General features: G+C 42.1%; 2 protein-coding genes across 2 annotated transcripts; one reads left to right on the top strand and one right to left on the bottom strand.

Annotated features, from left to right (window-relative positions):
* Positions 1 to 30,158: 30,158 nt before the first annotated feature.
* Positions 30,159 to 32,201, bottom strand: LOC101604871 (ubiquitin-fold modifier 1-like). The gene is made up of 2 exons (XM_045146044.1): positions 32,156 to 32,201; positions 30,159 to 30,545 (listed from the first exon to the last, which is right to left on the bottom strand). The coding sequence occupies exons 1-2, from the start codon at positions 32,199 to 32,201 to the stop codon at positions 30,268 to 30,270; spliced, it is 324 nt and encodes a 107-aa protein (XP_045001979.1). The 3' UTR covers positions 30,159 to 30,267.
* A 2,931-nt stretch (positions 32,202 to 35,132) lies between these two features.
* Positions 35,133 to 91,314, top strand: Rubcnl (rubicon like autophagy enhancer). The gene is made up of 14 exons (XM_004665872.2): positions 35,133 to 35,205; positions 47,051 to 47,609; positions 53,337 to 53,419; positions 54,354 to 54,564; positions 57,260 to 57,358; positions 58,649 to 58,709; positions 59,512 to 59,648; positions 61,249 to 61,381; positions 62,349 to 62,413; positions 77,240 to 77,478; positions 78,150 to 78,211; positions 88,824 to 88,977; positions 89,916 to 90,006; positions 91,148 to 91,314. Exons 2-14 carry the CDS (start codon positions 47,078 to 47,080, stop codon positions 91,258 to 91,260), a joined length of 1,980 nt encoding a protein of 659 aa, XP_004665929.2. The 5' UTR covers positions 35,133 to 35,205; positions 47,051 to 47,077; the 3' UTR covers positions 91,261 to 91,314.
* Positions 91,315 to 144,179: the final 52,865 nt, after the last annotated feature.

Below are 144,179 nucleotides of genomic sequence, written 5' to 3'. Positions count from 1 at the left end.
GGTCTGTTTTTCTTGCTTCTCTTCCTCCCCCCCACCCATGCTTTCCTGTCCATTTCATCACACCATTATCTACCACCTTCATCCCACAATGAAAACTATCCCATGTTCACATCCAAGTGTAAACCAAACATTTTTCTCAGTGTTCTGCACATGTCACTTTACTGAACATCCACATCATCTCTATAAAGTATGTGTTCTGATACTGATAGCTATCCTGTGTTGAATGTTCCTGTGTGTGGATACCAGCTAAGTTCCTTACCTTTATGGTCTCATTCATGCTATACAATGCACAAGTGTATGCGGCACTGACCAAAACCTGGGCAGAGTGTTTCTCTCTCTCCTCTCTCTCTCTCTCTCATTCTTGCTCTCTCTGAAACACCAATTTAAAAGAATTGAATTCATGTCTCTCAACCTCTCTTCACATCCCCAAATTATCCAAATCAAGGCAACAGTGGTCACATTTGGGGGATTTGATATTCATTCTCAAGAAGTGGGGAAGTTAGTCTCACAACAGATAATAGAAAAAGGGAGGTTCCAAGCCTATTTTGGTAACTGAGCACAAACAGCAAGAATTTCTGAGCCGACCATGCAATCTGAGTGATGATCCAAAACAAAGGGCTCATAAAAAATGACCAATTCATTGCCACAGTGTTCTCTGCACAGGCACTAGCTCACCCCAGGAAAACACAGATATTTGAAGATGGAAAAGAGCTTTGAGTGTGCCTTCCTACTGGCCCCTTGCCTTATCTCAGGCTCTGACAGTGGAGGTGGGAGCTGAGGAAGTGGCTCAGCCAGTAAACTGCTTGCCTCACAGCATGAGGACCTGAGCTTAATATTTAGAACCAACTAAGAAAGCTAGAAGTGGGGCTGGAGAGATGGCTTAGCAGTTAAATGCTTGCCTGTGAAGCCCAAGGACCCCAATTTGAGGCTCAATTTCCCAGGACCCATGTAAGCCAGATGCACAAGGGGCACATGCATTTGGAGTTCGTTTGCAGTGACTGGAGGCCCTGGTGTGCCTATTCTCTCTATATATATGCCTCTTTCTCTCTCTGTCTGTCATTCTCCAATAAATAAATAAACAACAAAATTTTTTTTTAAAAATCTGGAAGTGATGGCACACCCCTATAAATTTTGGTTCTGGGGAGGTGGTGACAGGTTGGTCTCTAGGACTCACAGGCCAGACAATCTAACCTAACTAGTGAGGCTCAGGCCAGTGAGAAAACCTGTCTCAAAAAAAGACAAAGGTGAATAGCATTCCTGACTAAGACTTTAGATAATCTGGAGCTTGCAAAGATATATCTGAAAACCATTAAAGCAGAATATGTGGTATGCCAGGTAATTCTGCACATCAATGCTGGAGAGGCATCCTAAAGAATGTTAGATGTGGGGGAATCTGCTTTTCTTTCCTTTGCAGATCTCTGCATCAGCTATTGATAGCCTATCCCACTCCATTGCAGTCAGGTTCACACTGCTGGCAGAAATCACATGACCAAGAGCAGTTTGTGGGGGAAAAAAAGGGTTTATTTGGCTAACAGACTTGAGGGTAAGCTCCGTCATGGCAGGAGAAAATGATGGCATGAACAGAAGGTGGACATCATCCTCTAGCTAACATAAGGTGGACAATAGCAACAGGAGAGTGTACCAAACACTGGCAAGGGGAAACTGTCTATAACACCCATCAGCCCACCTCCAACAATATATTGCCTCCAGGAGGCATGAATTCCCAAACCTCCATCAACTGGGAACCTAGCATTCAGAACACCTAAGTTTATGGGGGACACCTGAATCAAACCACCAGATTCTGCCCCCAGCCCTCATAAACTAATATCCAATGCATTCAGTCCAACTTTAAAGTCCCCATAGTTCTAACAATCCCAGTAATGTTCAAACATTTCCATAATCCAAGGTGTTTTAACTGAGCCAAAATACCAAACAATTAACCTCAAAAAAACCCCATAATGGCACAGAATACACACTGCAAAAGATGACATTAGGCATAGCAAAGAAATAGTCAACCAGTACAAGATTTAAAGAGGGCAAACATCAAACTCTGCAGCTCCAAGTTCAGCCAGTGACAAATCTTCAAGTCCAATAATTCTAACCAGCAACAAGTCTCTGGAATTTGAATTTCACCCTTTCAGCTAGGCTACTCACAGTCTTAGAAATCTTCATCCAAGGCAGGGAGCTTCCCTTAGCAGCCATCTCATGGTACCAGCATCTCACTGGGTCTCCACTGCAACCCAGGGTTCATCCTCATAGCTCCACTGGGTCTCCATGCAGGCATCTAGCAAACCTGCTTCATACCGCCCATGGCCATTTCCAAACCACATGACCCTGTTGCAAATTCAATGACCCTCTCTTTCCTGCATTTCTTATATTCCCCATGTAGGATGCCAATTTGTTAATCCAGGGGGCAATAAAGCAGACTTTGAAGAACAGGCCACTCCTTGACCATTCAGTCATCTTCAAAAGAGTCTACATTATTCCTATTGCCCCAGTGCAGGTCAGCTGGCCCGCCCCCCCCCCCCAAAAAAAGGCTGGAATGTTAGGTCAGGACAGGCTCCCAAGATGGAGTTACCATGGTCAGCAGAATGAAGACAGAAGCATAGGAAAGTAGATTATCCACATTTTTCAAGAAACCACCCAATCATTATCCCTGCCTTGCCTAACAATGCCCCAGGTCATGGTTTCCTGCCCCCTTAAGTCACATGGTCACTGTTCTGGTGTCACACCCTATTTTAAATGGTTAATATAATGATTTCCCCTAAAGGAATTTTTCTATTCAACTTAAAAATCTTTTTTCCTTCTTCACCTTCCTCCAACTGAAAAAGGCCTATAAAGCCCACTACCTGAAAACTCAGGTTGGCTGTGCTCCTCTCTTGTGATTCAATACTGGCACCTTGTACTTTTTCAAAATAAAAGCTTTCATCTTTGCCTCAGAGTGGTTTGTGTTGTCTTGGTCACTCCCAAACTTTATAACTGCCTACTAATAAAAGCTATCTGGCTGGGTGTAGTGCTGCATACTTTTAATCCCAGCACTCATGAGGCCATGGTAGGAGGATCACTGTGAGTTCAAGGCCAGCCTGAGACTACATAGTAAAGTCCAGGTCAACCTGGGCTAGAGCAAGACCCTACATTGAGAAGCTACAAAAAAGGCTGTCTTGCCCCTTATTTCAGTCAGGTTCACATTTCTGGTAGAAATCACATAACCAAGATCATCTTGTGGGAGAAAAATGGGTCTAAGCAAAGCTCTTTCTCTCCCTCATAAGCCCAACCTTACAATCCATAGTTCTTACTGAATTCAGGTCTTGCAACTCTGACCAGAATAGTCCATCAAGCTATACTTACAGAGCTGCAAAGCATCTCTTAGGCCAAGGTTTCAAATCCTTCCACATTCCTCTTGAAAATCAGCTCCAAAAGGCCAAAGCTGCATAGTCAGGTGTCTAGCAGCAATTCCACTCTCAGTACCAACATTACTGTTGCAGTCAAGTTTGCATTGTTGGTAGAAACCACCCAACCAAGAGCAACTGGTGGGAAAAAAGAGGTTTATTTTGGCTCACAGGCTTGAGGGCAAAGTTCCATGATGGCAGGGAAAATGATGACATGAGCAGTGGGTGGACACCACCTCCTGGCCAATATCAAGTGGACAACAGGAACAGGAGAGCGTGTCAAACACTAGCAAGGGGACACTGGCTGTAATATCCATAAGCCCTCCCCCAACAACACACTGCCTCCAGGAGGTGTTAATTCCCAAATCTCCATCATCTAGAAACTTAGCATTCACACCACTAAAGTTTATGAGGGATACCTTAATCAAACCAATACACCCCTGTTCTGTATCAATTAAATCCACATTTTTTTGTACTTAGATAATAAAGCTATTATTACCAACATAAATTCACTGGGATTTTTGGGTAAATTTTTTATGAGAAAGAATTGGCATGCCAGGGCCTCCGGCTACTGCAATAGAACTCCAGACCATGTGTTACCTTGTGCACATATGTGACCTTATGCCTGGCATAAATGGGATCTGAAGAGTCAACATGAGTCCTTAACTGCTAAGACATCTCTCCAGACCTGCTGTTATTTTTCAGTACAGATAATTTACTCCTTTCTTCCTCCCTTCCTTCTTCCCTTCCTTTCTTCCTTCTTTTCTCCCTCCTTCTCTTCCTTATCTTCCTCCTTCTTCTATTTTTTCTTCTTCCTCTCCTCCTTCTTCTTCTTCTTTGTTTTCTTGAGCTAGTTCTCACTATCTAGCCCAGTCTGGCCTCAGAGGAATGCACAGCAATCTTCCTGCTTCAGCCTCCCAAGTTCTGTAATTACAGGTGTGAACTGACACACCTGACCTACAATTACCATTTTCTTGATTGTTAAAGTCCAGAGAAACAGAACCCATAGGCTCTAGTTGGTTCAGATTTTATTTCAAAGCAATAATAACAATAATAAATTTCCTAATAAATTACCAACAAAATAAAAAATATATTTCACAATATCACAGTGATTCAAAAATTTAAATGTGCCATTTTAATAGCAATAATATAATACCAATGGATCATGTAGAATGGATACCAATGAATCCTGGTCTCTAGTCCAGTAGCACTTGAATCTCTGTATTGCAGATTGAACCAACCATCAGTTTCTTTACTATCAATTCGTCTTACCAATCATTAAACTCAGCAGTAAAGTTTCTTACTTGGTTTCATGTTCAGTAGGCATCAGTAGGCAGGTGTACTTCTTTGGAGTTTCTAGTACCCTTGGACATCTGTACTACCTTATAGCTTTGGAAAATTCATTTCATTAGCATGGTCAAAATCAGTTCCTTGTCTCTGTATTAGTTTCTTAATGATATTAAAATTCATAAATGTATATATTTATACATATGTATATAGATGTATTTCTCCCTTGCTCTCTAGAGAGAGAGAGAGAGAGAGTTTAGGTGGAATGGGCTCACATGATTGTAAAGGCTGAAGATTCCTACACTCTACCACAGGTATAATGTAATCCAAATCTCAACATTTGAGAATCAGGGAGGCCATTGATGAAAATCCCAGTCCAAGGATAGAAAAAAGAAGAGAAGTTACAGTTCAATCACTGAATCAGACAAAAAAAAAAATAGTGAATTATTTCTTCTTTTGATTTAATCAGGCTCTGAAGGGATGAAATGATGCCCACCACCTTGGTGAGGGTAAACTCCTGAGCCCACTGGTTTAAATGCTGTAGTTATCATCTAGAAATACTCGCATAGATACAGCAGAAGTAATGAGCCAGCAGATATCTAGGCATCCTCTGGTCCAGCCAAGTTGGCAGATGGAATCAACCACCACACTGTTTTTAGAGCCATTAATTTATGAGTAGACAGAGAAGGTCAATCTTTAAAACTCTCAAACTATCAAAAGTACAATAAGCATGGTGTATTTGGAATATGTTGTTAAAATTCATGTATTTAACAGATGTTTTCAAAAAATCTTTGTGTGGTGTGTGTGTTTAGGTGTGAGTTCATATTTATGCCATGACATGCATGTGGAGATCAGAGAATAACCTAGGATATTGACCCTCTCCTTCCATTTACAGTTTTGCTACTATGTAAGCTGTGCTAGCTGGCTTGTGAGCTTCCTGAACTTTCCTGTCTCTGCCTATCATCATGTTATAGACATGCTGGGATTAAAATACTGATGTTACTGCACCAGATTTTACCTTGGCTCTGGAAATTCAACCTTGGTTCATCACTTTTACCTCTAAGTCCCAACATTCAAGAGATACTTTTAAGTGTTTATATTATGCTCAAAGCACTTTGATGTATTGAGTGAATAATTGGAATCTCCAAAGTTGTCCAGAAAATCTTGAGCTGGAATATGACTTTGCAGCTTCAGAAAGAACAATCCATCAGTAAAGCCCAAATCATGTAGTCTCTTGGTACTGTGCTTTAGGTAAGAGTCCTCCAAAACCCACATGTTAAAATTTTGACTGCTTCCTGTGGCATGATTGATTAGTCTGGCTTGGGTCTCCCTGAATTTGACAGTAGGCTGAGTTCTTTCCTGAAGACTTTTGAGAAAAATCTCTTTTTTAATCTCTTCCAATTTGTAGAAGCTGCCTTTATTCTCTGCCTCATGAATGATGTCCCTGCAGCTTCACATCACCCTGAATGACTTATCTTTTACTTGTGAGGACTCTTATGATTACACAAGGCCCATGTAGATAATCCAGAGTAACATTATAAAGTCAACTGATTAGCAACCTTCTTTTTTTTTGACAAGATCTCAGTATGTAGTTTTAAATTATATATCTAGGAACTCACTATGTAGACCAAGTTGGTCTTGAACTTGCCATCCCCTGCATAAGCCTCCCAAATTGTGTGATCATAGACCCATGCCTCTAGGTGGACTGTGTATGCATTAATTTCTCATTACTGGGACAAAATACCCAATCAAAGGCAGCCTAGGGAAGGAAAGGGTTTACTTAGGCTTACAGTTTCAAGGGGAAGTTTCATCATCATAGTAGAGAGGGTATGGCAGGAACAGACCCCCTACATTCCCTATTTTATTAGCAGGCAGAAAGTAGAGTAAGCAATAGGCAAGTGGGCCTGACCATAAAATTTAAAGCACACCCCAGGGAAATACTTTCTAAAGCAAGGCTCCACCTCTCAAAAGGTTCCCAAACAGTGCTTCTGGCTGGGGCACTCAAAGGCATCCTACATACAGTCAAACCAGTTTACATTCTGCACCTGGCCCCCATAGGCTTGTGGCCATCTCATGATGCAAAATAACATTCCATTCAGTCTTAAGAGTCTCTATAGTCTTTTTCAGTCCTAACATTGTCCCAAAAGCCAAGGTCTCATGTGAGACCTAAAGCAATCTCTTAACCATGATCCCTATGAAATCAAAACACAAGGTACATCTGACAAATAATGGCAGAGAGAAAACATTCACATTCCAAAAGGAAGGAATGAGGGAGGGCATATCAAGGAAAGATCAGAGTAGCACAGGACTGAAAACCAACAGGGAAAACATGAAATCCCACAGCTCCAAGTCCCCTATCTGGGATACCTGATGGAATCATTTCAGCTTCAAAAGGCTTGGTTAGCTCCACCCCTCCAACTGTGCTGAGGATAGCTCCTTTACTGGGCAGGATCCAACCAGAGCCCAAGTCTCTTTTTGGCAGATGTCCCACACTCCTAATATTTCATATATCCTGGGGTCTCCATTGAAACGTGTGATTCATCATCCCACAGTGAGGGAAAGATAGGGTTAATGCAGGCAATTAGGGATAGAGGGTTAGGGTGGAGGTTCAGGACTTTAACTGGATCTAAGAGGGGAAATAAGAAAATAAGTCATCTGCTTCTGAGACTAAGAAAATGAGAAATTACAGAAATTTCATGGTTGACTGAGACCAGGCTGAGGTTCTGTGAGTCCAGAGCTCTGGAAATTTAGCCAGGAAAAATTGCAGGTAGGGAAATAAAGTTATAGTTTGCTGCTTCTAATACTTCTCTGTGGTTATCTTGCCAGTCAAATTCACTTGTTCTTTCTTTCTTTCTTTTATTTTTTGCATTTTATTTTATTTTCTCATTTTTTGTTGACAGCTTCCATACTTACAAACAATAAACTATAATTCCCTCCCCTCCCCCACTTTCCCCTTTACAAATCTACACTACATCATAACCCCTCCCTCTCTCCATTAGTCTCTCTTTTATTTTGGTGTCATCATCTTTTCCTCATATTATGAGAGTCTTGTGAAGGTATTACTAGGCACTGCAAGGCGATGGATATCAAGGCCAATTTCTGTCTGCTCGATTGCATTGTAAGCAGTCCTACCCTTTCTTCAGCTCTTACATTCTTTTTGCCACCTCTTCCACAATGGCCCCTGATAGAGATGTGTCAGTGCTGAACATTCCTCTGTCAAGTCTTCTCAGCATGATGGTGCCTTTTGGGTCATCTCAGTGGTCACCACCATCTGAAAAGATAAACTTCTCTAACCAAAAGTGAGAGTAGTCTTAATATATGTGTATAAACATTAAGTAAAGTAGTTACAGGGCATTTTGGTGGGCATAATGTATGCATTTAGCCAGAAAAGAGCAGATGTTATACTCCTAATGCTCCCAACCTCTCCCACCATATAGGCTTTTGATTAGGTTTTCAATACCAGACATGCATTCCCTTCCCCATAGAGTACGTCTCCAGTCCAATTAGACAGCGTTTGGTTTATCCCATAACAGACATACCACTATTTCACCTGTTGGCTCATTTGGCCTGGCTGACCAAACTTGAAGCTTGCAGTGTCCACCACTGATGGCTTCTGTCTCCCGTAAGTCTGAATGCAGCTGGTCTACTGGGAGGTTTTCAGCTCAGCTCTGGACCTTGAAGCCCAGGCATGTGGAGTTGTCAGCCATAGTGTCTTATCATCTATTCCTGGTGGGAAACTAAGAGCCTAGGTAATAGATTGTAATGTTTGGGGGGCATCAGGGACCTCCCTGGCCAACAGCACACTGGAAGGTATGCCATCCCTGGCACTGACATTTTTCTACTAACAATCTATGGCTCCTGGGCATGCTCTTATTATTGTGGCTTATTCACAATACCCTGAATTATGATTGCACCTCCTCCCATACTCTTTTTACTCAATGTCTTCCCTGAACTCACTGAGGCCATTCCACTCATAGTAATCTGTCCATCTACTTACATATATATAGTACCATCCTCTTAAGTCCACCCCTCTCCTCCTTTATAGCCTTTTTCTAGCTTACTGGCCTCTGCTACCAATTTTTACTTCAACTCACACACAAGTTTGAACAATTGTAACTAGGATCCACATATGAGAATTTTCATGTGACATTTGGCTTTATGGCCCTGGGTTACCTCACTTAATATAAAACTTTCCAGATCCATCCATTTCCCTGCAAAATTCATAATTTCATTTTTTTAAATTATTTATTTATTTATTTGAGAGCGACAGACACAGAGAGAAAGACAGATAGAGGGAGAGAGAGAGAATGGGCGCGCCAGGGCTTTCAGCCTCTGCAAACGAACTCCAGACGCGTGCGCCCCCTTGTGCATCTGGCTAACGTGGGACCTGGGGAACAGAGCCTCAAACCGGGGTCCTTAGGCTTCACAGGCAAGCGCTTAACCACTAAGCCATCTCTCCAGCCCTTCATTTTTATTTACCACTGAATAGAACTCCACTGCATAAATGTACCACATGTTTATTATCCATTCATCTGTTGGGGGACATCTAGGATGGTTCCACTTCCTAGATATTGTAAATAGAGCAGCAATAACCACTGTTGTACAAGTATCCACTAAAGTATGGGAAGAGTCATTAGGATATATGCCTAGCAATGCTATAGCTGGATCATATGGTAAATCTATTATTAGCTGTCTCAAGAGCCTTGACAATGATTTCCACAGTGGCTGTACCAGATTACATTCCCACCAAAAGTGTAGAAGGGTTACCCTTTTTCAGCATCCTCACCAACATTTATTATCATTTGTTTTCTTGATGGTAGCCATTCTGATAGGAGTGAGATGGAATCTCAAGTTTATTTTAATTTGCATTTCCTTGATGGCTAAGAAGATAGGACATATTTTTACATGTTTATATGACATCTGTATATCTTCTTTTGAGAATTATCTATTTAGTTCCATCACCCATTTTTAATTGGGTTGTTTGATTTCTTATTGTTTAGTTCTTTGTATAATATGGATATTAATCCCCTGTCAGAGGTGTAGCCGGCAAAGATTTTCTCCCATTCTGTAGGTTGTCTCTTTGCTCTATTCAAAGTGTCCTTTGCTGTGCAAAAGCTTTGCAATTTCATGAGATCCCAGTTGTGAGTGGTTTTATTTCCTAAGCAATTGACGTTATATTCAGAAAGTCATTACCTATGCCAATATGTTGAAAGGTTACTCCTACTTTTTCCTCTAGCAGTTTCAGAGTTTCATGTTTGATATTAAGTTCCCTGATCCATGTGGACTTGATTCTTGTGCATAGAGAAAGACAAGGATCTATTTTCACCCTTCCACATGTAGATATCCAGTTTTCCCAGCACCACTTGTTGAAGAGGCTGTCTTTTCTCCAATGAGTAATTTTGGCATTTTTGTCAAAAATCACACGGCTGTAGCTGCCTGGATTAACATATGGACCCTCTATTCTTCTCCATTGATCCACATGTCTGTCTTTGTGCCAGTACCGTGGTTTTTTGTTACTATGGCTTTGTAATATAGATTTAAAAATGGGCATGGTGATACCACCAGCCTTATTTTTGTTGCTCAAAATTGTTTTAGCTATTTGAGGTTTTTTGTGCTTCCAAATGAATTTTAGGATTGTTTTTACTATTTCTGTGAAGAATACTATTGAAATTTTAATTGGGATTGCATTAAATCTGTAAACTGCTTTTGGTAAGATTGACATTTTCACAATATTGATTCTTCCAATCCAAGAATATGGGAGGTCTTTCCTTTTAGTAGTGTCATCTGCAATTTCTGTCTTCAGTATTTTAAAGTTTTCATTGTAGAGAACCTTCATTTCCTTGGTTAGATTTATTCCAAGGCACTCTATTTTTTATGCAATTGTGAATGTGAGTGATTCCCTGATTTCATCCTCTGCATCTACTTTGTTAGAATATAGAAAAGCTACTGATATCTGAGTATTTACTTTGTATCCTGATACATGGTTAAAATTGTTTATCAGCTCTAAGAGATTGCTGGTAGAGTCTTTAGGGTTCTTTATGTATAGATTCATATCATCTGCAAATGAAGATAATTTGATCTCTTCCATTACAATTTGTATCCCATTTATGAGTGTCTCTTGTCTTATTGTTATAGCTAAGATTTCTAGTACTATATTAAATAAAAATTGGGACAGTCGACACCCTTGTCTTATTCCTAATTTTAGTGGAAAAGCTTCAAGTTTTACTAGATTTAGTATTATGTTGGCTATAGGTCTGTCATAAATAGCTTTTATTATGTTGGGATATGTTCCTTCTATTCCTAATTTCTATAGGACTTTTACCATGAAGGGATGTTGGATATTGTCAAGTGCCTTTTGTGCGTCTATTAATATTATTTTATGATTTTTTTGTCCTTCAGCCAATTTATATAGTCTATTACATTTATAGAATTTGTGTCTGTTGAACCATCCCTGCATCTCTGGTACGGAACCTGCTTGGTTGGGGTGAATGAACTTTCTGATATATTCTTGTATTCTTTTGCCAATATATTGCTGAGATTTTTTTGCATCTATGTTTATGACAGAGATTGGTTAGTAATTTCTTTATTGCTTTTTTTTTTTTTTTTTTTTTTGGTTTTTCAAGGTAGGGTTTCACTCTAGTCCAGGTTGACCTGGAATTCACTGCATAGTCTCAGAGTGGCCTTGAACTTACAGCGATCCTCCTACATCTGCCTCCGAAGTACTGGGATTAAAGGCAGGCATGCACCACCATGCCTGGCTAGTAATTTTCTTTTTTTATTCTGTCTTTGTCTGGTTTTTCATATCAGGCTGATGCTGGCTTCATAGAAGGAGTTTGTTAGAATTCCTTCCTTTTTGTTTTGTGGTAAAGTTTGAGAAACAGTGGTGTTAGTTCTCCATGAATGTCTGGTAAAATTCATCAGTGAATCTACCTGGGACTGGATGTTTTTAATTCAGAGACTTTTATAACTGCTTGGATCGCTGTACTTGTTATAAGTCTACTTAAATGTTTTATCTCACTTTGATATAATTTTGATAGGTCATAGAAATTAAGGAAATCATCCATTTCTTTCAGATTTTCAAACTTAGATGTCTTTGTATTCTTGAAGTATGTCCTTATGATTTTGTGAAATTATTTGCCATCTGTTGCAATGGTGCCTTTTTCATGTCTAATTTATTAATTTTAGAGTCTTCTCTCTTACTTCTGGTCAGATTTGCTAAGGGTTCATCAATCTTGTTTATCCTTTCAAAAAACCAACTCTTTGTTTGATTTGCTTTTTCTCTCTAACTGCTTTCAATATATTTTCTTTGGTTTGGGTGTTTAGTAGCTTAATTGTAACATGGTAAGGAGAGGTTCTTTCCAGGTTTTGTCTGTTTGGTGTTCTAAAAACTTGTGTCTATACTGGTATTTCATTCCCACTTTGGGGAAATTTTTCTTCTATGATTTTGTTGAAAATGTTTACTATACCTTTGGATTGAAATCCATCTCCTTCTAGTACACCCTGAATTTTTATGTTTGATCTTTTTATAGTTATCCTGGATATCTTCAAATTCCCATTCATACTTTCCTATTAGCTTATCTTTCTCTTTGTTGGACTGTATTACATCTGCCACCTTGTCTTCTGATTAGATATTCTGTTCTCGGACTTCCAGTTAAGATGGTGGCATAGGTACCACGCCAAAGCAGCCTGGTGGGGGGAGGGGGGAAGCCCAAAAAAACCTCAGCAAAATACACACTTTTACTAAAAAGTGAGGTATAGGAAATTGAAATGGCAGTGGAGAAGTAAGAGAGATCCAGAGCATCCAGGCACACGTAGGCTAGCAGAAGCAGCTCCGGCAGGTCTATTGATCGTGGCAGTGGCGGAGGCACACCAGAAAGCTGCCAGGCTTGGCTTAAGCCACAGGAAAAGCCAGGTGAAGGGAGCTAACACTCACACCAGAGCTCCCCACAAACTCAAGAAACATGGAGAGCAGCAGTGAACAACAGAGGAGCATATCACAAAGTAGAAGAACAAATGGAACAGTGAGAGAACTAGAGCAGCATCGGCAATCTCCCCTCCCCCACTGCCAGTGCCCAGCTCCAGTGAACAGAGTAGCAGTCCAGGGACCTGGCCATGCCAACTTGAACCTACAGTGGGACCCAAGCAAGAGCAGAGGAACTGGGATTACACCAGGGAAGGGTCTCACCTGGTCACCAGCTGACTTGGATCCCTCAACAGATCATAAATCTTAACCTCCTTGTTGTCAGGATTAAGGGTGTGGGTGGGGCACCACACACCCTAAGGGACAGTTAGAGGATCTGGTTTTCATAATACCTACTCATGGATAAATACTCTGAGAGTCTTGAGAGCCATACCTAATGCCTTAAGCTCCAGATGGTCTGATATATCTAATAATACCCAGATAACTAGAAAAGCCAATCATTAAATAATGCAGGATGCAAAAATATATACATTATAACACAAGAAACACTCAAAATGAAGACAATATAAATCCACCAAAAGTATTAATACATCAGAAATGACCTCCAGTGAGAACGAGTTAGAGGAAATGTCTGAGAAAGATTTCAAAAAAATGATTATAAATATGTTCAAAGAAGTCAAAGAAGAAATCAGAGAGGAAATCAAAGGAATCAAAAAAAGAACATAGGACACCAATTTAATGAAATAAAGAGGTCAATACTAGACATAAATAAGGAACTAGAAATAATAAAGAAATATCAGTCAGAATTACTAGCAATGAAGAACACAGTTAATGAAATAAAAAAACTGTAGAATATCTCACCAATAGAGTGGATGAAGGAGAGGACAGAATATCTAAGCTAGAAGACCAGGTGGCAGATTTAATACAGTCCAACAAAGAGAAAGACAAACTAATAGAAAAGTATGAGTGGGAATTTCAAGATATTTGGGACACTATGAAAAGATCAAATATAAGAATTCAGAGAATAGTAGAAGGAGAAGAATTTCACTCCAAAGGCATAGTAGGTGTCTTCAACAAAAATCATAGAGAAAACTTCCCCCAAATTGGGAAAGAGGTGCCAATGCAGACACAGGAAGCCTTTAGAACCCCAGCCAGACAAAACCTGGAAAGAACTTCTCTTTGCCATATTATAATCACACTACCAAACACACAAATCAAAGAAAAAATATTGAAAGCAGTTAGAGAGAAAAATCAAGTTACCTACAAAGGCAAACCTATCAGGATTACAGCAGATTACTCAACACAAACTTTAAAAGCCAGAAGGGCGTAGAGTGATGTATTCCAAGTCCTGAAAGATAACAACTGTCAACAAAGATTACTTTATCCTGCAAAACTACCCATTCAAATAGACGGAGAAATAAGGACATTCCACAACAAAAGCAAGCTAAAGGAGTATTTGAAGACAAAACCATCTCTACAGAAAAAAATTGAAAGAATCCTTCATGCTGAAGAAAAAGAAAAGCACACATATAAGGAAGTGGGAAAAAACAAACAATGCTCAAATACTAGTTAACACAAGAGAACAAAGGTAAAACTGGAAGAACAACAAAAAATTGCAAAAATGAATACACACCTTTCACTATTATCTCTTAATATCAATGGCCTCAATGCACCAACCAAAAGACATAGGTTCACAGACTGGGTCAAAAAGCAGGATCCTTCAATTTGTTGCCTTCAAGAAACCCACCTTTCTACAAAGGGTGGATACGATCTTAGGGTGAAAGGTTGGAAAACGCTGTTTCAAGCAAATGGACCTAGAAAACAAGCAGGGGTTGCTATACTAATATCTGTCAAGGTAGACTTCAGTCCAACATTAGTTAAGAAACATAAGGAAGGTCACTATATATTGATTAAATGCACCTTCCAACAGGAGAACATTACAATCCTAAGCGTATATGCACCTACCATGGGGGCCCCCAAATTCATCAAACAAATGCTATTAGAACTAAGGTCACAGATAACACCCAACACAGTGGTAGTGGGTGACTTCAACATCCCATTCTCATCAATTGACATGTCATCCCAGCAAATAATAAACAGAAAGGCATCTGGAGTAAATGAGGTCATAGAAGGAATGGACCTAACAGATATATACAGGACATTTCATCCAAATGCTGCAGAATATACATTCTTTTCAGCAGCACATGGAATATTCTCTAAAATAGACCATATATTAGGACACAAAGCAAATCTTAACAAATACAGGAAAATTGAAATAATTCCTTGCATTCTATCTGACCACAATGGAATCAAACTACAAATCAATAGCAAGAAAGGCTATAGAGCATACACAAAATCATGGAAATTTAACAACACACTACTAAATGATGAAGGGGTCAATGAAGAAATCAAGAAGGAAATCAAAAAATTTATAAAGTCAAACGATAATGAGAACACAGCATACCTAAATCTCTGGGACACAATGAAGGCAGTCCTGAGAGGTAAATTTATAGCTTTAAGTGCCTATATTAAGAAATTAGAGGATGCAAATAAACGACCTCATGCTTTACTTTAAAGCCTTGGAAAAAGAAGAACAAGGCAAACCAAAAATCAGTAGATGGGAAGAAATAATAAAGATTAGGGCAGAAATTAATGAAATAGAAACAAACAAACAAAAAAATCCATAGATATTCTGTTCTCTCCTTCATCCATTGTACTAATGAGACTTTTCATAGGGTTTTTGTTTTACTTACTGTGTTTTTCAGTGCTTGTATTTCTGCTTTTTTTTATTCAGTATTTTTATTTCTTTATTCATGTCTTATAATGATCTACTTATCTCATTAAGCTTGTTTCCTGCCTGATTTTTATTCAGTATTTCTATTTCCTTACTCATGTCTTGTAATGACCTCCTTATTAAGTTAGTTTTCTGTGTTCTCTTTCAGGAGTTTGTTATCTTCTTTGATTTCTGTTTTTTGTTTTTTGTTTTTTTTTTTGGTTTTCTGAGGTAGGGTCTCACCCTAGCTCAGGCTGACCTGGAATTCACTGTGGAGTCTCAGGGTGACCTCGAACTCACGGCAATCCTCCTACCTCTGCCTCCCGAGTGCTGGAATTAAAGGCGTGCACCACCACACCCGGCTTGATTTCTTTTAGTATAGATATAATCATTTTCTTTTTTGAAGTGTTTGTCAGGCAATTCATCTAAAACAGTTCCACTGGGGGTCATTTCTGATGTATTTACAATTTTTGGTGAGATTGTATTATCTTGATTCTTTATGTTTCTTGTATTGAATCAATTTTTGTATTGTGAGTTGATTTGATGCTTGGGTTTTCTAATCATCTGCCTTGTTCTTAGACATGGAAATCTAAGTTTATATATCTTCATGGTAGTAGTTTAAGTTTAAGGTGCCAAGTATAGCTCTTGCAACCCAGTCCAACTGCTGAAGTAATCTTAAGTGTTGGGTTTGCCTGCTATTCACTATCCTAGTGGGCTAGGTAGAACAATTTACTGGTAAATTCTAAATTCAAAGAGCAATACACACACTCAATAAAAACACGTAGTGTGCAAGTGTGAGGATTAAAACAAACAAATAACCTCATAAAGCCAAAATTCTTGAGGGTGTGTGCTGCTCTACACCCTTAATCCTATCAGCTGGGAGGTTGAGACTTCTGTTCTGAAATGGGCTCCTGGTCAGCCTGGGTCTGAATCAGTCCCTGCCCTCAGTAATAATATAAGAAAAAGACAAAGGCCCTATAAATCTGAAAGCATCAAAGACAACAATATTCAACCCCAAATACAGCTTAATTGAGAATGATAAAGCCAACCAAAAATATGGAACTCACAACTTGCCCTGACATGGAAAGAGAGATTAGCACTTTCAGTGCAGGCCTATGTACCTGCTTTTTTGTCAGTCAGCCTCATTACCTGTTAGCGTGGTTTCCAGCCTCACTAACGCTCAGTGCCCACCTCAATCCTTACGTGTTGTGCTGTGGGTCTGGTGTTCTGATCAGCTGTGCTGGATATCCTGCTGTTGGGACTGAGTGAGTTCTCTGGAGGTTTGCAGTTCTGATGGCTAGGGGATGGGAGAATGCAGGAAGCCTGGAGTTGTACTGGAACTGCTCAGCTGGTCCTGCCTGTGTCCCCTTCAGCAGCTTCTCAATTGGTCTCTGCTGTCTCCCTTCAGGTTTTTTGACTTGGCAAGGAGGCCAATGAGATTGGAAAATCCCCTTTTGTGGTCTCTGCTCCTGCAGCTTGGTGCTAGGCCAGGCAGGGTCCACAATCACCTTGGCAGGATTCTGGCTGGTTTCCTCCTTTTTGGTAGATCTTCATCTTTCTGCTTCTCCACTGTTGCTGATGATAAACTATACACCTTCACTTTTGTAAAGAAGAGTGTATTTTGCTGTGGTTTTGCTTAAATCCTTCCCTAGGCTGGTTTGCCTAGTTTGACTCCTATATTTCCATCCTACCCAGAAGTTCTCTTCAACTGTTCTTTCAACCCGTATTCTTTCAGTAAAAATTTAGCTTTTACTGTTAAACTTTCAATAGACACTTAGTTTAGAACACTTTCACTTGTAGTGAAGAACACCCCAAAGTACTTATACCCCTAGAATTCCACCACCAGATAAGTTTTCCCACCCATTACCAAATGGGTGCTCTTCTTGTTTGTGATTAAGATTGCCTGCTGTTTCTGTCTTTGCTACATGCTGTTTCCTGTACAATAAAGCTTGCTTCATACAGCCACTCATTCTCTCACACCAGCCTTGTGATTACCTCTTAGCTCAGGGATGGCAAGTCTTTGCTGCATCTTGTACAATAAGCTGGCTCAGCTGAGCTCACTGAGAGCAAGCAGAGCTGTTCCTTCCTATTTCAACAGCTTCACAGAACAGTCTCCCAGGGCCTCTGGCAGGACTGCAACTCTTCCTCAGACTGAATGGCTCTCTGGTGCAATACAGTTCCTACATTTTCATGCTTCTAAGACCACAACTCTGTGAGCAACACTGCCATTTTATTTTATTTTATTTTTTAGCCAGGTGAGGATAAAGCCTGACCCTGAGATGCAGAGGAACTCTTTCAACATTCTTCCTGCAGACCCCCTTCTTTTGAAAGAAATTAGCATTTCCATTAGCTTGAGCTTGCAGTGGTTGGGTCTTACACTCAGGGCATGTTTCCCACTGTCCCAGTCTGGGGAGCTAGTCCATGCCCAGTGGTGATGATCTCTCACAATTTGCAGCAGAAGCAGCTCCTGTCTCTGAGCCTTGGACTTGAAACTTGTTTACATTTATTGCTGCACCAAACTTTGTAATATTCATATCTGCCTGCCCTGTATTTTTCTGTCTTTCATGGTAGATCTGAACAGAAACAGCAAAGAGAAAAACACACACTGTGCTTTTCTGTCTTGAAATTTCCTCTGGTAAATGCATTAGTCCACTACTTTTAAATTCAACTTTACTCAATTTCTCAGGACATGGGTAGAAGGAAGCTGGTTTCTTCATCAGCATATCTCATGTACTATCTCTGGCCCAATTACTTATAAAGTTCCCTTTTTCCTCTGAAACCTTATAAGCCCAACTTCCCTTGTTCCTGGAGAAGGGATGAAGCAGAGTCATCTGTGTACCTGCTCCATCCCCCACTTGTTGCTGATCTCACTCCTGAAAGCTAGACAAGTAACAGATCTGGAAGATCAATACCCATTGGTCATGAGGCAAGCCAGTCCTCCTAAGGTCCTACCCAGATTTTCCAGGTAGTGGCACACACAAAGTAGAGTTTCTTCAGGTTCAAGTGGACCCAATCTAGTATCTTCAATCCCACACTCACCATGAGCAATTTAAACCAGGCCACCCAACACAGGCTATACAAGAGCTGCTATGGCTGCATTCTGAGACAACTGATCTCGAGATTGGCAGACCACAGTGCAAAGTAAACAACACACAAAACCCTGCAGAGGGATCCCCACCAAGACTAACTAATCCCACCATGGAAGCCTCCAATGAAAGCTTAAAGGAAACCCAAAACACAGAACCTCAAAATGAAATCTTGACAAGAATTTTAAACAAACTTAATGAGAAAATGAACAAGTGGCTTGTTGAATGAGAAGAAACTGGACAAAGAGTAATTAAACAGGGACCCCAAGAATAGTAATTGGTTTGTTTAGGAAGTCTATCTGTTCAGTGATATGAGTCAAGGAATTCATCTCTTTCTTCCAGGTTTTCCAATTTTGTGGAATACAGGTTTTTGAAATATGCCCTGATGATTCTTCCTATCTTACTGGTGTCAGTTGTGATTAATTCTTTCAGTAAAATGGCAGGATACAAAATCAATACACAAAAATCAGTAGCCTTCTTATACACAAAAGATAAACATATGGAAAAAGAGATAAGTGACACTACCCCGTTTTCTATAGCCACGATAATTTAATACTTGAGGGCTGGAGAGATGGCTTAGAAGTGAAGGTGCTTGCCTGTAAAGCCAAAGGAACCAGGCTTGATTCCCTAGTACCCACATAAATCAGATGCACAAGGTGGCACATGTGTCTGGAGTTCAGTTGCAGTGGCTGAAAGCTCCAGTGAGCCCATTCTCTCTCTCTCATAAATAAATAACTAATCTTTTTTGACTGACCAGTATTTATTGAACACCAACTAGATCCTACACATACTAAACATGATGTACATATTATAGTCAATCACTCTGAAATCAAGTAGTGTGCCCATTTGACAGATGAGTTCAGAAGCTTAACAAGGTGAAGGAATTTGATACAGAGTCTTCAGTTAGTCGGTCTTTCAAATGTCCTTAGCTGGTAGGTGTGTTTTTACTGTGACCCAGAATGATTACTTTTAGTGGCCCAGCCAAGCATGTCCAACCTCTTCCCACTTTTCTCTATCTTTGGTTCCCAGTGGCTCAGTCTTGGATCTGATAATAAATAGATTTTAAAATAATAATATTTTGAGTCAGCACTTGAGAGGCAGAGGTAGGTGGATTGCCATGAGTCCAAGGCTACCCTGAGACTATATAGTGAGTTCCAGGTCAGCATGGACTAGAGTGAGACCCTACCTCAAAAAAACCAATAATAATAATAATAATAATATTTCAGATTATCATTCACCAAGGAAGTGAAAGACCTGTACAAAGAAAACATAAAATCACTGAAGAAAGAAATTGAGGATGACACAAGAAGATGGAAAGACCTCCCATGTTTATGGATTGGGAGAATTAATATTGTGAAAATGGCCAACCTACCTAAAGCATTGTACATATTCAATACAATCCCAATGGAAATTGTGACAACATTTTTCACAGAGATAGAATAAATAGTGTAAGATTCATATGGAACAACAGAAGGTCTCAGATAGCCAAAATACCCTTAACAAAAGAAATATGTCTGAATGTATCACCACATCTAATTTCAAGATGTACTACAAAGACATAGTAACTAAAACAGTATGGTACTGGCACAAGAACAGACACAGACATCAATGGAATAGAACAGAATATCCATCTCTGAATCCAAGTAACTAAGGGTACCTGGTCTTTGACAAAGGGGCCAAAAAATGCAAACTGGAGAAAAGAGAGCATCTTCAAAAAATTGTGCTGGAGAAGTTGGACAACCACATGTAGAAGAACAAAATTAGACCCACTTCTGTCACCCTGCACAAAATTCAACTCTAAATGGATTAAGGACCTCAATCTAAGACCTGATACTCTAAAAATACTGTAAGAAAATATAGGGAGAACACATCATGTTATAGGTCTAGGGAAAGACTTCCCAAGAAAGACCCCAGTAGGCAAAGAAATTAGATCAATACTCAACTACTGGGATCTCATGGAACTAAAAAGCAAAACAAGCAAACCATCAACAGAGTCAATATACTTCCCACAGAATAGGAGAAAATCTTCAGCAGCCATACCTCCAACAAAGGTCTAATATCTAGACTCTATAAGGATCTCACAATATTAAACAATTAAAAAAAATCAAACAAACCACTCAAAGAATGGGGTAGAGATTTGAACAGAGAATTCTCGAAGGATGAAATACAAATGGCTATAATTATCAGAGAAATACAACTCAAAAAAACTCTGAGATTCCATCTCACCTCAGTCAGGGTGGCTTTCATCAACAAAAACAAATGAAGCCAGGCATAGTGGTGTATGCCTTTAATCCCAGCACTCGGGAGGCAGAGGTAGGAGGATCCTCATGAGTTCAAGGCCACCCTTAGACTAGTGAATTTCAGGCCAGACTGGACTAGAGTAAGACCCTATTTCAAAAAAAAAAAAAAAAAAGACTACAAATGCTCATGAGGCTTACCCACTGCTGGTGGGAGTGCAAACTTGTACAACCTCTAAGGAAATTACTATGGAGACTCCTGGAAAAGTTGAAAATAGAGTTACCACTTAATCTAGAAATACCACTTCTGTGCATATACCCTAAAGACTCTGCTCTTTACTACAGAGATACCTGCTCAGCCATGTTTGTGGCTGTGCTATTTACAATAGCTGGGAACTGAAATTAGTCCAGATGCCCACCAACTGATGGATGCATAATGAAGATGTGGTACATATACACAAGGGAATTCTATTTAGCAGTAAGAAAAAAATGAAGTAATAAAATTTACAAAAAAAGTGGATAGAGTTGGAAAAATCATTCTAGGTGATGTTACACAGACACAGAAAGACAAATGCCACATGTACTTTCTCATTTGTGGTTCTTAACTGGCATCAATTGGAGATGAGTGCAGATGGTGGTAAACCACAAGGATATGAGCATAAACCTAGAATGGGACTGGGAGAAAGAAGAAATAAGGAGAGAGGAGAGGAGTTACCTGGCAGGTTAGGGAAGGGACAGAACATTGAAGGTGGGGGCAGTTAGATGGGTATGGAGTAGGGAAGGTGGGGAGGGAATTACACAAAAGTTAAGACAGGGCTTGAGAGATGGCTTAGTGGTTAAGGTGTTTGCCTGTGAAGCCTAAGGACCCAGGTTCAACTCTCCAGAACCCACATAGGTCATATTCACTATGTGACGCATGTGCACAAGATTGCACATGCCCACAAGATGGTGCATATGTCCTGAGTTCTATTGCAGTGGCTAGAGGCCCTGACACACCAATTCTTTCTCTTTCTCTCCTAAAAAAAAAAAAAAAATTATGACAACGTGAATCAGCTCCAGAGAAACCCTCATTCCATAATGTATAGCCATCATTAAAGGGGGATGGGGAGCAGTCTTGACAGAAGGCAAAAAAAAAAAAAAAAAAAAAAAAGCTTAACTTTAAAATCATGGACTCTGGTCAATAAATTCCCAGGCCCAGAACTGGGTTTCCTGTCCCCCACCCCCCGCCCAGTGAGTTGTTGGTCAGAGAGACCCATGAGGTCTCCAAAATATAAGCCATGGATAAAACACTTCATTACCAGCCAGAGCTAAAAGGTAATTCCCTATTGCTGCAAACACCACTGGCTGCAGTCACAGGACATCAGTATATCCTGCTGTAAGTAAAAGGCTAACTAGCTCCCACCTGGCTAGCTCTCATAGTGCTGGAAACCCCGATGGGAGCCAGTGCCGGACCCTACTGACTATGAAATCAATCAGTCAGTCAAGAAGCACACACTTATGCAATAGTGGCACACAGCCTCTACAGGTAAGCAATGTTCTCTGATTGGACATGAGGCCTGCTCAGTGGAAGAAAACTTGTATCTGGTACTGGAAATTAAGTCAGAATCCCATCATCAGGAAACTCATAGACTCCAGAGAGAAGCCCCCACTTCTCTCAAAAAAAAAAAACTTGCAAATTTGCATACTCCCCTTTAATTCAACTGCTCTCCTTCTTGTTTGGAGAATCTGCTTTATTTTAATGATGGAAGAAAAAATGGAGGAGAACCAAGATCCATCTATAAGAGAAGAAGTTAGCTGACTGTGACCATGTGATGAGCTGCTTCTACCACATCTGCCAGGGCCCAGGAGAAATTGCAGGGGAAGTGATGACATGAACACTGCTCTTTCTGCTAGTTTGATAACCAACCCCAGAGACAGTGGAAGACATTCTACATTCAAAGCACACAGGCTTCAACCTTGTAGTTGCCCCATCATGAAATGCAATTATAGTTTACTTGGATTGGAATGTAGACACTTTCGGGTCCTATTATTCTCCCTGACATTGAGTTTTATATAGTTAGATGAACCTCATTAATGATTGACATAAACATATGGTTATTTAATATTATTCATTATGAAAATATAACCATTGAGAAGTAGAATAGGTAAGCATGTCCATCTTGGCTTGCAGGTGCTATAATTTGTCATATAGGCAAGTTGTCACAGAAAATCTACTTTTTGTTTGTTTGCTTTTTGAGGTAGGGTCTTGCTCTAGCCCAATCTGACCTGAAATTCACTCTGTAGTCTCAGGCTGGACTCAAACTCACAGCAATTCTCCTGCTTCTGTCTCTAGAGTGCTGGAATTAAGATGTGAGCCACCATGCCCAACAGAGAGACAGAAAGAGAGAGAGAGAAAGAGAGAGAGAGAGAGAGAGAGAGAGAGAGAGAGAGAGAGAGAGAGAGAGAGAATGGGTGCTCCAAGGCTTCTAACCACTACAAATGAACTCCGCACACATGTGCCACCTTGTGCATCTGGCTTTGCGTGGGTACTGGGGAATCAAACTCAGGTCATTGGGTTTTGCAGACAAGTGCCTTAGCCGCTGAGCCATCTGTTCAACCCCAGAAAATCAATTTTTCTTTTTTTTTTTTTGTGGTACTGGGGATTGAACCCAAGCCCTTGTATATGCTACGCAAGTGCTCTATCTCTGAGTCACATCTCAGTGAGAAAATCTATTTTTAAGAAGAGGATGGCTTGTTGAGCAACAAATCAAAGCATTGAATCAGGCTGAATGATTAGTGGTTGGTAAAAGCAATTGATAGATGATGGTGATTGGGTCTGTGTACTTTATAGACATGCAACTTCTTTTTCTTAAAAAAAATTATCTATTTGAGAGAGCGAGCGAGTGAGCGAGCGAGAGAGAGAGAGCATGCAAGAACATGGTTACCTCAGGGCCTCCTGCCACTGCAAACAGACCCTAGAGGCATGAGCCACTTTTATGCATCTGGTTGTACATGGGTACTGGGGAACTGAACCTGGGCTGGCAGGCTTTGCAAGCAAGTGCCTTCAGCTGCTGAGCCCTCTCTCCAGCCCTAGACATTCAACTTCTATTCAGGATTGGAGTCTATTAGTATTCATGAAAAAATAGTCTGAATTTTGTTGCTGTTGATAATTTATTTAGGAATTATTGGTTTTTGTTCTATTATGCAATAGTCAGTGTGATTGCTTTTCTCTTACATCCCACAGACCAGCTGAAATTTTGAGTTCCCAGAGCCATTAAAGGATTTTTGGGTTCATCTTAATGGTGGCTCTATGGCATAATAGGTAGAGAGGCAACAGTTACCTGAGTGGGAGGTGACTTCTTTAAATAGGAACTAAGGAAAAGAGATTTTCCCATCACATTTTGATGAGACATGAGTAAAGCCTGGAAGTAAGTCCATGGGGAAGTATTTGGAGGCTGAGTGACAGAACCCCAAGGGCCTGGTGAAGGATACATATCAATACTTAGGACACAGTGATTCAACAGCTCAAATTAATATAGACTTTGAAAACAAGAATTTCTGCCATGGCCATGATGAAACAAGGACCAGAAATCTTCCTGCAGATGTTACATTAGTGTCAGGGGTTCCTGGAAAGCTCTAGGGATGGAGAGAGAATCTCCAACACTTCATGATTTTAATTTCTTGACACTCATTCAAGTAGGGATATGAAGTTTACTTGATTTAAAAGACTTTGTAGACAAAACTGAGGTAATGTGATGTTTTTATACCAGTTATCAAATATAATTCATGCCACCCACAGAGGATGATATCTGTAGTTCAGCCTTTCTCCAAATAGACCACATGGAAATAACTTGGAATGTTGTCTAAACTAGGCCTGAAGGCCTCCACAGATGACTAGAACGTTAGGCATGAGACACTGAAGGACAAGGGGTAGCGCCCGGGAGAATGATGAAGAGTGTAAGATGCAAAGGTAGGAAAATGTGGGGAATGGTCTGAAAGCCATAGCCATTGTGGATCTTAGGGTCATTGGGGAAGGGGTAAGAGAGAAGAGAGTGCAAGCTTAGCTGAATTTACACCAAAAAAGCTGTCAGGGCTGGAGAGATGGCTTAGCAGTCAAGGCACTTGCTTGTGAAGCCTAAGGAACCAAGTTGATTCACCACAACCCACATAAGCCAGATGCACATGGTGGTGCATGCACCTGGAGTTCATTTGCAGTAGCTGGAGGACATGGTGTGCCCATGTCTCTCATCTTCTCAATAAAATTTTTTTTAAAAATTGAAAAGACTTCAGATGCTAGACTAAGATACTGAGCTTTTGATGCTCTGTTCCCAGGTATGAACAATCTTAGCTTAAGGACTTCCTATGTTGTAGGACAGTACTGAACTCGTACCCCAAACTCTACAGGTCATATGAGTAGTTATACATACTTATGAGATATTCAATGCATATACAGCATAGCAAATTTAGAGCCTGGATGCAGATGGGAGGCACAGGGATAGGAGTATACAAACGAGGAAGGTCCTCCCTCTTGGCCCTACAATCCAGTGAGTAAGACAGATTATAACTTAAATATAGAGCTAGGAACTAAGCAAGTGCGCTACTACTGAGCTGTATTTTCAGCTCCAGCAACAAATATATTGATACTTAGTTCTTGTGTTATTTGTTGGCCTTTTAAGAAAACTGTTTATTTATTTGTGAGGAGAGAAACAGACATACACAGAGAGAAAAAGAGAGACAGAGAGAGAGAATGGTTTCACCAGGGCCTTTTCCCACTACATATTAACTCCAGATGCATGCACCACTTTGTGCCTCTGACTTTATGTGGGAACTGGGCATTCAAATCCAAGTTGGCAGGCTTTGCAAGCAAGTGACTTTAACTGCTGAGTCATTTCTCCAGCCTCAAAATACTTTTTACTAATGCTTTTGTCTTCTTCTTCTTCTTTTTTTTTTTTTTTTTTTTTTTTGAGGCAAGGTCTCTCTTGCTCATGTTGACCTGGAACTCACTCTGTAGCCCAGTCTGGACTTGAATTCATGATGATCCTCATACCTCAGCCTCCCAAGTGCTGGGATTAATGCAGTGATCCACCATGCCTAACTTGTGGGGCTTTTGTTGTTTTTGTTGAGACAGTATCTGCTTATGTGGTCCTGACTGGTCTAGAACTCATTTTTAGTTCTAATGGTAGACTAGGGTTGCACTTATGTGAGACTCCATTTTTTCTACATTTTAATCTTAAAAATAGACCAAAAGCAAAACAAAACAGGTGCAGCTTCTGAGTCTACTAGTCTAGCTAATAGCATCTTTAAAGAGGAGACCTAGAAACTATATAAAGAAGGGATGGGAGGAAGAAGGACTGTAGGATAATTTGCTTATTGTCTGGCAAACAAAATCATGTCTTCCTCATACTGTCACTGCCAGGGACGGGCAACTCAGAGAATCAGAGACAGCCTGAAGCTGTGGCAGTGCTTCTTCTTTGGGTCTACAATCCTTTTGTTTTAATGTCCCTGTCTCTTAAAGGCACTTCTTTCAGGGCACACTGTCTCTGAATAAACCCCCTCCAGCTTCAAGCCACTTACCAGCTGAAGCAAAATGTGACCTATAGGACACACTGGGCATGCTCGGGTGTGCCAGCAACTCAGCTCCCGAGGAGACAGAGGCAGGAGAAATACTTGAGGACCCAAGTTCAAGGTGAGTCAGGGTAGCTTAGTGAAACCTTGTCTCCAAACAAAACACAACCCACAAAACTGGAGGACTATTCTTCCTTTCAAATTGGGGTCTATAACCCAGTAGATGGGTTCTAGCACTCCTATCAGAAATAAAATTAGGCAAGATCTTTTAAAATTCAAGGAAGAAATGTCTAAGAATAAGCCCTCTCTTTGGCCTATTACTTTCATTTGGGCTTTGACTCCAAAGAAATGATAATAATCATGATAATTGATTTTAAGACATATATGCATGTATGTGTGTCTATGTTCATTATGATAAAATGTACATAATGGTTACTATGTTAACCCTTCATCCCTACTTAGTTGAGTGGCATTAGGTACATTTGCAATATTGTGTGATTGCCACCACTGCCCATTTCTACATTTTCAACATCCTAAATATATTTTATGCCCATTGAAACAACAGATAACTGGCCATCTCCCATTCCCCTTCCCCATGGTGACCTTTATTCTTTCTGTCTCTATGAATTTGTCTATTCTAGGTAGAAACAAACAAATTTATCCTTCCATAAGCAATGTATGTTTAAGACAGGCAGGCAGACGGAAAAGAAACAGACAGCTGGGTTGGGTTATTCCTCTCTCCAACGCATGTCTTTATTCCTTCATACAGATCATCACTCTGTCTTTTCTGAACTTCTGTGTGGGGATGACACCATTAGGCTTGGTAGCTTATTATGCAATTGGTTTCAACTCATTTCCTTCCTGTTTTGTACAGACTTATTCCCCTTTGCTAACTTGGTCAGCTGAGTTCAAAAGCAGGGTCAAAGCTCTGTTCACAACACAAATGGCTTCTTGTGGAGTCTGGCGGGGTTTTTCAGGGCAGCCTTTTATGAGGATGAGGATATACTGCCCACAAGAGAGCTTTGTGTGTATTCCACTGATGCTGCTTGGCTAAAGTCCCTGACATTCATGGCTTTCAAGCCCCAGCTCATGGAGGGCACTTAGACCTCACAGTAGTTGACCATCCTAGTGAGAAGAAACCAATAAATCAGCCCCTCTTTTGCCTGAGTGGGACTCTGTAGTTAGGAGTGACTTTCTGAGAAGTAACAAATCAGTTAGATAGCCTTGGAAAGCCCACCCCTCAGTATTTAGTGCTTGGAAAATTCTGCTTCCACACTTCAAAAGGGATACATCAGATTTCCAGTGGATGCTTCCAGCTTGAAAATTTGTCCCTGAACCAAGAGGAAGCTCTTAGCTGCAGTTGCTATCAGAATATAGACCTCTATTGTGGCTAAATATGGAATATGCATATTCAGATTTTGTAGTGCTCACACAGCAGTGTGCAGACCACCCTAAGGCAATGTTGATAACGGTGATTTCAAAGAAGACTAACTAAAGTTCCACTATCTTTATCCAAAATTTCCTACTCATCCTATAAGAATATCTTTTCCTTCCTTCCCATTGTCTTTTCCCCTCCCCTCCTTCCCTTACTTCCTCTTCTCTTTCCCTTCCCTTCCTTTTCCCTTTCTTTCTTTCTTTTTCAGGACTGTGGATCAAATCCAGGGTTTTGTACATGCTAACACTCAGTCACTGACAGACATTCCTAACCTAAGAATGCTTTTCTTAACTAGGCCTATATGCAGTATAGTTTGTTCCTTTCTGTGCTGGGGATTGAACTCAGGACCGTGTGTCAGCTACTCTACTACCAACTTCCAGAACATTTCTTTTTCCTTTTTTTTTTTTTTACAGTATAAGAAAATGCATTTTATGAAGATACTCATTATGGACCAGTAATGCATTTAAATACAATGCTTTGAAACATTTTTCACAAAAGAGCTTACAGATCACATTTAATAATAAAACATCTAGTTGCTTAATACATGTTTTTATGATTACAATTTAATTTTCAAAACCAAACATATAATATTAAATATATTACTTTACAGCAAAGGACACTTAAGTGGATTGCACAAATAGCAGGCAGGTATGTGTTATAAGCAGAGAAAGAAGACAATTACAGTTTAGCCCAAAACTTGAAAGACAGTATTCCACCGGGCGTGGTGGTGCACGCCTTTAATCCCAGCACTTGGGAGGCAGAGGTAGGAGGATCACCGTGAGTTCGAGGCCACCCTGAGACTACATAGTGAATTCCAGGTCAGCCTGGGCTAGAGTGAGACCCTACCTCAAAAACAAAACAAAACAAAACAAAAAAGACAGTATTCAGACACTTCTGTTTAGCTGAGGCCTGATTTTATAAAGAGCCAGGTCACTGAGTATTACATTTTATAAAAATATAATTATCTGTATCAGCTGGTGCCCCCCCCACTTTGATAAATTGTGATGGATATCAAGTAATTTCCTAAACCACTACTGTAGCTTTCAGATGCTGAATGTGTTACAGTTCCTTACAAATGAACTGAGGCCCTGTACCACTCAAACATATCAAGATAAAACTTGGTCCTGGGGACATTATCCAAGAATTTAGTGATTATTTACTGAGAACCTACCTTTCCCTTGCCTCCAGAGCTCAGTGCTAAAAATGCAGCTGCTCAAGCCCCGGCCTTTAATTATCTTTCAAGACATGCAGAGATAGGGGTTTTCTCTGTAAGGACAAAGCTTTCTTTGGACTTTCAGGGTATTTCTGAAGTGTACGTATTCATATAATATAGCCTCCCTTCTGTCTGGCACTTGGTACTTAAGTCTATATCATGTATTTTGTCTTCCCTTTCAGTTTTTTTGTTTGTTTGTTTTTCGAGGTAGGGTCTCACTCTAGCTCAGGCTGACCTGGAATTCACTATGTAGTGTCAGGGGTCAGGTGGCCTCAAACTCATGGCGATTCTCCTACCTGTCTTCCGAGTGCCAGGAATAAAGGTGTGTGCCTGGATCCGTTTCAGTTTTCTACAACCTATTCTTTTAGGTTTGTCTAGCCCTTGAGCTTTTCCTGAGCTCAGCACCAGAGCTGTTCCTTGTCACTGCTGTCCTTTGCTTTCCTTGACCCAGTCTGGTCAATTTGGCCTTTTCCATCTTCCTTCCCCTGGCTTCTTATCCACAAGATGACTAGTAGTGACACTGTCTTAAAGGCTGGGTCTTCAGTGAGTTCTGCTCATCAGCACTTCCAGTCAGTGCTGCTTTGTTCAAAGACATGCTGTACGCTTCAGATCTCCTCTGCAACAACATTCTTTCTGAATGCTACTCAAAAGTATCCTCAAACAATGGATTCTTGAGGATTTCTGTCATGTAAGTTGGTATTAAAAGAATACATAATACAACAGAAGATGTTTCTACTTTTGTCAATTTAGTTATAAATACTGGATTTTGCAAGATCACAGTTGAAATATTTGATGCAGACATCAATTTATAGATACAGTGGACAGATCTAAAAATTCACTTTTGGCTTCATGATGAGAAATTAAAATTTATAGGATATATTGAAGTAGAAACTTAAGAAAAAACCCTAAACAATAAAAATTAAGATTTTTCATTAAAATATATATTATTTCATTAAAATGTACATTAACTTCATCAGACTATATAGTAACTATGAGTTTGCAAGTAAGATATCAAGTCAATTGTCATCCATGGCCCATAATCCCTTATATTTTAACTCAAATACAAGTATCATGTAAGAGCAAGTGAACTTTAACTTGCCAAATGTTCTGGCTAAGAATCATTCATTAGTCAAGTCAGATAATCCATTTGCCTCTCAAGTGTGATGAGGTAGCAGTCATCAACGGTACCACCTTCTGTGGAGGCCCTGCCCTCCACTCATGAGGCTTCCCACTTCCTACAACAAAGGGCAGAAGAGCCGCCATTCATTGTTGCTTTGATTCTTGTTATTTTCATAGTATCTTAAATACCTGATTTCAATTTCACAGCAACAACAAACATCAATATTTATTCTGGTCAGTAAATGTGCTCCAAGTTGCATGAATTAATGACTTCCAACACGATCTCTAGGAATAATTCGTAGTTCTGAACCATGCTTTAGAAAAACATTTCCATCAGTCTGAGCAGGATTTATTCCTATTGCATCATCAGCAATAATTGCACTTGTTGCTGCAGGAACTTTAAGTTCTTCTGCTGCAAACTTTAAGACTACTGTAAAAGGTGTAGTTCCAGGAACACTGAGTACTTTGTAGGGCAGCCGCGGGTCCAACGTGAGCGTGATCTTAAAGGACACCTTGGACTCGGTGGAGCCGCCTCTTTTTACTTTTTGATTAGTAGTGTTGCTGTAAACAAATGCCTGACAGAAACAGCTCAAGGGAGGAAAGGGAGATGTTGGCCCACAGTTTTCTTAGGGGTTTCAATCCACAGAAGCGGGGGCTGAGGAGCAGCTCCACCTTTGGGGACAGTAGGAGACAAAGGCAGCAGAGCGGCAAGCAGAAAGCTGCGGATCCGGATCCGGGGCTGCTACAGACTTCAGAGGCCCACCCTAATGACCTCCAGACGGGCGCCACCTCCTAAAGGTTCCACAATCTTCCAAAACACCAGCCCCTAGAGAACAAACGTTCAAAACCCGAGCCTGTAGGAGACATTCCAGATTCCAGCCCTAACACAATTTACTTTGCATAATGTTTGCTGTGTTTTACAAGTCTTTCTTTTTACTTCTTGAAGCGTGTTCTTGCATGCCCCCTTCCATTATCCTTCCGTCCTTCTGCTGGCATAGTGGAAACTGGACAAGAGATTCGTTGTTAGGCTTACTTGCCTTAAAAGCTTGACTGTGCTACTAACTGTGTGACTTTGGGCAAGGTACTTAACAATTCTGTGCAAGGCAAAGACTTCCCATCTTTGAAATGGGGCAATGATTTGTTTTCACCTGGGATGTACCAGGCACAAAGTGGGCATGCAGCAAACTCACATGCACATGCACCAACCCACAGGTTTTTCCTTTCTCCTCTTTTTCCTTCCTTCCTTCCTTTCTTTCTTTATTTTGTTCTTTTTATTTTTTTTGACATGGTATCATTTTGTAGCCCAAGTTGGTCTCAAAGTCACAATCCTTTTGTCTCCACATCTGGCACATCTTGGGGATCTCCCTTCCTCTCTCCCTCCCTCCTTCCTTTCCCTCTTCCTCTTCCTCTCCCTCTCCTCTCCTCTCCTCTCCTCCCTTCCTTCCTTCCTTCCTCCCTCCCTCCCTCCCTCCCTTCCTTCTTTCCTTACTTTTTTAACTAAAAAATGAAGGAGAGAATTGGCTGCCAGGGCCTCCAGCCACTTCAATAGAACCCCAGATGAGTGTGCCACTTTGTGCCCATTTGTGGCATTGCATGTGTCTGCCTTTCATGAGACTTGAAGGTGAACATAGGTCCTTAGGCTTAACAGGCACCTTAACCACTAAGCAATCTCTCCAGCCCTTTTTCTTTTTTAAAAAAATATTTTTATCAAGCCGGGCATGGTGGTGCACACCTTTAATCTCAGCACTATAGAGACAGAGGTAGGAGGATTGCCATGAGTTTGAGGCCACCCTGAGACAGACTACATAGTGAATTCCAGGTCAGTCTGAGCTACAGTGAAACCCTACCTCGAAAAACAAAAACAAACAAACAAAATTATCTGCAAGCAGAGAGTAATAGAAAAGAGAGACAGAGAGAATAGATTTTCTAGGGCCTCCAGCTGCTGCAAACTAACTCCAGATGCACCACTTTGTACATCTGGCTTTACATGAGAACTGGGGAATCAAACTCCTGTTGTTCTCTCCAGCTTTGTTCTTTCTTTCTTTCTTTCTTTCTTTCTTTCTTTCTTTCTTTCTTTCTTTCTTTCCCTGTTCATTGTAAGCTTCCCCAGTCAGCATTCAGCAGACCTGAATTCCTGGAGCGGACCCCTACATATGCAGAATTCTTTTAGGTCTAAGCCAATATGGACCCCAAACATGCTGGCCACACCTAAAAGGGATTGGCAGTGAATACTTGAGTGACTTTGTCATAGTGGTTTCTAATTTCATCTGAATAGGCAATGACTAGTAAATTTAACCACTCTAAGCCAGGATGTGCCTGGCACTGGAGGTGTTTCAGAAATACTGGACAGTAACATCCCAGTATCTTACTTCTTTCCCTCTCTCTCTCTCCTTCTCTCTCTCTCCCCAACCTGGAAGTGATGAAGGACAAAGCCAGGGAGTGAGAGAAAGGACTCTCTAAGGGAGCCCTGACCAGCTTCCTACTGGATGCAAGGCATACCAGGGAGACTTGCGGGATTAAATTGTGCAGATGTTGGTGAGGATGCAGAAAAAGAGGAACCCTTCTACACTGTTGGTGGGAATGCAAGCTGATCCAGCCATTGTGGAAATCCGTGTGGAGGTTCCTAAGACAGCTAAAAATTGATCTACAATATGACCCAGCTATAGCACTCCTGGGCATATATCCTAAGGACTTGTCTCACTACCTCAGAGATACTTGCTCAACCATGTTTATTGCTGTTTTATTCACAATAGCTGGGAAATGAAACTAGCCTAGATGTCCCTCAACTGATGAGTGGAAAATAAAGATGTGGCACATTTATGCAATGGTGTTATACTCAGCAGTAAAGAAAATGAAATTATGAAATTTGCAGGAAAATACATGGATCTGGAAATGATTATACTAAGTGAGGTAACCCAGGCCCAGAAAGACAAAATGTTCTCTCTCATATGTGGATCCTAGCTACAAATGACTGGACTTCTGTGTGAGTAGGAAGAAAACTCAGTAGCGTATGCCAGTAAGCTAGAAAGGAGATATAAAGGGAATAGAAAGAGAGAGAGGGGGGACTTAATAGGATGGTATTTTATATATGTAAGCAGAAGAACAGATTAATGGGGGTGAAAAGGCCTAAGTGAGGTCAGGGGAAGAGATTAAGTAAAGGAAAGGTGGAGGGAAGGCTAATCAAATCCTAAGAGGATATAAATAAGTCATATGGAAACCTACTTTTTTGGACAATGGAACACACAGGAGTCATAGATGTTAATAGAAAATTTTCAGTGCCAGGGATGAAGCACTTTCTAGTGACTTGTTAGCCAGGGAGGCCCCTGATGCCCCCAAAACATTACAGGCCATTGCCAAGGCCCTTGGTTTCCCATCAGAAATAGATGGTAAGACCCTATTGCTGAAGACCCCACATACTTGGGCTGCAAGGTCACTGAGAAATCCTGCTGTTGCTGAGCTGAAAACCTCTTCCATGTAGACCAGCTGACAGAAAGCTGGAAAAAGCCATGCTGCATGCAGTTCTATGGTACAGAGAAAAATCGCCAGTGGAGATACCCAAAAGTGGACACTGCAAACCTTATGTTTGGCTAGCCCGCCCAAATGAGCCAACTGGTGCAATAGTGGCACATCTGTTATGAGGGTAACCAACTGCCCTCTAATTGGACTTGAGTTCTGCTCCATGGGAGGGAATACATCCCTTATGCTGAAAACCTACAACAGGGAGTCATGAGCCCTAGGGGTTAAATGTGTGTAATATGCTCACCAAACTGCCCAGTAAGCTCTTCTCTTAATGTTCATACCCATATATTAATGCTATTCTCACTTTTGGCTACAGAACCTTCTCTTTTCAGATGGCAGTGACCTTGAGATGACTCAGAAGGCGCCATGGTGCTGAGAAGTGACAGAGGAGTGCTCAGCACTAAAATATCTCCAGCACACCTTCCATGGTACAGGGTCTAATGCAGAAGAGGTGGCGAAAAGAATGTAAGAGCCTGAGGAAGGGTAGGACTCCTTACAAAGTGCTTCTCAGACACAAAATGGCCTGGATATCCATGACCTCACAGTGCCTGACACTACCTACCCAAGACCATCATAATAGGAGGAAAAGATGACATCAAAATAAAAGAGAGACTGGTTGACAGGTGGAGGGGATATAATGGAGAGTGGAGTTTCAAAGGGTAAAGTAGAGGGAAGGGAGGGAGTTACCATGGGATATTGTTTACAATTATGGAAGTTGTCAATTAAAAAAAATAAAAATAAAAATAAAATAAACCGTGTGGATGCGGTAGTGGAGAAGTTTGGGACACCTGGAGCGCTGCGCCCCCTGGGGGTGAGGGACGTCGCGTTCTGCCCTGCGAAAGGGTTTGGGTTTCTGTTGGCGAAACTTTCGTGTTCTGGGCAGCTCGTCTCAGCGAGGACCCCCGCCGCTGTTCGCCCCGGGCGTGATTCGGGGTTGCGGGACGTAAGGTGGCGGAAGGCTGGTCCGGGGGTGAGGCGGCGCGGGGTGCGCGCGGGGCTGCGCCGGGGCTTTCACGCCGGGGTCTGTCTCCGCAGGTCTGCGTTCCCCGCCGCCTCCTCCGCGTCTCGGAAGCCGGGCGGGGACGCGGGTCGCGGCGGGGGACAGCGGGGGAGCTCCCGGGGGGGGGGGGGGGGGGCGAGGGCAAGTTTCTGCGGCGTTGGCTGCGAAATGAATGCGCCTTGGGGCTGTGCGCGGCACAGGACAGGGGCCCGCAGACCAGGCGACCCTCGGGGCGCGAAGCCCGCGCCCGCCGCCTGCCGCCCGACCCAGCTCCGGATTCGCCGCTAGGCTGGAGTCCGACCGCTCTGCTGGGGGACCCTGGAGCAGTGCAACCGCTGAGATCACCGGGAGACCCGGCGGAATGGCTGGGGTTGCCTGGCCCTGCCTGGGACGCTGCGTGGCGGTTTTCTGTAGATCCCCCGAGAAACGGTACTGACTTTGCCTTAAAGAACTAAAAATCGAAAGGAAGGATGTACTCTAGAGCTACCTGGGATTCTGTTACTATAGCAAAATAATTCGGAAGAGCTCAAAGGACTGAGGCTCAGTAAGCAAAATTGGGTTCTTAGGACCAGTCTGAAGGCCACATGGAGGTCGGTTTGACAAGTCAAGAAAGCCTGCACTTCAAGTTTCTTTGCACAAGGGAGGAGAAGACTCCTGCCCTACCTCACAGAGGGGTCGGAAGGTGAATGAACAAAGTGGAGGGAGGGAGCTGCCTTGACAGCATCAAGTATGGTCTCTGCTAGTGAGGGGATCCGCACACTGCTGCCCACAGCCCCTCCTCTTGCCCCCACCCGCCTTGTTTGGAGCAGGAGTTAGGCCCAGCTTTATAGAGGGGCTGGGGTTTGCACAGTTACCCGGATGTGTCTGTCTCTCTGTCCCCTCCACTTGCACTTCCCCTTCACGGCCTGGCCACCTGAAACTGCTCACCACTCATGACATCAGGTGACAGGAACTGTGCCTTTCCATCAGCTTCATGGGGGTTTGTACACAGTGGAGGAAGTGCTTGGAAGGTTGATGAAAACAGAGTCATGGACCAGGCGAGATCAGATTCCATTAGACATGGTTTGCATTCTGAGCTTTTGTTTTCTGACATAGGGAAAATGCTGTCAAAGTTAAGGGTAAACATTCAAGAGTAAGCATTTCCATGTCATAGAGGAAGACGAGTGAAGAGCAGAAGAGTGACTCTTGTGCAGTTCCCAACCATCTCAGGCACAGCATAGCACGGTGTGAGCAAATCGAATAGTTTCCCTGTCACTAAAAATTAATACGTTTCTAATGAGGAGAGATTTCCATGGTTGGTTGTGTTACTGTTAAAATTTGAGTATACCCAGCCTTCGAGAGAGAATAATTCTGAACGAGTGCCTGTAGTTTTATGATGATGTTTTATCATGCCCAAGAAGATCTCTAATTGGTTCATATATTTTAATTAAAAGAACTTGAAGAAGAACTCAACAAAGAGGGTGGGAAAAAAGCAAGGCCTCCTGGATGGGGCTTCCAGTAAGCGCACCCAAACTGGGACCTGTGGTTTGTGTGTATCCTGGGATGGTGATGAATGTGGCCCTATGTGTTTATAGATGATAGCACTGTGTCCCAATGTCAAAAGATTGGCTGCCCCTGGCTTAGAGTGAACTCCGTCAGTGCTTCATGCAGTAACAATGATGGTGATAGTACAGTTAGGACATTGTGTACTGGCAGAAGCACACACTCATTCAGTTCTCACAGCAATCTTGCAAATAAAACAAAGCCCAGGAAAGTTAAGTGCCTTGCTGAAGGTCACATAACTAGTAAGTATTTTTCACAGTTTGACATAAAATTGCTGACCGGGATTCAGTGTGTGTGTGTTAGTATTTTACCCCCACCCAGGGTTACACCCCATACTTAGAGGCTGCATGGGGCAGGGCTGAGAACAGAAACCCTGGAGCATTTCCAGGCTGTGGATCTCCAGCATGCGAGGGAGAGTGGCTGCTGTGGACATCACTTTTCTTCTTACTTCTGTGTCTCAGTTTTCACATCTGTGAGATAATCCCACAGTGAACAAATGTCCTATGTCTACTAGGAAATGAAGTATGAACTAGGAAGGAAAAGTACTTACCAGTGTAAAAAGAAATGTGGGATTTTCTGGGTGTGGTGGCACACGCCTTTAATCCCAGTACTCAGGAGACAGAGGTAGGAGGATCGTCATGAGTTTGAAGCCACACTAAAATTACATAGTGATTTCCAGGTCAGCCTGGGCTAGAGTGAGACCATACCTCAAAACACAGAAATAAAAAAAGGGGGAAATTGTGGAATTTGGGTGTTTTGTCATCTGTAACAGGAGGCTAGAAAATGGCAAATGAATAAAACACAAAATTACACAGTAAATATGATTTGCCTAACACTCATGTTGAAAATAACATCTCTTAAGAAAAACAATGCCAGGGTTTTGTGATTGGATCCTTGGACTTGTATTGATTAAAAGGGAGGAATGCACTTTATGAACTTCAAGGACTTGGGGAGAGGCAGGTACCCTTAACAAGTACCAAGATTGAGGCATCAGCTGGTGCTTTTTCTAGTAGATGGCAGGTGACAGAAACTGGAGAATGGGAATAGTTTTTCTTCTTTGTATTCTTCTGCCTCTTTTGATTTCAACAGACACTAGTGGATCTATAAACAACTGAGTTTGGAAAATGCAGTGTCCTTCTCTATTCTCTTTCTTTATTTGGAAATTATTTTTAGAAGATAATTTTTGGGATGGCTACTTTAAGACTGGCAAAAAGATGTAAATTTTACTTGAAAATAAATAAGTGAGGCTCATTTGTCAAGTTATTTGAAATTCCCTGTGATATGTACCATCAGTTGCTCACTCGTAGTGTAATCTCTCATTTTGTGGAGATTTGGGGTCGGGAAGTAGACAAGTGAATATCACCTATGTTGCTAAACTCAAGGCAGCCCGCTCTGTGCCTGGTGATACTGATGTTGTGGAGAGATGTTTGGGTCCTGAGATTTAAGTCTTCCCTTCACTGTGGTGCCTGAGGGATTAAGGATTTGATGAGGTTAGTCTGAGCCCTTATCAGTTGTAAACAGCTTTCCAGGTTGTGTGCCTTAGAACCTACCAAGAACAATCCTGATATAACATCTTCTATTATGTGTAAGAGTAAAGATGATGAGTTTCTTTCTGTTTTCCATTGGAACTTTGGCGCTTTTCTTTCTTTTCCCTTTTCCGTTTTGGAACCCAAGTTAATTTCAGTCATGTGTCCATATTTCTGGACTATCTTCACTATTCAAGGACTCACAGGTTTGGCTCATGTGTCAACTGGTTAATCAAGAGAGTTTCAGCAGTCTGTGCCTTCCCTTCATCTTCTGGCTCCCCCTTGTTTTTGTTTGTTTGTTTGTTTAATATTATTCCTGAGCTGGAGAGATGGCTTAACAGTTAAGGCACTTACCTGTGAAGCCTAAGGATCCAGGTTTGATTCCCAGAACCCACATAAACCAGATGCACATGGTAGTACATGTGTCTGGAGTTCATTTAAAAAAAAAGTATTATTCCTTACTTGAAAGCAGATTGATAGATGGAGGTGGGAAAATGAATATGAATGGGTATGTGAGGGACTCCTGCCACTGCAAATGAACTCCAGAGCGAATGTGGTGGTTTGATTCATGTGTCCCCCATAAACTTAGGTGTTCTGAATGCTAGGTTTCTAGCTGATGGATATTTGGAAATTAATGCCTCCTGGAGGGAGTGTATTGTTGTGGATGGGCTTATGGTATTAGAGCCAGTTTCCCCTTGCCAGTGTTTGGCATACCCTCCTGCTGCTGTGGTCCACCTTATGTTGGCCAGGGGATGATGTCCACCCTCTGCTCATATCATCGTTTTTCCCTGCCATTGTGGAGCTTCCCCTCGAGCCTGTAAGCCAAAATAAATCTCTTTTTCCCAGAAGCTCCTCTTGGTTGGGTGATTTCTACCAGCAATGTGAACCCGGACTGCAACAATGCGGGTGGGGAAAATGAATATGAATGTGCATGTGAGGGACTCCTGCCACTGCACATGAACTCCAGTTGCAGGTGCATGTGCATGTGCCACTTTGCATTTGGCTTTATGTGGGTACTGGGGAATCAAACCTAGGCCATCAAACTTTGTAAGCAAGTGCCTTTAACGGCTATGCCATCTCTACAGCACCTCTGACTCTACTTTGAATGATGGTATTTGGAGACCCAGAGAGTTTTGTTTGTTTGTTTGTTTGTTTTGCCTGGCTAGGTTGGCAAAAACCTAAATACCTTGAAAGATTCTGCCCTAAACAAAGTATAAATGGTGTGTGTGCATGCGTGCATGCATGCGTGCGTGGACACAGAAAATTTATAAAACTGAAAGGCCCAAAGTAAGTGCTATACGAATGTGAGTTATGCATTGATGAGGAAAAAGATTCCAGAAGACAATTGCTATAAAGAAAATCAGGTGAGAGACAAAGGTAGTATAGACTTGGGTGGATACAGTTTGGAAAAGACTATGGGGAAAGTCTCAGTCCAGAGGTAGCATTTGAGTAAAGACCCACAGGCCTGAAGGGTAGAGAGGAGTGGAGCCCACCAGGTAGGCAGGATAAAGAGATCAGAGAGTTTAGAGGGATGGATGTCATACACAAACAGATGTAGCAAATGTTGAAAGTCTTATAGACATTTACTTAGAGGAATTTTTGTATGGAAATTCTCAGTTTAAAAGTAGAAAGAGACCTGGAGAGATGGCTTAGGAGTTAAAGCACTCACCTGCAAAGCCTAAGGACTCACGTTTGACTTTCCATGTCCCACGTCAGCTAGACGGAGTGATGCAAACATGCACAAGGGGCGCACACATCTGGAGTTCTACTGCAGTGGCTGGGGCCCTGGCTCGCCAATACTTTCTCTCTCGCTTTCACTGTCTCTCTCTCACACTTGCATGAAAAAAAAAAAAGCAGTCTGTTGGGCTTGCTTCAAAAAAGTAGAATGAACAACTATTCCTTCTCCCAGCTCCAGCAGATATCAATATTGTTGTGTTTCATCTATATTCATGTCATAGACATTATTTTAAAACAATTCAAGAAATTCTAAATCCTGTTATATATGTTTATAAAAAGCACTTAACATACTTCAATGTTTGTACTTCCAGCCTTGTCATCTGTCTTTTAGTCAGGGTCAGACCCACCCCTGTGGTGCTAGCTAAAAGAGAGTGTGTATGTCTGAGTGCCTCACTCAGGCTGACAGAGTTGTTCAATTACTGATGGTGTTCTCTTTACCAGCTCTTGACGTTTTTTCTAGATCTATTGTGGTGATTTCACTTTTGCTCCTTTCCTCTTCTGCATATGTATTAAAGGCCAACTGAGTCATCATCATTCTTTTGATTTACTTCCTAGTTCTCCTTGCCACTTCCTCCCTGTCAGTAACTGCTGTCAGCCTGCCTGAAAGTGAGGGCTCCTATGACTCTGGAACATGAGTTCCCTTTAGTCTCCCTGGATCTTTCTGAAGGAAGACAGACACATCTCCCCCACTTAATTTCTTACAATAGCATAGTGAGAACCACATCAAATTCAGGGGCCATATGATTCACTCATTTCACACACAAGTCAGTGAATTCAGATGTGGCTTTCAGAACGTTTCCCTCACCTGTAAATGAAGCCTGCTGCCATCTAGTTCTTCTGTGCCTCCATTCTCAGCAGCCACTACTGGATTCTCTGTCTTGTGCATTTGCCTATTCTTGACTTTTTATATAAATACTTACAAATATGAAGTGTCTTTTATATCTGTCTTCCCTAACATAAATTTTTAGTGCTCATCCATGACAGCATGGGTCAGTGCTTCATTTCTAACTGTGACAGAGTGGCATCCATTGTATGAATATAGCACACATGACTCATTGGTTGATCGACATTTAAGTTGCTTCCTCCTTTTGGCTAGAATGGATAAGTGCTACTATTATATCCAGCTAGAAGTTTCTGTTGAGCTTATATTCTCATTCATTTCCGGCTTATACTCATGAGTGGAGTTACTAAATCAAATGGTGGACTCCTATTAGCTTTGAGGACCTGACAGACATTTCTCAACATAGCTCTTCATTTTCCTTGACCCATATATGGTAATCTAGCCATCTGTTAATTGAGAGTGTCTACCCCAATATATCCAGATTAATATATACTTTTCTTTCTTTCTTCTTTCCTTTTTTCTTTCTTTCTTTTTCAAGGTAGGGTTTCACTCTAGCCCAGGCTGACCTGGAATTCACTCTGAATTCTCAGGGTGGCCCTGAACTCATGGTGATCCTCCTACCTCTGCCTCCCCAGCGCTGGGATTATAGGCGTGCACAACCACTCCTGGCTTATACTTTTTGAAAGTCTTAAATTTATAATTATGTTCATGTGTATTTCTTTCTTTTTTGTTGTTGTTATTGTTTGTTAAGGGAGGGTCTCATTTTATAGCCCAGACTGGCCTTGAACTTTTGATCCTCCTGCAGTTACAGGTATAGGTCACATTTCTGGCTGTTATCATTATTTGCTATTGTTTTCTGTGTGTAACTTTTTTTTTCAAATATTCACTTATTTATTTGAGAGAGAGAAAGAAGGAGAGTGATACAGAGAGAGAATGGGTGCTCCAGGACCTCCTGCCACTGCAAACAAACTTCACACACATGCACATCTGGCTTTACGTGGGTACTGGAGAATTGAATCTGGGCCATCAGTCTTCACAAGCAAGCACCTTCAACCATTGAGCACTCTCTCCAGCCCTTGTGTCTAAGAATATTACTTGAACAGTGGTCCCCAAAGTGAAGGATGCATATCTCTAGGTATAAAAATATTCATTGAAAAATAATAAGCTGCAATTTTATGCTTTATAATTACAAAAATATTAAAATGGCTATGAATAAGTGATGTTTATAAATGAAACGTTTTAGTACTGGAAAATGAGCCTTGTGTATTTTGGGCAAGTACTTTACCACTGAGGTAGGTCCTTAGCCCTTTTAAATTTTAATTTGAGACATAATTTGCTAAATTGCCCATAACATCTTCCAACTTTCAGTCATCCTCCCGCAGCTTCCTGAGTACATTGGATTAAACACATGCAAAATGAAGCCCAGCAAGCTCTGTTTCTCTTTTGCTTGTGTGTGTGTGTGTGTGTGTGTGTGTTCACACACACAGGTGCATATGCGCATGGAGGGCAGAGGACAACCTCAGATGTTGTTCTTCAAGCACTGTATGTGTATGTGTATATTGAGGCAGTTTCTCACTGGCCTGGTTCTCACCAGACTGGCAGGCTAGTGAGTCCTAGGATCTACTTGTCTCCGCATCTCTAAGCACTGGGATTACAAATGACTGGTTTTAGTTTTCTTTTAAAAAAATATTTTATTTTTTATTTGACAGGGAAAGAGGGAGGGAGAGAGAGATAGAGAGAGAGAGAGAATGGGCATGCCAGAGCCTCCAGCCACTGCAAAAGAACTCCAGACATGTGTGCCCCCTCATGTATCTGGCTAGTGTGGGTCCTGGAATCAAACCTGGGCCCTTTGGCTTTGCAGGCAAATGCCAACATTTGTGATAAATTTCGTGAGAAAATTCTTAAGATCATGTTGCTAATGAAATTTCAGGCATCTTACTAATATCAACCTCATATGCACCATGAGAATCCTGTGGAAAGAACTTTCAATCAGGTGTCTTACTTCTGCTGATTGCCAATAGTGAAACTTAGGACAAGCCCCCAACAAGTTCTGTAGCAGTTTTCAGATTGGCATACTGACACTGTGCAGAATGAGAGTGGAAAGTATGATTCTAGCATTGACCATCAGAAGCTAGTCACTTGTGTGTCTTGGGAAACCCTGTGGTTCTTTAGGTAAAACATCTGGTTTTCTCTGATCATTAACTTTTTTGAATCTTCCCTTCCTTATGACACCATACCTATTTTAATTTTTCTTTTCTTCCTCCATGTTTCTCTGACAGCAAACATTCACACTATTTATAAATGTCCATCACTGAAGGCTGCATCGGAGGAGTACCTCTGATACCAACTATTGCAGCAAGACCTTGTGTGCTTCCTTCTACCCATATTACAAAATAGTGCTCATGTGAAGTTGTGCCCTTTGAAAATTTCAGCTTACCCTGATTCCTGGCTGCTGTCTGGAGGCTGTGGAGTTGTGATACTGGGCAGCTTATGGCTTCTGTCTGACATGATGGGTTTATATCTGTTAGCATCCTTGCAGATGTGAATCTTAGTCAAAGCATGCAGAGAGGTAGGTCTGGAGTTTCAAACTTAGGTGATTTCAAGCCCACACTGGTTCTCGTACTCATGCCAGAAGCACATGTAACCGCTGAGCCATCTCTCTAGATGCATTTCTATTTGTGTGTAATTCTGCTGCCTTTACTGACTTCTACTTCACTGCATAGGCTCACTGGGTCGGTATGCATTTGTTGAGTGCTGCCACATGCAGCTCTAGATGTGGGGGATGTGACATGGGACAGAACAAAGCCCTTTCTGCTTCCACAGTACTTATGTTAAGAGAAGTTAGGCAGAGAGTGAAATTAAATGTAAGGAACAAGAAAAATCAGGAAGTGAACACTTCCCTGATGTGATAAAAACTAAATACAGTGATGTGATAGGGGGAAACCAGGGAACTGCCCTTAAAGAGTTAGTTAAGAAAGACTTCTTTGAGGAAATAATTAGTAAACCAAAGCATGCATGACTAGAGAGAGCCAAGTGTGTGTTCATTTGGGGAACAAGCATCTCAGGCAGAGGGAACCTAGAATTTTACCTATGGGGTGGGAAAAATCCTACAGAGCTCAAGAGTTTAGTGTGTGGTTGGAACTTACTGAGGCTACATGAAGATGAAACAGATCAGCATGGACAGCAGGATATTGAGCCTTAAGGACAAGGTAAGGAAGGTGAATTTTATTTCAGATTCAATGGAAAGACTGATGGTTGTGACAAAAGAAATGGCAAGTTAAGCTTATAAAACACCTTTCTGAATGCATTATGGATGGGCAGGGCACTGAGATGCTATGGCTGGATGTCCAGATGACACAGTAATTTAGTCTACAAGGTGGTCATAGCTATATACTTGCTGGTGGGTTAAAGATGGAGAGCTGGAAAAGCATAGGGTCACAAATGGCTCTCAAAGTTTTGGCTCAAGCAACTGAAGTGGGATGGGAAAGGAGGGGAAAAGCAGACTTGGGAGGAAGTCAGTGTCTGTTTTGGGCATATTATGCTGAAGTACTCAATGGACAATTGTCAAATATATGACATATCTTGAAGTTCAGGGAAGGTCAGGTGGAAATAAATGTGGGAGTCCACTACATATATGACAATGGCATTTACAGCCCTGGGGTTGGTGCCAAAACCTCACATGCACAGATACACAAGTAAGCAGTAGTCATTATTAACAATGTGCTTAGTTGGATTGAGAGATGCCTAGGTAAAGCACACCTTTAGGATTAGATGATGAGTTCTGACTTAATTGACGACGAATTCAAAATTGAGTAGACTATTGAAAGGTGGTAGAAACTGGATGGTGGTATCTGGTTGGAGAAAGTAGGTCACTGGGGTTGTGCCTTTGAAAGGCATATCTTGCCCAGTCCCCTTCCTGTCGTTACTCCCTGGCCACCATGAGGAGGGCAGCCTCTGCCACATGCTCCCACAGCCACATTCTCTGCATCTTTGAAGGTCCTGAAACATGGAGCCAAGTGACCATGGACTGAACCCTCTGAAGCCATGAGCCAAAGGAAATCCTTCCTTCTTTAGGTTGCCTTTCTCTCAGGTATTTAGGCACACAGTAATGTAAGATAATGTAACATGCTACAGCACATTACATTGGGGCTAGACTTGCCTAGACAGACTAGCTTTTGTGTCTAGGCCAACTGTTGGACTTTTCCCCTTGCTCTCAGTTTAGCTGTGAAGCTAAAAGCAACCTTTTTGAGAGCAAGGGGAAAGCCCAGCAGTTGAGCAACAGTAAAAAGAAATACTTGCTGGGCCTGTACTGACAGTGGCAGGAGTGCTTCTCACTGGGTAATTCATGACATTTTCATCATGTCTTTTACTAAGAGCTAACAACTGAGTAAACCACTTTAAAAACAGATTCTAGAATCACAGTATCTTCTTTAAATATTGCAACTAAGGGTAAATTTTTAAGGTGTTATAAATTCAATACACAAAGATCTTAGTGTTACTTATGATTCTCCATTGTTTTATATGTCACTTACCTTCTGTGGTGGTTTGATTCAAGTGTCTCCGTAAACTTTTATGCTCTGAATGTTAGGTCCCCAGCTGGTGGAAATTTTGGAATTGGAACATCCTGGAGGTGCACAGCCTGATGGACTATTCTTGTCAGAGTTGAAAGACCTGAATGTAGTTAGAACTATGGACTCTGAGGTTTGGCTAATGAGGGTGAAAAAAAGCTTCACCTGGACTGGGCTTGAAGCAATTTGAGTGAGAGGCTTGCCATTATGCCTTGTGTCCTGAGAACCTTATGGGGTTGCATTGCGTAGAAATGAACTGTTATGAGCAAAGGGATATGGCACAGAAATGAAATCTTCTGCCCATTCAGCTGCAATTGTATGAGAGATTTTAGTCATTGAGACTGGAACAGCTGATCTACTCTGGGACAACTGAACTAAATGCAAGAAAGATATGCTCATTGAATTTGCAACATGGTTTTGAGTTTTGGAAATGGCCATGGGTGGTATGAAAGAGGCTTGTTGGATTACCTGCATGGAGACCCAATGGAGAGGCCAGACTGTGGAATGGCTGCCAAGAATAGCTGCTGGAACTGGATGAAGTTCTCTAGGACTGTGAGTAGCCTAGTTGGAGAGATGGAATTGGAACTCCAGAGACTCATCCCTGGTTAGAATTATCAGGCTTGGAGACTTGTCACTGGTTAGAGTTGTCAGACTTGGAGCTACAAAGTTTGATGTTTGTCCTGTTTGTTTTAAATCTTGTATTAGTTGAATATTTATATGCTATGCCCAATGCCATCTTTTGCAGTGTGAATGGGTGTTTATTCTGTGCCATCATAGGGTTTTAGTTTTCAGTGTTATGGCTCAGTTAAGAGACCTTGGACTATGGGGATGTTTGAACATCTTTGGAATTGATAAAAATGATGGGAACTTTAAAGTTGGACTGAATGCATTGCATTTTATATCATGTATCATTATCAGTTTACGAGGGCCAGGGGCATAATATGGTGGCTTGATTCACATGTCCCCCATAAACTTTTGAGTTCTGAATGTTAGGTACCCAACGATGGCAATTTTGGAATTGGAGCATCCTGGAGGTAATGTATTGTTGGGTTAGGCTTATGTGTGTTATATCGCTAGCTTCTTCGTGCCAGTGTTTGGCACACTCTCCTGTTGCTGTTGTATACCTCATGTTGGCCAGAAGATGATGTGTACCCTCTGCTAATGCTATCATTCTCCCCCACCATCATGGAGCTTCCCCTTGAGGCTGTAAGCCAAAATAAACCCTTTGCTCCCACAGATTTCTCTTTGTTGGGCATTTTCTGCCAGCAACATGAAGCAAACTGCAATACCTACTGTGTTGAAATCCCAGAATAAAGAAAAAATGAAGAAACATGAAAACGTGTCATCAGATAGTATTCCAATTTTTGATTTTATGTAGATTTTATTGGAATAATTTTTTAAACATTTTATGTGATAATATAGTTATGTAGATGAATGCTCTTATTTTTTGTTGATTTTTATTTATTTATTTGAGAGGATTAGACAGAGAAAGAGGCAGAAAGAGATAGAGAGAAAGAGAGAGAGAGAGAGAGAGAGGGAGAGAGAGAGAGAGAGAATGGCCACGTTAGGACCTCCAGACACTGCAAACGAACTCCAGGTGCATGTGCCCCCTTGTGAATCTGGGTTATGTGGGTATGGGGAAATCAAGCCTTGAACTGGGGTCCTTAGGGTTCACAGGCAAGCACTTAACCACTAAGCCATCTCTCCAGCCCTGGAATAATTTTGATGTGTAGATCATTTGCATTTTTAGTTGATCTTTGTGATTCTTCAAAAATACTTTGCATAGAAAAAAAACAAAAAAATACTTTGCATTATTTTATTCCAATGTCAAACCCTCTAGGCTTACTGTTATTTTTATGGCTGAGTTACTTATTTATTTATTTATTTATTTATTTATTTATTTATTTACTTACTTACTTATTTTCTTGAGGTAGGGTCTCGCTCTAGTCCAGGCTGACCTGGAATTCATTATATTGTCTCAGGCTGGCCTTGAACTCATGGAAATCCTCCTACCTCTGCCTCCCAAGTGCTGGAATTAATGGCATGTGCCACCATGCCCGGCAAGTTATTTATTTTTGACTTGCAAATATAAGTAGAATTCACTGTGGTGGATGGATAGTGCAAAGTACAAATTTTCTTATGCTTCCTTAAAATATGCAGTCAAAAATATGATTGAAAAATATGATTGAACCTTACCTCAGGCAATTCTGACTCATTACAGAGAAGCTGCTTAGACTTCCAGCTGGCCATGTGGTGAGCTTAGAGATCTGATCAGGTGGTACAATAGAGGGCTCCTCTGTGTGTTTTGAACAGGTTTACACCAGCCTCAAGCCTGGAAGGATGGTGTCCCAGTTTACCGGCCGGCAGCATTCTCCTGTGGATCCTTGTGACGGGATCAGCTATGACTTTGAGGACGCTCATGATTCACCCAGACTCCTGGACATTGACCACTGTCCATGCCAATTGGACATCAGGCTCCTGAGGCACAAAGCTGCCTGGGTAGCCCCACTGTGTGTGCAGCAGCCGCTGCAGGATTTGTACCTCCAGAGGCTGACCAGACAGAACAGTGAGGACCATTTAGTGGTGGATGCCCCCTATCCTTTGGGCTCTTCATCATCATCCCTTGGGGCCTCCCTGGCAGAGACGCCATTGTCTGAGGACACTGCTGACTCCATGCACAGCATTTCTTCTCAGGGCTCAGGAAAAAGTAATAATGACTTCTCCGTGACCACAGAAGAGCTGGAGGTACCCCTAGGATATTCTCAGCATGTATCTCTACTCAGAAGCCCCAAGGCTATGGCCACTTCACCATCTTCTGAGGTTGCTAGTGCTTGCTTCGAGTCTCCTCATGCAGCAGTCTCTGCAGATGAAGGTAACTGCAGTCAATGACTTCCCTCACCCCTCTCTTTCTTTGTGCTTATCTGATCTGATTAAATCTGCCTGTTGTCTTCCCCATGAGAATGAAGGTCACTGGCTTCTGCTTTGATCCAAAGCCAATGCATGAGTGCATTTGATATCACCACAACCCAGACACCAGGATGGTCACAAGTGAATCAAGTTCTACTTCCTTTCGCTGAAGGGATGGTGATCCTTTTAGCTCACACAGTTAATAATCAGTGCAGAAGCTGTCTCTGGGCTCGTTAACTGGTCCAAAAGGGAGCATGTCAGAAGCCTTCTAAGCCAGCGTGGGTAGATCAGCATTCACAGACTCTGAGCTTGCTTGTGGATCAGTGCTCACGTAGGTGGTGAACTCGCCTTACCTGTTCTATTTACCTGTACACACTATGCTGAGAAAACAATAAATTTAAACCAGTAGCCATATTTCCCCCCCAAAACTATCTAAAACCTTTTTGTATTAAAGCATGAGGTCTCATTGCTATGCATTGCCCCAGCCAGCGGGGAGTTGAACAAGGGCCCAAGGGGAAGTTAACCTGAATGATAAAAGGCAAACAGACACAAGAAGGAGACCATGCTAGATGTTTGTCAAGGATTCAGAGTCTTTATTTTTTACACAGTGGTTATATAGGGGCAGAAAAAAAAGGTGGGGGGGGGATAAGCTGGCTGACATGATTTAGGGCTTTGGAATTGTCAGGAAACCTAGAGGGGTTGTAATTAGGTGTTCATCTAATCTTGCCTCGATGGCTTAACACCCTGACTGCACCAGGCTTCACAACCTGACCATAAACTGGCCTTTTGCAAAAGATAAGATTCTGTAAGCAGTCTGCTGACCGACGTTCCAGAAGCACCTAACAGAAAGCTGGATGGACCAGCTTTCTGAGTAATGAGTCAGCTTATGAGCAGGCCCAGGCAAAATGGAGAGGCTTTTGCTCTATGGCTCCAGACAATGCATTAGTGTATATATTCCTAAAATTCTCGAATTTCCAAAATTCCAAAACCACAAGCCATCTAGATAGTTACTTATTGTCTGTGACATCCTTGCTTTACTTTCAAACATTCCTTGTGCTCTACTTATGTTGTGCATTATTAATGTTAGAATCCTACTTGTTCAGAGCCTGGAGAGATGGCTCAGTGGTTAAAGGCATTTACTTGTAAATCCTGATGGCCTAGGTTTGATTCCCCAGTACCCACATAAACCTAGAACCACAAAGTGGTGCATGCATCTCTTTCTCGCCAACATAAATAAATAAAAATATTAGGGTCCTTCTAGTTCAAGTAGTTTATCAAGTTTTATTTCCCCCTTAAAAATAATTTTAAAAGCTGTTCACCTGCCTTGTGTCTGCTTGTGTGTCAATTTAAGTATTTCTCACAAGCAGGAACTCAGCTTTCTCCTTACTCAAGATGTGGGATTGGTTATTCTACTGGAAATGTTCTAACAATCAAAGGTGATGACAGGCTTTAATACATTACCCATAACTGAAGAAGAGCAGGTTACGGGCTGTTTTTATAAAATTTTTATTAGATATGGGCCTATTTAGTATATAAATAACACATGTTGGTACCATCCTTTCCCTCCTCACTGTCTCTTTTCTGAAGAGGTCTTCCTCCTTGGGGATGCAGGTCAACCGTAGGGAGATTGTAGGTCATACATTATGGGTGGGGGGAGATGCAATGTCTCTGTGAAAAATGTCCCAACTTGGGGCTCTTACAATCTTTCCACCCCATTTTCTGCAAAATTCCCTGAGCCATGCTAGGAGCATTTTAAGTCTACTTCAGGGATGGGCACTTAGGAGCATCTAGATGTCTGGGGTTTGGTAGGTGCTGAGTGTCCTCAGTATCTTCCTCCTTCACCCTTGTGCTGATATCAGATTCACTGAGAAAGCAGTGCTCTTGCTCATTTCCCCAGTTTCTCTGTGGTTTCAGCTGGGGCCAGGATGGAATGCACTGGGTCATTTATCTCCTCAGGTCCAGCTCTCGTCTGAAAAAGAGAAGCAGATTCTCTAATGGAGAGTGAAGTCAACACCCATTAAATTGAACAAGCATTATTAATTTAGAAAGAATTTAAAGGATATACACTCTCTTATAGCCCAAGATTAGTAGGAGGCTGATAATCGTTATCTGGGTATGATTGTGACTTGTTTCCCAGTTCCAGATATGGTTCCCTTTCCACTGAGCTGATCTATTAGCCAATCCAAGAGCAGTTGGTTACCCACCATGGCTGTGTGACACTATCGCTCCTGTGTGAGCATCACGTCAGGTTGTTTACTTCTGAGTCACTTAGATTTTGAGTTGTTTGGACAGATTTTGGCCACTTTACCCTGGTAGCTCATGTAGCACCTTCCAGCACTAGATGGGCTAATTGTCTGAGGATTGGCTCTCTTCAGGATTCCAACCAGGTCTCTTCATGGTCCATGCCGACAGCATATGGTGTCTTCAGCAGTAGGGTCTTACCATTAACCTCTGGTGGGTAATCAAGTGCTCTGACAGAAGTGTGTCTTATGTGTTTTGGATGACCTCGGAGATCTCTCTGATCATTGTGGATGATTGTGGATGTAGACCACAGCCTGATACAGGGAATTACAGGCCAGTGCCAAGGGAAAAGAAAAAAGAAAAAGACAGAGAAGAAAGAGAAACAGGAGGAATTTAAGGTTGGGTTTTGTCTCACCCTCTCCAGGGTTCTTCCATTCAGGTGCTCCCTTAAGGTCCTCTTGACGGTTCCACCTTTTAGTCTAGCTTTGAGGATGTAGACTCTATGGTACCAGTTCAAGGTGGGTTCAGTTTTGTGTCCCCTCCCCCACCCTTTTCCTTTCCTCAAGCCCTACCCTCCCTATTGTCCAAGCATCAAGATGCTATTCGGGTGTGTCAGCAACTGGGGCTGATCCAGGTTAGGAACCGCAGTTGAGTGAGACCATGTGACGATTGTCTTTCTGGGATTGTGTGAGTTCACTTAGAATGATTTGTTCCAAATTTGACCATTTTTCTATAAATTTCATTGTGTCATTTTTTTCTTACTGCTGAATAGAATTCCATTGTGTAGATATACTGCATCTTGGTTATCCATTCATCCAATGATGGGCACTTGTGTTGATCCCAGTTTTTCACTATCATGAATTAAACCACTGTAAACATGGTTGAGCAAATATCTCTTAACTGAGATGTGCAGTTTTTAGGGTAAATGTTATGAGCTGTTTTTTAATGGCTCATTTTGCATTCACAACCAAATTTGAGCACAATGCCTCTCATTACAAACCTTTTATTTCTGTCTCTTGCCTACGTGGATAGTCCTTAGGATAAAGAGAGCAGATTTAGTGGTTACTAGACAGAGGTTAGCTTACTGTTAGACTACCTTCTGAGGCAAGCCTTTCTCACTCTCAGACGATCATCACGGGGACAAGTTATAAATTGTTATTAACTGAGGATGATCTTTGGGGCCTAGTATTCATTCTCCTGCCTCACGCCTATTTGTTGTATCCTTTACAGAAAGCAGTTATGCAACTTAGAACTGTTTTGTACCTTTGCCTGTCTCCTAGAAAAAAAATGAACTTCAAAAGTTAAATAGATGCTGTGGCTCTGCCAGTCAGGGTCTCCCAGCCATCCTTACCAGTGCCTTGAAGAACCGCTCAATGTTTTAAGAATCTTCCTCTTTGTTAGTGTGTGTGCATGTGTACACACGTGTGTGTGCATGTTTCTGATTATATGCATGTGGAGGCATGTGTGTGGGGGTACACATTTGTCTGTGTGTGCACATATGGGCACATTCATATGGAGGCCAGAGGTCAACACCTGGGTCTTCCTCATTTGTTCTTCACCTTATTTTGAGAAAAGGTCTCTCGCAGTACCCAGAGCTCACTGATTCAGCCAGCCTGGGGATCCTCCTGTCTCCACCCTGCTGGAATTATAGGTGTGTACTACTACCCTTGGCATTGCATAAGGGTCCCAGTGAAGTGAACTGAGGTCTTCATGCTTGCATAGCAAGTGCTTTACTGACTGAGTCATCTCCCCAGCTAACGGTTTTGTTTTTTAGACAAAAACGAAAACAAGAAAAAAACCTCCTTTCATGGAGCAGCAGTGCAGAGACAGGCTCTCCCAGGTCCTCCACATCTTAGCAGGGGAGGCTACAGGAAATAATACAACCAGTTCTTTTTATTAGAACAGGGTTTACAGGTTTATAAAGGATCTTCATGCTCCTAACCTCTTTAAATAGGCAATATTCCACATGTAAAGGGTTAGAAAGTCTGTGGCCAAGGCACATCTAGTGATGGAGAGTTGGAGCTGGTTCCTAGCCTGTCGGATCTTCTGTCTGCTATTTCCTCTACGCTCAGAATCCACACCTGTGGACCAAACCCTACAAGCTTCTTGTTTTTATTTAAAAATAATAAATGACTCTCCTTACTGGGATTGCTGGTATTCACCGTGGAGTTGTGGTTTGTAAGTTGTGAGAACAGCTGTCAGTCATTGTGGATGGGGGCAATGCCTCTGGATATTCCTCCCACCATGTGGCTCTTACATTCTGTCCACCCCCTCCCTCTTCCACAAGATTCCCTGAGCCTCAATGGATGTGCTTTGTCTACTTTGGTGTTGAGTTCTCAGCAGCTCAGTGGAGTGGGTGTAGGGAGGAAGGAAACGATGGTACCAACACATGATATATCCATACAAAGTTTCTACTTAATTAAAAAAAATATTGATCAAGTCAGGAAAGCATTGAAGATGACATATTCAGCCAAAGCTTAATTCTTTATGTGAAAATAAATAGCACATCCAACTTGCTTGTATATATATATATAAGGCCCTCCAAAACCCGACCAAACAGATTCTGGTTTTGTCAATAGTGGCTTGCTCACTACGGTGGCAGAATAGAGCAGCTTCCAGAGATCATGAATGAGCCTCAAATCCTACAATATTCGCCATCTAGTCCTTTATCAGAAATGCTCACCAGGAGGCTCCATACACCTACTACTTTCTGAAACATGAGACAAGGCATCTGGAGCTGCCCTGTTTGCATCTCTGTCCTAGATGCTCATAACCACCAGGACATTTGCAGCATTTTGTTTTAATTTAGCAGCTCAGGACAACTCCACTCCTGCAGCTATTACAGAAACATTTACTTCCTTCCAAGGCTACAGTAAGCAGTCACGTGACATTATTGGTGCTTGGTCCATGATGGTCATTGCCAGTAGTGGAGGGGCTGACGGTCCCACAGGGACGGAGAGCATCTTCCCTTTTTTGGGTTTCACTGGGGAAGGACTGTTTTAGAGAAGCATGTTTGACTTTTTTTTAGATGAGTCTGTATGTAACAGGAAGTTTGGGGCAACTGCAGTGAGGTAGACACGTGATCCTGTAATTCTTTTGGCCCTGTTCCTGGACTGTTCTTTCTCACCTTCACAATCTCCTATTGGTATTTCCCAAGACCCTCCCCTCTCTCCACACTCTTTCCCTCCCTGGTCCATCCAATCCAGCAGTTCTCTAAGGATGCCTCCTAGTCAGTCTCTTAGCCTTCTATAGGAATGGTTAAGAATTATGGCCACATCTGAAAGACCTACCATCAGAAAGGTCTGTCCTCTCTGTCACTCTAATTTGTTCTAGAATTATGCTAGGTTTATGTTTTAATGGCATTTAAGAGATGCATCCTAGGATTATTTTGCTTTCTTAGATGATCTTTAAAGTTCCTTTTCTCTATTTGAATATCTTGCTATGTTGGCAGGTGTGAATCAAGTCAACAGAAGAAGTAAGTCTTTGAATTCCTTTTCATCAGAGACATTTGTGCTACCTGTTGATGTCGAAAAGGTGAGCTTGTCTTCTTGCTAACCATAAAGGCTCTTAGTCTTTCATCCTTAATACTGTTCTCATTTAAATCTGAAAACTTCCCTAATGACACAGAGGATCTTTTCTATGTTTGATGGTGGATGCCAGGAGCACTGAACTGTAAAGTTTCTCAGGCAGTGTCTGCTTGACCAACAAGTTTTCCAGAATTGAAGAATGATACCAGATGTTGAACCACTGCCAAAGCAGGGTTTTCTAGCGTAAGAAGAATACAGGCCTAGGGAGGTGGTGCACTTGGTAAAGTGCTTGCTACACAAGAATGAAGACCTGAGTTCAGATCTCCAGCATCCACATACAAGACAGGTTCAGTGGCATGCTGGGGAGGTGGAGACAGGATCCTTGGGGCTTACTGGCCAGCTAGTCTAGCTAAATAGGTGAGCTCGAGATTCAGTGCAATACTGTGACTCAAAAAAGACCCTCAGTGTTGACCTCTAGCATTTGTATGCACATGGGCATCTGCACACACACATACCTGCACACATAGCACATATATAATAAACACATGCCTGCAGATCACATGCACATACATATTTAAAAAAAAAAAATCAACTTGGTGGCCGGGAATGTAGTTCAGTGGTTCAATTCCTGGTAACAAAAAAAAAAAAAAAAAAAAAAAAAAAAAAAGAAAAAGAAAAGAAAGAAAGAAAAGAAAAAGAAAGAACAAAGAAAGAAAAGGAAAGGAAATTCAACTGCGGTCATCTTTTGACTACAGTGAGATATGCCTATGCCCCTGGATAATGTGGGTTCCACGTCATTACTGACCTGTAATAATCAGCTAAGCGATCAGTCATATTTATGTGCATTAGCTTCTCTTAAGCTAATTGAGCTGCTTGAATTTTTCAAGTCTCCTACATACTGCAGACAGAAAGTTGACTGTTTTAACTGACCTTTGCTGCAGGAGAACACCCACTTTCATGCTGCAGATATGATGATCGCAGCCATGGAGGAAGTAAAGTGGCACCTCCTAAGCCAGCAGCAGCCAGACAACCGAAGCACAGAGGAAGCCAGCCGGCCACCCAGGAGCCATCCCGTACATGCTGAAGGGAGCTTTCATACCCACACAAAGCAGGAGCCTGGGTCCTTCGCTTCGTCAGACAGTGGCTACAAAGGCAAGTTGAACAAAGGGGAGTGAGCACCTGACTGCATTCTCTATGCACCTCTTGTCATGCTTCTGTCCATTAGTGAAGTATTAGGGACAATTTCCAAACCTCTAAAACTTCTTCACCCACCCATGCTATTCTCATCATGGCTGCCATGTTACCTTGGATTGATGGTCATGCTCCATCCATTTTCCAAATGATGTGTTGTTTTTGTCATTTTGTTTTGCTTGGATTTCATTCTGCTTTCCCTTTTCCTAGTAGCTTATATCTCCCATGCTCTATTGTTTCCTGTCATTTAGCATTGCCCTCACACATTCTCTCCTTTTCCAAGTGCTTAATTTCATTCAGCAACAAATGAGACTTCCATATCCTCAGTGGTGGGGGTCAGTGGCTGGACGGGTTTCTCATTTCCTGGGGGAGTGGGTGTCAGGGTGTGCTGTCCTTCTCAAAGCAGTGGGAGTTAAGGTGTCATCTTTCCTTAGAGGAGTGGGTGTCATGATGCTCTCCTCCTTGAAGGAGTGTGTGTCATGGTGCTATCTTTCCTTAGAAGAGTGAGTGTAAGGGTGTTCTCCTTCTCGAATTGGTGGGTGTCAATGCTGTTTTTCCTTAGAGCAGTGGGTGTCAGTGTGTTCTCCCTCTCAAAGGAGTGGTGTCAAGATGCTGTCTTTTCTTAGAGGAGTGGGTGTCAAGGTGCTTTCCTGCTCAAAGAATTGGGTGTCAAGATGCTGTCTTTCCTTAGAGGAAGGGTGCTCTCCTTCTCAAAGAATTGGGTGTCAAGATGCTGTCTTTCCTTAGAGGAGTGGGTGTCAGGGTGCTCTCCTTTTTGGGGAATGGCTGGTGTGGTGTTCTCTTGCCCTAGAGAAGTGCTTAGCTAGCACAAGGTCCAAGGAAACAAGAAAGGATAACTCGCGGAGCAGACCCAGCATTCTGAGTCACTGAGTAGGGGAGCTCATTTCCTGTGGGAACCCAAGGAGTACTTTCTGAGAAAGGCAACAGCAACTGACAACTGATGATAGCATTTGCTATTTTCCTATTAATTAAATTTTACTCCTTAGATTAAGTCATTTTCCCCCTATAGTTTTTGCCTGGCAGATTTGATCTCACTGCCACCATTACTGCTAGACTAATATCTTTCAAATCTGTTTTTTAAGCCCTGTACCTCTCTTTCAAGGGCTTTCTCTTTGTTGCTTTGTCCCTTCAAATTTGTCCATCTGATTGGTTCCTGGGTCGTTTAACTTATTTCATTTCTGTGTGGCTTAAATATACTTAATTTTCTAAATTTCTGATTTAATCACATATGTAACATAAAAGCAGGTATAATTAAATCCAACTTATAACAAGTCTAAGCTATTCACCTAACACTCCTTCACAATGAGAGACAGAGAGAAAGAGAGAGAGAAACAGAGAGATCTACAGCCTACCTTGTCCATCTTTCTACTTATAAAGACTTTCTTTCCAAATAAGGCCACATTCATTCACATGTTGTTCTAGGTAGACACGAGTTTTGAGAGGACAGAATTCAGCCCAGTATAATTATGGCTTCTGTAGTGTTTGCCTCATGGTGGTATTGCTTTTTACATTCTTTCATTTTACTTTAAATATTGTATTATAATAGGAAGTTTTCAAATATACTAAAAGTATACTAGTATACTTAATTACAGCCAATGAAGAAAGAACATAAAACTAGTTCCTTGAATTTTTTAATCCTTATATCTTTGCATCTTGCCATTTTCCACTTAGTGTTTAGTTGAGAGTTGCACATGTCTCCTTCTCCTCTTCTTTTTTTTTCTGTAATATTTTATGAGAGAGAGAACTGGTACACCAGGGCCTCTAGCCACGGCAATCAAACTGCAGGTGCTTGTGCCATGTTGTGAGCATGTGCGATCTTGTGCGCTTGCATCACCCCATGCACCTGGCTTATGTGGGACTTGGAGAATCGACTATGGGTCCATAGGCTTCACAGGCAGCACCTTAACTACTAAGCCATCTCTCTAGCCCTCTTCCTTTTTTTTTCTTTTCTTTTCTTGGTTTTTCGAGGTAGGGTCTCATTCTATCTCAGGCTGACCTGGAATTCACTATGTAGTCTCAGGGTGACCTCAAACTCATGGTGATCCTCCTACCTCTCCTGGGATTAAAGGCATGCGCCACCATACCCGGCCCCCTCCTCTTCTTCTGAAACTGCATGTCTTTTCTTTCTTTCTTTTCTTTTTTTTCTTTTTTTTTTTTTTTGTTACCAGGAATTGAACCACTGAACTACATTCCCGGCCACCAAGTTGATTTTTTTTTTTTAAATATGTATGTGCATGTGATCTGCAGGCATGTGTTTATTATATATGTGCTATGTGTGCAGGTATGTGTGTGTGCAGATGCCCATGTGCATACAAATGCTAGAGGTCAACACTGAGGGTCTTTTTTGAGTCACAGTATTGCACTGAATCTCGAGCTCACCTATTTAGCTAGACTAGCTGGCTTAAATGTGAGATCTTTCTGTGTCCAAGTACTAATACTCGCGGTATGTGCCATCACATCTTCTTTCCTTTCTTCTTCCTCCTCCTCCTTCTTCTTTCTGTTTCTCTTCCTCTTCTTCTTCTCTCTTTTTTCTTACAATATCCAGAGTGGAACCTGACAAGTGTTCTACCACTGACCTGAGCCCCAGCTGTCTTGCTTCTTGATGGGAAACCACCCCCCTTCTTTCTTTTTGCAGGTTGTACTGTGCTCAAGGTCAGCCCAGTGGCTGAAACACCTGCCTCCAGTGTGATAAAAGAGGCCAGCAAGTGTGACTTGGATGGATTTTTCATCTTAGGTAAGATTTGGAAACTTGTTGGATATGACCAGCTGTCTCTATGTAGGAACATTTAAGCAAACTTTTCCCAAGATCAGAATTAGATTTTGATTCTGCATTGGCCCAGGATAGCTATGAATGTGAACCAATATAGTAATCATAAACTTAATTAAAACATTATGAGATTTTCTTGCAATTATTTTGTAATTTGATTGCTCACTTCTCAAGTGTGAACCTTGTGGATGACACTGTGATGTCTCAAAACCATGCAAAATAAAAGTCTGTATGCTCTTGCAACATGGGCCTTGGGCTGAACACACACATTTTATGTGTGCCCTAAGACAATTCTTTTCCATCCAATATGGATACTGCTGATAGATATTCACCTAGTAGTAAAAAGATGGTTGTTTTTCTTGTATCAAATGCCTTGATAATTGCACATCACTTCTGGAATTAAATGGAAAAGAAGATCCTTGTTACAGTCTGATGTCTGTGTGGTCTCTCAATTATATTTGAGTGAACTTTCAAATGTAATCCTGTCCTTAGTTTTTGTACCTTTTTATTATTTTTATCTGTATGTGTGTATATGTGTTCATGTACATGAGCAGGGACACATCAGTGCCATGGCTTACATGTGGAGGGCGGAGGACAATCTCGGGTGCTGGTCCTGGCTTGCCACCTTGTTTTGGGAAATTTGTTGTTGCTTGTGGCTGTGTATGCCAGACTAGCTGGCCCTCTGGCTACCAGGAATTCTACTGTGTCTGCCTCTTTTCTGGCCATAGGTGCCCTGGCATTACAGACACAAACTACTGTGTGTGGGTTCTGGGGTGCTGAACTTAGGCTGTCACACTTGCACAGCAAGTACTTGTAGCAGCTGAGCAACTTCCCTGTGCTGCCCCTCTATGGTGTTTGTCTGGAATCTCATAACACTGGTTGAGTGAGGGTCGGCTGGCAGGTTCCCTGAGTGTAGCACTTTAAAACACCCTGAAGCACAGAGATACTGAACAGTTTTTGTCTATGATGCCAGGACCTATTTTGTTAAAGGATTTATTTGAGAGAGTAAGCGAGAGAGAGAGAGGATGGCATGCCAGGGCCTCCAGCCACTGCAAACAAACTCCAGATACATGTGTCACCTTGTGCATCTGGTTTATGTGGGTCCTGGAGAATCGCACCTGGGTCCTTTGGCTTTGCAGCCAAAATGCCTTAACTGCTAAGCCATCCCTCCAGCCCACAAGGACCTATTTTTGTGTTCTAAAATTGACTGAGTGAAACAGGCTGAAAGGTCTTACTATTTCTTTCATTTTCCTATAGAATCTGAGAAGCTTAATTATATCACAGGAATATTCAAACACTCCTGCAGTTCTTCTAAGAGGTATGTGCTCCCTGTGGAGGCACACATGGATTCCTGGGGCACTGTGACAGATGTAGATGATTTTGTTAATGGCTTATCTTTGTATTAGCTGCTTTATTATAACAAAATTATCCAGACAACTAATTTATAGAGAAAAGGTTTATTTACCTCACAGCTTTGAAGGTTTGGAGGCATGGCCCTGCTGCTGGCTGAGTTCTTGTTGTGAGTGTCAGAGAGAACGCTCCCACCCTCCTGTCTCAGTCACGCTTCCCGCTGAACTATGAACCTCCACTAGGCTCCCCTCCCAAACGCCCACCACCTCCCTTGAGGCCGAACCCTTGAAGTGTAAACCTTTGGGTGACTCTATCTGTATTCAGAACATAACATCCCAAGGTGCCTATGTTTCATAAAGTGTTTTGTACACATTCTCATTCACAGACAGGCTGGTCAAGTTTCACGTATATGTATTTGTGTATTTATTTTCAAACACCATTTTGTAGACCTAGAAACTAAACTTACCGAAGGACGGGCCTCAGGACAAAATTAACAGCTGTAAGGCAACTTGAACTCTGGTCTTCTTGACTTTAAATCCAGCACTTTGTTCATAACACCTCTAAGTCTCTGCACCTGTCAAAAGTGAAAGGTGCTGTTCACTGGTCGTGGGTGAACTGTGTCGTGTTCGGTCCCCCAGCCAGTGATTGACACGTGCTGTCACACAAAGGGCTCCTCACGGTTTGGAAGACAAACAGTTGAACACCCAAGGAAGATCCCAAATGTATTCTCATGCACATAATTTCCCAGCTTTTCTCTCTCTGTGTTCAAGTGTAATTTGCATGCCAGACTTCACTTCTGCTCAGCAATTAGCCAAAGAGTTGTTCCAAATATTCCGGAAGTGCTGGATGCTGTCAGAAGCAAATTATCAGCTGCCAGTTTCTCTGATCACAGCCGGCTCAGCAGTAAGTACTAACATCAACTGACAATACATTAAAAGTCTTTAAAATCTTCTCTGACCTACCCTGGTCACCTTAGGTTACTTGTGTTTGTTTATATGATTTCTAGGTGTTGGGGGACATTCAAAATGAGTGAAGAAACTCACATGAATTGGAAAGTTATGCACCATGGACTATAACGTTGTTGTTTTGAGACAAAGTCTTGTTATTTAGCCTAGGCTGGCTCTAACAATCCTGCTTAGGCCTCCCCAGTGCTGTACTATAGGTATGCAGAAACATTTGAATCCTAAGTATCTTGTTAGGTGTTGTTTTTGGCTTCTCGGTTATTCTCCCTGCCCCTCTCCCCCACAATAATGATTCTTATTTTAAAATGCTAGGCCAGAGCTCAGCAGGGCTGGTCAATAGTGGAGCAGGAGCTACCCCCAGGAGGTCTCATTTGAAAATGCACACCAGTTTGCTTGTAGGACACACTGCTTTCCGAGAGCATGCTGCCCCCTAGTGGCAGAGTAAGAAACCAGAGAAGGAAAAATTACTCTGGAAGTGCAGAGAAGGGAGGTTGAGTTTTATCAGGGGACCTCAGAAGCTTCAGGATTTGAGCTAAGTATTGGCCACCCAGCACTGTGAAAGCTACATGCTGATGGAAAGGTGTTATTCCCACAGCATGGGTGGGCGGGGAGAAGTACACTTATGGAGTCATGTTGCCCTGCTGAGCAGAGCAATTTGGTGTGGTGGGCTGTGAGTGCACGTGATTTTCATGCCATTACAGCTTGAATGGCAGTGGCCACGTTGTAGAGGACACATAATACTAACTCGAGTCTGGATTAAAAAATATTTGTGTGCAAGTGTGTGTGCCAGGGCTTCTTGCTGTTGAAAACCAATGCCAGACACTTGTGCCACGTTTTGTGTCTGCCTTCACTCTGGTGGATGGAGAACTGAACCTGGGCCAATGGTCATTAACTGTTAAGCCATCTCCCCAGTCCTGAGTAGTTTGGATTTTGACAATAGGAAGGGTTAAGATCTGAGCCATTTAGCATGTATAAGCCAAGGACCCTCTTCACAGACCTGGTACAGGCTCCTACAGAGACAGCTGCCAGACTGCTGCCTTAGCCATGGAAAGGTCTACAATCATGAAGTGTTCCAGGTCAAGATGCCCTCCTTACTGTATTTTGGAAGTCTGGAAATAGTGAGCTAAAAATACTAAGAAGAGGGCTGGAGAGATAGCTTAGTAGTTAGCTGTGAAGCCTAAGGATCCATGTTTGGCTCTCCAGATCCCACATTAGCCAGACACACAAAGGTGAGGCAAGTGCAAGGTCAAACATGCCCACTAGGTGGCACAAGCATCAGGAGTTTGATTGCAGTGGCTCAGGCCCTGGTGTGCCAATTCTCTCTCCCTCTCTCTTTCTCTCTCTATTCCTCTCTCTCTCTTTCTCTGAAATTAAATTTAAAAAAACTTAAAGAAAATACTAAGAAAAGTGATCTCAGTTGTTGCAATTTCTTGGGGTAAATTATAATACAGGAGACACATTTGAATGCTCTTATTAATTACATTTTGGAACTATGCTTGTTGAAGTTATCCCTGACCTTCTCACATGTCATGCAGGTGAGTGGAGGGTATGTCCAAGAGGACTTTGACCCCAGTGTGAATGTAATACAGGAAGTTACACTGACTCCTCGGATCAGAGGTACTGAAGACTGGGCACCTCCAGGATTTCAAATCATACATCATGTGCATCCACCACTCAGGTAAGTTTGGGACGCTGCCTGGAATCCCAAGATCCACTTAGAATGGGTTCTACATGACTCCTCATGGAAGTAACTTCAGAGTGAAGTACAGATTATGCATGAAGACTAGAGGCCAAACACTTTAATCAAGAACCTTCTCCCTACTCCTCCTGGTTTGTGCCTGCTTTGGAATGCAAGCTTGAGAACTATGAAGGGTTGTTGATTGCTCTCCTGGATGTCCCTTGTAGACTATGTCTTTGTCTTCTTCTTGAAGATGCTAGGAGAGCTCTGAAGCTTCTTAGCTTACAGGAAGCTTGCTCTCTAGGCTTGTGAGGCTCACTTTCCTTGCATGCATTATCTTTTCTCTCAGGTTTCCCCAAATCCTCCATCACTTACATGGACAGAAATCCAATATATATTGTTTTAATCATGCCAATTTTTGTTAACCTTAAGCTGTGATTACAATTTGCCACTTGGCTTGTGTTTCCAGGTCACAGTTGAAATCAAGGCACAGTAGTTTGATAGAAAAAATTCCATGTAACCTCTCAGCAAAAATGTTTGATGGTGTTATCTTATGTTATTCATCTAATAATGTTTTTCCATCCATGTGTAGCCTTTCCAAGCATGCCGTCTTGTGTTGCCTGGTTTCCTTGACTGCATTTAATATGTTGCTGGTGATATTCTTAAGTACAGGCAGTGAGAAATCCCTAATGACCCTGTGCTGACTTCTTTGCTGACTTGTTTGTGATGCTGACTTCTGATTTGGGAATATTTGAGACTTTTAATGAGTTCTTGCCTTTAAAGACCCCAATATTTGAACCACATAACATAACTGAATAAATTCTAATGTTTTACTAGAGAAAAAAATGACAAAATTAAGACCTCCAAACCAAGAAAACATACCATGATATAAACTGCTTTTCTAATCAGTGAAAAGTCTTGCATTAACCACCTCTGAAATGTTATGATTATAATTTTCTGTCTTCAGGAGGGACATGGTGGTTGTGGCCCAGAACTTTCTCTGTGCTGGCTGTGGAACTGCCATAGAGCCGAGTAAGTATGAGAGCCAGATTGCTGCTGGTTTTGTGCTGGTAGAGCAAAGAGTAACAGTGGGGGGCAGTGTGTCGCTGTGGTGATAGAGCCTTTGATAAAAATGTAATGGCTACATGAAAGTTGACTCCCCTGTCATGAAGGGCCATCATGACTCCATGGCTGTGTGACCAACATCAAGCTGTCTATCCATTGGCAACTTGGAAGTTCCAGACAGCTCCTGACTTTGGGATTCACACCAGTAGTTTTCTTTCTGCTCCCTGGCTTCCTCCATATTGCCATTCAATAGTCCTCAGTGTTCCCTGGCCACAACATATTTTATGTTACCATACTTATTTTTTGTTGCAGCACATGTTTACTAGGGTACCCTTGTGCTTTACCAACCGGTATCTGTCTCCATATCTACATTATAAATCTTTGAGGGCCAATATGTTGTTGGTTTTATGCGTTGCTTTATCACCAACTTCTACGGGAATGCATGGCTTGCTAGTAGAGTACATGAGTGGCTTGTCAATGAGCTAGCCAGACTTCTCTAAGAGTCTGAGAACTTGGGGTCATCTCTGGGCTGGCTGAGGCCCAGCAAACCACACCTCCCACAAGAGAAGCATACAAGCTTTCCCATTGAGACTAAAAATTCCTTGTTTGCCAGAGAGGAGCTTCAAGAGATCAAAGCTGAAACCAGTAGAGGCCTTCTCTATCACTGGATGATAATGCCTGACCCACATCACCATTGTGACTCATTTTCCCAGCCAAGCTAGCTAGGAGCATGTCTTTGAGTTAATCTGCATGTTCTGATGCCACATGCTGAATCAAATTCACAAGTCAGAAACTACAGACATGACTGACCCCACCAAATTTTGGAGTACTTTTGTAAGTTTATTCACTTACAGAACTGTGTGTCTGCACTTTCGTTGCAGTGGTCAATCTTATAGGCATGATCCTACTCTCATGGAGTCAGTTTGCCATTGTGACGGGAAGATAGAATCTGTATATAAGGAAAGAGAAGGACAATATTGCTGTAGAATTTACAATAAGGGAACTTGATCTGCTCTGGGGGTGGAGATGGGAGTGAGAGGTTTCATTAAGAAGCAGATTATCTCCAAGACACAGAATGTACAACATATACAAAGGGCCTGTGGCGATGTAAACAAAATACAACTAAAAAAGTACTTCAATCCTTCTACGCTTCCTCTGGCTATTAGGAAAATTTTAACTTTATGTTCTGAGATCATTTAGACTTAGAAAATAATTGCAAAAATAATATGGAGGGTTCCCAGGTCCTCTTTACCTAGCTTTCCGCAATGTCAGTATTTTGCACATAGTATAATTTTTGTATCTATGAAATTAGCATTGGTGTAATCTCATTAGCTAAGCTACAGGTTTTATCAGATTTCACCAGGACTTTTTCAGATATCTCATACACTGAATATGACATTTTACCTTTTCATCCTTTTCTGTGTTTAAAACTAAAAATTGTTGGGAGTGGTGGTGCATGCCTTTAATCGCAGCACTCAGGAGGCAGAGGTAAGAGAATTCCAATGAGTTCAAGGCCAGCCTTAGACTACATAGTGAAATCCTTTTTTTTTTTTTTTTTTTTTTTCGAGGTAGGGTCTCACCCTAATCCAGGCAGACCTGGAATTCACTATGGAGTCTCAGGGTGGCCTCGAACTCATGGCAATCTGCCTACCTCTGCCTCCCGAGTGCTGGGATTAAAGGCAATCTTTTTTAATGTATATTTTTTATTGACAACTTCTATACTTACAGATAATAAACCATGATAATTCCCTCTCCTCCCCCACCTTCCTCTTCACAACTCTGCTGTCCATCATATCCCTTACCTCTTTCCACTAGTCACTCTATTACCTTGATGTCATCATCTTTTTCTCCTACTATGAGAGTCTTTGTGAAGGTACTGCTAGGCACTATGAGGTCATAGATATCGTGGCCAATTTCTGTCTGGACAATTGCATTGTAAGGAGTCATACCCTTCCTTTGGCTCTTACATTGTTTCTGCCACCTCTTCTGCAATGGACCCTGAGCCTTGGAGTGTGTGATAGAGATATTTCAATGCTGGACACTCCTTCACTTCTTCTCAACACTGTTACCTTTGGGTCATCTCAGTGGTCACTGCCATTTGAAAAGAGAAACTTGTCTAACCAAAAGTGAGAGTAGCAATAATATATGAATATGAACATTGAGTGAGGGCAGTTTGGTGAGCATAATATATCCATTTAGCCAGATTAGAGCAGGCTTTATATCCCTAAGGCTTATGACCTCCCTGCCATAGGCTTTTTTTTTTTTTTTTGCCATAGGTTTTTGATTAGGTTTTCAGTACCAGGCATGTAATCCCTCCCATAGAGGGGCCTCCAGTCCAATTAGAGAGCAGTTGGTTTCCCACAGGACAGATATGCCACTATTGCACCTGTTTGGTCTGGCCAATATTGAGGCTTCCAGTGTCCACTGTTTATACCACTGGTGACTTCTGTCTCCCATAGGGCTGCATGCAGTGCAGCTTTTCCCAGCTTTCAGTTGGCTGGTCTATAGGGAGGAGGCTTTCAACTCAGCCCCATCTTGATTTCTCAGTGGCCTTGCCACCTAGGCATGTGAAGTCTTCAGCAATAGGGTCTTACCATCTGTTTCCTGTGGGAAACCAAGGGCCTTAGCAATAGCCTGTAATGTTTTAGAGAGAACATTGTCTTCCTTGGCCAACAACTCACTAGAAGGTATCCCATCCCTGGCACTGAAAATTTTCTAGTAACAACCTATGACTTCTGATGTGCCATGATCCAAAAAAGTAGGCTTTCATGTACCTTATTCAGAATATCTTTAATTTTGATTTACCCTCCCCCCACCCTTCTTTTATTCAGTCTCTTCCCCTGGCTTCGCTTAGGCCATTCCACTCCCTGCAATCTGTTCTTCTACTAACATATATACAATACCATCCCTTAAAGTCCTTCTCTCTCCTTCCTCCCTTATAGGCTTTTTCTAGCTTACTGGCCTCTGCTACCAATTTTTGGTTCCAGTTCACACACAAGTCTAAACATTTCAAGGTAGGATCTACATATGAGAGAGAACATATGACATTTGGCTTTCTGGGCCTGGGTTACCTCATCTTAGTAGAATTCTTTCCAGATCCTTCCATTTCCCTGCAAATTTCATTTTTCTTTATTGCTGAATAGAACTACATTGTGTAAATGTACCACATCCTTATTATCCATTTATCTGTTGAGGGATATCTAGGCTGGTTTCATTTCCTAGCTACTGTGAATAGAGCAGCAATAAACATGGTTGTGCAAGTATCTCTATGGTAGTGAGAAGAGTCTTTAGGATATATGCCTAGGAGTGCTATAGCTGGATCAAATGGTAAATCCAGTTTTAGCTGTCTCAAGAACCTCCACATTGCTTACTACAATGGCTGTACCAGACTACGTTCCCACCAGAAGTGTAGAAGGGTTCTCCTTTTTCTGCATCCTTGCCAACATTTATTGTTACTTGTTTTCTTGATGATTGCCATTCTGACAGGAGTGAGGTGGAATCTCAAAGTAGTTTTAATTCACATTTACCTGACGGCCAAGGATGTAGAACACTTTTTAGATTACTATATGCCATCTGTCTTTCTTTCTTTCTTTCTTTCTTTCTTTCTTTCTTTCTTTCTTTCTTTCTTTTTTTTCTTTCTTTCTTTCTTTTTTCTTTTCTTTTCTTTTTTTGAGAATTCTCTCTTTAGTTCCATAGCCCATTTTTTAACTGGGTCATTTGATTTCTTATTGTTTAGTTTCTTGAGTTCTTTGAACATTCTGGATATTAATCCTCTGTCTGATGTATAGCTGGCAAAGATTTTCTCTCATTCTGTAAATTTCCTCTTTGCTCTATTCACAGTATCTTTTGCTGAACAAAAGCTTTGTAATTTCATGAGATCCCCGTGGTTGAAAAATGGTTTTATTTCCTGAAATATATTCAAAAAGTTATATTCAAAAAGTCATTGCCTATGTGCCAATATGTTGAAGGGTTCCCCTACTTTTTCCTTTAGCAATTTCAGCATTTCAGGTCTGATATTAAGGCCTCTGATCCATTTGGACTTGATTCTTGTGCATGGAGAAAGCCAAGGATCTATTTTCATCCTTCTACATATAAATATCTAGTTTTCCTAGCACCACTTTTTGAAGAGGCTGTCTTTTCGCCAATGAATATGTTGGGCATTGTTGTCAAAAATCAGATGACTATAGCTGCCTGGATTAACATCTGGGTCCTCTATTCTGTTCCATTGTTCTACCTATCTGTCTTTGTGCCAGTACCATGCTGCTTTTGTTACTATGGCTTTGTAATAAGCTTAAAATTGGGTATGGTGATACCACCAAACTTATTTTTGTTGCTCAAAATTGTTTTGGCTGTTTGAGGGGTTTTTTTGTGCTTCAAAATGAATTTTTGGATTGTTTTTTCTATTTCTGTAAAGAATGCCATTGGAATTTTAGTGGGTATTGCATTAAATGTGTAGTTTGCTTTTGATAAGATTGAAATTATCACAATAATGATTCTTCCCATCCAAGAACATGGGATGTCTTTCCATTTCCTAGTGTCTTCTGCAATTTCTGTCTTGAGTGTTTTAAAGTGTTCATTGTTGAGATTCTTCACTTCCTTCATTAGGTTTTTTCCAAGGTACTTCATTTTTTTGAGGAAGTTGTGGATGGAAGAGATTCTCTGATTTCATCCTCTACATGTTTGTTATTATTATATAAGAAAGTTACTGGTTTCTGTGTATTTATTTTGTATCCTGCTACATTGCTAAGTGTTTACAGCTCTAACAGTTTGCAGGTAGAGTCTTTAGAGTCCTTTATGTATAGAATCATATCATCTGCAAATAATGGTAATTTGCTCTATTCTTTTCCAATTTGTATCCCTTTTATGAGAGTCTCTTGCCTTATTGCTATGGCTAAGACTTCCAGTACTATATTAAATAAAAGTGGGGACAGTGGACACCTTTGTCTTATTCCTGAATTGAGTGGAAAAGCTTCAACTTTTTCCCATTTAGTATTATGTTGGCTATAAGTTTGTCATAAATAGCTTTTATTATATTGAGATATGGTCCTTCTATTACCAATTTCGGTGGGAATTTTGCCATGAAGGGATGTTGGATTTTGTTGAATGCCTTATTTGCATCTATTGAGATGATCATGTGATTTTTGTCCTTCAGTCCATTTATATAGTGCATCATATTTATCAGTTTGTGTATGTTGAACCATCCCTGCATCTCTGGGATAAAGCCTATTTGGTTGGGGTGAATGATCTTTCTGATATATTCTTGTATTCTGTTTGCCAATATTTTCTTGAGAATTTTTGCATCTATGTTCATGATGATTAGTCTGTAATTTTTGTTTTTTGTTCTGTCTTTTCCTGGTTTTGGTATCAGGGTGATGCTGGCTTCATAGAATTTTGGTAGAATTCCTTCTTTTTCTATTTTATGGAAAAGTTTGAGAAGCATTGGTATTAGTTTTTCCATGAAGGTCTGGTAAAATTCGCCAGTGAATCCATCTGGGCCTGGGCTTTTTTAAGTTGGGGAACTTTTTATAACTGCTTGGATCTCTGTATTTCTTATGGGTGTATTTAAATGGTTTGTCTCATCATGACTTAATTTTGGTAGGTCATATGAATCAAGGAAATCTTCCATTTCTTTCAGATTTTCAATCTTAGAGGTGTTTGTATTCTTAAAGTATGTCCTTATGATTTTCTGAATTTATTTGGTATCTGTTGTAATGGTACCTTTTCCATGTCCAATTTTATTAAGTTTTGCTTCTTCTCTGTTACTTCTGGTCTGATTTGGTAAGGGTTTATCAGTCCTTATTTATCCTTTCCAAGAACCAACTCTTTGTTTCATTGACTCCCTGGATTTTTTTTTTTTTTTGGCGGGGGTGGGGGGAGGGTTCTATTTCATTAATTTCTGCCCTAATCTTTATTATTTCTTCCCATCTACTTAGATTTTTGGTTTGGCTTCTTCTTCTTTTTCCAAAGCCTTAAAGTGAAGCACTAAGTTGTTACCTTGTGAACTCTATATTTTCTTAATATAGGCACTTAGAGCTATAAATTTCCCTCTTAGGATGTCTTCATTGTGTCCCAAAAGATTTGGTATGTTGTATTCTCATCATCATTTGATTTTCTGAATTTACTGATTTCCTCAATGACCCATTCATCATTAAATAGTGTACTGTTTAGTCTCCATAAGTTTCTGTATGTTCTATAGTTTTTCTTATTGCTGATTTGTAGTTTAATCCCATTGTGGTCAGATAGAATATAAGTGATTATTTCAATTTTCCTGTATTTGTTAAAATTTGTTCTGTCTCATAATATATGGTCTATGTTGGGAAATGTTCCAAGTGATGCTGAGAAAAATGTGTTTTCTGTAGCATTTGGATAGAATGTTCTGTAGATATCTGTTATGTCCATTTGTTACATGATATCACTTAATTCAAGTGTCTCTCTGTTTATTTTTTGCTAGGTTGACCTGCAAATTGATGAGAGTGGGGTATTGAAGTCACCCACTACAATTGTGTTTATGACCTTAAGTCTAATAGTGTTTGATGAAATTGTGATACCCCATGTTAGGTGCATATACATTTATGATTATAATGTCCTCCTGTTGGAGTGTTCCTTTATTCAACATAAAATGACCTTTATCTTTCTTCACTAAAGCTTGTTTGAAGTCTATCCTGTCAGATATTAGGATCGAAACCCCTGCTTGTTTCCTAAGCCCATTTTCTTGAAATACCATTTTCAATCCTTTCACCCTAACATAGTGTCTATCTTTTATTGAGATATGAGTTTCCTGGAGGCAGCAAACAGCCTGCCTTTTAATCAAGTCTTTAAGCCTGTGTCTTTTTGTTGGGGCAATGAGGCCATTGGTATTAAGAGGTATTATTGAAATGTATGTATTTATTCTAGCCATTTTTTTTTTGTTTTGTAGTGCTTGCTGTTTTACCTTTCCTATCTTGTTTTAACTGTCATTTGAGTATGTTTATTTTTTCCTGTTTCCTCATATGTGTGCTTTGCTTTTTCTTAAGCATGAAAGATTCCTTCAAGTATTTTCTGTAGGTCTGGCTGAGTTGTCATAATTCCTTTAGCCTGTTTTTGTTGTGTAATGAATATCCTTATTTCTCCTCCAATTTGGATAGATAGCTTTGCAGGATAAAGTAATCTTGGTTGACAGTTGTTATCTTTTAGAACATTAATATATCATTCTAAGTTAGCCCTTCTGCCTTTTAATGTTTGTGTTGAGTTATCTACTGTTATCCTGATGGTCTTTCCTTTATAGGTGACTTGCTTTTTTTCTCTAACTGCTTTCAATATGTTTTCTTTGGTTTGCATGTTTAGTAGTTTAACTATAACATGGTAAGGAGAGATTCTTTCCAGGTTTTGGCTGTTTAGTATATCTGCACTGACATTTCTTTCCCATTTTGGGGAAATTTTTCTTCTATGATTTTGTTGCAAGCACCTACCATGCCTTTGGATTGAAATTCTTCTCCTTCTACTATACCCTGGATTCTCTTATGTTTGATCTTTTCATAGTGTCCTGAATATCTTTACATTTCCATTCATACCTTCCTATTAGGTTGTCTTTCTCTTTGTTGGACTGTGTTAGATCTGCCACCTGGTCTTGTAGTTTAGGTATTCTGTTCTCTCCTTCATCCATTCTACTGGTGAGACTTTCCACAGAGTTTTTAAATTGACTTACTGGTTTTTCAGGCTAGTATTTATGCCTGGTTTTTATTCAGTATTTCTATTTCCTTATTCATGTCTTGTAATGATCTCCTTATTTTACCAAGCTGGTTACCTGTGTTCTCTTGGAATTCCTTCAGGAGTTTGTTTCCCTCTTTAATTCTATTGTTTTATTCTTTGATTCCTTTGATTTATTCTTTTATTTCTTTGAGCATAGACAAAATCAATTTTATTTATATTAATTTTATTATTTGGTTTTCTGAAGTAAGGTCTCACTGTAGCTCAGGATGACCTGGAATACACTATGTAGTCTCCGGGTGGCATCAAACTCCAGATGTATGTGCCCTCTTGTGCATCTGGTGTATGTGGGTCTTGGTGAGTCGAACCTGGGTCCTTTGGCTTTGCAGGCATGTGCCTTAAATGCTAAACCATCTCTCCAGCCCCAGACTCCTACCTTTTAACCCAGTCTGCAATTTGTGTCTTTTGGTTGTGGCATTGAGGCCATTGATATTAAGAGTTATTATTGAATGGTGTGTATTTATTTTTGCTATTTTTCTTGTTTTGTACTTCTGGTTTTACCTTTGCTCTCTTGTATTAACTAGTATCTAAGTATGATCTGTTTTTTCCAGGTTCCTTATACATGTACTTTTCTTTCTTTTTAGCATGGAGGATCCTGTCAAGTATTTTCTGTAGACCTGGTATTGTCTTCAAATATTCCTTTAGCCTGCTTTTATTGTGGAATATCCTTATTTCTCCATCTATTTGAATGGATAGCTTTGCAGGATAAAGTAACCTTGGTTGGCAGTTGTTCTCTTTCAGAACTTGAAATACATCATTCCAAACCCTTCTGCCTTTTAAAGGTTGTGTTGAGTAATCTGCTATGATCCTGACTTGATTTTTCTCTCTAACTGCTTTCAATATATTTTCTTTGGTTTGTGTGTTTGGTAGTTTAATTATAATATGACAAGGAGAGGTTCTTTCCAGGTTTTGTCTGGTTGGTGTTCTGAAGGCTTCCTGTATCTGCATTGGCATCTCTTTCCCAATTTGAGGGAAGTTTTCTTCTATGATTTTGCTGAAAACACCTACTATGCCTTTGGAGTGAAATTCTTCTCCTTCTACTATACCCTGAATTCTTAAGTTTGAGCTATTCATAGTGTCCTGAATATCTTGAAATTCTTATACACACCTTCTTATAAGTTTGTTTTTCTCTTTGTTAGACTTTAGATCTGCCACCTGGTCTTCTAGTTAAGATATTCTGTCCTCTCCTTCATCCATTCTACAGATGAGATTTTCTACAGAGTTTTTTTTTTTTTTAATTTGACTGCCTGTGTTTTTCATTGCTAGTATTTTTGACTGGGTTTTCTCTTTATTTCATTAAATTGGTTTCCTGTGTCTTCTTTGATTACCTCTTTGATTTACTTGAGAATATTTATAATCATTCTTTTGAAATATTTCTCAGGCATTTCCTCTAAATCAGTCTTACTGTAGGTCATTTCTGATGGATTAATATTTTTGGTGGATTTATATTGTCATGATTTTTTGTATTTCTTGTATTATAACGTATAGATTTTTGCATCTTGGATTAATTTAATGCTTGGGTTTTCTAATTATCTGCAGTATCACTAGATATATCAATCAATCTGATGTTATATATCTTCAGGGTAGGTGCATAACATGGTAGGTGTGGCTCTTAAGACTCTCAAAGTAACCACAAAAGTGACTCTAGGTGTTGGGTTTGTCCTGCAATAAGAGTATTCAAGTAGGCTGAGTGGAACAAAATGCAGGCAAACTCTAAAATTTAACTAAACAATATACACATTCAGTGAAAAACAGCACAGAGTATTTATGCAACAGTAGATATTATAACAAACAGATCCTCTAACAAAGTCACAGTCCCTAAGGATGTGTGTTGCTTCACACATTTAATCCTGTCAACTTGGAGGCTGAGATTTCTGGTCTGTAGAGGGTTATAAAGTCAGCTTGTGACTGAGTGAAACCCTTCCCCAACGAATGACAGAAGAGGAAACAAAGGCACCATAAGTCAGGAAGCAACAAATGACAAGCCCAAAATACAGCCTTTTCAAAAATGGAAAATCTGGCTGTCCATCAGATTTAACATAATTTGCCCTGATATGGAAGGTGCAATTAGTACTTCCAATGCAAGCCTATATACCAGGCTTTTCGGCAGGTACTGACCTGGTGTAATCCCAGTTACCTTTTGGGATGGCTTTGGCCTCAGTTGTGCTGCACACCCACTTGGGTTCCTCTTTGTTGTGCTGTGGACTCATGTAGGCTGGCTGGGTCAGTGGGTCGCTGCTCTGATTGTCTGTGCCAGGTGCTGTTTAGGTGAGTCCCATTCCCCAGGTCTCTGGTGCTTGCTGTTGCTTGCACTGGTGGTGAGGGGAGGAGAGGCTGTGGATGGTGGCTGAAGTTCTCCCTCTGGTCCACTTGATCCTCTTCCTCATGAGCTGCTCCATTGGTTCCTGCTATCCTCCCTTCACCTTTCTTGAGTTTGTGAGGAGGCCAGTATGCATGGAAAAATCTCATCATCTGTTTTTTCCTGTGGCTCCGGCCAAGCCTGGCAGCTGTGGTCATGAGGACCTGGTGCTGCTGCTGCTGGAGCCGCTTCTGCCTGCACCTTGGGTCTCTCAATGATCTGGATCTCTCCTACTTCTCAGCTGCAGTTGATAATTTCTTATACACCTCACATTTTAGGAGAAGAGTATATTTTGCTGGGATTTTTTTTTTGCTTTTTGTTGTTGTTGTTGCTTTTTAAAAAAATTTTTATTTATTTATTTGACAGTGACAGACACAGAGAGAAAGACAGATAGAGGGAGAGAGAGAGAATGGGTGCGCCAGGGCTTCCAGCCTCTGCAAATGAACTCCAGATGCATGCGCCCCCTTGTGCATCTGACTAACGTGGGACCTGGGGAACCGAGCCTCGAACCGGGGTCCTTAGGCTTCACAGGCAAGCGCTTAACTGCTAAGCCATCTCTCCAGCCCTGTTGTTGCTTTTTTAAAATTTTACTTTTTCTCCCCTAGGCTTCTTTGCCTGGTTTCTAAACCACCATCTTAACCATAAGTCCTCTTCCTACTCTTGACATGCAGTAGCTCAGAAGTGGGCAGATGGCTACCTTGGCATTTGGCAGCAGCTATTTAGATTTGTCCCTATTTAAATGTGTCCCTGCTATGTCACTTGACTTTACTGTCTTGTGTTTTCATTAATAAACTAGGGAAATAAAAGTCCTTATATCATGGAATTTCAAGCATAGAAAGAAGTAGTATGTAAAACATTTAGCCAGAGTGTATCCAATGAAGATTTGCTCCTATTGTCACCCAGGCCTTGTTTTTTCTTCAGGGTATTACTTGGATAGCATTTGAGAATCTATAGTGTGCAAATAGAGCAGTAGCTGCTTTTCCAGCCAATGTCATTACTTCTGACCGTGAGTGTCAACAAATATGTCCACTAGTATTACACCTTATACAATCTCAATTACAAAGAGGCACATAATAAAGGATAAACTTTATATTTGGTTCATGTTAGATGCTGGTGCTAAGGGAGAGTTACATAGGAGACTTAACTGCATTGTTCTCTTCTTTATTTTTTTATTTAATAATATTCTTATTTATTTGCAAGCACAGAGAGATAGAGATAATGGGTGTGCTAGAGCCACCAACTGCTGCAAATGAACTCCAGATGCTTGCACCACTGTGCATCTGGCTTTACATGGGTACTGGGGAATTGAACCTGGGTTGTTAGGCTGTGGTGGTTTGATTCAGGTGTCCTATATAAACTTAAGTATTCTGAATGCTAGTCTCCCCAGATGATGGCAATTGGAAAATAAAGCCTCCTAGAAGGAGTGTATTATTGGGGGAAGGCTTATAGGTGTTGTAGCCAGTTTCCCCATTCCAATGTTTAGCAGACTCTCCTGTTGCTATTGCCCACCTTACGTTGGCCAGGGGGTGATATCCACCCTCATGATTTTTCCCCTGCCATGATGGAGCTTCCCTTTCAAGTCTGTAAGCCAAATTAAACCTTTTTTTCCAAAAGCTGCTCTTGGTCAGGTGATTTCTGCTAGCAGTGAGAACCTGATTGTAACAGTAATGTTGGTACCAAGAGTGGGGTTGCTGCTAGACACTTGACTATGTGGCTTTGGCCTTTTGGAGCTGATTATCAAGAGGAATGTGGAAGGATTTAAAACCTTGGCCTAAGATACACCTTGTAGTGCTGTAAGTACAGCTTGGTGGACTATTCTGGTCAGAGTTGAAAGACCTGAATGCAGTAAGAACTATGGGCTGACTGTGAGATTTGGCTTATGAGGGTGAGAAAGAGCTTTGCTTGGACTGGGCTAGAAGCAAGTTTGTGTGAGAGGCTTGCTGTTATGGCCGTGTCCTGAGAATTTGTGTATGGTTGCATTGCACAGAAACAGACTGGTGTGAGCAGAGTGATATGGCACAGAAATTAAATCTTTGGGCTGAACCTTCTGCCCATTCAGCTACAATTATATGAGATTAGAACATTTGAGATTGGGCCAGCTGACCTGCACTGAGGCAACAGGAAGAATGTAGACATTTTTAAGGTGACTGAATGCTCAAGGAATAACTTGTTCTTCAAAGTCTGCTTTATTCCCCCTGGATTAACAAGTTGGCACCCTACCTGGTATTGCAGAGTATAAGAAATGCAGGAAAGAGACTGCCATTGAGTTTACAATGCAGTCTTGTGTTTTGGAAATGGCCATGGCCAGTGTAAAGCAGGTTTGCTGGATGCCTGCATGGAGCTCCCATGTAACTGTGAGGGTTAACCATGGTTTGCAGTGGAGACCCATTGGAGATTCTGGGACCATGAGGTGGCTGCTAAGGAGACCTGCCAGCCCTGCATGAAGTTTTCTGAGTAGCATAGCTGGAGGGGCAGAATCGGAACTCCAGAGATTTGTGGCTGGTTAGAATTATTGGACCTGGAAATTAGGCTTGGAACTACAGAGTTTGATGTTTTCCCTGTTTAAATCTTGTGTTGGTTGAATATTTCTTTGCTATGACCAGTGCTATCTTTTGCAGTGTGAGTGTTTATTCTGTGCCATTATGGTTTATTTAAGGGATTGTTTGGTATTATGGCTCATTTAAAAGATCTTGGATTATAGGAATATTTGAACATCATTAGGATTGATAAAAACTATGGGGACTTTTAAAGTTGAATTGAATGCATTGTATTTTATATTATATATGGATATCAGTTTATGGGGGCCAGGGGTGAAATGTGGTGGTTTGATTCAGGTGTCCCCCATACAATTAAATATTCTGAATGCTAGTCTCCCCAGCTGATGGCAAGAGATGGAAGTGAAAGCCTCCTGCAGGCTGTGTATTATTAGGGGTGGGCTTATGGATATTATAGCCTATTTCTCCATGCCAATGTTTGGCACACTCTCCTGTTGCTATTGCCCACCTTATGTTGGCCAAGGGGTGATGTCCACCCTCTGCTCATGTCATCGTTTTCATCTACCATGATGGAACTTCCCTTCAAGTCTAGAAGCAAAAATAAATCCTTTTTTTCCAAAAGCTGCTCTTGGTTGGGTGATTTCTGCCAGCAATGTGAACCTGACTGCAACATAGGCTTTGCAGGCAAGTACCTTAAGCACTGCACCATCTCTCCAGTCCTTGTCCACCTTTTTATCCTGGGTGTTGAGAGCTAGGTATTTGACACAGTGCTCTCTATACTGTTTGTTTATCAAAATATTGTGTTAGAGAGCTTTCAGGAGCAATGGGTATTTGTCTTAGCAAATTCAAAAGTGCAAACCAATCTTTTCCCTACACTCTGGATAGTCTCTGTTAGCTTTTTGGTGGGGATCCAGGCTGTGTGTGTATAATCTTCCTTATTGAGATTCCATTACATTCATCTGTGCCCTTCCTGTGTTCTGCTTTCTTTTTCTTGTTATTTAAAAAATATTGTATTTATTTATTTATTAGAGAGAGAGCGAGAACGGAAATGCCAGGGCCTCTAGCCACTGAAAATGAACTCCAGTTGCATGCACCACTTTACGCATCTGGCTTACATGGGTACTGGGGATTCAAACCTTGTCCCTTTGGCTCTGCAGGCAAGAACCTTAACTGCTAAGCTATCTCTACAGCCCTATTTCTTTTGGGGGTTTGTTTTTTGAAGTAGGGTTTTGCTGTAGCCCACACTGACCTGGAATTCACTCTGTAGTCTCAGGGTGGCCTCAAAATCATGATGGTCCTCCCACCTCTGCCTCCTGAGTGCTAGGATTAAAAGTGTGCACTACCATGGCCAGCTCTTCTGCTTTCTTTACGCTTCTACAGCATGTTGCATTGAGAACACTGTATAGAGCTGCTTTTTGAAGGACACTTTGGTTGCCACTCTGTGTTCTCACTCTCAGTGTTGTGAGGGAGACCTCCATTAAGTCTCTATGCCATGGTGTCACAGAAGTAGGATGACCACTGCATAAGGAGGATTGAAGCGTGGCTCAGAAACATGTTCATTAGTGGAGGACCACCAGACAGGATTGAGAGCTGCATCTGTGCCCCTCCCCTACTCTGGATCTTCAAAGTCTGTCATGAGTTGCATTCCTGTGACTGTCATGGAGCAGGGGTGTTTATCTCCATTATCTGCATTTCTCCTTTCTATGATCCTACTTTTTGTTCATTTTTGTGTTTTTTTTCTCTTATTTTTACCTACTAACAGTGAAAATATGCTGTTTGGAGTTTACAAAGCACATTTCCTTTGCAGGATATCAGTGGACCCAGTTCTGAGCTGCGTTTCGTGGTTGTAGGAAAGGCAGCCACACCTCTGGGCTGCTGTGTGACCCGAGTGACCTGAGGAGTTGGACTTCCAGCCACATTTTCACATCCTAAATTGAATGTTCTTTTTGCTACAGTGCAGTTTGCTATGTCCACCTTCCAAATCCAAGGGTATTTGGAAATGGTTCTGGTTTACAATGGCAAAACACAGTTCAAGGCCCCACGTTGTGACTGGAATTGTCCTGAGGTTGAGTCAGTCTTTAGCATCATGAGCAGTCATCTGAGTCTGTACCTTGCATAGGAAATGGAGCAGGGAGGTTGGCCAGGTGGATTTCACTGTCAAATGCACAGCCTCACTCTCTTGTCCCTCCATAGAGTTTGTAAAGCGGCTGCGGTACTGTGAATACCTAGGAAAGTACTTCTGTGACTGCTGCCACTCATATGCAGACTCCTGTATCCCAGCACGGATCCTGACATCGTGGGACTTCAGGAAGTACTATGTGAGCAACTTCTCCAAATGGCTGCTGGAAAGCATATGGCACCAGCCTGTCTTCAGTTTGCTGAGCCACAACCACAGCCTGTATGCCAAAGCCAAAGAACTGGACAGGGTGAAGGTGAGTAGGTACCACTGCCAGGAGGATATGGGTCCAGTAGGTCAGGTACCCCGTGGCTAGAAGTGCATGTCCCTCCAGTGTCAGAGTGTACCCAGACCCTACAAAAGACCATAGGGGCTGGGGAAATGGCTTAGTGGATAAGGCACTTGCTTGCAAAACCAAAGGACCCAGGTTCAATTCTCCAGGACCCATGTAAGCCAGATGCACTAGGTGGTGCATGCATATGTAGTTCATTTGTAGTGGGTGGAGGCCCTGGTGTGCCCATTCTCTTCCTCTCTTTCTCTCTCTCTTTCCCCCTCTCCCTCTCTGTCTCTCTCCTTCTTTCTCAAATCAATAAGTAGAAAAAAATTAAATTAAAAATAATTAAATACATAAAAGAGACCATGGTCCACGAAATGAATCATCTTGAGGCCCCTCGCCAGCATGGACTCTTTTGAAGGCTTTTATGTTTTTCTGGAAGAAAGCCCCAAGCTATGTATGCATCATGTTCCACAAAACCTGGGAGCATCCAGGATCCACAGACTCAGTTATGAGCCTTACCATGGAGGCTGTTGGCTTTAGTGCCTTGTGTTATACTAGAATAGCATTTCAGCTGACACTGAACTTGGTCATACACACTGCCAGAGTCCTTTTCACACTTCTCTCCCCGTTTGTCTGCTTTCTCATGTTAGGACATCCAGGAGCAACTTTTTCATATCAAGAAGATGTTGAAGACTTGCAGGTTTGCTGACAGGTATGATCATTGGCTGTGACAGTCTGCACCTCTGCCCCCCACCTCCACCTGAACATCCTCCAAGTGTCTCCTAGCCCAGTACCCAAGGCTTCTTAGCTCCATATTCATCTGTGCCTCTCCTTGGAGATGCAGACCACCTCTTTGAATCTGCTAAATCGCCAATGGGAAATTTACCTTGATATGAAGAGTGGAGTGGGCTGGGGATGTGACTCAGTATGGGGCCCTGGGTTTGACGTCCAACACTGAAAGAAACAAAAAGAATAAAAAAGAAGGCAGAGGCTGGGGAGATGCCTCAGTCCATAAAGCAACCACTGTGCCAGCATGAGGACCAGAGTGTGGATCCCAGCACCCATGCCAATGCCTGGTGGTACAGTGGCCCACCTGTAATCCTAGCACATGGGAGGCAAAAGCAGGGTGTTCCTGGGGTAAGCTGAATATTTAGACTCTCTGAGTCAGCGAGCTCCAGGCTCAAGTGATAGACCTTGCCTCAGTAAAATAAAGACAAGAGCAATTGAGGAAAACACCTAACATCACGTGAGCACACATACACAAAATGAGAGTGGGATAAGGATAAAAGCAAAACAACTCTCTAGCTAGTGCCACTTTTAGTCACAAATATAATAACTATGAATTATTTTTTAAATATTTATTTTTATTTATTTATTAGAGACAGAGAGAGAGAAAGAAAGAATGGGTGTGCCAGGGCCTCTAGCCACTGAAAATGAACTCCAGATGCATATGCCACCATGTGCATCTTGGCTTATGTGGGACCTGGAGAATCAAATCTGGATCCTTGGGCTTCACAGGCAAACACCTTAATCGCTAAGCCATCTCTCCAGCCCAATAACCATGAATTGTGATAAGCACATGTAACACAAAGCTTTACCACCTCAGCTACTTTAAGTGTGTGCTTCAGTGACCTTAAGCACACTTCCATTGTCCTTCTATCACGACTGCCATCTGCAGAACTCCTTTCATCAAATTAGCCACTACTTGTTTGTTCCTTCCCCCCAGACCCTGGCAAGCACAAGCCTACCTTCTTTCACTAAGAACTTAACTATCCTAAGTACCTCATACAAGTGCCTGGATTATTTCCCTTCTAATGTTCTCAGGTCCATTCATATGTTGCAGCATGTCAGAATTCCCTTCCTTTTTAAGGATCAATAATATTGCATTGTATAAATATACCACTTTTTCTTCTCCACCCACTGACACAGTTGCTTCTCCCTCTTGAGAGTAATGCTGCTATGAGCAAGAGTGTCTCTACAGCCTGATGAAGCATCTTGACAGAGAGGCAGGAGACTAGCAAACTGGGTGAGCTCATGGCCTCCAGAAACGACTTCTCAAAGTTTGGCCTAATGATATAATTAAGAGATGAGCAGAAATTTGCCTGAACTGTAGTTTTTAAGTAACAGATAACGAGAATCTATTAACCATTCAGTAATAGATACTTAAATTCCTATCAAAAGCACAGTAGAAAATGCAAGCTTCCAATAAAGGGTTAGGCCTGAATTCATTGTGAGAGATTTTTTTAAAATATTTTATTTATTAGAGAAAAAGAGAGAGAGAGGGAGAGAGGAAAAATAATGGGTGTGACAGGGCCTGTAGCCACTGCAAACATGCAAACATGTACCACCTGGTGCATCTGGTTCACATGGGTAGTGAGGAATCAATCCTGGGTCCTTCGGCTTCACAAACAAGTGCCTTAGCTGCTAAGCACCAGTCCCACTGTGGGAGATTTTTTAAGTGAGAAAGAGAAGGAGACTCAAGGAGGTTAATTGTTGTTATAATAAGTGAGGTCATAGACTTTAAAAGTTTGTTTAAAGGTTGATATCAGTTTCTGGTGTTTATTTCATCATGATTTGTTGCTTTTTTGTTTGTTTGTATGTCATAAAAATTTTCACTTTATTTTTTTAATTAAATAAATATGTTAACATTTTTTTTTTTTTTTAGTTTTCTATTCAGCAAATACAGGCAGTTTGGTACCATTATTAGGCTCATCCATGACCTACCCCTCCCCATTGGCCCTTCCTTGTTGAGGTAAATGGGTCGTGCATTGTGGAGTTAGCCCACAGTTATTGGTATGATAAATGTCTCTGCATATCATGACCCAACATGTGGCTCTGACATTCTTTCTGCCACCTCTTCCGCAAAATTTCCATGAGCCATGTTGGGTTCATTTTTGGTCTGTTTCAGTGATGAGGTGTTGGGGGCCTCTGGGGCTCTGGCTCTCTGGTTTGGTAGGAGTGGATTTTTCTCTGTGTTGGTCTCCTTCCCCCTTGTGCTGATATCCGGTTCATCAGGAAAACAGCATCCTTGCTTGTTTTGCCAGTTTTCCTTAGTTTCAGCCAGGGCCCTTTTGAGGTATGATGGGGTGGCTCTCTCCTTAGGATCTGCATCTGAAAAAGAGAAGCAGATTCTCCAACAGAGGGTAAGTTAGCACCAGGACAAATGAGATAACCATTACTTTTTTTAAGAGTTTAATAGGTGTAGGCCCTCTTGTAGCCCATGATTTATGGTAGCTTGATATTGGAGAGTGGGCTTATGTTTGGATATGGCTCTGAATTGTTTCCCAGCTCTAGCTATGGGTACCATACCACTGAGGGGATCAGTTAGCCAAATCAAGAACAGTTGGTTCCCCACCATGGCTGTGTGCCACTATTGCATTTGTGTGGGCATCACAACAGGTTATTTGCTGCTAAGTAGATTGGACCATGAGTTGCTTGGACAGATATTGGTCATTTCCCCCAATCGCCCATGTAGCACCTTCTGGCACTAGACATGCTGACTGTCTGGGGACAGACTCTCTCCTGGCTTCCAGCCATGCCGTTCCATTTTACGTGTCTGCTGAACATGGTGTCTTCAGCAATAGGGTCTTACCACTAACCTTTGGTGGGTCATCAAGTACTCTGACAGAAATCTGTCATTCTTTCAGAAAACCTTGTAGGTTACTCTGATCAAAAGCTCATTGTGGGTGATAGCCCCATGCTGGTACTGGGAGTTACAGGTCAGTGCCCACTAAGAAAATGAGGAAAAAGATAACTAATATAAAAGAGTTAGAGAGGAGAGAGAGAGAGAGAGATAGGGAGAGGGACAGGGAGGAAGGGAAGATGTAGAAGATTAAGTTAGACTTGATCCTACCCTCTCCCTTGTCTTGTGGTTCAGGTGTTTAGTGTAAGGTCCTGGTGAAGGTTCAGCCATTTGGTCTGCCTTTTAGTAAGTAGAATCCTTCGATGACCTCCCCTCCCTCCACATCCATCCTAGTGTCTAGTCCATGAGATGCTTGCTGGGTATGTAAGGTATCTTGGGTAGATTTGGGTTAGGTGCTGTAGATGAGTTAGACTTTGTGGCGATTTTTTTTCTGTGATTGGGTAAGTTCACTGAGAATGATCTGTTCCAGCTTCAACCATTTTTCCTCAAATTTCTTTGTCATTTTTTTCTTACTGCTGTATAGAATTCCATTGTGTAGATATACCACATCTTAGTTATCCATTCTTCTAGTGATGGACATCTGGGTTGATTCCAGCTCTTAGCTATTACAAATTGAGCCACTACAAACATGGTTGAGCAAATCTCTCTGGCTTGTGGTTTGAAGGTTTTAGGGTAGATGCCCAGTAAGGGAATAACTGGGTCTGCTGGTATCTCTATAGTCAGCTTCTTCAGGGGTCTCCATATTGCTTTCCAAAGTGGTTGTACCATCCTACATTCCCAACAACAGTGGATGAGTATTCCTACTTCTCCACATCCTCACTAGAATTTATTTTCGTTATATTTTTTGAGGTTTGCTATCCTTATTGGGGTAAAGTGGAATCTCATCGTTATTTTAATTTGCATTTCTCTGATGATTAGGGATGATGAACATTTTCTTAAGTGTGTGTTTGCCAGTTGTATTTCTTCCTCTGTGAACTGCCTATTCAGCTCTTTGCCCCATTTTGTGAGTGGGGGGTTTGACTTCTTACTGTTTAGATTTTTGAGTTCTTTGTAGATTCTAGAGATTAGGCCTCTATCAGTTGGATAACCCACAAATATTTTCTCCCATTCTGTGGGTAATGTATTGGCTGTGCTTATTGTATGCTTGTCTGTAAAGAAACTCTTCAGCTTCATGTGATCCCATTGGTTGAGTGACTTTTTAAGAACTTGAGCCACCGGGGTTTTGTTCTGGAAGTCTTTTTCCATTCCTATATCATGGAAAATACTTCCTAAATTTTCTTCCAGTAGTATTCAAGTTTCTGGTCTTATATTGAGGTCTTGATCCATTTGGATTTGAGTGTAGTACATAATGAAATGTGTGGATCAAGTTTCAGTTTCCTGCATGTGGTGATCCAGTTTGTCCAGCACCATTTGTTGAAGATGCTGTCTTTTTTCCAGCCTATATTGTTCGGGCCTTTGTTGAATATCAAATAGCTATAGTTTCTTGACCCAAAGTCCGGGTCCTCAAGTCTATTCCATTGGTCTATACTCCTGTTTTATGCCAGTACCATGCTGTTTTTATTACTATGGCTTTGTAATATAGCTTTACATCTGGTATGGTGATGCTACCAGAGGTTTTTCTTTTGCTGAGGATATGTTTGGATATGCGAGGACTTTTGCCTTTCCATATGAAATTTGAGATCATTTTTTCTATCTCTGTGAAGAACACTGTAGGGATTTTAATTGGAATTGCATTAAATCTATATATTGCCTTTAATAGGACTGTCATCTTTCCAATGTTAATTCTGCCTATCCAGGAGCCTGGGAGGTCTTTCCATTTTCTCAAGTCCTCCTCAATTTCATTTTTGAGTGTTTTTATGTTTTCCTTGTAGAGATCTTTCACTTCCTTGGTTAACGTTATTCCAAGGTATTTTATTTTTTTTTGTTGCTATTGAAAATGGGACTATGTCCCTTATTTCTTTCTCTGTATCTTTGTCATTTGCATATAGAAATGCTACTGATTTTTGTGCATTGGTTGTGTATCCTTCAACTTTGCTATAGGAGTTAATCACCTTCAGGAGTTTTGGGATGGAGTCTCTCAGGTCTCTAACATATACTATCATGTCATCAGCGAATAGAGCTAACTTAACTTCTTCCTTTCCAAATTGTATCCCTTTTACTTCCTTCTCCTGTCTTATTGCTTGAGCTAGGACTTCCAGTACTATATTGAAAAGCAGAGGTGTGGGGCTGGAGAAATGGCTTAGTGGTTAAGGCATTTGCCTGCAAAGCCAAAGGATCCCGGTTCGACTCTCCAGGACCCACATTAGCCAGGAGTATGGAGTTCGTTTGTAGTGGATGGAGGCCCTGGTGCTCCTATTCTCTCTCTCTCTCTCTCTCTCTCTCTCAAATAAATAAATAAAATACATAAAAAAGGAGAAAAAAAAAAGAAAAGCAGAGGTGAGAGAGGACAACCCTGTCTGGTTCATGATCTTAATGGGAATTCCTCCAGTCTCTCTCCATTAAGTATTATTTTGGCCTTCAGAGCTTTGTATATTGCCTTTATTATGTTAAGATATGTCGGGCTGGAGAGTTGGCTTAGCGGTAGCGCTTGCCTGTGAAGCCTAAAGACCCCGGTTCGAGGCTCGGTTCCCCAGGTCCCACGTTAGCCAGATGCACAAGGGGGCGCACACGTCTGGAGTTCGTTTGCAGAGGCTGAAAGCCCTGGCGCGCCTATTCTCTCTCTCTCCCTCTATCTGTCTTTCTCTCTCTGTCTGTCGCTCTCAAATAAATAAATAAAAATTTAAAAAAAAAAAAAGATATGTACTGACCATGCCAATTCTCTCCAATGTTTTGATCATGAAGTGGTGTTGTATCTTGTCAAAGGCCTTTCTTCAGCTATCGAAATGATCATGTGGTTTTTATGTTTAACCTTGTTTATGTGGTGTATTACATTGACAGATTTTCCATATGTTGAACCACCCTTGTGTTCCTGGGATGAATCCCACTTGGACAAGGTGGATAATGGTTTTGATGTGTTGTTAGATTCAGTTTGCGAGAATTTTGTTCAGGATCTTTGCATCTAAGTTCATTAGGGAAATAGGCCGGTTTTCTTTTCTTGTGGCGTCTCTGCCTGGTTTTGGAATTAGGATGATAGTAGCTTCATAAAAGGAGTTGGGTAGCTTTCCCTGTTCTTCAATTGTGTGGCACAGTTTAAGGAATTTGGTTTGAGTTCTTCCATGAAGGTTTGATAGAATTCAACTGAGAAGCCATCTGGTCCTGGACTCTTCTTTTGGGGGAAGTTTTTTAATTTCTTTTTCAATCTCCATGAGTGTCATGTGTTCATTGAGGTGATTTATCTGCTCTGACTTTAGCTTTGATAGATGGTATTCATCCAAGAATTTATCCATCTCCTCCACATTATCCAGTTTTGTGGAGTAGAGGTTTTTGAAATAAGTCCTGATGGTTCTCCCAATTTCACTTATGTCTGTTGTTATCTCTCCTTTTTCATTTTGAATTTTGTTGATTTGAAGCTTCTCCTTTTTTTGCTTGATCAAATTGGCCAGGGGTTTGTCAATCTTGTTTATTTTTTCAAAGAACCAGCTTTTTTTTTTTTTTTTTTGTCAATTGTCTTCTTTCCTTCATTTTCAATTCCTTAATTTCTGCTCTGATTTTAATTATTTCTTTCCTTTTGGAGCTCTTTGGGTTGGATTTTTCTTGTTTTTCCAGTGTCTTTAGGTGGATGGTTAGGTTATTGATTTGGGATCTTTCTGTATTTTTTATGAAGGCATTGAGTGCTATGAATTTTCCCCTGAGGACCGCATTGATTGTGTCCCATAAGTTTTGGTATGGTGTGTTCTCATTGTCATTCAATTCCAGGAATTTTTCAATTTCATATTTTATTTATCCACTATCCACTTATTGTTTAAATGTGTGCTGTTCAGTTTCCAAGTGCCATTTGGATTCTTGGTGGGTCTTTCATTGTTGATTTCTAGTAATATAGCATTATGATCTGATATCATGCAGGGAATTATGTCAATTTTCCTAAATATGTGGAGGCAGTCTTTGTGACCCAGTATATGGTCTATTTTAGAGAATGTTCCATGGACTGCTGAGAAGAATGTTTAGTCTGTGGATTTGGGTTGGAAAGTTCTGTAGATGTCCATTAGGTCTAAGTGATCTATGGTTTTGTTGAGCTCTCTTACTTCCCTGTTTTTTCCCTGAGTTTCTGTTTGGATGATCTGTCTATTACTGATAATGGTGTATTGAAGTCCCCAGCTATGACGGTGTTGGTGGTTATTTATGTTTTATTGTCAAGTAGGTTTTTTTATGAACTGTGGTGCCCCTGTGTTGGTACATACAGATTTATGATTGTAATATCCTCTTGATGGATCATTCCCTTGATAAGTAGGAAGTAGCCTTCTTTGTCTTTTTTTTTTTATTGTTTTTGGTTTGAAGTCTATTTTATCTGATATTAATACAGCTACACCTGCTTGTTTCTTATTTCCATTTGCTTGGAATATTGTTTTCCACCCTTTCATCCTGAGGAGGTGTCTGTCCTTAGTGGTGAGGTGGGTTTCTTGAAGGCAACAGATGGAGGGGTCTATTTTTTGATTCATCCTGTTAGCTTGTGTCTCTTGATGGGTGAATTAAGGCCATTAATATTTAGGGTGATGACTGTGAGATTTGATTTGATCCCTGCCATGTTGTGATGATAGATGTGTGTTGGTGTTTTCATGGACTTTGAAGTTTTTTGTGCCTACTCTGAGTTTGGTTATTGTGATCTGCTTCTTGTAGGTACTTGAGTTTGGTTATTTGTTTCTTCTTTGTGGAGAATTTCCTGGAATACTTTCTGTAGGTTTGGTTTTGTGTTCATATAATTGTAAAGCTTAGTATTGTCATGGAAAGTTTTTCTTTCACCATCTATTATGAGGGATACTTTTTCAGGGTAGAGTAATTTGGGTTGGAAGCCATAGGTTCTTAGAGTTTGGAGAGTTTCACTCCAGGCCCTTCTAGCTTTCAGGGTTTCCATTGAGAAGTCTGAAGTAATTCTGATGGAGTTACCTTTGAAAGTGGTGTGCTGTCTTTCCCTAGCTGCTTTTAGGATTTTCTCTTTGGTGTCAATGTTTAGAGTCTTAAATGATAATATGTCTTGGAGAGTTTCTCCTTTGGTCCAGTCTGTTTGGAGTTCTGTTGGCTTCTTGTATCTTAATGGGCTTTTCTTTTAAGAGACTGGGGAAGTTTTCTTCAATTATCTGTTAAATAGGTTCTCCATGCCTTTGGTCTGAAATTCTTCTCCTTCTGGTATTCCAATGATTCTGATATTAGGATGTTTAAGTGTATCCCACAATTCCCTAATGTTCTGTTCACAGGAACGGTTGAACTTACTGAAATTTTTGAACTCTCAAACTGTTTCTTCTATCTTGTCTTCCAGATCAGAGTTTCTATCCTCCACTTTGCTGACTCTCTTCTTGAGAGCCCCTAGAGAGTTTTGGACTTGTTCAATTAAGTTTGCATTTTGTACTACTTTTCTAGGTATCATTTCCATTGCTCTGTCAAGCTCTCTTTTCACATCATTTTCTGATATTCTTGATGATTCTTGGAATTCATCCTTGCATTTCTTTATGTCTTCATTTAGTATTGCCAGCTGATTTTTAAGGTCCTCTTTTTATTCACTCTCCCTCAAAACTCTTAACTCTCTTTCAACTCCTTCCAATCTCTTATCAATTTATTCTAGCTTAGTGATGGTAGCATCCACAAGATTGTCAGTCCTTTGTTGCTTTCCTAAAATTCTAACAGTAGGTTGGTCAGGGTTGTATTGCTCATAGCTTCAATTTGATGTAATGGTCCTAATGACTCTTCTATGTTTTGGTTAGATGCCTTATTCATTGTAGGACTGGGTGATCTAACTGGATTTTCTTGCATTTGATTTTTCATGTTATTTCTTTTGCACTGTGGTCTGCCCATGACAGTGTATGGGCACGTAGGTGGGTAGATCAGCCTGGGCTTTAGCAAAATGGGATATCTGAGGCAGCCTGGGGCAGTTGTCAAGCAGCCTGGGCTTTGGCTCTCACTTGCCAAAGCCGCCTGTCTACTGCCTGACAGGCTCTACAAAGTGGCCTGACGATTCTCAAGCAGTAATGCACCAAAGCTGCCTGCATTGGAGCTTGGAGGGGGACTGAGCCCTGAAGCAGCCCAAACTCTGGCTGGGAACAGTGACCCGGAAACAGTCTGCGCTTCCCTGCCACAGGAGAATGGGGGATGGCACCTGAGCTGGCGCAAGCGAGAGACACAGTCTGGGCTTGTGTGGCAGTTGCTGAGGGACTGGGATTGCTGAACGTGTGGCGGCAGGACCAGTAATGTGCGCAAATGTGCAGAGCAGTTTAAGCTTCCACACGTAGGGATTGATAGGCGCACAATCAGTGGTGCATGATCAGAACGCGGCAGCAGCTATTTGGTGGGAGGGGTGGTCCACCCGCCCATGAGGGGATCCATGATTCTCTGTTTTCCTCCCCCTCTGAGCTCTACCACTGACAAGAAGACCCAGATAATCCTTAATGTGTTGCCTTTCTTTCCCCAGGATTTGCAGCGCAGCTAGGCAGGCGGTCGCCATCTTAGCTGGAAGCAATTTGTTGCTTTTGAATTAAGCTTATTGGGAAGAAGTATGTATATTCTAGCTATTGGGACTTGACAGCATAGCTGGCTTGGGAATACAGGTAGGATGCTTCCAGTAACTGACTTAGGGGACTCAGGAGACCAGAAGTGATTGCAGCTGAAGTTCAGTTCTGAATGCTGTTGGAACATTCAAGTGACTGTGACTCCTGATATTCCATGCATGAGCCATAAGCCCTTGCTGAACCCATGGACTTGAAGTCACATACGTACTTGTGAGCCATAATTCTGCACTGATGCTGATGGCCTAGAAATTTAGGCATGACTGAGAAGGTAGTCGTTTGATTACCTGGTGGCTTTTTATTTTTCTTATTTTTTTTTATTTTTTATTTTTTTTTAAATTTTTTATTTATTTATTTGAGAGCGACAGACACAGAGAGAAAGACAGATAGAGGGAGAGAGAGAGAATGGGCGCGCCAGGGCTTCCAGCCTCTGCAAACGAACTCCAGACGCGTGCGCCCCCTTGTGCATCTGGCTAACGTGGGACCTGGGGAACCGAGCCTCGAACTGGGATCCTTAGGCTTCACTGGCAAGCGCTTAACCGCTAAGCCATCTCTCCAGCCCTTTTTATTTTATTTTATTTTGGTTTATCAAGGTATGGTCTCACTCTAGCCTAGGCTGACCTGGAATTCAATATATAGTCTCAGGGTGGCTTTGAACTCACAACGATCCTCTTATCTCTGCCTTCTGAGTGCTGGGATTAAAGGTATGGGCCACCACACCCAGCTAGACTTAAAAAAAAAAAAAAAAAACTTTTTTGGATATAGGTTCTTACTACATAACCCTAGCTGGCCCTTGAGTTCATGGAAACCCCCTTGCCTCAGCCTCTCAAGTTGTGGGATTTTTTAAGATGTGGAATCCAATGCTCCACTGTCTGCTGGTGAGCAGGGATGTAGACATCCTACAAGAAGTGTATTTCTCTGCCTACTCAAAGCACCAGTCTGAGTGCCAAGAGGGAAGGTCCAGTACCATTCCCTGCCTTGGCACTGGGCTGTGGGCTGGCTCTCTGAACCTCCTGTTTCCTCTCCCGCAGTGCACTGAAGGACTTTGAGCAGGTTCCCAGCCACCTGACTGATGAGCTACACCTCTTCTCCCTGGATGACTTTGTCAGGACCAAGAGAGGGCTGCTAGCACCCTTGCTCAAGGACATTCTGAAAGCTTCCCTCGTGCATGTGGCCAGCTGTGAGGTGAGGGTTTGTCTGGAGCAGGGGCATCCCTGAGAGGCTCCTATGTCAGGACCTGTGTGACACATTCCTCACTTGACTCCATTTAACTCTCACAAGCCCCAAGCAAGTGCTGGTGACGATGCAGATGAGGCAGCTGTGTCCACTGAGCAGACCCATCTGCAGGGCACAGTGACTCGAGCTGGGTCCTGCAGCTCCATCTGAGCCAAAACCCTTTGTGGGCTCAACACAACCTGAAGCAGCCATGTGGGAATATATCTTTTTTTCTGGTTATTGTTTGGATTCATTCTTCTGAAAAATCATAGACATTTAAAAATTGAGCCAGGCGTGGTGGCGCACGCCTTTAATCCCAGCACTCGGGAGGCAGAGGTAGGAGGATTGCCATGAGTTCAAGGTCACCCTGAGATGACAGAGTTAATTCCAGGTCAGCCTGGACCAGAGTGAGACACTACCTCGAAAAACAAAACAAAAAAAAAAAAATTGAGGCTTTTCCAGTTACATATGAATGGGAGATCCATTTCTCCATCAGTAGAACTATTACTAATTTGTAACTTAGGTATGTGGTGTACATGTATATATCCATGTTCATATATGTGTGAATGCAATTGTGTGTACACGTTTTTTGTGCATGTGGAGGCCAGAAGTCAATATTGAGTGTCTTCCTCTATTGCTTTTCCACCTTATTTTTATGAGACTGGGTCTCTCACTGATCCCAGAACTCACCAATTTGGCTGAACAAGTTAGCCAGCAACACCAGAGATCCTCCTGTCTCTGCCTCCTGAGTGCTGGGATTACAGGAACATAGCAATATGCCCAACATGCACGTAGATGTTGTGGATCCAAACGCAGGTCCTCATGCTTTCAAGGCAAGGTGAGCACTTTACCCCTTAAGTGATCATCTCAGTCCCTCATGTGTAATTTTTTGATGACTTCTTTTACAGCTATGTCAGGGAAAGGGCTTCATATGTGAATTTTGCCAAAGTACAGCTGTCATCTTCCCATTTCAGACTACAACATGTACAAGATGTTCAGGTATTTTAATAACTTAAATATGATTAATGGTAGTTTAATTAAGTTAATATAAGTTCAATCGCATTTACTATATTAACTTATGCTGCTTAACATCTCAATAACTTAAGCATAGTTATTTCTTTAAAGTACAAAGATGCCGGTGTGCTCTTGATGATGACTTGAAGATGATACAGTCTGGGATACACAGGGAAAAATATTTGGTGAGGCAGGCATAAAGAGTCATGTCTCCTGGGGGCTGGCTAAAGATGGTCCCATTTTTGCCTGTGCCCACTCCCACTTTGTAATTGTATCACAGTTCTGCCCAACATTGAAGAATTTTTTCTGACTGTTTTGTACCATAATGGTGGAGTGGAGTAGCTCTTATAGCAACCAGATGGGCTACAAGGCCTAAATATTTGCTATTTGACTTTAAAGAGGAGGTTGCTGATCCGTGTGCCAGCACGTTAGTGCCCAAGAGACCTCCATGCTCACTGCATGCTGTTTTATGGGGAGATGTTGGCAGTGACATGTGCACATCTTCTTCTTAGGCTGCTCCAGGGTATCTCCTGTCACTCTCAAAGCAATGTTGGGGGTGAGGCCCCAGCGGACTTGTGAAGTCACTTGATAGCTGCGAGAGTGTGAAGGCAGCAGCACTTAGCAGGAGAAACTGTGACCGAAACAGGGTTGAAATGCAGCCCAAGCTATCTCACCAGGCTCTGGGGCTGAGGCCACATTTCAGCACTGTCCCAACTTAGTGACAGAGACAGGGCAGAGCAGTTTTCAAACTCCATCGTGGCCAGTCACCAGATGCAGGCCAATGCTGAGAAAGGAGCATCACTATGGATGCGGCAGCTCTCTCCATGTAGGGCCATTTCCTGAGAAGCAGCGCCATCTGCCAAGACCCACCAGCCAGCAACATGGAGATGGGGAGCCACCCTCAGTGCTTGCATGGATCTGGAGGCTTTTGGCATCCCATACCCATTGGGCTCTATGAGCTTTATGGTCATGAGATCCCAGGGAAGATTAGCCTGGCTCATTTCTCTTTGCTAGGCTTTTGGTTCTGGATTCAGATTTCATCCCTCTTTGGCCAGGGCTGGGTGTCCAGACATACGTGAGATGATAAGCTAGCACATTTGCTAATGACAGGTCCCCTTGCTTGCAGCATGCAAGGCTTGTTTTCACAAGCAGTGCTTCCAGTCGACTGGGTGTCCCCGGTGTGCAAGGTTCGAAGCTCGGAGAAGGCTTTCAAAGAGTCTGCCCTCTGCAGCGACATGATGGCTCTGAGTGTTGTTCAGCAGGCCTTACAATACCAACGTTGAATTAAGTGTTTTATATCAAGGATTTTAAGGAAAGGATGGCCAGCATACTCTTCATTACATGTACTTAATGTTCGAAAAGACCTGTGTTACTAGGAATGGGGTTTACTAAGGTTTTATTTGCAAATGTTTGACTTTTTGCTGCTATTTGTTTTAAAAGAATTCTTTTGATACTCAATTTGTATTGGAATGGTTGTATTTAGCTAATTACAGAGTATTTTTTTTTCTTAATAAATGTAACTGACAAGATGAAGTACCCAGTTCCTCTTCCATAAAAGGCTGTTTGTGAAACTAATTGGTTCAGCAAGTGAACAAAATGAAACCAAAATTTGTTTGAGCAGACTTTTTTAAACTCAAGTAAAATACTTCTTCTGAACACTGTTTTTTTTTATTATGCCTATCTCCCATGATTTATTTATTCAATTTGCACAGAGAACACAGGTGGCATGAATTTGCCTTAGCAGTACATGGAGGTCCAGTGGAGGTGTAATTTGAAGTAATTGCCTCTAGACCACACTGTTTCAGATGCACACATCCATTCTGTTCGTCATTTCTGTTCCACATTAGTGCGTGCTATGGCAAGGGAAACAGGGATGAAAACTTCATGCCAGCCCTTTAAAATCTTAACTTCATAGACATCAAAAATTGAACATAGGAATTTGAAAGCTGAGTGTGGCAGTACCTAGCCGTAGTTCCAGCATTCAGGAAGTAGAGGCAGGACGATGAAGACTTCAAAGCCAGCCTCTGCTACATAGAGAGTACAAGGGCAGATTGAACTACATAAGACCCTGTATCTGCTGAGCTCCCTGAACCTCATGATTATAAGTTGGTGGGTTATTTATTATTGCTGATAACTTTTCATTGCTGGGACAAAACACCTGCCCAGAAGCAGTTAATGGGAGGAACGGGTTTATTTTAGGCTTACAGTTTTGAGGGGAAGTTTCATCATGATGGGAAAATCATGAGCATGACATGAGCAGGACACAGTGGGTGGAAAGAATCTACGTACCAGGCTTGGAGCTGCACTAATAAACCTCAGGGTCTGTGTCAGGAGTGGGTGGCTGGAGGGGAGTTCATGGAGGGAGCGAGCCCCACTGGAAGAAGGTGCTCACAGCGACATTTACAGACACCAGTGCAATGCAGAGCAGGGCAGAGCGCTTTATTCTAGGCACAGAGCGTTTATTTGGGGAGTGGGTATGTGGTCTGCATACAGAGGCAAAAGTCTCCTTCTACCATGGTAACTTTTAATCCTTGCAGGATGTACTCTAATATAGGCAACACACACACAGTACAGCGATGAGGGGGAGTTGTCCTACCCCAAAGTCAAAGGGACTTGTCTAGCCGTTATTTCCATCCCCCCTATCCTTCTATAGCAACCATTAGGCTGCTGAATTTAGAAGGACTTCCAAAGATAAGGGTGGTGTCCACACCAACATCAACAAGTACAATTACCCTTTGGGCATTCTGTGTGTTTCAATAAATAGTCAATTCCACATGAGGCCTCTGGTCACCTGGGTTTCCCATAGTTCTGATGCCATGGCTGGTTCACTGTTCTGGCATGTCTGGGGCATTTTCCCATACTATTCATGCAGTCAACATAGCCATTTGGCCAGCTGGCATCAGAAGCCATAGGTCTTTCTGCAATCTTTGTCTTAATGAGGGGACATCAGTATTGTGTATTATCAGTGTCATCATCCCATAAATGCAACTTTCGGGTAGAAATAGTCTCCTTCATCCACTGCTTGCATTGTTTGGCCAGCTCCCTCAGTTCTGTGGACATATATGTTACATGTGTGTGTGTGTGAGTGTGTGTGGTTTGTCCGGTGGCCTAGATCCCTGGGTTCTACCCTGGACCTGGTCCTCCACCTCCAACCTCTGACATATGACATATTTGGTTGGTATGCTAGGAGTCAGACTCACTAACTGTGGAGTTTTGTATTCAGGTCCTCTTCCAAGGCTGGGATACACAACTGCTACTCCACTGCCAATAGGTGTCCTTCAAGGTCCAGCTTCTTTATTCTCAGTGCCATAAGTTGCTCCTGAACATCTTGGCCATCCTACGGGACTTGTCCCAGCGCAGACAGAACCTTTGTTCACAGTTCCTGCAAGTCATGGCTGTCCTGCTGAACTTGCTTCAACACAGACAGAAACAGTCAAGCCACCCATCCAGCCATCTCCCAATCAGCCTGTGGGATTCCTTCTTTCAGTTTTTCTAGGACCTTTCTGATTTTGGCTGGACTAATACTAATGGCTCCCCAATCCTCAGGGGGAGCCCAGTCCATCCAAAAGGCTGAATACCACCATTCAGTCAGGGGCCACATGTCTAGTGAATAATCCCCTCAAGACAGTTTTTCGGGGGTGGAGGGTGGGCAAAGGGCTCATTCACCTCACCTTGCCAACTATACCAAGTATCAGGAACAGGCAGATCAAAGGGAGTGCATGGAGGGAGTGAGTCCAGCTGGAAGAAGAGCAGGCATTCACAGACTCCAGTACAGTGCAAAGCAGGGCAGAGTGCTTTATTCCAGCCATAGAGTGCTGGTATGGGAAGTGTGCACACAGGCACACTCCATACAGTGATCTCATTAGCATAGGACATGCTAAGTTATGCTTATATAACAAGCTGCAGCCATTTTGTACGCTTGGCCAGAACTCAGGGCTATTAAAGTATATGCCTCTACAGTCTGCTCCCTGTAACAAAACTCCAACAAGACTCTACTTTCCAAATTGTCACCAGCTGGGGACTGAGTAGGAGGCTTAATCACAAACACATGAGGCTATGTGAACACTACATTCAAACCACCACATCTTGCCCCCATAGGCCATCACATGATACAAAATGCATGCAGTCCAACTTTAAAAGCCCACAATGGGCTGGAGAGATGACTTAGTGGTTAAGGTACTTGCTTGTGAAACCTAAGGACCTGTGTTTGACTCTCTAGATCTCACATAATTCAGATGTACAAAGTGATGCAAATGTGCAAGGTCACACATGCTCATAAGGTGATGCACATGTCTGGAGTTCAACTGCTGTGGTTGAGGCCCTGGCATGCCAATTCTTTCTCTCTCTCTCTTTCTCTCTCTCTCTCTCACTCTCTCACATTAAAAAAAGGCCAGTTTTTTGGGTTGCCTCAAAACATAAACAAAAGCCCATAATGACTTTACCAGTCCAAACATTGTTCAAGATTACAAAATTCAAGCTGGATGTGGTGGCATACACCTTTAATCCCAGCACTTGTGAGGTAAAGGCAGGAGGATCACTGTGGGTATGAGGCCAGTCTGAGACTACATAGTGAATTTCAGGTCCACCTGGGCTACAGCAAGATCCTACCTCAAAAAAAAATTATAAAATTTAAAGTCACATCTGAAATAGTCTTTCAACTGTGACTCTAAAAAAATCAAACACAAGTTAAAATACTCTCAAGACATAATATCACACAGCAAACATTCCCACTACAAAAAGCAGGGAAGACTGGACCAATGCAAAACAGAAAATGAGTAGGGCAAACATCAGATCCAGTAGCTTCATGCTATGGCTTCCATGCAAGAATTTAAACCCTGCCTCACATAGTTCAGTGACCATCTATCAAAAACTGCATTGCAGATCCAATGTCTATCTCTTTCCTGTGTTTGTCATACTTCCAAAAATAGTACCAGGTAGGCTACTGAATGTGTTAGTACAGAGGGAAATATAGTCAACTTAGCAGGAAATTACTTTAGCATTCTTCCTTTAGGGCTTCTCCTTTCAAAAGAGCATCAGCACTCCTCCTAACTGCCCCAATGCAGAGCAGTTGGCCCAACCTCAGTGGTGGTAATCTCTTATTAAACAGCTGTAGCTGAAGCCATCTCTCCACTCAGGATCTGATGCTGCTTACATTTCTCCACCAAACACACTAGTCCATTACTTTGTGTTTGTTTGTTTTTCCAAGATAGAGTCTCACTCTAGCCCAGCCCAATCAGGAACTTGCTCTGTAATCCTAGGCTGGCCTCAAACTCAGAGTGATCATCCTACCTATGCATCCCGAGTGTTGTGATTAAAGATAATGTGCTACCATTCCCAGCTCCATTACTTTTAAATTCAACCTTTCTCAAGTTCTTAGAACATAGATAGAACACAGCCAGTATATTACATGAATTGCTTCTAGCCCTGTTCCCTTCTGAAAGCTCATAAGCCTTCACAATCCATACCTGCCACTACTTTTAGGTATTTCAAACTTTCACCAGAATGGTCCATCAAGCTCTGCTTAGAGCACTGCATGATGTCTCTTGTCCAAAGTTTCAAATCCTTCATATTTCTCCCTCAGACCACTTCCAATAGACTAAAAGTCACACAGTCTTGTTTAATGCAATAATGACCCCACTTCTTGGTATTTTCTGTTGCAGTTAACATCTACTTGCTGGGGAAAAACATCTGACCAGAAGCAGCTGATGGGAGGAAAGGCTTTATCTCAGGCTTACAGTTTCAAGAAGTTTCAAGGCAGGGAAAGCATAGCACAAGCAAGAAGCTGTCACATACCTGAATAGATGTAGTCTAAGTACTAGGCTTGGAGCAGAGCTAATAAATGTCAAGGTCCATCCCCAGTGACCTACTCCCAGTAAGGTTCTACCTCCGAAACTGCCACCAATTAGGACTGAGTATAAGGATGAATCACAAACACATAAGGCTGTGGGGGACACTATACATTCAAAGCACTGCATTTATGACTACTAGGCGTTTTAGCCTGGTTAATTTCTTTTCGCAAGACCCATGGTTCTGGATTCAGGTTTTCTCCATCCTTATGGGGCTGGGCATCCATACATATGTGAGAAAATAAGCCAGCTACTTTCATAAGCACTGCTTCAAGTCTGTTGCATACCCTTTGGGGAAAAAAAGGGGGATTTTACAAAGGAATTAATGATTTAAATAGGCTCTTTTCTGTTTGGTTAGTTTTTGTTTTTATACAGGGGTCTTTCTGTGAAGCCCAGGCTGGCTCAGACTTCCTCTTGCCTCAGTCTCCTGAGTGCTGAAACTATGTGCATATGCCATTACACCCAGAAAAAAAATATTGTTAATAAACCGTGTGTTCCTAATAACATTCAAATCACAGGCATCCATTAATAAGTGCATAAGTTACCTTTCTCATCACTGTGACAAAATACCTGACAGAAACAGCTTAAGGGAGGTAACAGTTTTAGAGGGTTTCAGACCATTATAGTGAGGAAGCATGGTGAGATCATGGTGGTGAGAGTGTGTGGCAAAGGCTTGTTCACATTGCAGCAGACAGGAAGTAGAGAAAGCTAGACTAGAACCAGGATAGTGCTAGGCCTTCACTACCCCTAGTGACCTGCCTCAGCAGCATGTATCTGGTCCTAAAAATTCCACAACCTCCCAAAACAACACCACCCACTGAGGATTCAAGTATTCAAACATAGCCCATGGGGACATTTCATACTCCCACGCTAATGACAAAGTTCAGTGAAACACAGACTTTTGCAAATTTCTTTTTCCTGATATTACTTATAATTTCATGCTTTCCTGAGAAAACATATATTTAGCCCTTCCTGGAACATCTTCAGGCTGACTGGTTCACAGTTTATTACTTGAGTATCATAGTCTCTTGCATCCACATGTCCAGATTAAGCCTGAGTTTCTCAAACAGCACGGACAAAAAATAAAGTACTACAGTTTGTTCCCAGCCTTATCCAGTGTGTGTGTGTGTGTGTGTGTGTGTGTGTGTGTGTGTGTGTGTCTGTGTGTCTGTGTCTCTGTGTGTGTGTGTGTGTCTGAGAGAGAGAGAATATTTAGCACATCAAAAGAAGCTGGTGTCTCCTATGAGTCTGGATGTCTTCATGGTGTCAGATGTTTGCTTGTCTGATGCTTCTGCAAGGGCTGTGATCACACTCACTGAGAGAGGCATCTCTTAAGTAGAAATATAAGCACATAGAACATAGGTAAGATCAAATTCTAACTGCTCTTATCCAAAGTTCACATTCCCTTTTAGGAATCATGGATAAGAGTGGCATGTGTGTGCTCCTTGTTTGACAATCACCTTAGAATAGGTGAATGTCAGTCTTCCGTTTTACACATTAGAAAACTGAGAATCTAAGAAGAGAAAGTACTTGCCTTAGTTCCCACAGGTGGTAAGCTGGAGTCTGTCAGCAGGTTTTGAGATAGCATGAGCAGAAACAATTTTAACTTGTGCTAATCAAACCTATGTTAGTGGCATGAAGTAGAGTATTTTCCACATCCACTTATGCTGAGTTGAGGAATCTATGGGAGCTGAGAGGTTTCTTGAAGGTGCTGGGCTCAGAGTCGCTGTGTTTGTAAGCCTATAGGTGGTGTCATACACACTTGATATTAGGGAAGAGTACACAGACGTTAGGAAGTGATACTTTTGACTTTTCATTTTGAGGAAGAATGAGGCCATTTAACTGCATTTGCAGACTCTTGGTTGCTCCCCAGTGTGGTCTTGGAGGCTTCTTCAATGAAGTGCCTTTCAGAACGGAGCTATGCTGCAGGGAAGTAGCTAATTGAGGCATATGTTGCTGTTTGATGAGATTTTCTTACTGCGTGGTCTTGCCTATTCAGCAATTCTGTGCCCGCTGTGTTGTTGCCTGTTATTCTTGATTAATTTCCTGCCTCCACAGGCCACACTTAGACAATTCCAGTAACTTGTTTATAGTCATGATTTTCACCTGCAGGCAGAGTCCTGGATCACTGCGAGGTAGCAAATATAAGGCGCAAAACGGTATGCCTTTCAAGAGGCACTCTGTCCTGTGGCCCGTTGAAGAATTACTGATCAGAACTTTGGACTGAATCCTGCACTGGCTGCCTCTTAGCTGTGTGACTCTGGGCAAGTGTCTCCAGTGGTCTAAACTGTAACCATATATTGTTCAGATGAGAATTGTCAAAGAAATTCAGCACTCAGCAGAGGGCCTACCTCAAGCAAGGACCCCATAAGTTATAATAATTAGGTAAGACAGATTATAGACAAAATCATACCATGTACTTTATGAATCTCTTGGTAAGTTGCCATGTTCCTTGGTTTACACTGGGCAAAGCTTAGATTTTAGAACAATACCCACTATTGTGAGTTGATTTGTATTCCCCAAAATATTTTGGAGTCCTACTTCCAGACATCGGTAACTTATTTAGAACCAGGCTCTTTGCAATATGACACAAGGAAATGCTGGGCCAGGGTGAGCCCTGACCTGATGACTGGTGTCTTTCTACAAAGAGAAGAGGTTGGCCAGAGGTGTACACACTGAAGACACAGGGCAGGACAAAGGCAGGAGTTGGGAGGCAAGTAGCAACAAAGATAGCTGGCTGCCACCAGAAACTGACACAACTTGTTTTCAGATATGAGCATCCAGAACTATGAGAAAATTAATTCCTATTGTTTTAAGTCACCTCATTTGTGGTTCTTTGTTACATAAGTCCTTGGAAATGAATATCCTTGCCATTAATGTTATCATGACAGTTCAGTGATAAGTAGCATGTATGGAAGACCCATCATGATTTCTGTAAGACATGAGACAGAAGAGGTTTTTTTTTAAACATTTTTTTAAAATTTTTTATTTATTTATTTGAGAGTGACAGACACAGAGAGAAAGAAAGATTGAGGGAGAGAGAGAATGGGCGCACCAGGGCTTCCAGCCTCTGCAAACCAACTCCAGACGCGTGCGCCCCTTGTGCATCTGGCTAACGTGGGACCTGGGGAACCGAGCCTCGAACCGGGGTCCTTAGGCTTCATAGGCAAGCGCTTAACCGCTAAGCCATCTCTCCAGCCCCAGAAGAGGTTTTGTCAAGGGCTGTACATACGATGCTCAGCTGTCAAGACACAGGAAATGAACTCTGAAAGGTGATCGTAGCCAATGGAATTCTTCTCAGCAGTATGGGAAAATAAAATTTGTAGGAAAATGGATGGATCTGGAAAGAATCAATATTAAGTGTAGTGACTCACACTCAGAAAGATCAAAAGTGCATTCTCTGATATGTGGGTGTTAGCTTGTAATATCTATGTGTGAATATATGGGGACAAATGTGAATTAAACCTATAAACAGAACCATAACCAAAAGTAAATATAAGGAGATAAGATGGAAAAGAGAGAGAGGGGCAAAAGGATACATGTGACATATAAACAGAAGAAGGGAAAATACAGAGGAGAGGAAGGTAAGAAGGGAGACAGGAACCAACAAAATCAAATTATAAATAAAAAATTAAAATCTATTACATGATCAAAAAATGATGTGAAAAATCTTTAATGGAACAAAAAGAAAAAATCCATAATAATAAAGTGTCAACTTTTCAAACAACATGACTCTGCCTTGCTCATCTCACTGGGATCCAGCCTGAGGGGAGGACCCTGAGAACTGGACAGGCTGGGCTACGAAGGCAGGGAAAGTGACCCAGGACCCCAAGGTTGTAGGGCTGTCTGGGGAGAAGGGAACTTCCTTAGAACAGGATGGTGGAACTCTGCGGGAGGCTGTAAGCTTCTACTGAGCCCATGTAAATGTTTAGGAAGGAACAAGAGCCAGATCCAGAAGTGGGAACAGGGGCAGGTATGGCCAGAGGGAGAAGGGTTGGCTATACCTCAAGGATGGCTACCTTTGGGGACAAAGAAGAGTAAGGAAAAGAGAAATCTCTGACTCTGAGAGAGACTTGAGGTCAAAAGGATCCAAGGTCACAAACAGCTGTGAGAGTTGTTCCCAGTGGAATTATGAGGCAAAACCAGATAGAATTTAAGGACAAGCGAACGTGTAAGCAAATGCAGTATGTTGGAAAGGGACACAAGAGGGGCAAGGCTTAGGGGTCACATCTGCACACCACTTAGATATAAACGTAGGCCCACAGAGTCTATAGCTAAATATTTAAAATGAAAATTTGCTTTTTCCTTCTACCTCAGTGGAGATACCTGCATCAGGGTCAGAGAGAATGGCTGCAAATTTCAAACTGTTCCGGGGAACAGGATGCCCTGGGCAGGTGCCTGATCTCCCTCCACTTGCGCTTTGTCTCCCTCCCACAAAAGGCCGCACTGGGTCCCCGTGGGGCAGCACAGCTCATCTTCAGGAGTCTGAGCCAAAGGGAAAGTCCCGAGCAGCCTTGTAAGGGGGGTTGGAACCTTATGTCAGGGAATTCTTGGTTCCTAGAAACCCAGAGCACCACCATCCTAAAGTGGGGGTGGGGATTGTGGGTCGGCTTGGTTCATTGGTTCTGCATCTTAGAGGACAGGAGCAGTAGAAGCCACCATTAGCTTCCAGTTTCCTGAATCTCAGCACAGGCCTGTCCCTGGCAGGGGAGGCAGGAGGTACAGAAAGCAGAAGCAGGTTGGCATAACAGAGAAGTGGGAGGCCCAGGCAGGGGCCTGAAAAAGTGCGGAGAAAAGCACATGGTGTGCTTCAAATTATGTGATTAATCTCTTTGTGTGTGTGTGTGTGTGTGTGTGTGTGTTGTCCTATTTTGGGGACACAGCCCTGAATTAATTGAAGACTAATTCCTGGAATTTTCCCACCCAGAAGTGGACAAAGTGTTTTTAAGAGTAGAGCCTGACCAGTAAGTTGAAAAGGAGACATAAAGGGTAGAGAAAGGAAGGGAGGAGGTTACTTAATAGGTTGATATTGTATATATGTAATTACAATGATTGTAATGGGGAGGTAATATGATGGAGAATGGAATTTCAAATGGGAAAGTGAGGGGGTGGGGAGGGAGGGAATTACCATGGGATATATTTTATAATCATGGAAAATGTTAATAAAAATTAAAAAAAAAAAAAGAGTAGAGCCTGAGAAATACAACTAACTCTATCCAGGAGTGGGCTAGCTGCCTGTAGCAGCAGCTTGAGGGGGAAAAAGCTGGAAAGAAGTTTAGTTCAAGCCGAGGGTGAACCCAGTCCATCTGCTGTCACCTCTGGTCTGACGTTATCACAGCTTTTGACTCTGGGCACTCACTGGCCTTTTCACTGAACAGCCAAAACCGAGTAATACATGAGCAAGTAACGCATTGAAAGAGCAAAGGATAAGGAACTTCCAACTTTGTGTAATCCTTAAATATTTATTGAAGGAAGATTTGGGGTGTGACCTGTAGGACTCTGTGGACCCAGATCACATACATGCTCTGGTCACAAATGTAATCTCACCAAGCCCAACTTCAACAGATCCGTTGGGTACTGATCACGGTGTCTTCAGCGCAGTAGTCAGCACTTATGCATATATGTTTTGCTCTTAGACAAGATTTCAATCCAGTCATCAAGGAAACTGGGCGAAGAGCACAGCTTTAGATCAGTCAGTGTCTCATTGCTGGTCAGTATTGCTCATCTGTGCTGTTCAAGCCAAAGGTGCACCACAGCAGAGGAAACCTAGTCACATTGCTCTAAGTAGGTGGACCACATCATTATAAGATTAACTGTAGGACAAGTTAGAAGTAAGAAATTTGGCCTCTCAAAGCAACAATCTCAGAAAAGTTATTTGTAAAGTCCATAAGAAATAGTTCCACCGTTCTTTCTCATAGTTCATTCCCATATATCAGCCTTATAGTAGTTCACCCCCACAATAAATATGTGAAGCACATTCATGTGGGGGCGGTGCACACAGTGGATGTGTGGAAGACGGCTTTGGGTGTAGCTCTCACCTTCCATTATTTAAGGCAGAGTCTTTCATTGTTCACTACTGCGAGAACACCAGGCTATCTAGCTGGTGAGCTAGGTGATTCTCCTGTCCAGACCTCCTAACTCATCCTATGTGCACAGGATTACAGGTTCTAGCACTACAGCTTATGGCTTTACATGGGCTTAGGGGATGCTAACTCACATTTGTGAAGCAAGGGCTTTATCCAGTGAACCATCTCCCCCGCTCTTAACTAACTTATTCTATTCTCAGTCCTGTTAGCTGAGAGCGCTGTCCATGGTGCCATTCATAATAGAACTATTTTAGTTGCTAGTGAAATGAAAAAGGAACTATAGGTTCCCTCTTCAAACTAGTTTATTTATATATACTAATATTTTATTTACATTTTTATTGACAACTTCCATAATTATAGATGATAAGCCATAGTAATTACCTCCCCACACCTTCCCCTTTGCAACTCCACTCTCCATCGTACCCCTTCCCCCTCTCATTCAGTCTCTCTTTTATTTAATGTCATCATCTTCTCCTCCTATTATGATGGCCTTGTGTACGTAGTGTCAGGCACTGTAAGGTCATGGATAGCCAGGACATTTTGCATCTGGAAGGGTGCCCTGTAAGAAGTTCTACCTTTCCTTTGGCTTTTACATTCTTTCCACCATCCCTTTTGCAATGGACTCTGAGCCTTGGAAGGTGTGATACAGATAATTTAGTGCTGAGTACCTCTCTGTCACTTCTTCTCAGCACTATGGTGCCTTTTGAGTCATCTCAAGATCACTACCATTTGAAAAGAGAAGCTTCTCTAAAGAAAAGTGAGAGTAGCATTAATATATGGGTATGGACATTAGGAGAAGTGCTTACTGGGAAGTTTGGTGAGAATAGTATATGCATTTAGCCAGACAACAGCAGACATTACAGCTCTAAGGCTCATGACTTCCCCCATCATAGGTCTTCAGTGTCAGGCATGTATTCCCTCCCAGAGAGCAGGCCTCTTCACTGATGATTTCTTTCTCTCCCACTGACCTGCATGTAGCATAGGCTTTTTTTTTTTTTCTAGCTTTCTATCAGCTGATGTACATGGAGGAGGTTTTCAGCTCAGCTCAATCCGGTTTTCTCAGTGACCATGCAGCCCAAGTATGTGGAATCTTCAGCAATAGGGTCTTCCCATCTATTCCTGGTGGGAAACCAAGAGCCTCAGCAATGGCTTGTAATGTTTTGAGGGGCATCAGGGACCTTCCTGGCCAACAACTCACTGGAAGGTATTCCATCCTTGGCACTGAAAATTTTCTAGTAACAATCTATGACTTCTGGGTATGCCATTGTCCAAAAACATAGGCTTTCATATGACTCATTCAGTACCCTCTTAGATTTTGATTAGCCCTCCCCCCCCACATTTCCTTTACTCAATCTCTTCCTCTGGCCTCACTTAGGCCTTTCCACCCCCAGTAATCTGTTCTTTTACTTACATATACATAATACCATCCTCTTAAGTCCCTCTTCCCTTTCTTTTTTTTTTTTAATTTTATTTATTTATTTGAGAGCAATAGACACAGAGAGAAAGACACAGATAGAGGGAGAGAGAGAGAATGGGCGCGCCAGGGCTTCCAGCCTCTGCAAACGAACTCCAGACGCGTGCGCCCCCTTGTGCATCTGGCTAACGTGGGACCTGGGGAACCGAGCCTCGAACCGGGGTCCTTAGGCTTCACAGGCAAGCACTTAACCGCTAAGCCATCTCTCCAGCCCTATAGCCCATTTTTAAACTGGGTTGTTTGATTTCTTATTATTTAATTTTTTGAGTTATTTGTATATCCTGCCTATTAATCTTCTGCCAACTGTATAGTTGGCAAATATTTTCTCCCATTCTGTAGTTGCCTCTTTGCTCCATTCACAGTGCCCTTTGCTGTACAAAAGCTTTGTAATTTCATGAGGTCCCAGTGATTGATTAGTGGTTTTTATTTCCTGAGCAACTGGGGTTATATTCAGGAAGTCTTTGCCTATGCCAATATGTTGAAGGGTTTCCCTACTTCAGGAATGGTGTATTTAAAGACAGAGGTCCTTAAATATTTGTAAGGAAGCATGCTTGTAGTGGATGTTGACCAACGATTCAAAGGCTCTCACTTCGTCCCTCTTTGGCCATGGACTCAAGGAGCAGCATCCTGTGTGTGGTGTCAGCTGACTCATGTTGGAGGCACAGGCACCAGGCTATTAACTGAAATCCCAAATTCTCAAAACATCCTTCAGTGTTCTTCTCTTCAGCAGAAACAAGGAGTTGGGGTGCAGGGAGGCTACATGGACACTTTATGCCACCAACTCTGGTGCCAAGAGTTCTAGGCTGGAAAGCCAGTCTTTCACCCAAAGAATGTCCTTGCTGCCTCCTCAGAAAGAGGCAGAGAAATTTCCATTTGTTCATATAGGAAAGCTTTCTTTCTGCCACCCCATCCCTATTTCTTCCCATGTGCTGGTTTTCAGTCCTATTTACTTTTAACACGTTTTAGCACTATAAAGAAATTAATTCCCTTGAGCCAGGCATGGTGGCGCACGCCTTTAATCCCAGCACTCGGGAGGCAGAGGTAGGAGGATTGCTGTGAGTTTAAGGCCAGCCTGAGACTACAGAGTGAATTCCAGGTCAACCTGAGCTAGAGTGGGACCCTACCTCGAAAAACCGAAAAAACAAAAGAAATTAATTCTCTCTGAGCCATGGAGGGTATGATAGAGGTGTCTCATTTAGTGCTAAACACTCCACTGTCACTTCTAAGTGTGCTGCTGAGTTGAGTCTCTCCAGCAGTCACCACCACCTGAAAAGAAAAGCTCCTCTGACCAGAAGTGAGAATAACACCAATGTCTGGACATAAATGTAAATATTTGAAGGTTGCAATTGTTACGTTCTGTTGTCAATTTGATCAGATTAGGAATCCACAGACATTCTTCTGGGGCATGTCTATGGGGTTGATTCCAGGAAGAATTTACTGAAAGAGGAAGTCCTTCTTCCAGAGTGAGTCCTTCCTCCAGAGTGGGCGGCATCCTAGTGAGGGGCTATGTCTAAGGAATCTCTGAGAGGACACAGTCCTTTCACACTGCTTGGCTGCCTGTGCTACTCACTGGTGAGTGCCTTTTACCTGTCTGCCCTCCCCTGTATTTGCGATTTTCTCAAAGGTGCATTTACCCTGTTCAGCTATCCTTCATTGACATTGGAACTAAATTTTATCAGCCTCCCAAATAAAGACCAGTGGATCTACAGGAATGCTCAAGACCTTCAATGTGGGATTGGGACCACTGAGGCATCCAGCCACATGGACTACATAACCACTGTTTTTCTTGACTCTCAAGCCAGCTTCCTTGACTCTCAAGCCTGCATACAGCTATTGATGGACGACTGTGAGCTAATCCAATAAAAGGGTCACTTATTGAGCAAGTACTGTTTCCAGGCACCTAAAAATGCTTTTGGGGAAGGGCTCAGTTACAGACTCCTGTTACAGAGATCTGAACTCTTCCTCATTATGCTTGGCTCATAATGGACCCAGGAGTGTAGAGCAAGATCGCATCACCAGACCTCTGAAGGCCATGGGAGAACAGATCTGCTGTGGTTTGACATGCATCTTTCCAGCATGGCTGAAAACATCCTTTTTGATCATTCATATTCTGGTTTTTCTACATGTCATGCTTTAAGAGGTAGACAGTCAGCAGATTAAAAAATATTTGCTAGACAGTTGTCCTTTGTTAGTGTTTTTTAATCACTGAAAAATCAACTTATGAGGAAGAAACTATTAATTCCGGCCCACAGTTTTAGAATGTACAGACAATTGTCACTGGCTCTGTGGTGTTCATCACAGAGGAGGGATGAAATGAAGTAGGTGGCAAAGGAGGCTGGTCACCTCATGGCATCCAGGCAGCAGAGAGAGACAGCAAGCCTGAGCCGATGGGGTCCTCCTCTTCCACTTCTGTTCCAGCAGGGCCTCCAGGCCATTCAATCTTGCCACCTACATTAAAGGTGTTTTCCTCACATGCCTGAACCGGGGTCCTTAGGCCTCACAGACACACTAGGAAAGTACTTTCATACTCTCCTAGGCATTTTTCAATCCAGTCAAGGTGACTATCAAGAAACCAGAAATGAAGCCATGTGCCTGCAGCCAACTGATCTCCAAAAAGAGCCTCTTCAACAACGGGTGCTGGGAAGCCGGAGAGCCACATCTTGGAGAATGACACTAGAGCACTGTCTCTGGATGTCTAAAAGACATCCGTTCAAATGTGCAATAGTCAAAGGATGAGGCTGGAGATTATGGGACTACTAGAAGAGGACAGAGAGGAAGCACTCCAAGACACCGATGTAGGCGAAGAGCATTCCATAAGACCCAAAAAGAAAGAGAGGCATTGAAAGAAAAAAATTGATAATGGGACTATATCAAGACAAGAAGATTCTGCGTAGCATAAAACAGTAAACACTGAAGAAATAATTTGCAGAATGGTATGCTGCTGATAGAGATTTGGGAATTAATGCCTCCTGGAGGCAGTGTATTGCTGGGGGCAGGCTTAATGGTATTATAGCCAGTGTCCCCTTGCCAGTGTTTGGCACACTCTCTTTTTCCTGTTGTCCACTTATGGTGACCAGAGGGTGATGTCCACCCTCTTCTCATCCCATCATTTTCCCCTGCCATGAAGGAGCATGCTCCTGAGTCTGTAAACCAAAATAAACCCTTTTTTCCCACAGCTGCTCTTGCTTGGTTGATATCTACCAGCAATGCTGAACCTGACTGCAACACTAGAGAACTGGATATTGAGAAGTGTATTAGCCAGGGTTCTCTAGAGGAACAGAACCAATAGAATGAATTGTATTACAAGGGAATTTATTGGATTATTTTACAGCAGTCCAACAATAGCAGATTACAGGTCTGAGAGTCAAGGAACCTGGTAGCTGCTCAGTCCACGAGGCTGGATGCCTCAGCAGTCCTAATCTGGCACTGAAGGCCTGGAGGTGTCCTGGAGAGAGGCTGCTCTTCAATATACTGGTCTTCTGTTCACACTGGAAAGCAGCAAAATGGCAAACAGCAAACAGCAAGCAATAAGCAGCATTGGCAGCCAGGTGGGAGGGGAGGAGAATAAAGAGATAAAGCCTCCCCTCCTCTGAGAGGGGCTGCCCACTCTGGGGGAAGGGCTCACCCTCGGGGAAGGATTCCTCCTTTAGCTAATCCTTCCTGAAAGCAACCTCAGAGACACACTTGTGAGGAATGTCTGTAGATTCCTAAACAGATCAAGTTAACACAAACTTAACCATCACAAGAAGTATTTCCCATAAATGGAGCTAGTAACCCTCTAACTGTGGACTTTTAGAGGTACAAGTTAGTTACAGTTCTGCCTCCATATCAATGTGGAAATTATTGAGACCCAGGAATCAGATAGATAGTACTGATGAAAATTAGATTACTTGTTGGGATTAAATATGCTCTGTTACAGGCCAACAGCACCAACCCTGTAAAGCATGTCCAACAAGGGACACTCTGGCCTGTTGCTGGGAGAAGTACAAAATAGTGCCTACACTTGAAAAACAGTTTGGTAGCTTATCCCAAAAGTAAACATGCAATTTCCATATAGCCCAGAACTCCTTCTCTAGATATTTTTCCAAAAGAACTGGAAATAATCCAAAATTCCATTAACAGAGAGAATGAAGAAAGCCAGGCATGGTGGTGCACACCTTTAATCCCAGTACTTGGAGGCTCAGATAGAAGAATCAACTTAAGTTCAAAGCTGGACTGGGTGAGAATAAAATTTTGCTTCAAAGAAACAAAGGAGAGACGAAAAAATAAGCAATTCTGGTAGATTCTTCTAACAGAATTCTACTCAGTAATAAAATGAACTAATAGCTGAAAAGTTTTAAAAAAGATGTAAAAAGGAAAGAATAATTTGATTCCATGTACATAAAATTCTAGAATAGACAAATTTGTAGTAAGGAGAAAGGTCTGTAGTGTTTGCCTGAGCCAAAATTTGATATAAAGGTTTGATTGCAAAGGGGATCAGGAAAACTACTGTAGTAATCACATTCCAAACATCAAAATTGGATCCTCAGAGCTGGTCATGGTGGTGCATGCCTTTAATCCTAGCACCCAGGAAGCAGTGGTGGGAGGATCACTGAGTTTGAGACCAACCTGAGACTAGAGTGGAATTCCAGGTCAGCCTGGCTACAGTGAGACTCTACCTGAAAACAAACAAAAAGGATATTTGGCAGGGGAGATGGCTCAGCAGTTAAAGGCACTAGCTTACAAAACCTGCTAACCTTGGCTTGATTTTCCAGTACCTATGTAAACCAGACTCACAAAGTGCCATATGCATCTGAAATTTGTTTATAGTGGCAAGTGGCCCTGGCACCCATTCTCTCTCTCCTAAATAAATAAATAGAGATATTTTAAAAAATTAAATCAACTTCCGGTTAAGATGGCAGCGTAGGTACCACGCCAAAGCAGCCTGGGGGGAAAAAAGACCAAAAAAACTCAACAAGATACACGCTTTTACTAAAAAGTGAGGTGTATAGGAAATTGAAGCAGCAGTGGAGAAGTAGGAGAGATCCAGAGCATCCAGAGCCCACACAGGCCGGCAAAAGCAGCCCCGGCAGCTCTGCCAACCGCAGCGGTGGCAGCGCAACAGAAAGCGGCCAGACTCGGCTACAGCCACAGGAAAAGCCAGGTGTGGGAGCTTCCCCTCACACTGGTGCTCTCCACAACTCAGGAAACGTGAAGGGAGAGCAGCAGTGAGCAACAGAGGAGCAGACTGTGAGGTAGAAGAACACGTGGAGCAGCGAGAGAACCAGAGCAGCTGCGGCTCCCTCCCCTCCTCCACCACCTGAGCCTAGCTCTGGCGAACAGAGCAGCGGTCCCTGGACCTGGCCACTCCAACTTGAAACCACAGTGGGACACAAGCAGGAACAGAGTCTGGGAGCAACATCAGCAGCTCCAGCACCAGTAACAGTGGCCCCAGCAGCATAGACCCAGGAGCTGCAACAACAGCAGACCCAGCAGCAGCAGATTCAGCAACAGCAGTGGCTCCAGAAGTGACAGCTACAGCAGCAGCAGCAGAAGAGGCAATAGCAGCAGTGGGCACAGCAGCAGCAGCTTCAGCTACTGAAAGACCCAGCAGAAGCACCTTTAGCAGCAGCAGTTCCAGCAGCGGGGGTGCTAATCTGCAGGGCCAGAGTTGCCAGGCTTGGTTTGCCCCACAGGGAAAGCAGATGCTCAGCTCCATATCAGAACACCAGCCCAACAACCCAGGCAGCAACTTGACTGAGACCAAACTCATCCAAGGTAACTGGGTTTGCACCAGGGAAGGGTCTCACTTGGTCACAAGCTGACTTGGATCCCTCAACAGACCAGAAATCTTAACCTCTATGTTGATAGAGGATCTGGTTGTTATAATAACTACTCTGGCATATATACTTGGGGCTGTTTTTGACTGAATGGAAACAGTGTTTAGTTAACTTTTAGAATCCACCTGTATTTTATTCCACTCAGCCTACTTGAATAGGCCCATACCAGGGAAACTCAATCCCTAGGAGCACCTTTGTAGATACTCTCAGAGTCTTAAGAGCCACATCTAATACCTTAAGCTCCTACCCTGAAAATATATAACATCAAATCAATTGACACAGCTAAGAATACCCAGCTAGATAGAAAATCCAAGCATTAACTTAGTCCACGATGCAAAAATATATACATTATAACACAAGAAACACTAAAAAGCAAGACAATATAAATCCACCTAAAACTATTAATGCATCAGAAATGACCTCCAGTGAGAACGAGTTAGAGGAAATGCCTGAGAAAGATTTCATAAGAATGATTGTAAATATGTTCAAAGAAGTCAGAGAACAAATCAAAGGAGTCAAAGAGGAACTTAAAGAGGAAATCAAAGGAATCAAAGAAGATGCAGGACACCAATTTCATGAACTAAAGAAGGCAATATAAGACATAAATAAGGAAATAGAAATAATAAAGAAAAACCAGTCAGAATTACTAGCAATAAAGAACACAGTTAATGAAATAAAAAACTATGTAGAAAATCTCACCAGTAGAATGGATGAAGGAGAAGACAGAATATCTAAGCTAGAAGACCAGGTGGCAGATCTAATACAGTCCAACAAAAAGAAAGACAAACTTATAGAAAAGTATGAGTGGGAATTTCAAGATATTCGGGACACTATGAAAAGATCAAATATTAGAATTCAGGGCATATTAGAAGGAGAAGAAATTCACTCCAAAGGCATAGTATGTGTCTTCAACAAAATCATAGAAGAAAATTTCCCCCAAATTGGGAAAGAGGTGTCAATGCACATACAGGAAGCCTTTAGAACCCGAGCCAGACAAAACCTGGAAAGAACCTCTCCTCGCCATATTATAATCAAACTTCCAAACACACACACCAAAGAAAAAACATTGAAAGCAGTTAGAAAGAAAAATCAAGTTACCTACAAAAGCAAGCGAATGAGGATTACAGCCGATTATTCAACACAAACTTTTAAAGCCAGAAGGGCTTGGAGTGATATATTCCAATTCTGAAAGATAACAACTGTCAACCAAGGTTACTTTATCCTGCAAAGTTATCCATTCAAATACACGGAGAAATAAGGACATTCCATGACAAAAGCAGGTTAAAGGAGTATTTGAAGACAAAACCAGCTCTTCAGAAAATACTTGATAGAATCCTCCATGCAGAAGAAAAGGAAAAGCACACATATAAGGAACCTAGAAAAAACAATCAATACTCAAATACTAGTTAACAGAAGAGAGCACAGGTAGAACTGGAACCACAAAAAAAAAAAAAAAAAGGCAAACATAAATACACACCTTTCAATAATATCTCTTAATATTAACAGCCTCAATGCCCTAACAAAAAGACATGGGTTTGCAGACTGGGTTAAAAAGCAGGATCCTACAATTTGTTGTATCCAAGAAACTCACCTTTCTACAAAGGATACACATTCTCTCAGGGTGAAAGGTTGGAAGATGGTGTTTCAAGCAAATGGGCCTAGAAAACAAGCCGGGGTTGCTATCCTAATATCGGACAAGGTAGACTTCAGTTCAACGTTAGTCAAGAAAGATAAGGAAGGTCACTTTATATTGATTAAGGGCACACTCCAACAGGAGGACATTACAATCCTAAACATATATGCACCTAACATGGGGGCCCCCAAATTCATCAAACAGACACTATTAGAACTAAGGTCACAGATAACACCAAACACAGTGGTGGTGGGTGACTTTAACACCCCACTCTCATCAATTGACAGGTCATCCCGGGAAAAAATAAACAGAGAGGCATCTGGACTAAATGAGGTCATAGTAGGAATGGACCTAACTGATATATACAGGACATTTCATCCAAAGGCTGCACAATATACATTCTTTTCAACAGCACATAGAACATTCTCTAAAATAGACCATATATTAGGATACACAGCAAATCTGAACAAATTCAGGAAAATTGAAATAATTCCTTGCATTCTATCTGAACACAATGGAATTAAACTACAAATATGTAGCAAGAAAGGCTATAGAGCATACACAAAATCATGGAAACTAAACAATACACTACTAAATGATGAATGGGTCAATGAAGAAATCAAGAAGGAAATCAAAAAATTTATAGAGTCAAATGATAATGAGAACACAACCTATCAAAATCTCTGGGACACAATGAAGGCAGTTCTAAGAGGTAAATTTATAGCCTTAAGTGCCTATATTAAGAAATTAGAAAGGTCACAAGTAAATGACCTAATGCTTCACCTTAAAGCCTTGGAAAAAGAAGAACAAGGCAAACCAAAAATCAGTAGGTGGGAAGAAATAATAAAGATTAGGGCAGAAATTAATGAAATAGAAACAAACAAACAAACAAAAAAAAACAATCCAAAGAATTAATGAAACAAAGAGTTGGTTCTTTGAAAGGATAAACAAGATTGATAAACCCTTAGCAAATCTGACCAAAAGAAAGAGAGAAGAGACACAAATTAATAAAATCAGAGATGAACAAGGTAACATCACAACAGATTCCAGACAAATTCAAAAAAATTATAGGGACATACTATAAAAGCATATACTCCACAAAGTATGAAAATCTGAAAGAAATGGATGATTTCCTTGATTTATACGACCTACATAAATTAAATCAAAATGAGATTAATCACTTAAATAGACCTATAACAAACATGGAGATTGAAACAGTTATCAATAATCTCCCAACTAAAAAAAGCCCAGGCCCAGATGGATTCACTGCTGAATTTTACCATACCTTTAAGGAAGAGCTAACACCATTACTTCTTAAGCTTTTCCAGTATATAGAAAAAGAAGGAATTCTACCAAACTCCTTATGAGGCCAGCATCACCCTGATACCAAAACCAGGCAAAGATAGAACAAAAAAAGAAAATTACAGAACAATCTCCCTCATGAACATAGATGCAAAAATTCTCAACAAAATATTGGCAAACAGAATACAAAAGTATATCAAAAAGATCATTCACCCTGACCAAGTAAGCTTTATCCCAGAGATGCAGGGATGGTTCAACATACACAAATCTATAAATGTAATACATTATATAAACGGGTTGAAGGACAAAAAATCACATGATCATCTCATTGGACGCAGAGAAAGCATTTGACAAAATCCAACATCCCTTCATGATAAAAGTCCTACAGAGACTGGGAATAGAAGTAACATATCTCAATATAATAAAGGCTATTTATGACAAGCCTACAGCCAACATATTACTAAATGGGGAAAAACTGGAAGCTTTTCCACTAAAATCAGGAACAAGACAAGGGTGTCTACTGTCCCCACTTTTATTTAATATAGTTCTGGAAGTCTTAGCCATAGCAATAAGGCAAGAGACACTCATAAAAGGGATACAAATTGGAAAAGAAGAGATCAAGTTTCACTATTTGCAGATGACATGATTCTATACATAAAGGACCCTAAAAACTCTACTAGCAAACTGTTAGAGCTGATCAAAACCTACAGCCATGTAGCAGGATACAAAATAAATACACAGAAATCAGTAGCCTTCATATATGCTAACAACACACACACAGAGGATGAAATCAGAGAATCGCTCCCATTCACAATTGCACCAAAAAAAATAAAGTACCTTGGAATAAACCTAATGAAGGAAGTATAGAATCTCTACAATGAGAACTTTAAAACACTCAAGCGAGAAATTGCAGAAGACACTAGAAAGTGGAAAAACATCCCCTGTTCCTGGATTGGAAGAATCAATATTGTAAAAATGGCAATCTTACCAAAAGCAATCTACACATTTAATGCAATCCTTATCAAAATTCCAAAAGCATTCTTCATGGAAATAGAAAAAAAAATCCAAAATTTCATTTGGAATCACAAAAAAACCTCGAATATCTAAAATAATACTGAGCAACAAAAATAAGGCTGGTGGTATCTCCATACCTGATTTTAACCTATACTACAGAGCCATAGTAACAAAAACAGTGTGGTACTGCACAAAAACAGACATGTAGATCAGTGGAACAGGATAGAGGACCCAGATGTAAGCCCAAGTAGCTATAGCCACCTGATATTTGATAAAAATGCCCAAAATACTCATTGGAGAAAAGACAGCCTCTTCATCAAATGGCGTTGGGAAAACTGGATATACATTTATAGAAGGATGAAAATAGATTCTTCTCTCTCTCCATGCACAAGAATCAAGTCCCAATGAATTAAAGACCTTAACATCAGACCTGAAACTCTGAAACTGCTAGAGGAAAAAGTAGGGGAAACCCTTCAACATGTTGGTCTTGGCAAAGACTTTCTGAATACAACCCCAATTGCTCAGGCAATAAAACCACAGATTAATCACTGGGACCTCATGAAATTACAAAGATTTTGCTCTGCAAAGGACACAGTGAAAAAAGCAAGGAGGCAACCTACAGAATGGGAAAAAATCTTCGCCAGCTATATATCTGATAGATGATTAATACCTAGGATATACAAAGAACTCAAAAAGTTAAATAATAAGGAATCAAACAAGCCAATCAAAAAACGGGCTATAGAGCTAAATAGCGCATTCTCAAAGGAAGAAATACGAATGGCATATAAGCATCTAAAAAAATGTTCTCTGTGTCACTAGACATCAGGGAAATGCAGATTAAAACTACATTGAGATTCCATCTCACTCCTGTCAGATTTGCCACCATCATGAAAACAAATGATTATAAAAGTTGTAAGGGATGTGGAAAAAGAGGAACCCTTCTACACTGCTGGTGGGAATGCAATCTGGTCCAGCCATTGTGGAAATCAATGTGGAGGTTCCTAAAACAGCTAAAGATTGATGTACCATATGACCCATCTATAGCACTCCTAGGCATATATCCAAAGGACTCATCTCATTTCCTTAGAAATATGTGCTCAACCATGTTTATTGCTGCTCAATTTATAATAGCTGGGAAATGGAACCAGCCTAAATGTCCCTCAACTGATGAGTGGATAATGAAGATGTGGCACATTTATACAATGGAGTTCTACTCAGCGGTAAAGAAAAATGGAGTTATGAAATTTGCAGAAAAATGGATGGACCTGGAAAGGATTATACTAAGTGAGGTAACCCAGGTCCCAAAAGCCAAGCACCACATGTTCTCTCTCATATGTGGATCCTAGCTACAGATGATTGGGCTTCTGCGTGAGAATGAAAATACTTAGTAGCAGAGGCCAGTAAGTTAAAAAGGAGACATTAAAGGAAGAGAAAGGAAGGGAGGAGGGTACTTAATAGGTTGATATTGTATATATGTAAGTACAATGATTGTGGCGGGGAGGTAATATGACGGAGAATGGAATACAAATGGGAAAGTGTGGGGGGTGGGGAGGAAGGGAATTACCATGGGATTTTTTTATAATCATGGAAAATGCCAATAAAATAAATAAATAAATACAATAAAAAAGAGAAAGCTCACAAAAAAATTAAATCCATTTAGATACTCTAATTCATACATTTTATTTCTCCAAAATTTTCCCTGATGTCAGTATTAGTTATTTTTCTAGTGGCTGTGAAGAAGCTAAATGGAAAATGGTTCATTTTGGCTTACAGTTTAAGAGGGAAACAGTCCATCATTGTGGCAAAGGCAGGAAGCAGGAACACGTGGTCAATGGCAACATTGCATCTGTAGCCAGGAGGCAGGTAGCTGACAAGAAGTAGAGCTGGGCTGTCAGGCCTTGAGATCTGCCCATAGTGACTCACCTCCTCTATCAAGATTCCCTATAAGTTGTTTCCAAAACAGTGCTACTAGCTGGAGACCATGTTTTCTTTTTTTTTAATTTTTATTTATTTGACAGACTAGATGATAGATAGATAGACAGACAGCTATATATTAGATGATAGATAAATAGAGAGAGAGAGGTAGATGAATGATTGACAGACAGAGTATGGGTATGCCAGGGCCTCTTGCCTCTGCAAACAAACTCCAGATGCATATGCCACTTTATGTATCTTGCTTTACATGGGTACTGAAGAATCAAAGCCAGGTCATCCGACTTTGCAAGCAATGGATACTAGGTTTTCAATCACATGAGTTTTGGGAGATGATTTTATATTCAAACCACAGCACTCTACCCCATAGACTCATGACCATCCCATGATACAAAATATATTCATTCCAACAGTAAAAGTCCATAGAGACTTTAATAACACCAACATTTCTCAAAAAATCAAAGTCCAAGATCTGGGTATAGTGGTGCACACCTTCAATCCAGCATTTGGGAGACAGAGGTAGCAGGATCACTATGAAGTCAAGGCCAACCTGAGACTACATAGTAAATTCCAGGTCAGCCTGGGGTAAAGCAAGACCCTACCTACTTCTGAGATTCAAGACAAATTATTTGTTATTATTGTTGTGGTTTTTGAAAACTGTTATTGACAATTTTCATATATGTACACAATATATTTTGAACATAATCCCCTCTCATTACCTTTAGTTCTTCCTCCCCATATCTCTTCCATGGAGCCACTTCTTTCCAACAGACCCCTCTTCTACTCTTTTATTTTGATGTCATTTTTGGTCCTCCTCTGTTGTTTACAATGACATGTTGATGGGACCAATATTGTACAGGTCTTATGCAAGTCACTACAGCTGTTGTGAGGTCATGAATGCAGCAGCCATTTTGTGTCCAGAAAAGAACATTAAAAGAACTTCTCTCCTTTAGCTCTTACATTCTCTCTGCCACCTTTCTGCAGTGTTCCCTGAGACTTGCAGGGCATAATAGAGATATCAAGACAAATTCTTAACTATGAACCTTTATAAAATAGATTTACAAAGTTAAAGACTCCCAACATACAATGGCACAAAATAAACATTCCCATTACAAAAGGAAGGGATGAAGCTGGGCATGGTGGCACATGCCTTTAATTCCAGGACTCAGGAGGCAGAGGTGGGAGGATCGCCATGAGTTCATGCCATCTGCAGACTATATAGTGAATTCCAGGTCAGCCTGGGCTAGAATGAGACCCTACTTCAAAAACAAAAACAAATAAAAAGTCAAAAGGAAGGGATGGAGGCATAGCAAGGGTGAATCCCAGCAGGGTGAAAACCAAATCCTACAGCTTCATGTCCCCTATGAGGGGCATGTGGTGGAATCAGCTGGGCTCCACAGAACCTCCAACCTTCCTTACCATGACGGCCCTTTCTCAAACTGTAAGCAAAGTAAACCCTTTATTTTTTAACTTAAGTTGCTTTTGCCAGGTATTTTGTCACAGCAATGAGAAAAGTGACTAGAGATGGCTTAGCGGCTAGGGATCTGGGTTCGAGGCTGGATTCCCCAGTATCCACGTTAGCCAGGTGCACAAGGGGGCGCACGCATCTGGAGTTCATTTGCAGTGGCTGGAGGCCCTAGTGCGCCCATTCTCTTTCTCTCTGTCTGCCTCTTTCTCTCTCTGTCTGTGGCTTTCAAATAAAAATAAATAAATAAATATTGTTTTAAAAAAGTGACTAACAATCCCCATGGAAGATGCTCTAGTGATGTTTTGCAGGACCCACATATAGAACTTCTAAAAAGCCAATGATATTAAAGTATAAATTGAAAAACATAACTAGTTAATTGATGATTGGTGAAGTCTGGCAGGAAGAAAAGAAAAACAAAACAAAGTCCCAATAGGAGCCTCAGGGAATGTAGTCAAAGGACCTGAGTAGAATTCTATGACATAACCCTACCTGCAAATGTTTATTATCATACAGACATCATGACACCGTTTAAAAGGAAAAGAAATCTGTCTTTTACAAGTTGTTAGAAAGATTGTACAATACCATTTGTGGCTTCCTAATAAACCCATATATCCAGATTGTTTTAATACAAGAAGGCCTATGGCTGTGTATTCAAACCTAGAGGGGCTGGGGGACATCTAGTGGAAGAACATTAGGGCCTCAAGCACTGGACTTTAATTCAGCTCATGTGGGACCAGCGGTGAGTACAGCCTTGAAGAGCACTGAGCACTCATCTCCCTAAGCCAGGAGCAACTGACTGTAGGTGACTCCTCACCTTCCCAGAGTTGGCATGGGCTGAGAGCAGCACATGTTTGTTTCTAAAATGGACCCAGATCGAGCCCAGGGAGGGAGATGCTGAGCTTTTTCCTAGACTGCTTCCCGCTCTGGGAGGATGTTGAAGTGGGATTTACCTTCAGGTTGACCACTCTAGGAAAGCACAAGATGTACTCTGCAAGTCCTTCTCCTTACTGCCGATCCCTGACACCCTGATTCTGATGGTTTGTGCAAAGCAGACTCGCAATGGAAATCTACTCTCATTCAATGGTCTCTTCCTACAAAAGAGAGAGGGGAACCTCAACTGTGGTACCAAACAAAAGCATTGCTGGGAAAGCCATAAGGGAAGGGGTTCTTTCTGAATTCAGCCTCTTCCTTGCTTATGGATGATGATGGAAATTCATTACAGTTGGACAATGGGATAAATCATGAGATTCCTTCAATGTATCACTAAGTACCTTAAGTGAACCAATAGGAAGTGGGGGCGGGGAGGAGACAGAATGGATAGAACATCTAAGTGTCTGTGAAAAGCATCATGACAAGCAGTGCTACATGCAGCTAAGTGAGGCTGTGTCCAGATCTACCCCATAGAAGCTAGGGCAGGGTTGAAGGCCAAAGGAGAGAGCTGGCTTGGACAACATGGCTCTTAATGCATCACTCAAATGACGGCTGACAGGAATAACCTCATCACCTTCCCAGGCTTTTATTCCACTCTTACAAGGTGACAACAAATTAATTCAATCAGTGCATGCAGCTGTGAGTTTCCTGGGACATTTGGCCTGTGGCCCCGTAAGAGCAGAGTTCCGCAGTGTAAGGCTCTGGTTTGGTGGAGGAGAGGGGTGCTGATAGATACCCTATCCCACTCAGGACAACCTCCACAACAAATTACCTAAGTTTACATTGTCATTTTGCTGAAGAACTAGAGCCTAATGGGAAACTTCCACCTAATAAGTTTGGGTAATATAGAGCTATTAAAAGGAAAACTTAAGGCCTGGGGAGGTGGTTCGGTGGGTAAAAGTGCTTGCTGCACATGCATAGAAACCTAAGTTTCTATGAACCCACATAAAGTTGGATGCACCAGTGAGCGCCTGTAATTCCGGTGTGCCTACAAGCGAGATGAAGGGTAGAGACGGAGAAGCCCTGGAAGCCTGACGGCCAATGACCCTGGCACACCCAGTGGTGAACAACAAGCAACCCTGCCTCAAATAATCTGGGGGCAAGGACTGGCACCTGAGGTTGTCTCATGTGTGCCATGGCCTGTGTAGACCCACACTCACACTCTTAAGCACACAAAATAAATTTGAAACTTTTTATTAAAATATTTAATTTATTTACTTTGCAGAGAGAGGGAGAGAAAGGCAGATGAAGAGAATGGGTGTACCAGTGCCTCCAGCCACTGAAAACAAACTCCAGATGCATGCACCACCTTGTGCATCTGGCTTGTGTGGTCCTGGGGAACCAAACTGGAGTCCTTAGGCTTCACAGGCAAGCTTCTTAACTGCTAAGTCATATCTCCAGCCCTTAAAATACATTTTAGTGATTTATTTTAGCAGATAGCGGCTAATGCCTCAGACAGCAATATTGAGAGGTTAGAGAGCTCTCCCTGCTGAGGAGCAGTAGGCTTTCACAGGCTGACCACAGCTTCAAGATAGAGGAATCAAATAAGTGGAGACAGCTTCATGCTCGCCTTAGTTGCCATGGCCTGACCCATGGACTGCTTGTGATTGGCTAAAGCCCCTCTTTATGATTGACTCAGTAGGTCTCAATTAAACCTTAATCAGCATTCAAGTGTGGTCTTACCTGTAATTTCAAGGTTGTGGCTGCTGCAGGTATCCGATCGCTCACCAGAGGGCGCCAACAACGCAGTCTTTCCATAGCTGTCTTTAAATGCTGCAGGCTGATTTCTTATGAAACTGCTGAACCCCTAGAAGTTTAGAGCTGGCTGAGTCTCTAAAAATGACCTAATATTTGCATTTTCCAGTGGTTATCCTGGGAGGTAAAATGTGGCTCTGCTCTGTGTGACTCAAGTAAAATCTCTGTGGACTGGAGCATGGGACCAAAGCACCAGCTTTCCTGAGGAAGAAGCAGCAAAAGTGTCATAGCAGTACCTGGCTGAAATGAAAGGAAGGCACTTGGGGCCACGCGGACTAGCTTAGAGGCTGCAAAGGGACCCATGCTTGAGTGGCAGGAGGTTTATGAACTGCAGGCTGCTCACTCCAAGAACACAGGAGGCAGCACGCATCACCTCTCTTTTTGGAAGCAACTACATTTGCAGCTACATTGCTTAAAGAGAACATTTTACATGGTTTTGTTTTGAGACATGGTCTCACTATGTAGCCCAGGCTAGTCTCAAACTTGCCATCTTGATTCATCCTCCAAGTGCTCGTATTGCAGGCAGGTGTTACCATATCTGGCTTAAAAAGGAAATTGTGAAGGCATCATCAGGTTGGAAACCACATAGCTAAAGTTATTTTTTTCCCCTTTTAAAACGTGGTCTTGGATGGCCACTGCATCTGGTCTCAGCTTCCAAGGTTCTGGGGTTATAGGCATGTACCATTATGACTAGTTTGCAGAGGCAACATTGATTGTGTTTTTGTGAAACTATGTCTAGTCAGAGACCCTGCATTGGAGTGTGTTTAAAAGGAACAAAGTGGGAGATGGTCCACCTCCCCTGGTGATCCTTCTCCTTCTGGTCTTCCTCTTCCTGGTGGTCCTCCTTCTGGTCCTCCTTTGTCTCTTGTCATCCTTCTCCTCCTCCTTAGTTCTACCACTAGTTTTTTACAAAACCTGGTTTTAGAATCATTTCAGAATTAAAGAAAGTTGCAAAAATAGCACAAAGGATGCAATCCTCCTTTGTCTAGATTCCCCAGTTGATGATATTTTGGCAACATTGTGTGTGTGTTGCATGTGGATACATGTGCATTTGCATTCATGTGTACTTGTGGGAATAGTTGTATGTTTGAAAGTACTCTGCAGAAAGCAAGCTTGTTATGACTTAGTATGAACTGTCCCCCCACCAGACCCACTGTTGAGCACTTGGTCCCCAGATGGTGGCCCTATTCTGGGAAGTTCTGGAAACTTCAGGAAGTGGGATCTAGATGAAGGATGTTAGTCACAAGGGGAAGGTTCTTGGTGTTATTTTATTCCTTGGCCCTTTCTGGTCACTCTCTGCTTCCTGTCCACAGTGAGTTGAAGAAACTCCTCTGCAACACACTCCCACCAGCCTGGTGTCCTGGCTGAATCAGGAAACAGGAGCCAAAAGAAAGCATTTCTCCTTGAAGTTGTTTTGTCATTGCAGTTGGAATTTTTGAAATACAACAGCATTCTTTGATATCATCAGACAGTGACCCAACTCAGGAAATCAACACTGACATAATAGTATTTTTTTAATCTGTAGATTATATACAAAAATTGCCACTCATGTTCTAATTCAGAGCCATGTATTTCAACTGCCATTTCCCTTTATTCTCCTTTTAATCTGGGTCAGTTCGTATTTTTATTTTCTTCCAGAGCTTTAACAGACTAGGTATTTTGGAGAAGGCATCTGGATGGGGTTCCCTGGCATTTCTTCTTGGTGGCAATCATGTTATGCCTTCTTAGCAGGAATCTCACAGAAGTGAGGTGTATCCTTCTCTTTCCAGGAAAGGCAAGTTCACCCATGTCCTGCCTCAGCACTTTGCAGAAGTGTAAGGTACGCACAGTGCAGCCAGTACCCAGGCCTTCGAGATGATGGTCTTAGAGAACTGACACTTAAATATATTTTGGAAGATAAGAAAAGTTATTTAGAGAAAGACTAACAAGAAGGAATCCTGGGAGGAAGAAAGCACACTTGCATGGAGTTGAGAAAGTGGTTGTGTGGGACGATCATTGTCCTGTATGGCACACGGTGCTCACTTTATTGGCTCTGTTCATCTCACTGACTCCACTTCTTATCTTTCCCCCTTTCTGTATCACTTCTTCTTTTTTTAAAATTTGACCAGTGTATAGGCAATGAACATTTTTATTGTTAACAGATTTTTTTTAATTAAGCAGAAACTTTGTATGAACATATTGTATATTGCTACCATCATTTACCTCCTCCCTGCCACCATCCCACTGAGGGTCCTTCTCAGTGGGATTGCTAGTATTTCCCATGGGGTTCTGGGTTAGGAGATGTGAGAGCAGCAGTTAGTCATTGTGGCTGCGGGGCGGGGGGGGGAAAGGCAATGCCTCTGGATAGTCCCTCTCACCCTGTGGCTCTTAGATTCTTTCTGCCCCCTTTCTGTAAAATTCCCTGACCCTTGATTGAGGGGTGTCTTTAGTCTTTAGTGTGGAGCTCTCAGCAGCTTCTGGATCTCTGCTTTGGTACGTGTTGAGTGTCCTCAGTGTCCGTCTCCATCTCTTGCCTGGCGCAGGTTGTCAGGCTCACTGTGGAATCAGCACTCCTGCTCCTCTCACCAATTCCACTGTGGTTTCACCTGGGCCCTGGCTGCTGTGTAAGGCATGGTTTATCTCCACAGGTCTCATTGCCTTCTTCTCCCAGCAAGCATGCTTCCCCAGATCACCTCTGCTCAGCCTTCAAAACCTTGGAAGTATTTCCACCATCCTAGTTTCCAGGGTATGGAAAAAATATTAAACAGTAATGTTTAGAGTCCATTAGTCCTGGGTTTAAATCCTGACCCGCCACTTCAGCAAGTGAGCAAGCTTGGGTAGATTTTTTTTTAAATTTTTTACTTTTATTTTGTTTGTTCAAGCAATAGGTTTTATAATGACATTTTAACTTAAGTATAGCATCTTCTTGGATTACATCTACTCCCAATATCTCCTGTCACCCTCTCTTCCTTCTGCTCCTCTCCTTCCTCTTTCCCAACAGTTCTTCAGACCTCATATTTCCATGATAAATACATATATAAAACTGGTGCTATGAGGATTAAATGGAAAACTGTAGCCTGTAACACACACACAATCATATTGTTTACCCCCTAGGTTTCACATATGAGAGGAGACAGATGTTATTTATCTTTTTGGGGTTGACTTTGCTTAATGTATTATCTAATTTCATCCATATTTGTAATAATAACTAATTTTGTTTGTATGGATGAATTATATATACATTTTCATTACCTATTCATGTGTTAATTGATGCTTTAAATTGTTTCATAATATAGCTAATGTCTGTAGCATTGAAATAAACATGGACAGACAGGTGTCTCTGCAGCATGCTAACTTAGATTCCTTCGGAAGTGGTATATTTGGATCATGTGGACCTCCTATTTTAATCTTTTTTTAAAAAATTTAATTTATTAGTTTTCTTTTCAGTAAATACAGGCAGTTTGGTACCATTATTTAGGCTCATCTGTGATCTACCCCCTCCCATTAGACCTTCCTTGTTAATGAAAATAGGTCGTGCATTGTGGAGTTAGCCCACAGTTATTGGTATGATAAATGTCTCTGCAAATCATGACCCAACATGTGACTCCGACATTCTTTCCGCCCCCTCTTCCGCAAAATTTCCCTGAGCCATGTTGGGTTCATTTTTGGTCTGCTTCAGTGCTGAGGTGTTGGGGGCCTCTGAGGCTCTGGCTGTCTGATTTGGAAGGAGTTGATTTTTCTCTGTGTTGGTCTCCTTCCCCTTTGTGCTGGTATCCGGTTCACAGGAAAACATCACTCTTGCTTGTTTCGCCAATTGCCCTTAGTTTCAGTTGGGCCCCTTTTGAGGTATGTTGGGGCAGCTCTCTTCTTAGGATCTGCATCTATCTGGAAAAGAGAAGCAGATTCTCCAACGGAGAGTAAGTTAGCACCTGGAAAATTGAGATAACACTTACTTTTTTGATAGACAGTATGGTAGGTTTAGGCCCTCTTATACCACATGATTGATGGTAGCTTGATATTGTAGAGTGGGTTTGTGTTTGGGTATGGTTCTGACTTGTTTCCCAGCTCCAGCTATGGGTCTAGTACCACTGAGTGGCTCAGTTAGCCAAATCAAGAGCAATTGATTCCTCACCATGGCTGTGTACCACTATTGCACTTGTGTGGGCATCACATCCGGTTATTTGTTGCTAATTAGGTTAAACAATGTGTTGCTTGGACAGATCTTGGTCATTTCCCCCAGTCGCCTATGTAGCGCCTTCTGGCACTAGACACGCTGACTGTCTGGGGACTGACTCTCTCCTGGCTTCCAGCCATGTCATTCCATTTCTGCATCAGCTGCGTATGGAGTATTCAGCAATAGGGTCTTACCACTGGCCTTTGGTGGGTCGTCAAGTACTCTGACAGAAGTCTGTCATTGTTTTGGGAAACCTTGTAGGTTTTTCTGATCAAAAGCTCATTGTGGATGGTAGGCCCAAGCTGGAAGTGGGGGTTACAGGACAGTGTCCACTAAGAAATTGAGGAAAAAGATAACTAATATACAAGAGTTAGAGATGAGAGAGATAGAGGGGAGAGGGGGAGAAGGAGGGAGGGAAGATGTAGGAGATTTAGGTCAGTTTTGATCCTACCCTCTCCAGTGTCTTGTGGTTCAGGTGTTTCCTGTAAGGGTCTAGCGAAGGTTCAGCCATTTGGTCTGTCTTTTAGGAAGTAGAATTTTATGGTACCATTGCTGTTTGGGTCCGGATTACTGTTTTCCACCCTTTGATTCCCTCCCCGCCCTCCCATCATCTTATTGTCTAGTCCATGAGGTGCTTGCTAGGTATGTAAGGCATCTTGGGCAGATTCAGGTTAGGTGTTGCAGATGAGTGAGACTATGTGTCGATTTTTTTTCTGTGATTGGGTAAGTTCGCTGAGAATGATCTGTTCCAGGTTCAACCATTTTTCCTCAAATTTCTTTATGTCATTTTTTATTGCTTTCCAAAGTGGTTGTACCATCCTGCATTCCCACCAACAGTGAATGAGTGTCCCTGCTTCTCCACATCCTTGCCAGCATTTATTTTCATTTGACCTTTTGATGTTGGCTATCCTTATTGGGGCAAGGTGGAATGTCATAGTTGTTTTAATTTGCATTTCTCTGATGATTAGGGATGATGAACATTTTCTTAGGTGTGTGTTTGCCATTTGTATCTCTTCTGTGAATTGCCTGTTTAACTCTGTACCCCATTTTGTGAGTGGGGTATTTGTCTTCTTATTGTTTAGACTTTTGAGTTCTTTGTAAATTCTAGAGATAAGGCCTCTATCAGTTGGATAACCTGCAAATATTTTCCCCCATTCTGTGGGTATTCTATTGGCTTTGCTTATTATATGCTTGTCTGTAAAGAAACTCTTCAGCTTCATATGATCCCAATGGTTGAGTGACTGTTTAAGAACTTGAGCCACTGGGATTTTGCTCAGGAAGTCTTTTTCCATTCCTATATCATGGAAAGTACTTCCTAAATTTTCTTGCAGTAGTTGTTGAGTTTCTGGTCTTATGTTGAGGTCTTTGATCCATTTGGATTTGAGTGTTGTGCATGGTGAAATGTGTGGATCAAGTTTTAGTTTCCTGCATGTGGTTATCCAGTTTGTCCAGCACCATTTGTTGAAGATGCTATCTTTTTTCCAGTCTATATTGTTTGGGCCTTTGTCGAATATCAAGTAGCTATAGTTGCTTGGCCCAAAATCTGGGTCCTCAAGTCTATTCCATTGGTCTATACTCCTGTTTTTATGCCAGTACCATGCTGTTTTTATTACTATGGCTTTGTAATATAGCTTTATATCGGGTATGGTGATGCCACCAGAGATATTTCTTTTGCTGAGGATATGTTTGGATACACGAGGCCTTCTGCCTTTCCATATGAAATTTGAGATCCTTTTTTCTATCTCTGTGAAGACCACTGTAGGGATTTTAATTGGAATTGCATTAAATCTCTATATTGCTTTTGGTAGGATTGTCATCTTCACAATGTTAATTCTGCCTATCCAGGAGCATGGGAGGTCTTTCCATCTTCTCAAGTCCTCCTCAATTTCTTTTTTGAGAGTTTTAATATTTTCGTTGTATAGATCTTTTACTTCCTTGGTTAACGTTATTCCAAGGTATTTTTTTTGTTGTTGTTGCTATTGAAAATGGGACTATGTCCTTTATTTCTTTTTCTGTGTCTTTCTCATTTGCATACAGAAATGCTACCGATTTTTGTGCATTGATTTTGTATCCTGCTACTTTGCTATAGGAGTTAATCACCTTCAGGAGTTTTGGGATGGAGTCTCTTGGGTCTCTTACATATACAAACATGTCATCAGCAAATAGAGCTAACTTAACTTCTTCCTTTCCAAATTGTATCCCTTTTATTTCCTTCTCCTGCCTTATTGCTTGGGCTAGGACTTCCAGAACTATATTGAAAAGCAGAGGTGAGAGAGGACATCCCTGTCTTGTTCCTGTTCTCAATGGGAATTCCTCCAGGCTCTCTCCATTAAGTATTATTTGGGCCTTTGGGGCTTTTTATATTGCCTTTATTATGGTAAGATGTGAACCGGCCATACCGATTCTCTCCAATGTTTTGATCATGAAGTGATGTTGTATCTTGCCAAAAGCCTTTTCTGCATCTATCGAAATGATCATGTGATTTTTATGTTTAAGCTTGTTTATGTGGTGTATTACATTGACAGATTTTCGTATGTTGAACCACCCTTGTGTTCCTGGGATAAATCCCACTTGGTCAAGGTGGATAATGCTTTTGATGTGTTGTTGGATTCGGTTTGCGAGTATTTTGTTGAGGATCTTTGCATCTATGTTCATTAGGGAAATAGGCCAATAGTTTTCTTTTCTTGTGGCATCTCTGCCTGGTTTTGGGATTAGGGTGATACTAGCTTCATAGAAGAAGTTGGGTAGCTTTCCCTGTTCTTCAATTGTGTGGCACAGTTTTAGCAAGATTAGTTTGAGTTCTTCCATGAAGGTTTGATAAAATTCGGCTGGGAATCTATCTCGTCCTGGACTCTTCTTTTGGGGGAGGTTTTTTATTACTTTTTCAATCTCCATCAGTGTGATGGGTTCATTGAGGTGGTTGATCTGTTCTGAGTTTAGCTTTGGTAGATGATATGCATCCAGGAATATTTCCATCTCCTCCACATTTTCCAGTTTTGTGCAGTAGAGGTTTTTGAAATAAGTCCTGATGATTCTGCCGATTTCACTGATGTCTGTTGTGATCTCTCCTTTTTCATTTTGAATTTTGTTAATTTGGAGTCTCTCCTTTTTTTGCTTGATCAAATTGGCCAGAGGTTTGTCAATCTTGTTTATTTTTTCAAAGAACCAGCTCTTTGTTTTGTCAATTGCCTTAATTGTTTCCTTGGTTTCCAATTCATTAATTTCTGCTCTGATTTTAATTATTTCTTTCCTTCTGGAGCTCTTTGGTTGGATTTTTCTTGTTTTTCCAATGCCTTTAGGTGCATGGTTAGGCTATTGATTTGGGATCTTTCTGTCTTTTTTATGAAGGCATTGAGTGCTATGAATTTTCCCCTGAGGACTGCCTTCATTGTGTCCCATAAGTTTTGGTATGATGTGTTCTCATTGTCATTCAATTCCAGGAATTTTGCAATTTCATTTTTTATTTCATCCACTATCCATTTATTGTTTAAGAGTGTGCTATTCAGTTTCCAGTTGCCGTTGGGGTTCTTGTTTTTTTTTTTTTTTTTTGATTTCTAGGAATATAGCATTATGATCTGATATCATGCAGGGAATTATGTCAATTTTCCTAAATATGTGGAGGCTATCTTTGTGACCCAGTATATGGTCTATTTTAGAGAATGTTCCATGGGCTGCTGAGAAGAATGTGTAGTCTGTGGATTTGGGATGGAAAGTTCTGTAGATGTCTGCTAGGTCTAAGTGCTCTATGGTTTTGTTGAGCTCTCTTACTTCCCTGTTGAGCTTCTGTTTGGATGATCTGTCTATTACTGATAATGGTGTGTTAAAGTCCCCAGCTATGATGGTGTTGGTGGTTATTTCTGTTTTGTTGTCAAGTAGGTTTTGTTTTATGAACTGTGGTGCCCCTGTGTTTGGTGCATACAGATTTATGATTGTAATATCCTCTTCATGGATTGTTCCCTTTATAAGTAGGAAGTAGCCTTCTTTGTCTTTTTTGATTGTTTTTGGTTTGAAGTCAACTTTATCTGATATTAATATAGCTACACCTGCTTGTTTCTTAATCCCATTTGCCTGGAATATTATTTTCCACCCTTTCACCCTGAGGAGGTTTCTGTCTTTAGTGGTAAGGTGGGTTTCTTGAAGGCAGAAGATTGAGGGATCTAATTTTTTGATCCACCCTGTTAGCCTGTGTCTCTTGATGGGTGAATTAAGGCCATTGATGTTTAGGGTGATGACTGTGAGATTTGATTTGATCCCTGTCATGTTATGGGGGGTAGAGGTGTGTTGGCATTTCCATGGAATTTAATTTTTTTTTTTCTATCTACTCTGGGTTTGGTTGCTGTGATCTGCTTCTTGTAGGCATTTGTGTTTGGGAATTTGTTTCTTCTCTGTGGAGAATTTCCTGGAGTACTTTCTGTAGGTTTGGTTTTGTGTTCATATAATTGTAAAGCTGAGTTTTGTCATGGAAAGTTTTCCTTTCACCATCTATTATAAGGGAGACTTTTGCCAGGTAGAGTAGTTTGCGTTGGAAGCCATAGTTTCTTAGAGTTTTGAGAGTTTCATTCCAGGCCCTTCTAACTTTCAGGGTTTCCATTGAGAAGTCTGAAGGAATTCTGATGGGGTTTCCTTTAAAAGTGGTGTGCTGTTTTTCCCTAGCTGCTTTTAGGATTTTTTCCTTGGTGTCAATGTTTAGAGTCTTAATGATAATATGTCTTGGGGAGTTTCTCCTTTGGTCTAGTCAGTTAGGAGTTCTGTTTGCTTCTTGAATCTTGATGGGCCCTTCTTTTAAGAGACGGGGGAAGTTTTCTTCAATTATTGTGTTAAATAAGTTCTCCATGCCTTTGGTCTGAAATTCTTCTCCTTCTGGTATTCCAATGATTCTGATATTAGGACACTTAAGTGTATCCCACAATTCTCTCATGTTCTATTCACAGGAACTTTTGAACTTACTGAAATTTTTGGACTCTCGAACTGTTTCTTCCATCGTGTCTTCCAGATCAGAATTTCTATCTTCCACTTCGCTGACTCTATTCTTGAGAGCCTCTAGTGAGTTTTGGACTTGTTCAATTAAGTTTGCATTTTCTACTACTTTCCTATGTATCACTTCCATCACTTTGTCCAGCTCCCTTTTTGTCTCATTTTCTGATTTTCTTGATGATTCTTGGAAATCATCCTTGCATTTCTTTATATTTTCATTTAGTGTGGCCAGCTGATTTTTAAGGTCCTCTTGTTTTTCACTCTCCCTCAACTCTCTTAGCTCTCTTTGAATTCCTTCCAGTGTCTTATCATATTGCTCTAGCTTAGTGATGGTAGCATCCATACGATTATCTATCCTTTGTAGCTTTCCTGTCAGTTCTAGCAGTAGTTTGGTCAGGGTTGCATTGTTCATTGCTTCCACTTGATGTTCTGGTCCTAAACACTCTTCTATGTTTTGGTTAGTTGTGATCCTTGTTGGACTGGGTGATCTGACTGGATTTTCTTCCATTTTATTTTTCGTGTTATTTCTTTTGTGCTGTGGTCTACCCATGTCAGTGTATGGGCAGGTAGGTGGGTGGAGCAGCCTGGGATCTAGCTTAATGCGAATCCAAGGCAGCCTGGGGCAGTTGCAAGCAGCCTGGGTTTTTGCTCACTCTTGCCAAAGCCGTCTATGTATAGCCTGACAGGGGCACCAAACTTGCCTGAATTCTCACCCAATAATGCACCTAAGCTGCCTACCTTTGAGCTTGAAAGGGGACTGAGGTAGCAAGCCCTGAAGGTGCCCAGACTCTGGCTGGGTACACTGGGGTCTGTAAGCAGTCTGTGCTCTCCTGCCTCAGGGGAGTGGGGGATGGGTGGCGATGTATAGGTAGGGGATGGCACCTGCGCTGGCGCTAGTGACTCAGTGTGGATGTGTGTGGCTCTTGCTGTGGGAGTGGGCCCGCTGCATGTTCAACTGTAGTGTAGAGGCAGATGATGTGGGTATGGGATCAGGACACAGCAGAGGTTGACCTGCGGCAAGTGATGTGAGCACAGCAGCAGGGGATCTGGCAGCCACCTATTCACGGCAGGGGTGGCCCCCACAGGCCTGCGAACCGAGCACCATGTCTACTAGCAGGATCAGAGAACAAGGGCGAGGTAGGAGGTCTCAGCTTCAGTGCAGCAGGCTGGCAGGCGTGACTGGTGGGTGCCCGATCAGAGCACAGCCATGTAGGACGTGCAGAGGGCGCATGGGCTGGTGGGCGGACAGGGGTTGCGGAGTGCGAAGGGGTGTATGGAGCGAGTGGGGCACGCGGCGGGGGGGGGGGGGGAGCGCCGGGGCACTGGGCAATCAGGGTGGGGTGTGCAGGAGGCAGCAGGGCTCAGGGGGCGTGGGGTGGGGTGCCCTGGAGGGGCGGGGGGCGGGGGGCACTCTAGTCGGTCTGAGGGGGCGAGGGGCGCGCTGTGGGCGCAGGGTGGTGTGCGCGCAGGGGGGGTGTGCGGGGCGCGGGGGTCGCACAGGGGGTGTGGGGCGTGGAGGGGGGCGGGGCACGCTGAGGCACGCTGAGGTGCAGGACGCGCGGGGGGCGGGGCGCTGGAGGGGGCGCGAGGCGTGCGGGGGGGGGGGGCGCAGGGGGCGCGGGGCATGCCTGGGCACGCAGGGGCGCGATCGGGACTCACAGGGGCACGCGGGCCGTGTGTGGTGGGGGGACAAGGGGCGCACAGAGTGGGGGGCGGGAGGCGCCGGGGCAGGGCGTGGGGGGGTCAGGGGGCGCCGCGGGGCACACGGGGTTCGGGGCGCGCTGGATGCCCCAGGGCGCATGGGGGTGGGGGCGCGGGGCGCTCGGGGGGTGGGCAGCGCGCGGGGCGCGTGGGGGGGTGGGGCGCTGCGGGATGCCAGGGGGTGTTCTGGACTCGCGGGGGGGGGGGGCGGGGACGGGTCGCGTGGGGGAGGGGGTCGCGTGGGGGTCGCCGAGCACGCTGAGGTAAGATGGGCACAGGACACCGCGGGGTGCTCTGGATGCATGGGGGAGGGGGCGGGGCGTGCAGGGGGGGCTCGGGGAGCGTGGGGGTTGTGGGGCGTGCTGGCGCGTGGGGCTTGCTGCACGCGGGCCGCTGGGGTGCAGGGGCGCCGGGCTGCGCCCAATGCGGTGGGTCGCGGCGGGCAGGGTGGCGGGGCGTGGGTCGCAGGGGTGTGTGCTTCCCTCTTTTACCCCAATCTGTGCCCTCCCTCTTGCAAAAAGTTTCTAATTTCCCTTGAATACTTGCCTTTTTTTTTCCTTGTTGTCTGTAGTGCAGCTAGGCGGTCGCCATCTTGACCGGAAGTCCCTATTTTAATCTTTTTGAGGCTAGATTTTTAAAAAATATTTTATTTTATTTATTTATTTGAGAGCAACAGACAGAGAAATAAGGAGGGAGGGAGGGAGAGAGAGAGGGAGAATGGATACACCAGGGCCTCTAGCCTCTACAAACAAACTCCGGGCGCATGCATCACTCTGTGCATCTGGCTTATGTGGGTACTGAGAAATCGAGCCTCAAACCAGGGTCCTTAGGCTTCACAGGCAAGCACTTAACTGCTAAGCCATTTCTCCAGCCCTTGGATAGATTTTTTTAGCCTCCCAGATGTCAACTTCCTTCCTTGCCCATGTGATACATCATATCTGGTATGCTTGTTTCCTTCTTACAGTTCCTACTTTGAAATCACAGCCTCCAAGGCTAGGCGATGTGGCCACTGAGATCTGATTTTGGGATTAGCTGCCCTGACTCTGACCGTGACTCCACACAAGCACAGTTAGAGGACACTCCTGATGAGTCAAGAAAAGGACCTTATCAAACATTAAATTGGGCAATGCCTTCATCTTTAATTTGCAAGCCGCAGAACTGTGAGAAATGGATGCTTGTCTCTCACTCACCAAATCTGTGGTAGTTTCTTAAAGCAGGCTAAGTGGACTCAGACACCTTCCTGCCTGCTGCAGGCATAGTTTGTACAGACAGATTTATCCTTTCCAGGGCTCCAACTCTCCAGTGGTCCTCATGAGCTCCTAGTTTCTAGGTCTGACATCAGCTTTTTTTCCTAAATTTCCATGTTTATGTGTGCTATCGTGATGCAGCCTTTGTTACCTTATAGGCATAAAGCTCACATTCACCATTTTCAAAACTAGGATTTGCACTTACTGGTTTTGTTTTTGTGGTTGGTTGGATTTGTTTGTATTTCTTTTTCATCTTATTTTGTTGAGACAGGGTCTTATGTATATAGCACCCTCAAATTCTGACTTCAAAATCATGATCCTCATGCCTCAGCCTCTTCAGTGTGGGAATTACTGGTATGCACCACTCACCATGCTGTAGATTTAAGGGTCTGGGAGAGGTGCCAGCTCCTTCATTGGCTATACACTTGAGCCAGACAGTTGGTCCCCTTCCCCAGTGCTGTCTCTCAGAGCTCATGCGTGCTGCCACTCAGGCTTCTTCACCTACCCCAACTTCTGCTTCCCCTTGGAAAGTGACACTGGGTATCTGAGTTAGATCTCAGGGTGGAAGGTAGTAAGGAATGTGGTCATGTCATCAGTCAATATGGCTACCATGTGAGCAGTTTGTTTTTCCAGACTCTACATGCAGGTGGGTGACCAAAACCCCACCTTTTCTTCCACTTTCTCAGCCCTCTTCCATCTTCTATTTTGCTTCCTTTCCATTACCTCCACACCACTCCTGAAATCATCCATGTGACACTGTCAACACTAATAACTGATTCATCTTTGAACCCTCAGTTCCTTAGCTCTAAGTGTCTTCACACTGCCCCACAGCCTTCAGCTCACTTATGGTTCTCTACACCCTAACACTTCTACATCACCAACCACCCTGCTCTGATTCCCGAGCCCATCTTCCTCTGTCCTGGCCCTCTTCCATGGGCTGCAGCCACACTGGCCTCTCTTACATTAAAGCCTTTGCCTTCTCTGCCAGAAAGTACTCCCTGTTTGATTTTGGTTAAAAATAATTTAAAATGATGAGCATCAATGAATCAGTAATTACCGGATGAATTAAGAATCACATCAATCATTAGCCTAATACTTTTTTTGATGTAGAGACTTGCTCTAGCCCAGGCTGACCCGGAATTCACTATGTAGTCTCAGAGTAGCCTGGAACTCACAGCAATCGTCCTACCACTGCCTTCTGAGTGCCGGGATTAAAGGCATGTGCCACCATACCCAGCAAGTCTGGTAATTTTTACTTAACCAATGTGCTATTTATAAAGGGCAGGTCATGCTTAAAAGACAACAACATATCTTATACTCACAGACCCACAACTGTTTTCCTGTAATAAACTCCATGGACTTATTCCTGATCCCTTCTCTCCTTCCCCATCTGAGATAAACTAGCTAGAGACCTAAAAAAGAAAAAGCCTCAACCTGGGTGTGGAGACTCGTGCCTGTGACAGGAGGCAGAGGCAGGGGAATTAATGCACACTACAAGCCAGCTGGGACTACATAAAGAAACCCTGTCTTGAAAAATTAAGAAAGCAAAAGTAAGAACAAGCCCCCCATATACTCATCTTTCTTTGGAGGTGATCAAGTCTATGAGCAGACGGACACTTCAGCTGTCACATTTCCTGTCAACTTTCACAATTTTAATTTTGCAACAAAAGCACATAGAGTACATATGTACAGAAGACAGAGGGTTTAAAAGCAAATGAGGAAATGAAGTTAGTTCTCTATTGAAGCAGCAGAAGCGATCATAATCTTCATTTGTGATACTTTCTCTGAAACGTGCTCTCTATCACCTTTTCTTACATGAATACAAAAAACCCTGCTTCATCGGAAGTTCAAACATAAAGTATTTGTATAAGCTAAAAAAAGAACACCTGGGGCTGGAGATATGGCTTAGTGATTAAGGCACTTACTTGTAAAGCCAAAGGACCCAGGACCCACAGGAGCCAGATGCACAAGGTGCTGCATGTATCTGGAGTTCATTTGCAGTGGCTGGAGGCCCTGGCGTGCCCATTCTCTGCCTCTCTCTCTCTCTCTCAAATAAATAAATAAAATGTAGCACATGAACTGTTCCTTTAACTTTCCTTTCTAGAACTCTTTTTAAATGAGTGCAAAGGAGATTCATAAGATACACAATTCTAAGAGAACAAAAGAACTGGGCAGCAGAGATCATCAAGTGAGAAAGATTCCACAACATTTCCATTCATGGAGTATGTAACTCCCGATGCATTTACAGAGGAGCAGCTGGATGAAAGGCCATGGTTCCTCTTCTGACCCGTGGGAAGACAAAGCATGAACAGGGAAGTTCATTTCTTGTCTCATCTAGAACATGCCATGTTTGTGAGAGAAAGAAGAAAAAAGCCATGGCTTAACCATAGCATAGCTGTGAAAATATTTGGTAAGACACAGTGCTTACATTCCACTAACCAAAAGCAAGTTGGTGGTCAACCCCAATGCCAGTCACATGAACAGATATATTCTGCAGGCAGGCACAGCAAATTATGTGCAATAGGCATGGGTGTACAATCCTTATTCATGATTTTACTTTAATACAATCATGCGCTCCTGTAGTCCCAACTTCCTTAGATAAATTTATAGAGTGGCACTCTTTTTACCTTTAGGAATAAGTTATTTATCAGACTGTGCCTTGTAGATAATGCCAGACAGATGCTGTTGTTTGCCTGTCTACCACAGTGTAAGTCATTCTCGTCCTCAAAATTTCAAATGCTGTTTGTAAATGGAATCTCATAGAGCAAAGGGACAGCTTTAAGAAAACAACTTCACTGGTTTCCACAACATGGGATAACAGCGAGGGCACAGCCTGATCTCCACACCTTTGGAAGGTTTTGTTTTACTTTTAATCAGCTTTACTAGGAATATGTTCTAGGAACCATTTGTTAACCATCTGCTATTTCATAAGAAGATTGCACCCTTCATCACAAAAGTCTTGTTACTATAAACAATGATGATAGTGCTGGACAGGGTGACAGTGTGCTCGCTGATGCAGCCAGTGGGCAACTTGACCCACATCCCTCAGCCTGTCAGGTGTCAAGTGAGAACTGACAGTGATGGACACACTGGCCTTTGAGTGACATCCATCTGCAGCACAGGAGTTTTGTGTATAAAATCATTCAGTGTTAGAATTTTCAAGCTAGAAGGTGATGGATACAAATCATATCTCAGGTACCATCTAGTCCTAGTTTCTGCTTTCAGGTTTTCTGGAAACCTGAAGCTTATACCAAATTCCAGATGCAAATCATTCCAGCATGGTGGCACAGAATCCTAAGGCGCCGAAGCTCCTTGTGCTGGAAGAACCTGCCATTCGTGATGCAGCATGAAGTAGAGGTCAGCTGCCCCGTCTTCTTCCTTACCAGCAGGCCCTTGAAATTCTACAAGAGAGTGCACTTCCTCCACTGCTGAGTAGCCCACAGGCTCCCCCTGTGGAAGAAGGCACAGCACAAGGGGCCAGGGGTGAGGGCACAGAGGACAGGCTGAGCGTGGGCTTTGTGTCCGACAGCTGCATCGTGGTCGGGCTTGCTCTTCCTTAGGTGCAGACTGTCTCTGGGAAAATTTCTGAAGTTCTCAAAGTTCCCCTTTCCTAGTTTGTGAACAATTCTACCTCTAAGTTTGCTGTGAGGTAGAGAGAGATACAAAACAGAAGTATATAGAGTTTTCTCTGGGCCGGCAAAAAAAAAGCGCCACATCTGAATTCCTGCAACTGGACTTAGGTTATGTTACCTGGAGTTGGGGATCCTGTTTGAATTAACCTTGCTCATCAGCTGACCTTGCAATTGGGAAGTTACCATCAACCTTAACCCAGACACCCATTTCAGACTTCATACCTTCAGATCTGTGCAATGCTAAAGTTGTGTTGTTTAAGCCATGATTTGTGGTTACTTGTTACAGCAGCAACAGGAAGCAGACACATCTTTTGCTCGAACCCTCTACTGCCTCTGCAGTGCAGGCACCATATGCTCTTTTGGCCTATTCAGCTCCTGGAGGCACATCTCGTCTTACTTTGTTTGGGCAGAATCTGCTTGCAAGCAAGCTAGTAAGCTAGAGGCCTGCATCTTCCCGCTGCTGCTTCCTGCGGCTGTGGTGCTGGTAGATGACTAAAAGCAATGGCTGGCACTTGGGGATCATTGCACAGAGTAACCTAAAGTACCACTCTTCTCATGTTTCCTCTCTTGCCTCACCACCAACTTTAGTGAGAGATGCACTTTTTTTCCCAGAAAGTGATGCTCTCTGGCACTGTACCCAGCATTATTTTCCAGGAAGGGGTTGAGATAGGGCAACAGGGAGGTGCCTGGTGCCTGACGGAGGTGGCAGGCTGTTTGTGGTCTCTGCTGCTTGCAACACCCCTCATCCTGCTTGATGCAACTTTCTAAACTGGAAGAAGTTGTGGCTGGCTCCTCAGTGGAGGTATGTTCTAAGCCAATGTTCTGGATCTTTGATAACTACGTGCAACTCTCACCATGCAGAGACATTGTACCAAGCACTGGCAGGTCTTTGTTACCAGCAGAAAAAGTCTCTTGAGACTCAAGCCAGTTCTGACACATACAAACCCACATGCATCTACCTCTTTTAGCTTCTCTTGAGACCACATTGGCCTAGAAGCTCTGTGAGGAGAGGAACCAACAGGCAAAACTGAAATCTCTAGAGTTTTCTCTGGGGCAGGCTTTTAGGTTTCTCTGAGCACCAAAGTGCTTCCTTTTCCTGAAAACCATGGTGGTGGTTGAGGGTGGCAGCAGGGGCCCAGGAATTGAGGAAAGGTTGATACATTATAGGTTTTAGGTTTTCCCTTTTTCTAACTTTTTTTGTTCCTTTTAATAAATAAAATACTAAGACCTGCTCCAGGTAAAATAATGAAATCTTTAATCTATTAGGATGCATGCCATGTTTACTTCCCACAACATTCATACAGTTTATAAAATTAAATGACCCAAAGATTTAAATTTAAATTAAGAACAATTAAAATGACCACAATTAGACACGATTTTCCCCTACACTGAACTTGTCAGTACACATGGGGCTGTGAAGTGGGAAGGGGGTCTATTTCCTGCTGGGTACATCCCTAATGGAGGTGCGAGGTTCTCAGAAAGTGGATGAGATTCTATGCCAGCTGCTCAACCTGCTCATATTTATCACCCTGGAATTTAACATTGCTCACCTCCGTTCCCTGAAAACTAGAGACAGTAATAGGATACTTCTCATAGAGCAATGTGAGAAAGAGATAGTGAACAATTTAGCATACCATCAGTGCTTAACAACTCTTCGGTATAATGATGAAAACTGAAATCTTTCCCTACGACAGTCAGTATAGTATGTCAGCATAGGAGGTTGGGGCACAGATAACTTTTGTACTGTAGTGGCCCCAAAAATTATTACAGCAAGAGCCTGGATGTGCTGTGGAGCCTTCTATCCACTTACTTTCTTTCTTTCATTTCATGAACAGATCTCTTCAGATGTCTAAAAAGTATGTAAATGCAGGGTCAAGATTTAATTTAGAGATAGAATCCTAAAAAGCTAAGGACATTTTTAGTAAGAAAACTAGTGAGTCATTTTTTGGAGTAAACTTAGTGAAGAATGTTCTAGGATATGCTCAGTTACCTAGAATTGTGTCAAGTGTGGGCTTTCCAACCTTCCCTGGAGTATGTTTGTAGGACAAGGATTTGGGTCTTTTTGAGGACTTTCAGGTAGTTTGGAAGATGAAATTTTGCCAGATCTTGCAAGGAGATCCAGGTCATATGGGTCTGGGCACTATACTTTTAACTTTAGAGGTTTTAGCTCATCGTGGGAGCATGGGGGAAGGCATGGTGGAGCAGAGCCATTCAACTAATGGCTGCCAAGAAACAAAGGGCAAGAAAAAGCCAGAACAAGTTGAGCTCCAGAAACAAGCCCCAGTGACCTATTTCCTCCAACTAGACACACCTCAAATCCACCAATCATTTAACACATCTGTCAGGACAGAACCCTCATGAGCTAATCATCTCTAGAAACACTATTGCAGACACCCCCAGAGTGGGCTTTACTAATCTAGACATCTCTCAATCCAATCAAAATTAATCATCCCATATGGACAACTCAAAGTCTTCTGTAAGAGCTCTCCAACAATTTTTAGGAGAAGAAGACATAAAGAATATGCACAATAGGGAAAAGAGAGAAAGGAGGCACGAGCTGTGGTTATGAGACGAGATCTAGGGAATTGTCAGTGAAGGGAAGCAATCAATGAATATCTGAGGTACAGGCTCAAAGAGGTAAACTCTGGCAGGAACCTAGTACAGGATCCCACTCCAGTAGCATCTTGAGTGTGCACTCATGTCTAGCTACTCAGCCTTCCTACAAATGGAAACTTCCATCACAGCTTCCTCCAAACTTTACATAAGATGCACCTGCCCCTGTGCCTCACCAGCTGAATGATTAGCAGAGGAAACACCCAACAGGGCTACAATGCTTGCCTCTGTCCTGACCCAATGTAGACAACTTCTTGCAATCGCCAAGGACACCTACCTATAAACCCCAGAAGGGGCTAGTATTCTCAGAAGAGCTCTTGTCACGCTAGGGGAAGGGACTTGCCAAGTTGGGCAAAAGGTAGCCCAACGTGGAGACATTGCTTAAGGACATTCCTCTGAAAGGTGATACTCTTCCCCTGTGTCTTTTCACCTTGCTGATCTTTGTTACCAGAGATATCATTGACTTGTGTCCATTGGGGACTACAGATAGCTGTAATTCCCCCCTTTGCTCTATGTAAAGTAAAATATAGTTTTAATGGTGATATCAACAGAACCCTCTATCACAATAAGGGAATGATCACAATAAGGGAGACTAAGTATTTGGATGTTTAAGGGTTTTCTGAGCTTTCCCAAAAGCTAATTCTGACAAAGAATGGCCAGGGGGCATTTTGGTCCCTTTCTTGTTATATTGCAAAATATAAAGGAAGATGAAATTGTAAAATACTGTTTAGACAATTATTTCTCTGATACATTATGTTGAAAAGAAATACTCTTGTTTGAAGCTGTTTCAAGGACTATCTGTAATCACAATTTCTGGGCTAAGACTGTTCAGGTCAGGTCAGTTGGAAATCTGGTGTTCTGGAAAATATTTCCAATTAGATAATGCCTTTTTGTAAATGTCTGTATCTAGCTTGGCCTTATGGAGACTATTGATCTGCTTGTTGAGCCAAATTTTGCATTACTATAAATTACTTGAGTAGTGCTTACATTTTAGTACCTCATTTCTTAAATTAAACGTGTATGACAAAATCAAGAATGACTCAGGGATCAAAAAGCACAATTAGTATGCATCTCTTTTTAGTAGAAAAATTTTACTTAACCCATAAGGTATATGAAACTGAACTAGAGAAAAGTAAAAGAAGAAACATGATACTTTTATTTTTATAATTTCACATAGCCTATGGTTCTCATTAAGCTTTAAAAAGTTGTGGTCATTGGCTTATCTAAGTTCCTGAGGAACAAACCAGGTGGCTCTGCAAGATTTAAGTTTAATAAAAATACCATTATAAATAGTACTTTGGGAGTAACTGACTTTGGAAAAGTATTTATATTATCTTTCTTTAGTTGAAAGATAGTGAAGACACAACTGGTTCAGATTTTCCCAATTAGCAAACAAGTTAGTGGTTGCTTATGAAATGCTAATGTGTGGCCTGAAATTGAGCCACACATTGAGTGGTAGACTGATCCTGACTCTTTTCCTGTCCTGGATATCAGGAAGAATGCTTTCCAATTTTCAAGTGTGGCCAGGAGGCATTTTCTAAAAGCGATACCACTGTCTCGAGCTCACACATTGTCGGTAGGTGATAAAATGGTCTCTAGGTTCTGTCTTGGGCTCATGTACTATCTATGTGTGATGAGGGGTGTTGCAGTCATGTTCATGTTGCTGACAGAAGACATCCAACCAAGAGCAACTTCTGAGAGGAGAGGTCTTATTTTGGCTTAAAAACTCAATGGGAAGCTCCATGATAACAGGGGAAAATGATGACATAGACAGAGGGTGGATATCATCTCCTGGCCAACATCAGGTGGACAACTGTAGCAGAAAACTATGCCAGACACTGGCACCCCCAACAATACAATACCTCTAAGAGGTTTCAATTCCCAAATTGCCACCAGCTGGGGACCTAAGCATTTAGAACGCATAAATTTATGGGAGACACCTGAATCAAACCACCACCTTCTGCCCCCCCCCCAAAAAAAAAACCTGGTAACAATCCACTCTCACTTGGTGCAAGGCAAGGGAAACACGTGCTGTAGTTTCTGTAGCCTGCTTGGCTGCAACCTTTTGATCTCCTCCCCGACTTTGCCACCCCTCCTCTTGCCTCTTGTGTATTGCTGTCCTTAAACTTATGAGTATCATCTTTCGAGGTTCTGTGTAATACATTATTTTGGAAACTTGTTTTATTTTAAGCCATGAGGGTAAGATGATTGTGAGAATCCCATTTTAGTACCTTTTTGCAGTTGCAAACCAGTACCAGAAAGAATTACATAATGCATTTGTAAAATCCTTACATGTAAATGCAGAAAAAGGTTAATCTGGAAGAATTGACAAGGATTCAGAGGTAGGTCAGGGGCTAGAAGGCCAGGGTGTTGGGATTGCTTAGTAATGGGTACAGTGAGCTGGGGCTAGAAGGGTGCTATGTTGGGGCTTGGGAGATGACTCCATTGGTAAAGTATTTGTCACACCAGCTTGAAGGCCTGAGTATGAATCTTTAGTGCCCATGTAAAAGCCAGGCATAGTAGTGTGAGCCTGCAATCCCAATGCTGGGAGGTAGAGATAGAAGGATTCCTGGCCAGCTTATCTAGCTGAATTGATGAGTGATTAAGGAAGGTGACCAATGTTGACTTTTGGCCTCCACACACCTACACACTCATGTACACATGCATTTGCACACATGTGTGACACACACCCATACACACAGAAAGAGATACTATCTTAGGAGATGTGGGGACACTCAACAAATCAGACTTGATGTGTTCTTCTTGGCTTTTCTGGCTTTCTGATTTGTAAGGCATTTTTTCCTTCTAAAATTTAAATATTTACAACATGTAGTCTTGAACCTGAGCTGAGTATTGGCATTGCCTGACAGCAAGTGCAGCACAAAGTTCGCACACGTGTGTGAATGTTATGTGTTCAGAACTGAGGCTACAGTGAAGTCATGCAAAGAAACCTCGGTGAATAGTGCCACAGAAACCTCAGATTCATCACTAGCTTGGTTTGAATTAAGTTTTAGTTATTGTTTATCCAGAAACCTTGTACTTCACTAAATTTATCCACTCCCACATTAAAGTATTTAAGTCCATGTGGAGTTGTGACCCACAGCACCTCGTAGGAGACGATTGCATCTTCAAGTGAAAAGCAAAATGTGAGTCTCAGAGCTCTCTGTCCCTCTCCTTTCTCTCCTCTACCACCTGGCTATTGAGACTTCAAGGGTCCTGCTTCTGACAGAGTTCAGCAGGGTGTCCAGACGAAGGCAAGCCAGCCTGGCAACTGCAGGCTCTTCCCAGACCCCAGACTCTCATTCCTTCCTTCAAAGGGCTAATAAACCTTGTATCTTATATGCTCACACCCCTTCTTTGTCTTTTCCCCAGCCATGCCCCTCGTTTCTCTCTCCCTCTCTCACCCTGTTTTCCCCCTCTGGGTTCATAGTTTCCTCCTCCATTTTCCATTCCACCCCCAGTACCTGTCCCAGTCTTTCTTACTGGAACATTTCTTGGGCACCCCCTTCCCTGCCTCCAAACCTCACTACTCTCCCACACATGTAAAATCTTCTTTGCCCCCCAAAAGCCAGATAGATCTCAGTCCTCTATTTCCAAACTGACACAAATAAGAATGTGTTTTCTCTGTTACATCATGACCTCATAGCAGCTGTCAATACCTCCACAAGACCTGCACTATACTGAGCACTTCAACATCTGACACTGGATGATGGAAGAGGAAAAACTAAAATCTTAGAAAGAAATTCATTGAAATGTGGGGAGGGGGACAAAACAAAAAAAAAAGGTATTGAGAAGTAACCGTGATCAAATCAGGTTATGCTTGTGTACGAAAATTATTTAAGATTTTTTTTTTAAGATAGAGGGAGAGGGCTGGAGAGATAGCTTAGCGGTTAAGCGCTTGCCTGTGAAGCCTGAGGACCCCGGTTCAAGGCTGTATTCCCCAGGACCCACGTTAGCCAGATGCACAAAGGGGAGCATGAGTCTGGGGTTCATTTGCAGTGTCTTGAGGCCCTGGCGTGCCCATTCTCTCTCACTCTTTACCTGCCTCTTTCTCTCTCTGTCTGTTGCTCTCAAAAAAAATAATTAAAAATAAACAACAACAAAAAAAGATAGAGGGAGAGAGGGAGGGAGGGAAAGGCCCTAGGGCCTCCGCCATTGCAATTAAATTCCAGACACTTTCACCACTTAGTGGGCATGTGAGACGTTATGCTTCCCTTACCTTTGTGTGTCTACTTACATAGGCTCTGGAGAGATCAAACATGGGTCCTTAAGCTTCACAGGTAAGCACCTTAATGGATAAGCCATCTCTCCAGCCCAAAGACTTAATTTAAATGACACACATCTTTAATCTCAGCACTTGGGAGGCAGAGGTAGGTGGATCATCATGAGTTCAAGGCCACCCTGAGACTACATAGTGAATTTCAAGTCAGCCTGGACTAGAGTGAAACCCTACCTCAAAAAAAAAACAAAAAATAAAATAAAATAAGAAAAAAATTTAAATTTATTTATTTGTGAGCAGGAGAGAGAGAGAGAATATTGGGTGCACCAGGGCTTTTTGTCAGTACAAATAGATCCCAGATGGCGTGCCATTTTGTACACCAAACCCAAGTCAGTAGGTTTTGCGAGAAAGCATATTTCACTACTGAGCCATCTCTCCAGCCCTCTTATTTTAAAAAAATTAAAATTTATTTATTTGCTAGTGTGTTGTGGAAGAAAATTCATTTTCTTCTTTCCACCATAAAAGAACTAATCTTCAATTGTCCCAGAGGTGTACAGAGAAAAGGTTCACGTACTGACCCTGTCAACCCACAGCATCTACCTGTTCCCCAACAACCATTTCCTGACCAAACATGCAGTAGTTCTTACTGTGAAAAGCAGAAGGTTAGGAAAGAGTGCTGAGGTAGTCAGAATGAGTTGGCACTCAGAATTGTGGGCACACAGATTTCTGAGATTAATTGCATTTGGAACATTTCCACTGTTCACCAGCCAAAGGAATCCTATTTAGACATGAGACATGCTTACCTTAGGACAACCTGGAGAAAAGAGAAGAATCAATGTAGTCATTAGTCTCTTCGCCCTCAAAATGTGATGAAACAGTTGAAAAACATCAGAAATCCTCGATTGATCTTTAATCATTTAGAAAGTCATTGTATTTTATAAATAGTAGCAACTGGAGAAATATGCATTTAAAAATCTATGTTCAAAATATTTTATTTATCTATTTGAAAGGAGAGAAAGAGAGAGAGAGTGCACATGGGCATGCCAGGACCTCCTGCCACTGCAAATGAACTCCATAAAAATGTGCCAACCATGGAGCCATCTCTCCAGTCCTAAAACATCTATTCTAAACTAACAAATGATGACTTGCTTGAAGGCAGTCATAGTGTAGAAAAAGTAAAGCTTGGGCTGGGCTTGCACTGATATAAGTTCTGATGTTAAAAATAAAAGCTACCTAGGGAACATTACTGGAGGGGAGGAAAGAATGAAAGACCTGGAGTTTTGGGGGGAGTTCCTTGAAATGCTGTCTTCCAGACATAAGGAAGATATTACATTTTCCCAATATCAGCTAACATCTAACACCTAACATTGGCTGTCATTACTTATACAATATTGGGCCCATCAACATTCTGTCATGGATAATGGTGGAGGGCCACCAAATGAATACATTCCAATACAATAGGTACATGTTGGAAAGAAGGGGCGACTTAGTTGAAGGGGAACAGGGGAGGAGAGGGCCAAAGAAGGAAATGGGAAAGAATCATAATCAAAATACATCCATGAAAATTATCAACTAAAAAGTAAAAATACAAAAACCACAGCTACTGTTTTGGAGTCTCACTGCTGTGTTCAGCCCTACATCAGGTATTTTGGCAGCCCTAGAACAATCTGGGGTCTTTGTACAAGTCACTACATTTGTTTTTCTTCATTGTGAGGCCCTCAGTCTATGTTCTGGAAGGGACAGAACCAACCAGAATTCAACCAGGCTGAATCATCCACTGTCTAAAAGAAATACATACATATATATATAATGCATGATCTTTTCCAGGTGGATGTTAGTCCACACTGCTGGGAAGTGGGAGGACAGAGCACTAGTAGAGGTGGTGGAAGTGGTCTGAGAGGCCGGCCATGTTCACCACTGCAGAACAGGCTATTCTAGCCTAGACAAGCAAACTCCAGGCTTCTACGCCTCAACTCTGGAGACTGCAGGAAGCAGAGCACAGAGACAGTGCCACCTGGAATATCATGCTAGACAAGGCTGGAGTATGCTCTGGTAGAGCACTGGCTCTTCCCCATCCCCATGGCTTGTTCTCTCTGGAGATATCCTCAAACTGTTATTCATGGTTATGACAGAAAAAGCATTATTGGGAGTTGAGGCTCCAGATGCTTGAAGTCAAACAAATAAAGAGAGCATAGCCTCTGGAGTAGGCTGTAGTGACCTATAGTAAGTGCCTGCAGCCCAGAGGATGTGGAATCACTAGGAAGTCAAATGATATTGCATATTCTTTGTTGTTAGATCCCAAGTGTTTTTGAAATGACAGTCCCTAGAAAAGGGAGTTTCAAATGCCTTTCCTACAATCA

Source organism: Jaculus jaculus, chromosome 3 (assembly GCF_020740685.1).
Source record: "Jaculus jaculus isolate mJacJac1 chromosome 3, mJacJac1.mat.Y.cur, whole genome shotgun sequence".
Taxonomy (NCBI): Eukaryota; Metazoa; Chordata; class Mammalia; order Rodentia; family Dipodidae; genus Jaculus; species Jaculus jaculus.
This window is presented reverse-complemented; position numbering and strand designations above follow the sequence as displayed.

Coding starts and splice junctions, on each gene's coding strand:
- LOC101604871 (XM_045146044.1), bottom strand. CDS start 32,201: ATGTTTGGGGTCCATATTGGCTTAGACCTAAAAGAATTCTGCATAT. Junction 30,546..32,155: donor CCTAAAAGAATTCTGCATAT/GTAGGGGTCCGC, acceptor CTAATCAAAAAG/TAAAAAGAGGCGGCTCCACC.
- Rubcnl (XM_004665872.2), top strand. CDS start 47,078: ATGGTGTCCCAGTTTACCGGCCGGCAGCATTCTCCTGTGGATCCTTGT. Junction 58,710..59,511: donor TCCTGCAGTTCTTCTAAGAG/GTATGTGCTCCC, acceptor TCTGTGTTCAAG/TGTAATTTGCATGCCAGACT. Junction 59,649..61,248: donor CACAGCCGGCTCAGCAGTAA/GTACTAACATCA, acceptor AGGTGAGTGGAG/GGTATGTCCAAGAGGACTTT.